Source organism: Marmota monax, unplaced genomic scaffold (genome assembly GCF_021218885.2).
Source record: "Marmota monax isolate L192 unplaced genomic scaffold, Marmota_monax_Labrador192_F-V1.1 WCK01_AAM20220418_F8-fsc00251, whole genome shotgun sequence".
NCBI lineage: Eukaryota > Metazoa > Chordata > Mammalia > Rodentia > Sciuridae > Marmota > Marmota monax.
The window spans coordinates 1,995,239-2,120,732 of record NW_026694546.1 but is presented as its reverse complement, the minus strand read 5'-3'; the positions used below and the strand labels follow the sequence as shown (position 1 = coordinate 2,120,732).

At 38.9% G+C, this 125,494-nt stretch overlaps 2 protein-coding genes and 4 pseudogenes across 5 annotated transcripts; 1 reads left to right on the top strand and 5 right to left on the bottom strand.

The window, feature by feature from the left end:
- Window positions 1–20,949: 20,949 nt before the first annotated feature.
- On the bottom strand, window positions 20,950–22,409 carry LOC124076651 (pygopus homolog 1-like; annotated as a pseudogene).
- Window positions 22,410–25,548: 3,139 nt separating this feature from the next.
- On the bottom strand, window positions 25,549–27,879 carry LOC124076655 (Bardet-Biedl syndrome 7 protein-like; annotated as a pseudogene).
- A 17,116-nt stretch (window positions 27,880–44,995) lies between these two features.
- Window positions 44,996–91,409, bottom strand: Znf624 (zinc finger protein 624). Of its 2 annotated transcripts, XR_009224587.1 has the most exons (8): window positions 76,685–76,720; window positions 74,778–74,873; window positions 49,132–50,370; window positions 48,164–48,467; window positions 47,759–47,855; window positions 46,659–46,780; window positions 46,339–46,493; window positions 44,996–46,100 (listed from the first exon to the last, which is right to left on the bottom strand). XR_009224587.1 is itself a non-coding variant. In XM_046420703.2 (6 exons), the coding sequence occupies exons 2-6, from the start codon at window positions 82,335–82,337 to the stop codon at window positions 69,241–69,243; spliced, it is 2,526 nt and encodes an 841-aa protein (XP_046276659.1). In that variant the 5' UTR covers window positions 82,338–82,391; window positions 91,311–91,409; the 3' UTR covers window positions 67,851–69,240. The 2 variants fall into 2 exon arrangements, 1 of the variants encoding a protein (XP_046276659.1); XM_046420703.2 differs by lacking the exons at window positions 44,996–46,100; window positions 46,339–46,493; window positions 46,659–46,780; ... (1 more) ...; window positions 48,164–48,467; window positions 49,132–50,370 and adding exons at window positions 67,851–71,444; window positions 80,338–80,403; window positions 82,305–82,391; window positions 91,311–91,409 and having other exon boundaries at window positions 76,685–76,811.
- On the bottom strand, window positions 59,499–63,610 carry LOC124076650 (pygopus homolog 1-like; annotated as a pseudogene).
- A 287-nt stretch (window positions 91,410–91,696) lies between the features above and the next one.
- On the top strand, window positions 91,697–92,470 carry LOC124076649 (large ribosomal subunit protein eL6-like; annotated as a pseudogene).
- Window positions 92,471–104,656: 12,186 nt separating this feature from the next.
- On the bottom strand, window positions 104,657–120,095 carry Znf286a (zinc finger protein 286A). 3 transcript variants are annotated; one of them, XM_046420711.2, is made up of 7 exons: window positions 119,998–120,095; window positions 119,329–119,566; window positions 118,235–118,323; window positions 116,085–116,199; window positions 114,918–115,010; window positions 107,872–109,162; window positions 104,657–107,137 (listed from the first exon to the last, which is right to left on the bottom strand). In XM_046420711.2, the coding sequence occupies exons 2-6, from the start codon at window positions 119,402–119,404 to the stop codon at window positions 107,895–107,897; spliced, it is 1,641 nt and encodes a 546-aa protein (XP_046276667.1). In that variant the 5' UTR covers window positions 119,405–119,566; window positions 119,998–120,095; the 3' UTR covers window positions 104,657–107,137; window positions 107,872–107,894. The 3 variants fall into 3 exon arrangements, with proteins under 3 accessions (XP_046276667.1, XP_046276669.1, XP_046276668.1); XM_046420713.2 differs by having other exon boundaries at window positions 107,872–109,126; XM_046420712.1 differs by having other exon boundaries at window positions 119,329–119,486; window positions 119,998–120,091.
- Window positions 120,096–125,494: the final 5,399 nt, after the last annotated feature.

Sequence of the window (125,494 nt, the reverse complement as noted above, 5' to 3'; positions counted from 1 at the left end):
AAAAAAAAAAATTTTCCTGCTCTTGAGGCAGACTTCCAGTCCAGTGGGCAGAGCTAAAAGAGTCCCCCAATGAGCAGCTCCGTGGTCTGAAAGGGCAGGGAAACAGCCCAATGAGCGTCACCGCAGAGGAGCCAATCAGCTGGAAGTTTGCTGGGGCCTCTGGCAGGGGCTGCGTCACTGAGCCGCCCCAGCTGGCTCAACACAGTTGTTTTGGTCAACTGTTAAAAAAAAAAAAGCTAAAACACCCTTGCCAACACTTGTTATTTTACATTTTGAGAGCAACCTTTCTAGTAGCTATGTGGTGATAGCTCATTATGACTTGATTTGGGCTTCCCAGTGAGTGGTGATGCTGAGCACTTTTTCATATACCATGTTATGGTATGAACGTAGTTTGAGTATCCCTGAAGGGTTCATGTGTTGGAGGCTTGGTTCTTTTTCTCTGTCCTCCTATCTTGCTGTGTGATCTCTCCCTCTCACACATGCTCCTTCTATTGTGATGTCATCTGCCATTAGGTCCTGGTGAGCTAATGCTGGTACCATGCCCTTGAACCTCTTGAGCTAAGATAAATTGTATCTTTCTTTGTAATATTGCCCAGCCTCAGTTATTTCCTTATAATAACCAAAACGGATTCAGACATTTCTTTTGGCCATTTGAATGTCTTCTTCTGAAATAAAACATCTTTCTAGGTCCTTTAACAAATTGTTATTGGGGTACTTGCCTTGCTTCTTATTGAATTGTATGAGTTCTTATATATTTTTTGTATCAACCCCCTTCAGATATATACTTTACAAATGTTTCTCCCGCTGTGTATGTGGCCTTCTCATTTTGTTGTTTTTCCTGCTATGCAGAAACTGTCAGTGTGATGTGGTATCTCTTGGCTATTCTTGCTTTTCTTGCATGTACTTTGAAAGTTATATTCATAAAGTCATTGCTAAGAGCAAAATAAGATGCTTTCCCCCATATTTTCTCTTAGATTCCACTGCCCCAGGTTGTGAATGGCATGTGTCGATTCCCTCTGTTGACCATGACTGAGGCAAGGTCCAGCCAGTGTCTAAACAATGCCCTTTCACCTACCAGTTGTGACCACTGGTCAGGCTGGAAGCAAAATCCCTGCTGTCTTGGATCAGGCATTTTCCAGCTCAACTAACCTCCCTCTGGCTGTGTTTGTGGGGGCCTACCACTTAAGTTTCCTGGGATATTCAGGGAAATTCTCCTAGAAGCCTTCTGCCCACAGCTGCCACCATCTGGCCACCAGATCTCTATGTCACTGGCTATTCATGTAGCTTCCCTCTGGTAAGGCCCCACAATTGAGAGGACAGTGCCTAGGCTTCTCACAGTGCTTCCCCAGCAATGTCAGTGACTGGTACTTCTTTAGTCCTGATGGATCATCTCCTCTGCTCTGGGCCGAATCTGCTTCATGGCTTTGTCACTGGGTCTGTAGACATTGTGCAGAGTTTATATGTTTTGTCACCCACCCCACAACTTTGCCTGAGTTGTGGAGCTGTGGGTTGGCACACTCCCTGCACTGTCCACTCAGCCCCATTCCTCTTTGTGGTGGTGGTGGGGTTTCAGTGGTGTGGGGCTGAATGAATGATGAATTCCTAAGAAGTCCCAATGCAGGGACGTCCCTCTGGTTAGTTTGCAGCTGTCTGGACATGGAAAGATGTCTTGTAATGAGATGGCCATGAACCCCTGGCTCAGCTTTCCTTTCACAATTTGGTTTTAACTTGTTGAGCCCTGTGGTTAACCATCACATTTTAAATTGTATTTGGCCTTCCAAATGTTTTTAGTGACTTTAAGTGATTCATTCTCTCCCTCCCTCTCTCTCTCTCTCTCTCTCTCCCTCCCTCCCTCTCCCTCTCCCTCTCTCCCCCTCCCTCCCTCCCTCCCTCCCTCCTTCTCTCGCTCCCTTTCCCCTTTTCCCATCCTGGTCTGGGTTACAAATTAGGCAACTGTGTGCTTACCTTCCACTCTGGTAACTGTTCTTCAAATCCCTCCAGGTCTCACACTTTGTAATATTGAGTCTAGAACATTTATTTGGTCACCCATCAGTCAGGTGTGCTTTTCTGGCATGCCTCCTTTCTGTGCTATGAGGAGATCCGGAATTGCTGCCTTGCTGCCTTCCACCATCTGCCAAGTCTCATTTATTTTCTTTTAATTGATGCATGATAGTTATATATATGAAATTAGAATGTATTATGATATGTTCATACATGCACACAGCATAATTTGGTCAAGTTTATTCCCCAGTTCTTACCCGTTGCTTCCCAGCCTCTCTCACCCTTAATGTCCTGTTTCCACTGCTCTCCCTTCTAATTTTGCAAGATGCCCCCATTTATTTCCCTTTTTTCTCTATAATTTTCACTTGTGAGAGAAAGCGTTTGACGCTTGACTTTGTGAGCCTGGCTTTTTTCACTTGGCATGTTGTTCTCCATTTCCATCCATTTACCAGCAAATGACATAATTTCACTTTTATTTATGGCTAAGTAGAACTCCATTGTGTATACATAACACATGTTCTTTATCCATTCATCTGTTAATGGGCACCTAGGCTGGTTCCATAGCTTGATTATAGTGCTGCTATAAACATTGGTATGCATATATCACTCTAGTATGTGATTTTAGATCTTTTGCATAACTATCAAGAAGCAGGATAGCTGGGCCATATGCCAATTTCATTTCTAGTGTTTTGAGGAATCACTAAACTGATTTCCATAGTGGTACTCCTAATTTGCAGTCTCATCAACAATGTGTAAGTGTACTCCCCACCACTACATCCTCAACAATTATTCTTATTTGTATTTTTTTAATATTCATTTTTTAGTTTTTTTTTAAGGTGGACACAATATCTTTGTTTTTATGTGGTGCTGAGAATCGAACCCAGTGCCTCATGCATGCTAGGTGAGCGTGCTACCACCACATCCCCAGCTCTTTATTTGTATTCTTGATGATTATCATTCTGACTGGTGACAGATGAAATATCAGTGTTGAACACATCTTCAAATATTTGTTGGCCATTTGAGTTTCTTCTTTCAAAAAATGCCACTTTAGATCTTTTCCCTATTAATCCAGTGGGTTATCAGTTTTTGTAGTGCTATGTTTTTGATCTTTTTTATATGTTGTGGTTATTAATCTCCTTGGACTGTTGGAAGAGTATCTAGAAAAACATTTTTTTCTTATTCTGTAGGCTCTCTTTGCACTCCCAATTATTTTCTTTGTTGTGCAGAAGATTTTTAATTAGGTGACATCCCACTTATTGAAAAAAAATTTTGGGAGTCTTATTAAGGAAATCAGTGCTCCTGCCAGTATGTTGGAGTGTTGTCACTGTTTCCCTATCTAGCAGTTTTGCTGTTTCTGGACTAATTCCAAGGACTTTGATCAACTTTGAGTTAATTTTTGTGCAGAGTGAAAGGTGATCTAGTTTCATCCTTCTACACATGGCTATCCAGTTTTCCCTGCACCATTTGGTTCAGAGACTGTCGTTTCTCCAATGTGTGCTTTTGGCACCTTTGTCAAGATGAGATTTATGTGGATTTGTCTGTCTTTAATCCATTTTTAGCTGTTGTTTACGTATGGTTTAAGATACCTGTCCAGCTTCCTTCCTTTGCATGTAAATATCCATATTTCCTCGTTCCATACATGGAAGGGACCTTCCCTATTGTCAGTTCTTTGTGCCTTTTCAGTAACTGAGTATGTATGCATGGGTATGTGTCTGATTTCTCCCCTGTGCTCCATATTCATATGGTATTCTCTTTTTTGTGTATCAGTTTTTATGTATGAATCTCACAGTTTGGATCCTAGACTCTTACATATACTTGAAATCAAGTACTGTAATGTCTCTTGATTGTCCTTTTTTTTTCTTAGAAGGCGATGACAATTCATGCTACTGTGTGGTCCCATGTAAATTAAAGGATATACTTTCCATATTAAGTAAATTTTCCTTTGATAGTTTCACAGAGATGTCCCTGAATCTGTTGCTTTGAGTCACCTAGGCATTCAAATAATATTTATTATTCCAATCCATAAGCACACTATATAATTCCATCCATATATGTCTTCAGTTTCATTCATCAGTGTTTTATAATTTTTACTATACAGGTAAGTTTGCTTTCTTTGAATAGATTTGGCTCAATTTGTTCCTATTTTATTATGCCACCATAAGTGTAATATTAATCTTCATTTTTTTGGATATTTGATTATTGAAGGTAGAGGAATGTGTTTTGCACATGGATTTTTCTCCTGAACCTTGGCTGGACTTGTTAATTAATTCTACCAGTTTTTAGTGCAGGAGGTTATAGAATTGTCTATAAACAGGCCTTGTAATCTGCCAGCAGAGGCAACTCCTGCGTGTGTGTGTGTGTGTGTGTGTGTATGTGTGTGATTTCTTTTTCTTGCCTGATTCCTCTGGCTGGGACCTCCAGCACTACATGAAATAAAAGTGGCTGAGTGCAGGAAAGCTCACCTTGGTCCTGATGTTAAAGGTAAAGCTTTCCATTTTTCACCCTTGGTGTACAACGTTTGAAGTGCCAGATCCTGTATGACCGTTATTGTTTTGTGATGCATTCTTTTTTTACCTAACTGTTGGAGAACACATCATGAAAGAATGTTGACTTTTTTTAAGAATGATTTTTTCTACACCTATTGGGATAATCTAATATTATCTTTCATTCTGCAGCATGGTTTGTTACATTGCATTGTTTGTGTGTTTTGAAGCATTCTTGCATCCCTGAGATAAATCTCACTTGGTCCTAGTGGATAATTTAGTGAATGTGCTGTTGAATGGGTTTTACCAGTATTTTGTTAAGAATATTTGTGTCTATGGACACAAGGGATATTGGCCTAAGTTGTTGCTCTTGTTTTTGTAATAACTATGTCTGCCTTTGGCATTTCAGTAATTCCTTGTTCATAAAATGAGTTTGGAAGTGTTTCTTCCAGTTTCATTTTCTGTAAGATTTTAAGAAGATTTGGTGTTAATTCTTCCCTAAGTACACGATAGAATCCTCAGTTAAGCCTGGAATTTTTCTTTTTGGAGAGGTATTTGACTATTGATTCAGTGTCTTTATTCATATTGGTATGTACACATGTCTGGTTTTTCATGATTCAGTCTTGATAGGTGTCTGAAAAGAGATCATTTACACATTAGGAGACCCCTACTATGGACCTCGATCCTCAAAGTTTCAGCCCTAGGAAAACTCTATTCTACTTTCTTTGTCTTTGAATTGAAATATTCTGGAGGGTTTTTTATAGAACCAATCACACATAATATTTTTGGAGTAACTTTTTCACTTTGCATAATGCTTTAAGTCACAGACTAGGGTGTGTGTCCCTACTAGAGTAATATGGAGGTGCCTCTCATTTCACTCTTAATGCTCTGAACGGGTAGTTTTCATGAACAGCTGATGTGCTTTATAAAGGCCTCTCATGCTCATCAATTTAAAGTGGGTCCTGCTGTTGCACTTAAGAACTGCACCCAGCTCCTTTCCATTCAAGGTGGTCACTATAACCCACCGACCTTCCCATGGAGGAGCTTCCCTGAGTAAGAAGGGGCTCCGTGGTTGGAGTTAGAACATTCAAGCTGGGAAGTAAGTCCTATTCTTCCTTCTGTCCTTCATGCAGAGCCAGCCACTTTTCTGTGAAGCTGAATTATGGAGTTGGAGGAGGTGGCTCAGGCATTCCCTATCCCTGTGTTCCTTCCCAGGGACCATGGTGGGTCTCCAGTACTGGCTGATCCAAACTCAATTTACCCAGCCTGTGTTGTTACAGTCACTGCATTGCCATCAAGTCTTTAGCTCCATGAGGATACTTTAGGTGTGCAAACAATGGCCAATATATTAAAACATGTACACATTTTGACCTAGAAACTCTACTTCTAGGGATCCTCCACAAAAGGTTAGATTTATAGACAGATGTTCCCTTCAGCATTGTAATGGGAGGAAAAACAGTGCAGTTTTCAACAGCAGAGGCTACTGTGTCCATTGTGTAATTTCAACCTCACAAATGCACAAGGGATGACAGTTGGACTGGGCAGATCCTGACCTGATCCCAACTTAGCCACTAAGAATGCACAGATCTCTTTCTCTCATCCTATACAAAAGTCAAATCAAAATGCATCAGAAACCTTGCAACTGCTAAAAGAAAACACAGGTTCAACACTCCATCATGTAGGTGCAAGCACTGATTTCCTCAGTAAGACCAGTGAAGTTCAAGAACAAGAATTAATAGTGTGATACCGTTAAATTAAGAAGTTTTTGCACAGAAAGGAAATGATTAAAAGCACAAAGATAGAGCCTACAAAATAGAAATTGAAAAAAAAATCTTTACCAGCTATTCCTCTGACAGGAAATTAATGTCAAATATATATATATATATATATATATATATATATATATATATATATATATATATATATATAAAAAACTCAGAAAACCCAATGCCAAATAAATAATGGGCAAAAGAATTAGACTTCTATCAAAAGAAGAAACACAAATAGCCAACAAGTACATGAAAAAATGTTAAACATCTCTAACAATCAGGGAAATAGAAAACAAAATTACACTTGAGATTTCATCTCACTCCAATCAGAATGGCACTCTGATATATTGTTGCTGGGTCTGCAAATTAGTACAATCTCTCTGGAGCTGAGGTTAGAAATTCCTCAAAAAGCTAGAAATGGGAATACCATATGAGCCAGCTATCCCATTCCTTGATATTTATCCAAAATAACTAAAATGGGCATACTATATAGTGATAAAACCACTTCAATGACTATAGCAGCAAAATTCACAACACCCAAATTAAAAAATTAACCCAGATAGCCATAAGTAGAGGAATGAATTAATGAAATGTAGTATATTATACACAATAGAACTTTACTCAGTCATATGGAAGAGTGAAATCATGGCATTGGATGTAAATGGATGGAGATGGAGAACATAAAGCTAAGTGAAATAAGCCAGACTCAGAAAAATCAAGACTTAAGTGTTTTCTCTCATATATGGAAGCTAGAGCAAAATGAGTGAAAGAAGGAGGTAATGGTGGGAAAATTGAATATCATAAATATATAGAGACAATCAGAGGAATAGAGGTAGAGAATGGTGGGAAGGAATGGTAAAGGGGTAGAAATGTGAATTGAATTTAACAAAATCATATATATAAAGAAACCAAAGGGAATTTCACCTTTGTGAATATGTAGAAAGTACTAATAAAAAAATAAACAAAGGAACATAAGGAAGATCAGTGGAGGACAGGAAGAATAGAGTAGGGAAGATGGGAGAACAATGGAAAATGGGATGTATGATTTTGTCAAAATGATCCCAACTATTATGTATAACTACAATAATGATGATGATCATGTTGATAATAATAATAAATGCACAGGAAAGGTAGAACAAGAATGATGAGTAACTCATCGGGGAGAACACTGTTTTTTGATAGGAAGATTGTGTCCTTCATAAGATTTTTTCATTCATGTTGAATTTTGCATTTCATTCTTGGAAAAATATTACCTAACTATAAGTAAGTGTTCTTAATAATAAAAGCCAGAGAATGTACAGTGTATATGAGTGGAAATAGATAATTCATAGATATATTTTTATATAATCAAGATATTTTATTCTAAAATATTTACATACCAATTAATGAAAAAATAAAAGCTTTTCACTTCATGCCCGTGAGAGCATCATTGATGATCATTACTCAGGCCTGTCTTATAAGTCTCTCTGTCTCACATTCTCACACAGATTCATTTACATATTATGTATGCATGTTTATATCATATAAATGTTATTTTAAAAAGTTGTAAGCTCAGTATAGCATCATGAATACATCATTTTTTTGTTGTTGTTGTTGTTTTGTTTTTCAGGAAACAATTTCCTGGACATCTTTCCCTGTGGGCACAGACAGACCCACCGCACCAGTTTTACAGTATTTTCTGTAGCAGATTTATCCAAGTTCTTTCTGAATGTTAGTGAGGGCTCCAGTTTCTTGCTGTTCCAACTTGTGCTATGAAGGAGAGTCTTGCAAAGAAATCTTGAAAAATGGTGCAGTTCCACAGATGGAATAATTCTTGGCATTAGCCATGGTAGGTAAAGGTGCACACTTTTAGAACAAAGAGTTCTAAAAGAAAAAGACAACGAGTTCTGCGAGAGAGGAGAGTCCTTGGCCACATCTCCCAGGGGATCTGCCAGGGCATCTGCCTTGCCCACATTCTCATCAGTGGTGGTCGTACCCAGTCAGTCTGATGGAGACAAATGCCACATAAGCAACTGTACTTTTGTGTGGGTTTGTTGGGAGGTGGAATGTCTCTGACATTTCTGACCAATGTGATGATTCCCTTTTCAAAAGCAAGAGTTTCTCCTTTGTCCTAGTAAGAAAATTGAGTCATGAGGTTGGAGTAGCCCTAGTATCCCTAGGATATCCCTAGGAGGGATAGTAATTTTTCTTGTGACTTCTGAAACTTGTGTCACAGAAAAGCAATTCCAACCCCAATGTTATGAAAGTGTTTACTGTGAGTTTTGATGTCTGGGATTTCCTCTTCGAACAAAAACTACATGTAATCAGTTCCTTCAATATGATGTGGCCAAACAAAAATCAGACTGTACTGAGGTTAAAAGAAATCCAGAATAGGTCACCTGGGACTAGAGGAAGGGATCGAGGAGGGACTGCTTATGGGCAGAAGATGAGGAAAATGTTGTGGACCTAGACAGTGGTGATGGCTGCACAACATTGAAACTGCACTTCACTGCACTTACTGAATTTTATATAAAATTAATCATAATATAAACTTCTAAAATAAAAAAAACACAATTGAAATGGTAAGAAATGTGAAGAGTCACTCTGAGATATGAGCAAACAGGTCCAAGATTTAGATCAGGGACTGGAACTAGCTGTGGAGCCACTAGGAGCTCCAGCCCTGGTGTGCTGTTGAAAGGGTTTCTGGCCCTGACTCTCCCTCGGGTGCTCTAGGTGGTAATGGAGCTGGAGCTGCCACAAGTGCTGGAAGTGGTGGCCTGCAGCTGCAAGAAAAGGGCACCCAATGGTCGATATTCCTTCCAGGGACAAAATACTTCCCACTGCCTCTCAGAGAAAGCTCCACACACAGCCACCTCTGGGAAGGGTTCACAGACTGCATGCAGCCAATGAAAAGCCAAACTGCTTTTCATTGTTTCTGCCCAGCCATAGCCCATCCCCACATGCTCATTGGCCCCCATCTTCCTCACTTCAGGCTCTGCCTCAGTGGGCTCTAGATACTCCAGCAGGACTCGGAATCAGTGCCCTCAGTGTTGCACATGTGAGTCTGGCATGTTTGAATTTGTGCTGCTGGATAATGATCCAGATAGGATCCAAGGAGGGAGAGTGACCTCAAGGAATGTGGCTGGGCCACAGCATGAGAGGCCTAAAGAGAGGTGGCAACTCCCTACATTTGGAGAATGACCCCATGAGTGACTGAAAAACCTCCCAAATTTTAGATGACTAAATGGAAGTTTATCTTTAGCAACAGGGTCTCTATAGGAGGACACCCACACTGTCATCACAGAGCCCTGAAAGGCTGGATGTTTGAGAGTTGGAGAGAGTGTAGAAGGACAATTAGGCCATTGCCATAGAGACACCTGGACCCAGGAGTGAGAATGAGATGAAATCTAGAATGCACAGAAGTAGAGTGAAAGTATGACAATGTGGCTTTCCTGATGTTTCTGCCTCCATGTGGACAGTGTGAGTGCATCTGGTCAAGGCCTAGGCTGGGCAGAGGGTATGGGGATGGATGAGGAGTTGAGGCCCAGATTCCTTGGGGTGCAGGACTGTGGCCTTACCATCTCCTAAGATGTTCAGGGGGGTGGTTGAGGTGTCCTTTGTGCTCCATGTCCCTCTCTGTTCTTCTCTAGGCCCTGTCTGTGGAGTTCTCTCTGTACCATCACTCACCCTGAGGCTGAGCTGGTGCCTGTTGGCGGTGACAGACCCTGGCTCCTCTTCAGTGGATACTCAGCTGAGTCTTGCACTCTACAGCTCCTCAGTGCAACCTGCATAGAGTATGTAAAGACAGTGCCTGGCAGTTGGCAGGAAGCCCAAGACCCTGCCTGGCTATTGTTGAGGCTGATTCTGCCCCTGGTGAACTCTGCTCCCCACACCTCATACAGACCTTTGTCATATAGCCTTCTATTATGGGAGGACAGGAGATGACATTGGGGGCCCAGGATTTACACTGTGCACACCCTTTCCCCACCTGGTAGCCCTGTCCCCCATGATAAGACACCAGGTCACAATCTCCCATCACCTACTCCTGCCTTAGGTTTCTGTTACCTACACTCAGAAGGAAGGGCATGGGGCTGCACAGGAGACTCAGTGTGGACTGGCCTGGATGCACCTGTCCTTGGCTGACTGGTATCACACATTTTCAACTCCTCATAAATACCCTGATGTTCCTGCAGCACAGTCAGATTCAACATAGCACCCTTTGTAGGAATCTGTCTCGGTCATTCTAAGTCTGTGGTCTTTGAGAGTTAGAATACAGCCAAAGTTCACCTCTCATTTTAGGGCCCCCTGAAGCCATGACCATGGGAAGTCAGGATACAGTAGAACATGTTGCTTTCTTAACTATTTTTTCTTATGAAAACCCTGATGTTTCTTGTATAGCAAGTGAACCAGTGTAGCATGCTTTTCCCTATGTTCTGCCTGAGGGGTATCCTGAATCTGAGGCCTGGGGTAGCGGGGGATGCAGCTACAGAGACTACTGGGTTGTGGGTGCCCTACAGCTTTGGCCTCTAGAACCTAAGAGGTAACTAACATCCTTCTTTGACAAACATGTCTCACCAAGTGACCTGGGGTGGTGGCTGTTGCTAGAATGTGGGTGCCTGAGTACTGGGGTTCCCAGTTCTGCTTGCATCTTTCACCATTGAAGTTAAGTCATGTCTTAGGGTCCATAACCTGTTTCCCACTTCTAATGAGACTACATATGTCCCTCCGGGCTACTGCCTATTCTCCTCATGCCTCAATATATATCTCTTTTGTGTACACAGAACCCCAAAATGCCTCTGATTCTCTGTGACAGACCTGAGTCTGCCAGTTTTCTACCCTGGGAGGACAGATGTCACTGGGAGACCAGAATGAATCCCGGACACACACATTCCCCACATCCAGCCCTGTCCTGGGGATGGCTATAACAGGACACCAGGCTGACAATGTCCCACCACCTGCTTCTGCCTAGGTCCTTATTCCCCGCAAATTCAAGAGGAAGGTGGTGCAGGGGTGCTCATGGTGGTGATCTGTCTTGGGTTTACTTGACCTGGGCTCTCTGTTGTTTGCCTTGGGCTTCTCCTTCCATATGGACAGAGGTACTGGAATGGGAGCGCAGCCAATATCCCATTCTTTCCAGCATGTTGTGCCTACAGGGCATCCTGAGGCTGGGCTTGGAGAAGGGGCTGTGTAGCCACAGAGGGAGCTCTGGCTATGGGGCCTCCTAGAGCCTTGACCTCTAGGGAATAGTAATCAGCAGAACATTTTTACTTGTGAAATGTCTTTCAACAAATGAGCTGGGATGGAGGGTGTTGCTAGAATGTGGGTGCCTGGTCATGGGGTTCCGAGTTGTTTGGATTTATCACCAGGGAAGGGAAGTCATGTCCTGGGTGTCCCAACCTGACACCTCCTCCAGATAAGTCCACATATGTCTCTCTGAGTTACTGTCTGCTTTCCTCCCACACCATGACATTTCCCTATGTGTACACAGCAACCCCAACACTGTTCCCCACATCCCTGTGACATGCCTCGATGTGACTAGGGTCTCAGCTGTGAGGATATCCAGATGGATTTAGACCCAGCTCCTCCTCCTGACCTTTTATGTGACCCTGGACAAGGCATCATATCTTTAGACCTTCCCCAATCTCCCCCTGCACAGTGGGGTTTATCCTAGCATCTGCTTCCTAGTGATGTCTTCAGGCATGTGTGAGATAACACTATGGGCTGCTGTCACATGTATGTAATACACAAAATGAGAGATAAAATTAAGGATGGTGTAGGATGTGGCATAGGATACATCTAAAAGTAGGTCTGTTTTCCTGCCTTATGACCTTCAGAAGGTTGCTTCCCTTTTTGTCCTTCTTTCCTTGGCTGCATCGTGGGAGGGTTGAAATCAATTAATTCAGCTATCTTCATGCTCTGTAGCCCTCCGAATCTTCTGTTACATTGAAATTCAGAGATAAGTGCCTAAACTGGGCCTTCTGCTTAGCAGCTCTCAGCTACCCTCACCCCTGGTGTGCACTTCCGTGATTTGCTTATAAAATATAGCTACAAGCTCTTTCCTCCTCAGTTTATTCCTTTCTGGGTCTCCCTCACTCTGGCTCCCTTTGTTCCTGGTTTCTGAGCAAGTTGCTCTTATCTCATGTGGCACCCAAAGGAGAAGGTCATGAGTTTTAGGACAGAGAGGGCAACAGATGAGGAGAAATGTGGCCTCTGTCCTACCTGAGTTCTGCCAGTAATCTTGTGACTCAACTTGGAAGCTGATCTTGCCATATCAGGACCTCAGCTGAGACCACAGCGCTGGCCTCCTGAGAGACATGGCAGGAGCCTCCAGCTGCACCCTTCTGGATTCCTGGTCCACAGAAACTGTGAGACCACGAATGTTTGCTGTTGCATCCTCTAAGTTTGGGGTAGCATTTTCACATAGTGGTGGGTCAATAATATAGTTGAGGAGGCCTTAGAATCTGTCCCTTCATCCCTCTTCTTCCTGGCCCTCTCCAGTCCCACAGGTTGCCCTTGTAACTTCCTTTCTCCCTCCGTTAGTTTGGACTTTGAATTCCTGAACAGTTGATTCTCCTTCTGGCACACACAGCCCAGGGCTGTGCAGGGCTAGATCCCACTCAAGTCTTTGCTTGAGTGACTTCAAGGCCTTAGCTTACCAGGTGCCAGGGCCATAGAGGAGCAGGACAACTGATCCAGGGGCATTAGGAGGGACCTCAGAAGCTCCCCTTTCCCCTACTCACAAGGCTTCTCCACCAGAGCCACTGCCAGGGTCTGGTTCGACTTCCACATCAGATGCTGAGGCCCAACAAGGTGGTCTTTGACTTTTTCAAGGATGAGTGGGTTAGTGCTCTGCCACATCGTATCCTTCCCCAGTTCTTTGTCTCCAAACCACCAAACAGTTGTCTGGCTCAGAAGGATGTCCAGAGGCAGAAAGAATTATCCAAGGACCTGTGTCCTTGGATAGAGGTTGGTGAGCCTTGGGACCTTGCAGTGACTAATTGCAACCTCCACATTTTGTCAGGAAGGAAACTGTGGCTTCCATCCTAAATCACCTTCACTCTAGGCAGCTTTTCCTATAGAAAGGTGCCCATGCTGGTGGGCCCAGGACCCCAGACCAGGCATACCCTGGTTTTCCTTAGGGATGTCCAAGTCCTGAAATCCTGGTATCTCTCTTCCTTCCCTGCTATGGGTTTGGGATATGGTGCCTGGATAGGAGCTGCTCATCTCCCATGAAGGTGCTGCCTCCAGAGTCTTCCTCCTTTTCCCTTGTCACTTCCTAGGGTCCAGTTTCACTGCTACATACCACTTGGTCCCCCACAGTATATTTGTGTGTGTGTGTGTGTGTGTGTCTGTTGTGTGAGTGTGCAGATGTGTGTTCATATAGGTGTGCATACCCATTGATATGCTGAGTGGAAGGGGATATGTTATCTGGGATCTTAGGGATTCTCTTTCTAAAGCAAACCTTGTAGGAAATGAGCCCTGGTTTAGGAGGTCAGAACCCTCCCTTGTCTCACTTGGGGTTTTATTTTTGCTTTGTTTTTAAAAAATCTTATTTATTTGAGACCACTCTTTTGAGTTTATACACTCTTTTGAGTTATACACTTCAGTATATAAACATGTTAAATGGGTTGGGCTGTGGGGATGGTGTGTAAGTATGGGTTAAATGAGCTAGTTTATTTTTAGACAGTTTGAGGCATAATTAACATACAATGTACTGAACATGTTTAAAGGATAAAAATAACAAAAAATAAACATCTTGGAAACCATCACCTGAATAATGAAAATGAACACATGCTTGTATCCACTTAGGTTCCTGTGGCCACTTGTAATAACTTCCCGTCCTCCTATCCTTTGCAACCACTCATCTGGCCTGTGTCCCTGGTGGATAATTCTGTCCCTGTACCTATTTAATATGTACTTTCTTGTAGGGCTTATTCATTCAGTGTAATTATTTTTAGTTTCATATGTCACTTGTCACTTATACAAGTGACAGTTGGTTCTCCATTCATCTGCGGGTGGACATTTGTATTTCTCCAGTTTTTGTCCCTTAAAAACTAAATTGCTGTGATCATTTTTGTACAAGTCTTCATATGCATATATGCTTTCATTGCCCTGGGGAAAACCATCTGGGTGTGAGAATGCTGGGTCAAATGGTCGGTGTGTGTGTTAACTCAGAAATTGTTAAAAGGTTTTCCAAAGTGGTTGTTGGAAGTAGAGTTTCAGGATTCCAGATTTTTCCCCTGAGAGATTTCTTAATCCGTGTTATATATTTTCAGCTTTTTCTGATACAGATGTGTGCAGCAAGCCCAAGAAAAGGCTATTTCTGTTATATAAAACTCAACATCTTTGGCCTTGGAGATGATTTTAAAGAAAAAATAAAAATACCTCTAATCACACCATACCAAAACCTTTGCAGTTTTTCTTGCATATGTGTTAAATCCGCGTACCCTACATAGGATTTAACTATAATTCAGCACTTACTGTATTGTGACATATTTGGATTGTTTCTGATTTTTTATTTCAGTTTGTAAAATGAGACAATTGCCAAAATTCAGCTAAGTATGTTTATGATTTGAGTATCTTACTACTGGCGAATTAGATCATTTATTCTATGGTTTATTTACTTATTTTACATTGATAACAACTTAGGTATTTTATGAGGAACTGTGTAAGTACTGACATACATGTCCATTGTAGAGTCAATCAGTCGACTTACATAATGTCACCTCACCACCATTTTGTCTTTTTGGTGAGAATATTTAGAGACCTATTTTCTAGAAATTTTGAGATAGTCAATTATTAAATGTTGTCACCATGCAGTGCAGTGTGTCACTAAAAGTTTCTTCTCCATTCTGACTGAGACCATGTACTCTTTGAAGACATCTTCACTTTCCCCCATTCCTCTTGGAAGTAGATTTCCATTTTTCTTTTTTTTTCCTCTACCAAGGACTTTGCACACACTAGCTGAACATCTCCCACTGACTACATACACAGCCTTATAAATTCTGAGACAGGTTTGCTCTATGTTCCCCAGGATGGCCTCAAACCTATAAGACCTACTAATTCTCCTGAGCAACTGGGACTGCAAGTGTGTGCCACCATGTCTGGCTAGAAGTAGGTCTTATTAAAATTGCACCAGTGGTTCGAGTCCCTTGGAACACAGCAGAAATCCAAGCCACCTATTCCTCTACCAGCAGATTATGCTGCTTATAAATATTAGACAAAGGTAATGTTGATGTTTAAAGCACATTCACTTGAAAATTAATGGTGATGTATTAGGTGCCTTTATCTGTGAATTATATTTCCAGGTGTCCTTATTTCTACTTGATATTCACTAGTATATGCTCTTGTAAAGAGAGTCTATTTTATAGAATTAACAACAAAGCCAAATTCAACAAAGCCTACCTATGAATGATATTAACAGGAAGTGAGACCTTCTTAACAAATGCTCTTATATATAATCATGACTCAACTATTTTTTGTGGTCATGTGTGTTAGTATTTAATTTTTTAAAAAAAACTTACTTTGAGATAATTGCACATTCACAGGAAGTTGTGATGACAGTAATAGAGGGTCCTTGTACACTTCCATGTTTTTGAAAGTTTTATCTTACATATTCATGGAAGAATATCCCAACTAGAAACCCTAAATTGGTACAAAGTATGTGCAAGTTCTATTGCATTTTCTCAGATGTGTGGGTTCACATAACCACCCTGCAGCAGACATACAGAACTCCAGTTTGAAGCACAAATCTGCCTTCATAATCCCATACTTCTTTCTTAACATTGGTAATTGCTAATCTGTCTGGCATCTCTGTGATTATGTAATGATATAGTGTGTGAGTGTATCAATACCAACTTGTGTACAGCATCGCAACTCTGGTAGTATGCACCACAGTGAGCTTAGGTTCCAAAGTCCAAGGGCAGGGTCCCCAGCCAGGATGCCTTTACTTCAGATGCTGGCTGTTTTATAGGGATCCCTGGGAGCCCCACACTTCTGACCACCTGGCTACTAATTGGGGGAATTTTGTGACCCTGTCATTCATGCACTTCACCCAAATTATCCACAGAACTTATGGAATACTGATGACTAAAGTTTTGCTCTAAAGGGTACAAACCAGGGCAAACCAAATGAAGAGACATCCAGGTGGAGGTGTAGGAGCATCTTAACAAGGACCTTCTCCCTGTGGACTCCAGCACATCTTTCTACTGGCCCATCATAGTATTCACCATGCAGGACTCTCCACTGAGATTCAGTGTCCATTATGTAGATGTGACTGATTAAAATCAATAGAGACTCCATGACAGAGATTCCATCTTCCTCACCTCCCTTGAGGTTGGGCTGGCTCAAAGCTCTAACCATCTACTCACATGAATGGTATTTATGATGAACAACCTCCCTCTCTTGCATTAGATTCCACCTGTTTGCATAAACAGTTATGATAGACAATGGCAGTTGTATTATTTGGAAAATTCCAAGGATTTATTATTCTAGAATCCAACAAAGGCCAGTCAATTCTGATCATGCGATAGTTGCCATTTGAAAGTGATTTGATTTTTTTCACTCAGCATAATATGCTTACAATCATTCCAGTTGATGCATGTGGCAACCACTCATTCTTTTTTATTGCTTTGTGGTATTCCATGGTGCAGAGGTTCTGCAATTCGTTCCACCATTCAACATTCTTGCTGGAGAATAAGTTTTCCATAAAAATCCCTTCTGGGATTTGGGGTTGTAACTCAGTGATGGAGCACTTGCCTCACATATGTGAGGTTTGATCCTCAGTAAAATATTAATTAAAATTAAAGGTATTGTGTCCATGTACAACTAAAAACATTTTTAAAATCACATTTGGGAAATAAAGTGCATTTCAATGATTGAAGTTGAGATATTTCAATGATAGTAGTTGAGATATACCTGCATTCTATACATTCTTCAGGGAGATTTTTGTCCTCTTCCTCAGTACAACTGAGAAACATCACCTGTACATAGGTCATGATAAGAAAGGGAAAATAGCACAATAAACTGCTCATGTCCACAAAGAAAGCCTTCCTTGCATGATATTTTCATAAATGATCTGGTATGTAAAAGCATACCTGTGCACAATTGTATTAACAGGAACGGAAAAAATAAACATTCCATTTTGCATGGGAATCTGGACATTGAATCTGGACATTTCCAGAATGTTCTTTCTGGAAAGGAAGACAATGTAAACAGTTGAATGAGGGAGTCAATAGTGTGTATCAGGGTCTGAATAAATTGCTCTTAGTGATTCCATGACAAGCTTGTTTTAGGTACCTGATTACACATATGATATATATTATTCTATCCTGAGTCTGGCCCTTTGTAAACTCATGCAGACCTCCTGTGCCTTTGTCATGGGAAAAAAAATGTTATGTTTTGGTTGAGAACTGTAAGAAGCCTTGAACGTTGGGAGGTAGAGACATGAAGGGCTTACACACCTCCCTTGGCCTGTGGTCTCATTCAATGTGAGGCAGCCAAGCAGTAGTGCCTATTAGGGAGGCTTCATATAGGAGGTTCATTGAAGAGAGTTGGGAAAGATTTTCATATGCTCATGAGAGGATTCTGATACAACTAAACATTTTTCCCATGTGGAGATCATGATGGTCTGATTGCATTTATATTATTCCAATTTTTAAACCTTGATATTACAGTTTCTAAGGGTCTGATTAAGTGGGTTTTGCTTTCACCCCATCAAGACAAATGGGGGTTTGCAGTCAATATGGCTGTAGATTCTAGAAAATACATTTATGAGAAAAAATGAGTGGAAAAGGCAAATATGATTTTCAGATTACTATGAAAATTACCTTGAGAATCACTGCTGTAGGGTAACCATATAATAGTAAATGTATATAAAATAATAAATGAATGTGCAAAAAAATTGAAGAATTGAAAATTATTTGATTAATCCAAGAAAAAAATAGGTAAAACAAATAGAGACCAAGTCGGCAGAGTTAAATCCAGCTGTATTAAGAGTTATATTAAACACAAGTGAATTAAACACTCCAATTATAAAATAAAGATTTTCAAAGTTTATGATGCTTAAAGGGGTAAGGTCAGGCAGCGGCAGCAACAAAAAGGAAGCAGATTTTAAAAGGCCTTTGAAGGAGGCTTTATTGAGATTTCGATCCTGGGCAGAACTCTCAGACCAGCAGAGTAAGAAGAGAGTCTGAGAAGAAGCACAAAGTGGCTCAAGGGGACCGGAATTTTTATTGGGCTTAGGGCAGGAAGGGAGGGCTCGAGACAAGAAAAGGAGTTCCTTGTCCCACTGGAGTTGGTTGGGGGAGCTGGCTAAGATCCAGGATTGGCCAGCAGACACTGCTGATTGACATGGGGTTCTGTCAGTGCCTGACCTGTTTCTTTCGCACCAAGCAGCTTTGTTCCTAACTCACCACCATCAACCTGACAAAAAGAGGTACACTTAAACAATCAATCAACAAATACATGAAAAAATGTTCATCATCACTAGCAATTAGAGAAATGCAAATCAAAACCACTCTAAGATTTCATCTCACTCCAGTCAGAATGGCAGCTATTATGCATACAAACAACAGTAAGTGTTGGTGAGGATGTGGGGAAAAGGCACACTCATACACTGCTGGTGGGATTGCAAATTCGTGCAGCCAATATGGAAGGCAGTATGGAGATTCCTTGGAAAATTGGGAATGGAACCATCATTTGACCCAGCTGTCCTTCTCCTTATTCTATACCCAAAGGACTATACCCAAAGGATTTAAAAACAGCATAATACAGGGACACAGCCACATCAATGTTTATAGCAGCACAATCCACAATAGCTAAACTGTGGAGCCAACCTAGATGCCCTTCAGTAGATGAACTGATAAAAAAAAATGTGGCGTATATACACAATGGAATTTTACTCAGCAATAAAAGAGAATAAAATCTTGGCATTTGCAGGTAAATGGATGGAGTTAGAGAAGATAATGCTGAGTGAAGTTAGTCAATCCCCAAAAAACAAATGCCAAATGTTTTCTTTGATATAAGGAGGCTGATTCATAGTGGGATAGGGAGCGGGAGCATGGGAGGAATTGATAAACTCTAGATAGGTCAAAGGGGTGGGAGGGGAAAGGAGGGAGCATGGGGTAATTAATGATGGTGTAATTTGATGATCATTATTATCTAAGTACGGGTATGAAGACATGAATTGGTGTGAATATACTATGGATACAACCAGAGATATGAAAAATTGTGCTCTTTGTGTGTAATAAGAAAAAAAGAGGTACACTTTAAATATAAGGGCATAGGTAAGTTGAAAGTAAAAGAATAAAAAAAGACAAGCACGTGTCTTCCTTATTTTGCTGGTTAACTGTTACTGAACACAGGTTTGGAAGCTCCTCCCATGAAACAGTCTAGTGTTTGAGAGACGAGTGTTGCCAGGGAGAAAGGAAGACTTCATTCAGGGGCCAAATAATGCAAAGAGGGAGCTCTGCTCATGAGTGAACTTCTCGGCTCCAGGGGGCCGATGGGTTACAGATATAGGACACGCATAATGACAGGGATAGGCTAAGAAAGGGGAGGGATAGCTGTGTCTGTCCTGGGAATAGGTGAAGATCTTCCAGGAATGTGGGTGCCATCTCTTTTCACTGTTTGGTGTTTCTGGTCACGGTGGTTGGTTGGTGTCTTTAGCCTTGAAGTGGGGAGAGGAAAAGGCTAGGCAAGTCTATGTTGAATAAGCCTGTGTTTAATTTTGGACAGAACATACCTTAGACAATCAAGATGTCTATGTCCAATTCTGAATAGAATCTGACCCAAATATTAAGGCAACAAAAGAGACAGGAACAGAATGAAGACAGAGAGGCTAAGTGTTTTTTGCTTGTTCAGCCACTCATCAGACATCTGCAACCCAAGTGAAGAAGCAGAATTTTCAGGAAAAGTGGACTGCAAGTCCTTGAAGAGTAATATAGGCAACCATTGTTACCATAACCCACGAGTCAGGGGTGTTATCTATTGGAGGCCATTCTAAATTACGGGTTTATCTGAGTCATCAAAAGGCAGACGGGTTGCTTTTCTTGGTGTGAATCCACTGACTGCAGATTGCTCAGATTAAAGCTAACACCCTACCTTAGCTCACAGCCCTAGATTCAAATGCAGCTCCTAAAGGTGGGCATAACCTCCCTAGCCCCAAACAACTTGTTTTTCCCTTCTTTATCCTGTATTCCCCAAGAATCCTGCCACACTGAAAACTTTTGATGTATTTCCCTTTAAATAAAGATTCTGGACCTTTTTCCTTGTTCAACTCCAGTCCCTGCCAGGTCTGTAAAACTCACCAGGCCCCTGCTTTGAGAACTATTTTATATCTTTTTTCCTTTTTTTCCTTATTGATTACTTTCAGACTTTAATTTCCCTAGTAGGTTCACACCTCCAAGCAGGAATCTACTCTTTCAGGGTGCTGTTAACCCCGACAGTTGTCTACAGCAAAGCTAGTATATTAAGGACACTTCAAACACAAAACTACTGACCCCATTCTTTTTTTCTTTACCCCTATATATATATCATTCAATTTAAGAGAGCAAAGACAAAACAAAAGTGGCACTAGTAATGATGTGAAATAATAATAAAAACTGAAAGGTAATGTTTTTGTGTGTACATTCAAAAAATATAAGATATTAAATCCTGTATCACTGAACCTCTGTAATACACAGATGTAAAACTTTGCTTTTAGTTAATGCCTGTGACTAAGCATTACTGACCACTGAAGGTGGTCCAAAAGTTTCTCTAGTGGGCATTAACTGGACATCTTCATCTTCCACACGGGTGTCACAGCCCCAGACTGCTTCTTCAGGTAGGAGGCCATACACTCTTTCAGTTATTCCAGTACAGGTCTTCTGAAACCACTTCTGAGGAGAGGCCTCACATAAGATGGCATCCTGATCATCAGCCACTCCATTTGTACAAATTCCACAAGGATACATGAATGAATGCTCATGAGTTTAGATGGAGACAGCACTTATAGCAGTTTTTGGTGGTACAAGCATCTACTGCTCCTCTAGGTGTCCTGGCTTGTTCTGGGTCCCATTTACAAGGCTGTTATTTGTAGCTTAAGTGCTACTCAAATGGCTGTTTTCTTGATTTACTGAATTGTTTTAACATTTTTTTAAAATTCAATATTACTCTGAGTCACTGTATCCTCCATATTTAAGTGAGGGGGATGATCAGGTGAATTTTGATTGGTGTTTTGGGTTCCTCCTTGACTAAAGTCTTGTTTTGGGAGGTGGTGCTTTTGCCTGACCAAAAGTATTTGGGGATAGAACAAAGAATGATTAGACTCTAATGGAGAAGTAAATTTTGAATTATTCCCAGGAATAAAATTAGATGCCAAATCAGAATTGATTCTTGGCTAGCATTCTGTGGAGGAACCTGAGGCTTTCAGAGGATTTTGTCTCAATATCGATTAGGCATGTTAACATTCTTAGTACATTTTTATAAAATGGATTTCCCAAACTTGAATTATTGTGTGACCAAAAGTTTACAGCATGAGGTGGATTAAAACCCATGCCCATAGGATTCTGGGGAAATGGATGTGGCTGATTCCTGAGTAAGGATCACAATATGGGAAGAAATTCTTGGGGGGCAACATGAGGTGACATTCTGAATGCCATTTAGCTTCCAAAGGCACATCAGGGCTGAGACACTGATGTGATGAAGGTTGTGGTGTAGGAAAGAGTGTTATAGTTGTCGTCAAATGGATTAGCAGTCACTAGATCATCAAGGGTTTGGATTTGGTGGAGGAACATACTCAGACAATGGAGGAACGGGTTCCTATGTATTTGTCTTGTATTTTTTCTTATGTAGGCTTCGTAGTTGTACAACTGGACCTCCTAACCCATCCAGTCCACTACTGCCACCTCAAACTCTCTTCAGAGAAATGGGATCCTTCTCCTGTTCTGCTGGCACTACAGAACACCAGGCATGACTTCTACCACCCACCCCAGGCTGCGGGGATCAGTCTCTTTGCTGTGAAAGGTAAAAGCAGCTTCTTTCCTTGCTGGTGTGCTGAAGTTTGAGAGGTGCAGCTTATGGTAGCAGGAATGTGGGCCTGATCACCTAAGTCTTGGAGTGAGCAAAAGATTTAAACATTTACTTAATAAAATAGAGAGAAATCACCATCAATTACATGAAAAATGTTGAAAGCCATCATCAGGGAAATGCAAATTAAAGCCCCTGTGAAGCACTACTGTACACATTAGAAATGCTAAAAATTCTAAGATGATGATACCATACGTGGTCAAGACTAGGAGTAATTGGAAAATTTATGTTTCACTGCTGCTTTGCAAAATGGTATAGACACTTAAACAACGTGGCAGGGTCTTAATAAAATTATGTGTATGTTTGCAATATGAACCAGCAGTTCCAAACCTAGAAATGTATGCAATATAAATGAAAGCTCTATCCACAAAATTGTACATGTATGTTCATGGAAGATTTATTCATAAACCCCAAACTGAAAACAACCGAAATTTCTACCAATGGGTAAATAAATCTGTTGTCGTGTATTTAAAACAGAAACTGTCTATAAAAAATAGCTTGAACCAATAAAAAAAATTGTGGTGTTATTGTGATGGGATGCTACTTAGCAGTAAAAGAGAATGAAATACTGACATACACTGCAAGAATTAAACTCAAAACTGGTGACTGAAAGAAGGTAGAATCAGAAAAATAAAACCTGTATAATTCCATTTACATGAAAGCCTAACGACTAGAAAATCCCAATCTATATTGCAAGAATCAGATTTTTGGTTTCTTGGAGACAGAATTGGCAGAATCGTCTGGGAAAGAATAGGAAATTGTTGTAGGTGATAAAAAAAAATGTTCTATGTTTGTTTTTGGTGGTGGTTATACAGGTATACAAATTTGCCAAAACTCACTAAATTGTGAGCTTTAACTGGGTACAACTTGTGATACACAAACTATTTCTCGTTAAAGGAGATACAAACAATTGGGTCCAGCTAAGTACATACTTATGAAGAAATATACAGTGCTAAATATAAATCTTAATAGAAAAGAAACGTTGAAATCAATTATCTATGATTTGATTCTAAGAAGCCAGAAAAAGAATGGTGATTCATATCCAAATAAAAGAAAATGAAAGAACATAATTAATGAAAAAGAAACTAGCTGTATAGTACATCAGAAATGGTATTTGCAAAGATTAATAAAATGTTAAGTGCCTATAAAGCTTTAACACATGAAAAGAGAGTATTCAAATATTTCCAATATAAGAATTGAAAAGGGGAATATTACTCAAATCACAGCTATAAAACTTTAATAATAAAATATCTTGAACTATTTAAACCCCAAAATTGTATGATTTGATAAAATATGGACAAATTATAAACAGACAAAGAAAACCTTATGCAGGGATAGAATATTTCAATAGTCCTATGTAGTAAAAAGTTAGATTTATAATTTTAAACATTTTCTACAAAAAAAAAAAACTCCTGCTCATTTATGTCAACTATAATACCAATAATATCAACCTTACATAAACTTTTACAGAGATCCAAAAGCAAACACAAAACAAGAAAAAAATGGAGTAATTCTCACATCATTTTAATGAGCCTACCATAATGTGAAATAAAGTCAAGTAAAGGAAACAGTGTGAAACATCACATGGTACCCCACAGAGATGTACAAATTTTATGCATCAGTTAAATTTAAAAATAAAAAAAACTAAAAAAGGAAACATATAAGACAATATGGAGAGACATAAAACCCTATTAAAAATTAAAAATTTGACAAATCTTATACTAAAGTACATTAAAAAGGTAATATAATGTTTGAGCAGAATCTAATTTAAGAATGCAAAGTTGCTTTAATATCCAAAAATAAGTCCACATAGCTGGTCACAGTGGTGTATGCATGTTAATCCCAGCCACTTGGGTGGTAGAGGCAGGGGAATTGAAAGTTTGACACCAGCCTCAGCTATGTTGAAGAAATCCTGTCTCAATTTTTTTTAAAAGGGCTAGGGCTGAGTGGTAGAACGTGCCCATGGGTTTAATCCCAATAACTAAAAAAAAAATAAATCCACATAGACAAATTTTGAGGATATTATGCCAAGTGAAATATCACAAAAAAGACAAAGTTTATGATTTTCCTTATATTAGGGAGCTAAAGTATTCAAATTTGTAAAGACAGAAAATAGAATGGTAGTTTCAAGGGGCTGGGAAGTGGAGAAGTAGAGAATGGTGAATTGTTGTTTAATGGGTGGTGAGTTCTGGTTTTGCAAGATGAAAAGAGTTCTGGGCACGGATGGTAGTAATGGATACACAACAATAGGAATGTCATTAACAGCACTGATTGTAAAAAAAATAACGGTTAAGTGGCAAAATTTATTGTTATATGTATTTCACCACAATTTAAGAAAATTTTATGGAGCAAGGCATATAATTCAATCACAATAACAGAACTTGAAGAATTATTCTTACAGTTGCAAAACAAGTATTAAATTCAACAACTGTCCAGGATAATCAACCTCAGAAAACTAGGATTTGAAGAAACTTCCTTAATGTGATAGACATTATCTAAATTTACCTCATCTCATACTAATGATAAAATGATTTGTTTTCCTTTAGATTTGGAGGAAAAGAATGCAAAAATGTCTACTATCTCTACTTCTAGAGATCCTAGCCAGTACAATGGAGAAAAAAATGGTATAAAGATTATAATGGAGGGGCTGAGGCTGTAGCTCAGTGGTAAAGCGCTTGCCTCGCATGCGTGAGGCACTGAGTTCGATCCTTAGCACCACATAAAAATAAATAAATATACATAAAATATACAACTAAAATATACATAAAATTTTTTTTAAAGATTATAATGGGTAAAGTAACCTGGTTTCTACATATACACATGCTATTTATGATAAAGTAAAAACTGAAACATAGAAAGTCCAAAAGAGTGAACAAACTATTATAAGAAAGAAGTGAATTTAGCAAGTTAACTGGTTATAAGACTGGCTTTGAAAAAACATGTATGTGTGTGTGTATATATATATATATATATATATATACACATATATACATACATATACATATACATACAAAATATATTAGTTATATATACTGTAGCAACAATCAGAAAATGAAATTTTAAAAATAGTATTTAAAATATCAAAAATATCAATAAAGGCTAACCTAACAAAACCACAACTGAAAATATAGCAAAACTTCTGAAATTGAAAAGAAAATGCAAGACTTCTTTTTGTGTGTGTGTGTGTTTTAAAAATAAGACTTTATTTTTAAACAGTTCCATCTTTCAAAAGAAACAGAAGCTTAAAGTCAATGTATCTCAAATATATTTAGTTATTTCAAGCTGGCTTGTAATTTGGCTTTAACATTTTGTTTAAAAGACCACTTCTTTGGGACTTTGCCCTGTTTATCTTTCATGCAGCATCAAAGAAAGCAATCAATGCATTTTGATCATAACTGTCCAGAATCTGCAACAGGAGAGGTACTTTGGTTTTCACATTGGTGCCTTTGAACTTAAACTTATCTATGAAAAGATCGGTGATCATACCGTAGAGCCTTTCGAGGTGTGCAGGCTGCTTCTTGTATTCTTCCTGTAGGTGGTCAGCCTCCTCTAGGATACAGCGGTACTCTGGTATCAGGAAGTTTGTGTTTCCTTCATGAACTTGCAATTCCTTCAGAGCATCGATCAGCTGCACCTTCTTGGCCAGGAGGAGCTGGTATTCCAGCTTTGGGTGGATCAGCATTAAAGTGTGTCTGACGGATACTTCATTTATCTCGTATGATATGTTGAGGTTAATTTTCCTTTTTGTAGCTTCTTTAGAAAGCACATCTTTTAGGATGGATATTGTAGAAATGTTGTCAGATTTAAAAACTCCTTCTCCTTTTCTGTAGACACTCTCCAGCTGGGTGTCCAGGAAGGTGTTCTGGAAGTGGAAGGTCACGCACTCTCCTGCTGGAGGCTTCTCTGGAACCTCAGGCAGGCAGAACACCACCCAGGAGTGGACCTCAGCAAAGCTGAACTGGCCTGTCAGCGTCAGGGTGTTCATGGGTCTGCTGTGGTCAATGCAGTGCGTCCTCTGATGGAGAGAGAGGGGCCTGATGTGGTACTGGCGCACCTGGCAGGTTTTGGGCTGGATTCTTGGAGTCACATAGGCTTGAAGTGTGCCATACTGGCCTTCGATGGAGAGGATCTTCAGTTCCAGCCGTGTGGTATTTGCTTGGCAGCGGTAAGTGGCGAGAAGAAAGTTGTCATTTGACTCGGTCGGAGTCGCAGCTGCTGAAGCTGACAACTGCAGAGTTCTTATCCACATCAAGCAGATCTATGGGGACATCGCTCTGTATTAAGACGTTGTCTATTGCGGTCTGCACCTCTAGGATGAGGCTGTAGCTGGCATCATCTTTATTTAATGTGAACTTGTCATTTATGCTAAATGGAGGTGCTGCTGATTTTGCTTTGCTTGACTGAGAAGACTGCTGATAGTTCTCTCTTTCCTGTAGCACCTTATACTGCAGATGTTCCAACTCATTCCGTAAAGAAGAAATTTTACTCTGCATCTCCTGATTGATCTTGAGCTCTTCTCCTGGTCCAATTTCCTTATGAACAGGCTCAGTTGTCAGACCTGTGACCCAGCCTGAGTAGGTGGACACCACGATTTCATCATAACCGTCTTTCCCTACACAACCACCTTGGATGGACGTAACACTCTCAGACAATGCCAGGTCAAATCGCAGAACAGGCTCCTCTGTGTTATCCAGGCTGTACACTTCCACCATTCCATCATCTCTCCCAACAAGTAAATCTTTAACCCCATCACCCATAATATGGAAGCTGTCAATACACAAAATACCTTCCCGCTTTCTCTCATTTCCAACTTCCCACTTGTGCACTGGCTTGGATGTGGTGATCTGAATAAGCCCGAGCTTCCCATCTGCTGTTCCAAACAAGAGGTCTTCCCCAGAGTTGCCTCCGTTTCCATTGTGCAGTGCTAAGACAGCAGGTGGGCCAGGAACTTCAATTTCATACATCACATCAGAACCCTGTAAAACCCTGAGCACTCTGTCCTGGCAGGCCAAGATGGGTGTAATCTGAGGTACTCTTTCCACTGGAAGGCAGATGACATCATTGATTTTGTCTTCAGAAAGGTAATAATGTTGGTCTTTGCAGTCACAATAATGATTATAGATGTAACTTGCGCTGAGAAAGAGGTCAGAGCCAGATATGTGCATAGCTTTAATGCTCTCAGTGAGGTTCGTTTCAAAAGAGAGGAACTGTTTTCCTCTCTTGGTGAAGCCTCTAATCTCAGATCCTGCAGCAATAAAGATTTTCTCCTGAGGTGTATTAAGAACCCCTCCCAGCTCCAATCGGGCAATCTTCTGCCCTGGTAAGGTCTTGAATACTGCCACTGCTTCTCCTTTCTTCATGCCAAAGCACAGGACTACTCCATCATGATCTCCAATAACCACCTTCTGTGCCGCTCTGCTCTATGTCTTGACGCAGGAAGTAGCTTCATAGTCTTCTGCGAGGTCACTCCCACCTGTGAATAATCCGCCCGGTTTAAAACCAGATCCATGCCGGCTGCGGGGGGCGGCAGGGACTCCGACCGCAGCCTCGGGGCCCCACAGGCCGCCGCGCCCTCAGCGGTACCCGCCCGGGCTCAGCTCCGCCAGGGACTCGGCAGCTTGGCGCGGGGCGGCGGCGGCGGCGGCGGCGTGACCTAGACTTCTTCATAGCCAAAACAAAAATTAGTGATATTAAAATATCTACAATAAATTCAACTTAAGCATGTCCATAGATTGAAAGTGTCAATATTGTTACTACATCTATTCTTCCAAAATTAATGTGTGTATTTTAGGTAATACTAATAAAAAATTCCAGCTTTTTGGTATGAAATAATTTTTAAAAAATTATTCATAAATTGATTATGAAAATGCCAATGACCTAGAATAGCAGTTATGGTTTTGAACAAGAGGAATAAATTAGAAAACATATACTACCAGTTTTCATTAACAACTTTTGGTATTGGTACAATAATAAACTAACAGGACACTAGGACAGGGTAGTGTAGAGGACTTTCACATATATGATGATTTATCATACATGTTCCACTACATCTCAAGTAAAGAGGGGAAGATGTGTTTTCAATGAAAATGATGTTGAACAAATTTTATATATAATTATCTAATTGTCAACTGGTTCTCCACTCCCCTTGCTACATAATTTTTTTAAGGTGGATCATAGACATAAAAGTGAAAAGTGAAACTGTAGATATATGAAAGAAAATGTAGGAAAATATTTTATGACCTTAAATTAGGGAACGAGGTCTCAAACTGAGCATAAAAAAAAATCACAATTTTTAAAAAAACAAAAAATTACTCTTGGTCAAAATAAAGAACTTCTATTCATCAAAGTACATGACTTAGAGAATAATACGCAAGATTTGAAAGCCAGCCTCAGCAAAAATGAGGCACTAAGCAACTCAGTGAAACCCTGTCTCTAAATAAAATACAAAATAGGGCTGGGGATGTGGCTTAGTGGTTGAGTGCCCCTGAGTTCAATCCCCAGTACCAGGAAAAAAAAAAATGCAAGCTGTGTGGGGAGATTCTATTTGTAAAACAAATATCTTTTTTTTTTAACTCACAAAATTAAGTACACACAGTGGTTTATTGTTAATGTATACATCTAAAAAATCAAGTTATATACATTGTAGAAAAGTGTTTTCTGAGAAAAATATTTCTTCCAGTTGGAAAATTCTTCTAATCCAGTTCAGTGTCCATCTGTATCAGGGTCCACCTATGTACTGTTCTCTACTGAGGGGCCTTAGGAGGACCCTTTGAAGTGGGCAGATGGCTCCATGGGCTTTCTTCTGGTTGTGTTTAATGTTATTTCACACTAGTATATTTAGGGGTGCCACTTCCACTCAACAGATTGTACTCATTTCTCACACGTTTCACTCACTAATTCATCAACCTCTGAAGGGTCACTTTGTGTCCCCTTGGTCAGCCAATCATCTTCATGACAAGATTGTTGACGAGTCCTTCATTAACTTTACTTACTTCTCCTGAGAGAACAGAACAGAGTTCACTGGCAGCTTCCACTTTCCAAAGCACCAAACATATCACGCTTTTTCAATTTTGTCACCAGTGCAAGACGACTACAGTAAGCAACACATGCTAAGGCTTCCTGTTCAAATTTGCTGATTGCCACTGTTCTGATACCCTTTCCTGTAGTCATCCAGTCCTGCTTCTCTGTTTATTTAGGCAGGGAGAGCAGAGCTTGGCATCCAGGCACCCTACCAGGGCAGAGGGGGCAGCACTCAGAGGGCAGAAGCAGAGGGCATCACAGACTGCCTGCTGCCACCCTAAAGCCTCTCCCTTGCCTTGTTCTCAAGGGACCCTGATAGCCAGGGAGGGCCTGGGCCTTTCTGTGATTTTTTTTTAATGTAATACATATATCTTAAAAATACCTTGCATTGAAAATGAAGTATCCTACAAATGAACAAAAAGCCAGAGTCCCTTGGGTTAAAGAAGGGTATTCATAAAGTCAATAAGAACCTGAAAGAGTTGCAACGTTATTAGTTGATGAGGATATGTAAATTAGACCCCAAATGAGATAACAGTACACACTAGAACCAGGATGTTACAGTTTGAATCTTGACTATCCATCATAAGTCAATATGATAAAGGATTGGTCCCCAGGGTGGTGCTACTAGGAGATGATAAACCTTTGAGCACTGCGGTCTTGTAGGAGGTCGGTAGATTAGTAGGGGTGGGCCCTACTAATCTGAAAGGGACTACAGGCCAGGGCCTCTTTGCCTCCTTCTCCAGTTTATGACGAAAGCAAGTTTGTTCCACTACTTATTCCTGCCAGGCTATGCTGTCTCCTCCCTGGCTCAAAGCAGCAGAGCCCATCAGTCGTGGACTGGACCCTCCAAATCTGTGAGACAAAACAAACCTTTTCTTTTTATAAGTTCGTTCTCTTAGGCATTGCATTTGGGAAAAGAAAGCAACTAGCACATCAGCCATGGCTCCTTATCACTCCATTAAAAGGGCCAAATCATGGGGATGCGATATCATCCCCATCCCCTAATCCAAAGGACACTCTTCAGTGCTTATGTCATTTTGACCTGCTAACTATGCTCCTCTTATTGAAAGCTTTGCCTAAGAGATTTATCTGTTTAATGATATTTAGCTGGACATTGTGGGGAGCTGCCTTATAGGAGCCAAGCACCCTTAGCCTAGAGTGGTGGAGGTGTGGGGACTGGCTTATGCTGGGGTGGTGGCTGCCCCTGTAAGCAGGTGGACCCACCTCTGCTCATCAGGGGAGCAAGGCTCTGGGACTGGGCATTTCCTAATAGGAGTGGGCTGCCTTCTTGTTCCTTTGTAATACTACCCTCTACCTTTTATGGATGGAATGTTCTATCCAATGGCTCCCCACAATAAATAGAGCTTCAGGACATGCCCTCCCTGTGTCTCCCCCACCTCCAGTGCTTGCCCACCTTGTGGGAGTTTACAGCTGAAGGCGGAGAACCCGTCCTGAAATGCCCCAAGAAAAACGTATTTTCTGTGTCTGTGTGATCTATTCGTGCCCACCCCAATTCACCCGAGTGACCCTGGTTCTGTAGCCTGCATGGGATGGAGGATACAGGACATTATTGTTTTTCATTTTTGGATGAAAAACGGCTGATTGATCTGTTCTCCAAGGTTGGCTTTTTTTTTTTTTTTTTTTTGTCTATTTCCAAATAATACTGCTTTGAGCAAGATGATCATATCAGTTCAGTGGAGGTGAATTAGGAACAAAGCACCAAGCAGCCTGAGCACAGGAAAGAAACATCAATCAGGCACCCATGGAAATGCCTGTCAATCAGCAGGGTCTTCTGGCCAATCCTGGATTTCAGCCAGTTCCCCCCACCAACTCTAGCAGGACAAGGGACTCTAAAAATACTTTTTCCTGTCCCAAGCCCTTCCCTTCCTGCTGCAAGCTTCATAAAATTCCAGTCCAGTGAAGCTCCCACGTGGTTTCTCCTCAGACCTTTCTTCTGTCCACTCTGTTGGTCTGATTTGAGTTCCACCCTGGAGTGACATCTCAAATAAAGCCTGTTCGGAGGCCTTTCTAAATCTGCCTCCTTTGGTTACCTCCCATTGCCTGACCTCACAGTAAGTTTGAGAGAAGTCCCCCAAACACAGAGAAATCCTCAGCAAATGAGCAAAACCTTGTCTCAAAACTAAAAAAAGAAAAAGGACCAGAGATATAGCTCAGTGCTAAATTGCCCCTGGGTTGGATCCTATTCCTTAAAAAATTTTTAAAAAGAAAACAATAATAAACTTAGACCTGTATAGCATTTACCTTTCTAAGGAAAACTTAATCAGTCCCTCTGAGATTGTGTAGCCAAAGAGAAATTGTACTGCACTGATTTGAAAAATGCAGACACAGGGCTAAAATGATGAATGATGAGGAGGTGCTGGGGACTAGTGGGATGGGGAGAGGGAGTGGTTATGGAACCTGATTCAGGAAAATTCTCAAGATTTCTGAGAATGTACTTCATGCCAATAAACTGAATCTTGTAAAAATCAATAAAATCTTCAATTTTAAAAGAAAGTAGTTTTACTGAAAATATAAATACATGAAAGAAAAATAAGGAAAAAATGACAGGGAAGGATATGGGCATCTTAGTTGTGAACAGGTATAAGGGGGCACTCAGTGGGTGCTGCTAGCTGAGGGGTCACCAGGACCTGCTGGCCTGGATCTGCTGGCCTGGATCTGCCACCGCAGGTGTTTCTGGCTCCAACTCTCTCTCAGGTGGTGGAGGTAGTGGAACAAGCATCAAATGTGGCCCTGAAGCTGCAAGAGGAATAAAAGTCACCAACTATCCCTGTTCCTTACAGAGACAAAATACTTTATATGGCCTTTCAGAAAGCTCCACACACAAACCCACCCCTTGGAAGTATTCCCAGAATGCAGCAGATAATGCCAGCTCTGCTTCTCATTGCTCCTGCCCCACCCCTGTTTCTGGAAGATCTGCTACGCATGTCCAGTCTGTTTAACCCCCTCCTGCTTACACTGAGCACCCCAGTGTCTTCAAGTTCAGCTTCATTATTCTTCAGCTCAGGATTCTTGAACAAGGCCAGAACCATGCAGGCTTGATGCACCATGTGGTGGCCTGTCACAGTGACCTGATTCTAAGTATTATCAGATGGATAGTAAAGCAAGTGTAAATTAAGGGGCGAGGAGACCATCCTAGAAGAAGGGGAGCAGCAGCATGAGAGGCCTGGCCTTTTCTAACATGAGGTCAGTTTTCTTGGCACCCCACTGTTCAGAGGAGCAGGCTGAGGCTGAGAGAGGTGCAGGGCCAGTTCCGGGACTCCTCTTTATGTGACCCTGTCACCCTGGGTATGGCTTACCTTCCCAATATTATGTCCAGCTTCTGTTGGGTGGAGGAACTTAAGATGGTGGACATGGAAGAGGGGTAGTCATCTAGGAAGGCTGGCTCCAGGGTCTCCACCAGGTTCCCCAGGGAGTTTGCCTGGAACACACATACCATGCTGATTTCATCCACCTCTGCAGCCACCTCTCCCTTCTGGGGTGGGACATTGAGGAGACACAGAGTCAGAGGCCAAACTGTGACACTCCAAGCATGTCTGAGGCTGGTATTCATTGCAAAATGCAAAGCCCATAGCAGTTTGTTTCTGAGGGGAACAGGAGAGCCCCAATATAATGGCTGGCAGAGTTCAAAGTGGAATTCCTGAGGGAATAGTTAGAAACTTAAGCAGGTTCAGGCCATTTTGTTTGTTAGCTGATAAGAAGTTCCTGCATTAGGAGCATTATATCATGAGTCCCAAGAGAGCATCACCTTCCATGAGAAAACAGGCTTATCAAAGACAGGAGGGTCCTGAGGTGAGGGCACCCAGGACAACATTTTCTGCGGCACCATTGAAATGGCTCCAGGAGAGGATGAGGTCCTGGTCCCACAGCTTTGGAAGTTTGAATGGCTATGGGAACTGGCTCCACAAGGAATTGTTGAAGCCCATGGGGCCACAGCTCCTGTTCTCAGAGTCTGGGCTGTGATTCTTGAGACAGCAAGTGAAAGAAATAAACCAACTGGCAAAGAAAGGAACCAAGTGTTAAGAGTCCCCTGACATTCTGGCTGATCAGAGCCCAACTAATCCTGATGATGTGTAAGACTTGGAGAGTATGTGGAAGGACAGTTGGGCTACTGCCAACAGGACACCTGGGTCTAGGAGTTATAGTCAGTTGGATGGCAGAATGCAAAATCATCAAAAAATGGAAGTAAAATAGTGTTAGTGTTGCTGTTCTGATGTTGTCACTAATTTGGGGATAGTGACCTTGCATCAGGCTAAAGCTAAGGCGGGCAGAGAGGGTGCTGATGGGCAAGGACTTGGTGCTCAGGTTCCTCGTGGTGTTAGACTATGTCCATCCATCTCCCGGCCCCACGAGGAAGGTGGTCAGGGTGGTGTCTTGGCTCTGAGTCCCCTGTGTTCTTTTTTAGGCCCTGACTATGGAGTACCCTCTGCTCCCATACCCATAGTGTGGCCCAGCTCCTTCCCAGTAGTGCCCAGCCCCGCCTCTTCTTCCATCAATTTGGTGATGATGTTCCTGCTCCACCTCTCCTTGATGAGACCCTGTGGAGAGCATGTGTGGAAGCTAGCAGTGAGAACCAGGCCCTGCTTGGACTTTTTTTCAGACTGTTTCTGCCCCTTGTGACCTTCTGTTTCCCAATAATCATACAGACCCTGTGTCTGAGATTTCTACCCTGGGATGACAGTATATGACACCAAGGACCCAGGATAAAGCCTAGAAATTCCCATTTCCCACCTCCAACCCTGTCCTGCGATGACCATGATAGGACATCAAACTCACCGTCTCCAACTAGCTGCTCCTACCTCAGGTTCTAATTCCTCCAAACTCAGGAGGAAGGTGTGCAGGGGTACTCATGACGGTGATCTGTTCTGTGTATGCTGAAGGAATAATTTCAGTCAAATGCTACAAATGGCACTCAGAGAGTGGGAGAACTCAAATTTTATTTTTACACTCATGGGCCCAGAGGAGATCAGACTCCAAATTCTGTGCCCCCAACCCCAGTTTCTCACAACATTTGTAGGCTATCTGGTCTACTCTATATGATAGAAGGCTATGTGCTGGGTTTCTAGTGGGAAGATATATTTGGAAGCAGAGTGTGATAAGGGGAGAAAATGGCTATCCTCATAGGCCAGATCTCTTGTCTTGGGGCAAAGCCTCAAAAGGAGCTATATTTATACTTCAAAGGGGAGTAGTGAGATTCCTAGAGTTAGTTATTTATAACCCAAAAGGTAGGGACCTATCATTAATTAGGTTTCCTGAGAAAGCACTGACAGGAATTGAAGGGGAACTCACCTTTCCCCAGGCACTAGTTTTTCTTATAACCAGGCCTAGTTTTGCCACAAATCACATTCCCCCCACCTGATGAACTTTAAACTCTTTTAAGGGGTATCATCTCTGTCCATATACTCAAAGCTAAGCTGCTGGTAACTCTGGAGGCCCATTTCAAATTTCATGGCCTCTAAGTGGGAGGAGATAAAGTGGGTCAGCATGTTAAGAATACAGGGGCCAAACAGGAGTGTCAGGAGGAGCCCAGGGAGGTGTCCATCCAGCAGTAGGAGCTAGGAAGCCCAGCTACCATATTGCTCCAGAGCTCCAAGAGTTAGCTAATTCCTGTCTCTTTTTTTGTCACCTGCTCTCAATTGCTCTCAACTGTTGAACCTCATCCCTGACAATCCCTGAGTGGTTTACATAAGAACAGAATTCCTCATTTAAAAAGAGGCAAAGTCCTCCCTTTCTAGCTGTTATCAAATCTAGCCATCTTCAGTTTTGTAAGACTACTGAGAAGGAGAAGTCTAATTGGTCTTGTATGGCCACTAGCTTGATGTCATCTGCTGTGTCCCTGGATAATTGATTATAGAAACTAGCCTCAGATGTGTAGGTGGTGGATTTATCAGTATCAACTGCCTCTTTAACTGGAGAGTGTTGTTTCCACGGGCCTATTCCTGCAACTTTAATGGCAGTGGGAGAGGTTAATATGATAATATGGGGTCCCCACTGTTAGGTTGCAGTAGCTCCTTCTTCCAGTTTTAATCCATACAGAGTCTATGGCTGGTGTGGGTGCACTTAGTGTCTGTGTGATAGGGGACCCCTCTTGTGAACATCTCTAGATGTCTGGTGAAGAGTCTTTCCTAAGGCCTGGAGCTGTTGGGACAGGCTAAGCTCATCTATCTGATGAGGATCTACACTTAGTTTTTTTTTTTTTTTATTGCAGGTGGGGGTGTCCCAAAAAGGACCTCAAACAGGGATACGTTGTGTTCCCAGGTGTACAGTGGGCCTGTAGGAGAGCTTTAGGGAGGAGATCTACACATGAAATCCCTGTTTCCTGACAGAGTTTAGCAATGGTGTGGTTCATCCATTCAACTTTCCCTGAACCCTATGGTCAGTAGGTGGCATGTAGCTTCCCTTTGATTCCCAATATTAGGTGATGCCCTGGATAACTTCCTGATGAAGGTGGGCCCATTGTCTGACTTAAAGGACAGGAGCAGGCCATATTTGGGGATTATTTCTTTTAACAGATCTTTGGTCACTTCTCAGGCCAATTCTGTTTGGGTGGGTATGGCCTCCACCCATCCAGTATCAGGATCCCTTGCTTGGTTTGACTGGTCTAGCTGCTGGTTAGCTTTGTTTTGGGCACAAATTACACACCTCTGTCTTACTGAACTGAATGAAAATGAAAAGAGCACTTCAAAATTTGCGATAAGCCATTGAAGTCTACCTAGGAAGAAATCTGTAGAACTAAACACTTGAATTAGAAAAAAACTTTCTTTATTTTCTTTCAGTCATGTTTTGTAGTTTCCAGAAGTTTTTCACCTGCTTGGTTAAATTTATTTCTAGGTGTTTTATTCACACACACACACACATTTTTAAAATTTATTTATTCTAATTTGTTATACATGACAGCAGAATGCATTTCAATTCATAATACACATATAGAGCACAATTTTTCATATCTTTGGTTGTACACAAAGTAGAATCACACCATTTGTGTCTTCATACATGTACCTAAGGTAATGATACCCATCTCATTCCACCGTCTTTCTTACCCTCATGTCCCCTCCTTTCCCCTCCCTTCCCTTTGCCCTATCTAAATTTTCTCCATTCCTCCCATGGCCCCCCATCCCAATTATGGATAAGCATCCACATATAAAAAAAATTGGCATTTTGTTTTTTGGGATTGGCTTACTTCGCTTAGCACAATATTCTCCAACTCCATCCATTTACCTGAAAATGCCATGATTTTATTCTCTTTTAAGCTGAGTAATATTCCATTGTGTATATATACACCACAATTTCTTTTTACATTCATCTACTGTGAAGGGCATCTAAGTTGGTTCCACAGTTTAACTATTGTGAATTGTGCTACTATAAACATTGAGGTGGCTGTGTCCCTATAGTATGCTGTTTTTAAGTCCTTTGGGCATGAACTGAGGAGTGGGATAGCTAGGTCAAATGGTGGTTCCATTCCCAGTTTTCCAAGGAATCTCCATACTGCTTTCCATATTGGCTAAACCAATTTGCAGTCCCACCAGCAATGTATGAGTGTGACTTTCCCCCCAACATCCTCGCCAAAACTTATTGTTATTTGTATTCTTAATTAGCTACCATTCTCACTGGAGTGAGATAAAATCTTAGAGTAGTTTTTCATTTCTCTAGTTGCTAGAGATGTTGGACATTTTTTCATATATTTGTTGATTGATTGTATATCATCTTCTGAGAAGTGTCTGTTCAGTTCTGTGGCCCATTTATTGATGGGTTATTTGGTTTTTTGTTTTTTGGTGTTAAGATTTTTGAGTTCTTTATATATTCTAGAGATTATTGCTCTATCTGATGTGCATGTGGTAAAAATATGCTCCCATTCTGTAGGCTCTCTTATCGCCTCACTGGTTGTTTCTTTTGCTGAGAAGAAGTTCTCAGTTTGAATCCATCCCATTTATTGATTCTTGATTCTATTTCTTGTGCTTTAGGAGTCTTATTAAGGAAGTGAGGGACTAATTTGACATGATAAAGTTTTGGGCCTCCTTTTTCTTCTCTTAGGTTCAGGGTTTCTGGTTTAATTCCTAGGTCCTTGATCCACTTTGAGTTGAGTTTTGTGCATGGTGAGAGATAGACGCTTACTTTCATTCTGTTGCATATTGATTTCCAGTTTTCCTAGCACCATTTGTTGAAGAGGCTATCTTTTCTCCAATATATGTTTTTTGCTCCTTTGTCTAATCTGAGAAAACTGTATTTATATGGGTTTATCTCTGTGTCCTCTATTCTGTACCATTGGTCTACCAGTCTATTTTGGTGCCAGTACCCTGCTGTTTTTGTTACTTTTGCTCTGTAGTTTAGTTTAAGGTCTGGTATAGTGATGCCACCTGCTTCACTCTTCTTTCTAAGGATTTCTGTAGCTATTCTGAGTCTCTTATGTTTTCCAGATGAATTGCATGACTGCTTTTTTTATTTGTATGAGGAATTGCATTGGGATTTTGATTGGATTTGCATTAAATCTGCATGGTGCTTTTGCTAGTATGGTCATTTTGACAGTATTAATTCTGCCTATCCAAGAGTAAAGTAGATCTTTCCATCTTCTAAGGTCTTCTTTAATTTCTTTCTTTAGCATTCTGTAGTTTTCATTGTAGAAGTCTTTCATTAAGTTGATTCCCATGTATTTTATTTATTTTTTGAAGCTATTGTAAGTGGGATAGTTTTTCTAGTTTCTCTTTCAGAGAATTTCTCACTGATGTACAGAAATGCCTTTGATTTATGGTTTTGTATCCGGCTACTTTGCTGAATTTATTTATTAGTTCTAGAAATTTGTGGTGGAATATTTTGGATCTTCTAGTATAGAATCATATAGTCAGCGGATAGTGATAATTTGAGTTCTTATTTTCCTATCTATATCCCTTTAATTTATTTTGTCTACTTGCTCTGGCCAGTGTTTCAAGAACTATGTTAAATAGAAGTAGTGCAAGAGGGTATCCCTGTTTTGTTCCAGTTTTTAGAGGGAATGCTTTCAATTTTTCTCCATTTAGAATGATGTTGTCCTGGGGCTTAGCATAGATAGCTTTTACAATGTTGAGGTATGTTCCTATTATCCCTAGTTTTTCTAGTGTTTTGAACATGAAGGCGTGCTGTATTTTGTTGAATGCCTTTTCTGCATCTATTGAGATGATCATATGATTCTTATCTTTAAGTCTATTAATGTGATGAATTACATTTATTGATTTCCATATGTTGAACCAACCTTGCATCCCTGTATGCAAGGTGCACTTAATTATGGTGCGCTATCTTTTAATATATTTTTTATTCAATTTTCCAGATTTGTATTGAGAATTTTACATCTATGTTCATTAGATATTGGTCTTAAGTTTTCTTTCTTTGTAGTGTCTTTGTCTGGTTTTGGAATCAGGGTGATATTGGCCCCATAGAATGAGTTTGGAAGTGTTCCCTCTTTTTCTATTTCATGCAGTAATTTGAGGAGTATTGATATTAGTTCTTCTTTGAAGGTCCTGTAGAACTCAGCTGTGTATCCATCTTGTCCTGAGCTTTTCTTGTTTGGTAGGCTTCTGATGTCATCTTCTATTTCACTGATTGAAATTGATCTGTGTAACTTGTATATATAATCCTGATTTAGTTTGGGCAAATCATATAACTCTAGAAATTTGTCAATGCCTTCAATATTTTCTATTTTATTGGAGTAAAAATTTTCAAAATAATTTCTAATTATCTTCTGTATTTCTGTAGTGTCCATTATGATATTTCTTTTTCCATCATGGATGGTAGCAATTTGAGTTTTCTCTCTCCTTCTTTTTGTTAGCATGGCTAAGGATTTATCAATTTTATTTTTTCTAAGAACCAACTTTTTGTTTTGCCATTTTTCCCAATTGTTTCTTTTGTTTCAACAACATTGATTTCAGCTCTGATTTTAATTATTTCCTGTCTTCTGATTTTGGTGTTGATTTGTTCTTCTTTTTCTAGGGCTTTGAGATGTAATGGTAGGTCATTTATTTGTTGGCTTTTTATGCTTTTAAGGAATGGACTCCATGCAATGAACTTTCCTCTTAGTACTGCCTTTATAGTGTCCCAGAGATTTTGATATATTGTATTAGTGTTCTCATTTAACTCTAAGAATTTTTCAGTCTCCTCTTTGACATCTTTTGCAACTCAGTTTTCATTCTATAGCATAATTATTTATTCTCCAGGTGTTGGAGTAGCTTCTATTTTTAATTTTATCATTGATTTCTAATTTCATTCTATTATGATCTGATAGAATGCAGGGTTCTCGCCAGTTGCCTGCACTGACAATTTGAGCTGGGTTCAAAATAGCTGGCTGCAATATTAAACTAAGAAAACAGTGAAGAAATCACACAACACATGGACATGAGTTTTTCAGGTTGAGGGTGGGACTGCTCTGTGACCTTTAGTTTCAGCTGGGAAAGAGAGCATGTACCCAGAATATCTTTATTTTTTAGGGGGGGCCCACCAAGGAGATTTGATGTAATGTTCTTCACCAAATAAGGAAAGGGATAATGTTTCAAAGGTGGAGTCTTGCTATGTGATGTCTTGTGTTCAGCAGATTGATTGACATCCTGGCAAGTCACACCCATCTAAGTTGCTATGTGAGATCATAGGCAGAGCAAAAGGAAAGACATACTTGCATCGCACACCCCAGTCAGCATGTAATGCCAGGCCTGTCCCCTCATATAGCTCCAATGGGCATATCTCACACACACAGCCCATGGATGGCTCACAACACAGGGTAGTAGCTCTACTTTTTTGTATTTGCTAAGAGTTCCTTTGTGGCATACTATATGGTCTATTTTAGATAAGCATCCATGTGCTGCTGAGAAGTGAATAAAAATATCCTATATATGTCAGTTAAATCTAAGTTATTGATTATATTATTGTGTTCTATAGTTTCTTTGTTTGGCTTTTTTTTTTTTTTTGGAAGATCTATCCCATGGTGAAAGAGGTGTGTTAAAGTCACCCAGAATTATTGTGTTGTGGTGTATTTGACTCTTGAACTTGAGAAGAGTTTATTTGATGAACATAAATGCTCCATTGTTTGGGGCATATATATTTATAATTGTTATGTCTTGTTGATGTATGTTTCCCTTGAGCAGTATGTAATGTTCATCTTTATCCCTTCTGATTAACTTTGGCTTGAAGTCTACTTTATTTGATATGAGGATGGAAACCACTGCTTCTTTCCAAAGCCCATGTGAGTGGTTTTTTTCTCAACCTTTCACTTTCAATCTGTGGATGACTTTTCCTGAGAGTCCCTTGAAGGCAGAATATTGTTGGATCTTTTTTTTTTTTAATCCAATCCGCCAGTGTATGTCTTAATTGGTGAGTTTAGGCCATTGATATTCAGGGTTATTATTGAGACATGATTTGTTTTCCTGGTCATTTTTGTTTATTTTTAGTATTTAACTTGACTTGGTTTCTCCTTTGATTGGCTCTCCCTTTAGTGTAATACCTCTCTTTGCTGATTTTCATTGTTGTTTTTCATTTCCTCCTCATAGATATTTTGCCAAGGATGTTCTATAGTGCAGGCTTTCTAGTTGTAAGTTCTTTTAACTTTTATCATGGAAGGTTTTCACTTCATCATCAAATCTAAAGCTTAACTTTGCTGGATTCTTAGTTGGCATCCATTTTCTTTCAGAGCTTGGTATATGTTGTTCCAGGATCTTCTAGCTTTCAGGGTTGAACAATCTGAAGATATCCTAACTGGTTTTTCCGCTATACACAGTCTGATTCCTTTCTCTTGTGGATTTTTAAATTCTCTCCTTATTGTGTATGCTAGGGATTTTCATTATAATATGGCTTGGTGTAGCTCTGTTGTGATTTTGTACTTTTGGTGTTCAGTAAGCTTCTTGTTTTTGATTTTCTAATTCATTCTTCATGTTTGGAAATTTTTTCTGTATAATCTTTATACCTTTATTTTTATTTTTTGTATATGGTGCTCAGGTTCAAACTCAGAACCTCAGATGCACTAGGTGAGTGCTCTACCTCTGAGCCACAACCCAGCCCTCTGATACAATTTCACTGAATAAATTGTTCATTCCCTTGGTTTGGAACTCTATGCCTTCTTCTATCCCAATAATTCTTAAATTTGGTCTTTTTTATGTTATCCCATAATTCTTGAATGTCCTGCTTATGGCTTCTTACCATCTTCACTGTGTGGTCACCATTCCTTTCAAGATTATATATTTTGTCTTCATTGTCTGAGGTCCTGTCTTCCCAGTGATCTAATCCAACAGATTAGATCAAGTGGTGCTTTCTATTGAGTTTTTAGTTGATTTATTGTCTCTTTCATTTCAAGTATTTCTGTTTTATTTTTTTCAGAACTCTATCTCCTTATTGAAGTAATCTTTTGCTTTCTGTATTTGCTTATATAGCTCTTTACTGAAATGATATTTTGTTGCCTGTATTTGCTCTCTTATATCATTCTTTAATTCACAGAAGATTCTAATTATGTACATCCTGAACTCTTTCTCTGTAATTTCTTCTGTTATGCTGGCCTATGATTCTAATAAGGTAGTATCTTGGTTTGTTTGGAGCACTTTCTTCCCTTGTTGTTTCATGTTGCTGTGTTTCTTCCCTTTTAGCACTGCTGATCTGAGGCATTATTATTTTTACCCTATAGGCTTATAATGTCCTTCAGGGTTCCAAAACCTCTCCTTTGAGGGGAAGAACAATGTTAAAAAATCCCAATACAAATAATATAAAACTGTAAACCAAATAGATGCTATTAAGATGTTTACAGTTTTGTCCCACTATACAGAAATTGTGAGTTCAATTATTATCTACAATATTAACAGTAGATTTGCAAAACTGTCTACAATTTCTGATAGTAGACAAAGAATGGGGGTGAGGTGTAGAATGAGGTGTTGAGGGGGTAGGAGGTGAGGAGATAGAGTTATTAGATGTTAGAAAGTGTGAAAGAGAAATCTAAAGAACTTGGTTAGTAGCAGGAGAAGAGAGAAAACACTTTGTGGGAGACAAGTAAGTGGGAGGACAGTAGAGTTCAAAAACAAACAGAAATATTAAGGAAAATGTAAAAATAGGAGATAAGGGGGTTTAAGTCATGGCTTAGTGGTAGAGCACTTGCCTGGCATGTGTAAGGCCCTGGGTTTGATCCTCAGCATCACATAAAAATATACAAAAGATCCATTGACAACTAAAAAATATTTTTTAAAAAGTAAGAGATAAAAGAATGTACAATACAACTGTAATATACTATTCCAACATCCCAATCCTCAGTAGCCTAATTCATGAAAAGTACTTGTTTCACAAATGTTGGGCATGTGAGTGTGAGAGAAGAGAGAGAAAAAAATAATATTAAAAAATCTTGAAGGAAGATACATGAATTGTTTTTGTTGGAGATCAGTGTCTTTCTGCTTTCCTTCTCATCCAATAGGTGGAATTGTCTGTTGTTTGCTGGCATCTCCATTCTCAGGATGGTGGAGGTTATTAGGGTGGGAGGGTTGGTCTTGCAGGTAGAGCTCCTGAATGTGGGGTAGAGCGCTTGCTGCTCCATGATGGGGGTGCCCAAGGATCTCTTTTGGGGCCCACTTGTGTGATGTGAGCCCCTTGTCTTATCTCCCAATATCACGTGTAGACCCCACAATTCCTGGTCTCTAATTTAATCTCTCACTCACCCCCTCCCTTTCTACTTCCCAACTGGGAACCTTTCTCTGTGGAGATCTTGTGGGATGTGCTCTGGGGCTGCACACCTGTCATGGGGAGCTGTTTTGTATTGAGCAGTTCAGAACCAGGTTTTGCATGCTTGGAACTGGCAAGCACTGTGCTGGGTTAGCAGCTGCCAGGGAGTGGGGCAGTTGGGGACTAAAGTACCTTGAAATTGTTTCTTTAAAAAAAGAGAGAGTGTGAGAGAGAATTTTTGGCGGACACAACATCTTTGTATGTGGTGCTGAGGATCGAACCCAGGCCGCACGCATGCCAGGCGAGCGCGCTACCGCTTGAGCCACATCCCCAGCCCCCCTTGAAATTGTTTCTAAGATGGGGATTGTCCCAACTAAAGATGGCAATGAAAGTGTCCCAAGATGGAGGCGATTGCTTTCAGTGATGGGGTGTTGGGCTGGGTGAGTCCGGGTAGTGGCATGGGTGGTGTGTTCAGAGATGCAGCTCTGTGGTATGTTGTGTTGTGGCTTGTAGCTGTCTCCAGACCCAGGTGCAGGCTACCACATGTAGGGAACTATGGTAGTGGTTGAAGTGTCCCAAGATGGAGGCAACCGGGGGAGCCTCATGTTGGTAGATGGGGGTCCACTTGGGATTGGCAGCTGGAGTTCCCACACATGGGCAGTGGCAGGGTATCCTGTGTGGGAGCAGCAGCTGGGATTCCTGCACAGGTGGGCAGCCTGTGTCCTACATGAGTGCTGATGTCGGTGATCCTGTGTGGGCGCCCGGAGGTCCTGCATGGCCAAGTGGCTGGGAGTCCTGCACAGGAGCAGCTGTTGGGAGTCCTCTAATCACTCAGGGAGAAACAATATTCCTACAGAGTGACAGAGAATGCAGCCTCCCTCTAGCCCACCATCATCTCCCTCTAGCCCACCAAGGGATCCAGGATCCTTCGTGGGATGCCTTGTAGGTGTTTTACTCTTTTTAAGTCTGTGCAAATAGGAATCCTTTCTTAATTTCCATTCAGATTTGTTCAGTGCTTGTATATAGAAGAGACCATTGATTTCTGTGTGTTGATCGGGTCCTCTGCAACTTTGCTGACTTCATGTGCTAGCTTTGGTAGTGTTTTGGATTTTTTCTAATTTTCTGTTTGTAGGATCATATCTGCTAACAGAGGCTTACTTCATTTCTGATCTGCATTCCTCCTCTCATCCTCCTCCTTGCCTAGTTGCTCTGGCCAGCACAGAACAGTGTTGAGGGACAGTGGCATCCTTTTGTTGTTCTTGCTCTTCAGGGACAGTTTTTAGTTTTCCAACTTCTGGGTTCCTGTTAGCCCAACTACAGGTTTTCCTAGTCACCCTTTTTAAGAGTGAGGAAATTTCCTTCTCTTTGTGTTGGGAGTTAATAATAATGAGACATTAATTTCTTAAAGGCCTTGTTTTCCTTTTTAATAAACTGTGGTGTGTTTTATTCTGACCGGTGCTGATTTCTAAAGCAAGGACCTGAATCATAGTGGGTGATGCTGGAGGAAGAACTGACATTATTGTGGTGTGGAGCCCTTACCTCTTATTAATGTGTTATGCTATTGAATTATTTATTAACTGTGCACATATAAAAGGCCAGGGGGTTATGGTGTGGCCAGGTAAGTCTCACATGAGTTGGTGACTTGGGTTAAATGTTTACTTTGGCTTACAAACTGAAAAAAATGCTATTGATCATTTATCAAAAGATTGGTAACTGCTCAGTTAGTTAAATAATGTGCAGCTCTCTGTTGGTGACAATATAGGAAATTGTTGTACAAGTAATGTAGGATACAAACTTGATAAAAATTTCAAAACATATATCAGAGGCCTGAGGTGTAGCTTAGGTGCAGAGCATATGTTTGGCATGCAGAAGGCCCTGGGTTCCCCTCCCACCAACACACGCACACCCAGACCCACACATATTCACCTCGCAGAAATCACAGATTTTCTCCCTTCATAAAACCAATGCACTTGCTGCCTGTTAGTTTAAAGGAAACTAGAATGAGCACCTGTGAGCGAGAGCTCCATTTGAGAGAGCCATGTGGCTGAGTACCTTGGAAGCCTCCACTGGGCTTTCTCTAGCCTCTTTCTTCTCCACATAGGCTGAGAGGTTGTCACCAGCGTGAGAATTGTCCATTCTTGTCCTCTTGTTCTCACTGTGGTGAGAATGTGTTTCCCAGTGCCTTATTACTTTACTTAGCTTGTTGCTGAAATTACCATAAATGATTTCTCTGGGTACTCTTTTGTTCAGCACTTGGTTGAGATTTACCTGCTCAATAATATGGGGCTGGACATTATTATTTTTCACTGTTGTATGATCTTCCCTGGTATACCTGTTACACACCTCATTTAGCTACTCTCCAGGCATTGAATATAGAGGATTTTTTATTTCCAAATAATACTGTATTGATCAAGATGATCATAGGTTTGAGGGCAGCCCTAGCAACTCAGGGAGATCCTAAGCAACTGACCAAGAACCTGTCTCAAAAGTCAAAAGAAAAAGGACCAGGAATGTAGCTCAGTGGTAAAGTGCCCCTGGATTCAACACCCTGTACTAAAACAATAGAAATAAAAAAAATAATCAAGTTAGACCCATGTGGCATTTACCCTACTAAGGAAACTGCATCAGTCCGTTCCAACATTATGTAGCCAGAGAGCAATGAGACTGCACTGATTTGAAAAATGCAGACAAGGATTATCACAGGGCTAGAATGATAAAGGGTTGCTGGGGACTAGGGGGAGTGGGGAGAGGGAGTTTTATGGGTACCAGATTCAGGAAAATGTTCTGGAACTACATAATGATGATAAGTGCAGAGTTTTGAGAATGTACTTAATGCCAATAAACTGGATCTTTTAAAAATGAATAAAATATTCAATTTTAAAAGAAGGTAGTTTTAACAAAATTATAAACATATAAAAAGAAGGAAAAAAATGACAAGGGAGGGAAGGGGCAGCTCTGGGGTAGGAGCTCAGTGGGTGTTGCTGGAGAGGGTCCACCAGGAGCTGCTGGGCTGGAGGTGCCATTGCAGGTATTTCTGGTTCCAGCTCTCTCTCAGGTGGTGGAGGTGGTGGAACTTGAGCAGGAGTCTCCACAAGCACCAGAGGTGGTCCTGTAGCTGCAAGAGGAGTAAAGGTCACCAACTATCCCTGTTCCTTCCAGGGACAATACTTCCTACTGCCTTTCACAGAGCTTCACACACAAACCCACCCATTGGGAGTGTTCCCAGAAGACATGCAGACAATGACAGCTCTGTTTCTGTTTCTGACCTGCCCCTGTTTCTGGAAGATCTGCTCTTCATGTCCAGCCTTATCCCATCCCCACATGCTCACACTCCCCACCCCAGACCTCTTCACCTCCAACCTCTTCCTCCTTGGGCTCTGGGTTTTCTATCAAGGCCGGGACCTGGTGGCCTTCATCCTCCATTTGGGAGCCTGTCACATTGACTTGGCTGTGAATATTACCAGGTTGATTTTGAAGTGAGTGCACATCAAGAAGTGAGGAGATCAGCCTAGAAGAAAGTGGGTCAGCAGCATGAGAGGCCTGGCCTTTTCTAACATGAAGCCAGTTTTCTTGGGACTCCACTGTTCAGAGAAGCAGGCTGGGGCTGAGGGAAGTGCAGGGCCAGTTCCAGGACTCCCATTTATGTGACCCTGTCACCCTGGGCAGGGCTCACCTTGCCAATATTATGTCCAGCTTCTGTTGGGTGGAGGAACTTGAGATGGTGGACATGGAAGAGGGGTAGTCATCTAGGAAGGCTGGCTCTAGGGTCTCCACCAGGCTCTCCAATGAGTTTGCCTGGAATACACATACAATGCTGGTATTATCCACCTCTGCAGCCACCTTCACCAGAAGTGTCTGGGGATAGTATTCAATGCAAAATACAAAGCCCTAAGAGGGCTTTTTTTGTATTTGTATTTTTCCTTCCAGAGGAGGAAAGAAGAGCTCCAGCACAACAATGGCAGAGTTCAAAGAGGAATTGCGGAGGGAATAGTTAGAAACATAGCATCTTCTGGCCAGTTTGTTAGCAGACTAGATGTGGTAGCTCTGTGCATTAGGAGCATTATCCCAGGAGTCTCACCAGCACATCACCTTCTGGAGATGGGAAAATAGGCTCATCCCAGACAAGTGGGTTCTTATGTGAGGACACCCAGGACATCATTCTCTGTGGTGCTGTTGAAATGGCTCCACGAAGGAATGAGGTCCAGATCCCACAGTCCTGAAAGCCTGAATGGCTGTGGAACCTGGGTCCCTCTGGAAGATGGTGAGGCCCTGTGGGACCCAACTCCTGCTTTCACAGTCTAGGGTGTGTTCATTGAAATAGCAAGAGAAATAGAAATGGATCAAGTGGCACGAGTACCCTGACATTTGGCTAAATGCAGCCCTACTAATCCTTATGATGTGTAAGACTTGGTGAATATGTGGAAAGATAGGCCACTGCCACCTGGACACCTGGGTCCAGAAGTTATAATCAGCTGAATGGTGAAATGCAAAATCATCAGAGGAAGGGAAGTGAAAAAGTGTCAGTGTTGCTGTTGTGATGTTGGCACTAATCTGGGGACAGTGAACTTGCATGAGGCCAAGGCCAAGGCCAAGGCTGGCAGAAAGGGTGGGGATGGGTGAGGAGTTGGTGCTCAGAATCCTTATGGTTCAGGACTCTGTCCCTCCACTTTCCAGCCCTACAAGGAAGGTGTTCAGGGTGGGGTCTGGGCTCAGTGTCCCCATCTGCTCCTCTCTAGACCCTGGCTGTGGAGTCCCCTCTGCTCCCACACTCACCCTTGAGGCTGAGCTCATTCCCATGGGTGCTTGGCTCTGGCTCTTCCACCACTGATTTGGAGCTGAAGCTCCTTCTCCAGTTCTCCTCAGTGAGAACCTGTGGACAGCAGGTAAACAGAGAGCCTGGTAGCAGGCAGGGAGTCTTAGGTCCTACCTGGCCTCTGTTCAGGCTGTTTCTGCCCCTTGTGTCCTTCTTCTACCAAACCTCATACAGACCCTATGTCCCAGAGTTCTATCCTATGAGGACAGGAGATGACACTGAGGGCTCAGAATGAACCCTGAACACTCCCAAACCCCACTTCCAGCCCTGTCCTGGGGAGGACCATGACAATATTCCATCACCTGATCCTGCCTCAGCTCCCTGTTCCCCCAAACTCAGTATAAAGGCATTGCAAGGTTACTCACAGTGGCGGATTCTCTTGTGTTCAGTTGGCCTGGGCTGTGAGGTTTAGGCCTTGATTGTCTCTTGGCACGTGGGCAACAGTGATAGGAGTGGGAGTTCAACCAGTATTCCATTCTTTGTAACAGGTTCTGCCTGTGGGGAATCCTGGGGCTGGGGCCTGAAGAAGGGGCCATTCAGCCAGAGAGGGAGCTCTGGCTGTGGGACCTCCTAGAGCCTTGGCCTCTAGGTAAGAAGCAGAACATAATTCTTGGTCAAAGGAGGAGGCTGTTGCTAGAATGTGGGTGCCTGGTTACAGGGTTCCAAGTTCTGTTTGGAAGGAAGGACAGGAAGTCAGGGGGCGGTCCCTCACCTGACCCCTCCTCCAGATAAAATAATATCTGCCTCTGGGCTACTGTTGGCTCTCCTCCAGCCCCATGCCATTTCCATATGTGTCCACAGGAACCCCAACACTGTCCCCCACATCTCTTGACAGGCTCGGGTGCAGCAGGGTTCCTGCTCTGAGGAGACAGACCTGGGACTAGACCCAGTTCCTCCTTCTGTCCTCTCATGTGACCCTGGACAAATCATCAGGTCTCTCAAGGCTTCCCCAGTCTCCCTCTTCATGATGGGGTCATCCTAGCATCTGCTTCCTAGTGATGTCACAGTCACATGTGTGATAGCACTTAGAAAACTGGCTGCCACATGTGTGTAATGCACAGAAGTGAGATAAAATATAGAAACAGATGCAATATCATATATAATAGACCTAAAAATAGGCCTAGCCTCCTGTCTTGTGACTTTGGAAATGCCGTTTTCCTTCTTGGCCTTCTTTCCCCACCTGCATGGTGAGAGGGTTGAAATGCAATTAATGCAGGTATCCTCATCTCCCTAGGCCTTCAGTTGCTTCCCATGGTCTTCAGATTCAGACCTATGTGCCCCAGCCAGGCCTATGTGCTGGGCCTCCTGCTTAGCAGCTCCCAGCTTTCCTTACCCTGGGGTGCACATCTGAGCAGTCACCTCCTCTTCAGTGTCACCTGGATTTAATGTCTCCCTTGTGATGTCAAACAATGACAGATGTTCATGTGGCGTCAACTCCATGACTGACTTATGAAATTACTGCGGCTAACATCTTGCTCTCTCCTTTCTTGTTTCTCTCTTCTTTATGTGTTGTTTCCTTTCTCCTCTCTCCCTGGGATCTCAGGCTCTGGGGATGCGGCTGCTGTCTTCTCTGGCTCCCTAAGGAGAGGCTCATGAGTCTTGGGACAGAGAGGGCAACAGATGAGGAAAAATGAGGCCTTCCTTGTCCTAGGTGAGTCCTGCCAGTAACTCTGACTCAGCTTCAAAGCAGACCTTGCCATAATAGCCTCAGCTAAGAATGTGGCCCCAGTCTCATGACAGATATGGCAGAAACCCTGGCTGTGACCACCTGCATTTCTGATTCAAAAAAACCATGAAACCACAAATGTTTGTTGTAACATCTGTTCCATTTGTGGTAACTCTTCAAATAGTGTTGGGTCACTGTACAGTCTTAATCACCAGCAGGGTTCATCCCTCCCCTTCTCTCCTCCTGGGAGCCCTTCAGCCACAGTGGCTGCCCTCCTACCTCCTCTCTGGACAACTCACTTCTGCCTTTGAATCTATTAATAGTTGATTTTCCCTCCTTATGCAAGGCTGGGTTCCACTTGGCACCAGCTCTAAGCATTGAGTCACCTCAGTGAGACCTCTCTGATGGCCTTGTGTAGTGATTGCAGTGTTCCCTCAGAGCTCCAGTGTTTATTTTGTTATAACACTTGGTCTTTTCTTCCAGTTATATTACTCTAGTGCTTGTCCTTCTATTTCTCCAGATTTGAGCTCTCAGATGGCAGGGACCATATTGGTCTCTTGCTTTGCAGTTCCCAGGCCTAACTCAGCTCATGGAACAAGGTAAGCATTTGGGACATAGTGGTAGAATAAATGAGAGGATCTGGGAAGCTCTTGAAGCAGGTTCCAGTCAATGAGCAGCTCAGACAGTAGAGATGATGCTCCTAATAGGAGGTGCAGTACTGTGTGGTGGCAGGAAAATGGCCAAAGGCCCTCTGAAGGCTCTTCCTGGCTGCAGATGCTCCAGCAGAGCACAGTGGGCTCAGTCTCTCTCTGGTGGCCAGTGCTCACCCTGCACTCATGGAGGAAAAAGCATCACAGGAAACAGGCCTTTGTTTGAGTGACTTCTAGTCCTCAGTTTACCAGGTACCTGGGAACAAAAAAAATACAGGGCCTGAAAGATCCAGGGGCATTAGACGGACCTTCTCTTTCCCCTCTTGGCTACAACAGCCCTGGAGTCCCTTGACCTCCCAAACTCTTTTCACCACAGCCAAGGCAAGGACTCTGGCCCCAGTTCCACATGAGGCACTGAGGCTCCAAAAAAAAAAGTGGTCTTCTTCCCCTTTGAGGATGAATGGTTTATAATCCACCATTCTTCCGTATCCCACATCTGCCTTCCTCTCTCCTGTCAGCTCTGAAGTCCCTCCAGGTGACAGAAAGGTTTTTTCCAAGAACTAGAACACAGTGTCACACTAGCAGAACTGAGGCAGGTGAACATGCAGGACCCCTGTGATGACCAACTCCAAGTTCCAAAATATGTAGAAAAGGAAATAGGCCTTCTATCCTGTATTCCTCCTTCAGGGGGCTTGTCCTAGTCAAAGATGCTGGTAGACATAGGGCCCCAGGTCATGTCCTCCCTTTGCTTTCTTTAATGGATTTTTTTTTTGGGGGGGGGGGCTGTGCTGGGGATCTAACCCAGGGCCTCACCCATGCCAGGAAGCTCTGTACCACTGAGCTATATCCAGAGCCACCCTCTTTGCTCTTTTTGGGATGGCCCAAAGTAAGCAGATCCCTGACCACCTTAGGGACAACCCAAGACTGAAACCCTTGCATTCTCTCCCCATTCCACGCTCTGCTGATCATGGTGCATAGAAATGGCCTACTCCTGTTCCATGAAAGAGCTGTCTCCAATCTCTTCCTACTTTTCTGTGTCACTTCTCAGGGTCCACATCTTCTCTAATCCACACCCTGGTGCCCACATATGGTGTCAAGAATGTGTACCAGTGTGTGTGTGTACCTGTTGGGATGCTGAGAGGAAATGGTCTCACATGGCAAAGATAGGCAGAGTTCCTAGGAGGGAGTTCTCCTTCCAAAGGAAATCTCCTGCTAGTTGACTGAGTCCTGACTTAGCAAGTCAAGACCCAGTCTTCTATGGAGTCTGTCCTTGTCTTGTGCCCTGGACCAGTCCACGCCTGTCACTGGGCCTTGGTTTCCCAAATGTCCTACTAAATGTTAGAGAGGAACTAACACACAGGCCTTTGTGGTAGATGCTGATTAGTTCCCCAGGTTGGTTAGGGTGGACAAGGTGGTGCTTCAGGGTCCCATGTTACTGTCTTCCCAGGAGGGATGCAGGTGCACCCTGTCCTTGTTTTCCTAGCTCATGCGTGCTGCAGTTGGCATGTTCATGGAAACAGAGCCACTTAGCACTTTCCCAGGGGTTCCATCATTCCTGAAGTGTGATACCCTATGTCTCCCATCTCTCCACTGTCAGAAAGTATCATCAGTCTCATTTAGCCACATGGACATGGGGGAGGGGGTGGATCCCCAAAGCAAATGTGAGGTTCTCTGACTATTAGAAGTGGGCTCCAATGGGAGCCAGGCAAATCACAAGATCCTCAGAAGCATGCTTGACATCACCACTTTCAGAAAAGAATATATATATTCTAGAAGAGGGAAGGGTCTGGCTTGAGTTCCCACAGTGATTCAAGGAGAAACTGGGGAGGGAGGGAGAGAATATCTTCTTTCTGCTATGGAAGAAGTAGGAGTGGTGCTTCATGCTGACCCGGACTGTGCCCACTCACCTCACTGTCTTTCTGCCCCAGCTTCTCTGGAGCTGGTTTTCATCCCTGAGTCTGTCCCTGGCCCCAGATGCTACATTTTATAGAGTTTGAGGGGGAAAGAGGACAGAATGCTGCATAGCTGTGTTGGTTCCATGAGAGCTGCTCCCCAAGTCCCCACATTCTTTCTGCTCACTTCTCATCAGCTTGAGCTGTAGCCACAATTAGCTACAAGAGAGGTGAGCAATGACAAACTTTTAGTTTGATGAGTTGCTTGCCCTATAAACCAAGTCTTTATTTTGAAGAAATAGACAAAGTTAAACCATGTGTTCAAGAACAGACTCGTTCCTTCCTAAGCTCCAAGATTAAGTGGAGAAAGTGGAGTCTTTTGTGGGTGCTAGGCACTGATTTGTTACCAAACCAGGCCTGTCATGCCTTCTCACAGTATGCCCATCCTAGAGACAATTTTGCAAAAGAGAACTTTTTCACAAGGCAGCCAAGTGTGGAGGTGGGAATCTCAAATCTCAAATCTGCCTCCCTGAGGCTAGGCTTCTGGGCCATTTATGGGATGAAGGAGCAGGTGGCAGTGACTGGAGGTGAAGCAGACAGTGGTTTGTGCATGCACAGTCTACACTCATGGCTTTTCATGACTTGAATTTTTGGAACAAGGTAGCATCAGCATGGCGTGAGGGTGTAGTTTTCAGCCTTTTGACATCAAAGTCCCCTGTTAGACACTTTCAGATCCAAATGAAGAGTTGATGGTTTTGACAAAGGTGGCCTTCACATCCCCGAAAAGTGACCAAATTCACACCTCAGAGATTATTAACATTGCTCAGCTGCTAGACATCCAAAAGTAGTGATTTTTAAAGTGAACTAAAAGCCAGTAACTCAAAGCAAGTGAAACTGGAAAGATTATTTGGGGATCTCTTGATTCCATGCCCACTGCCATGCCCTTTCTTTTCTTGATGATTCTTCATTCCCAGAGAGAGGGGCAAAGTCTGCGCTGTATCCCAGGATGTTTGTTGGGAAGCCTGTGTTTAGTTCCCTGGAAGAATGGCTAGAGCCTCTGTGTGGTCTTTCATCTGCTATGCCCCAAAAGGAGCTGGGAGAAAATCCCCTCCTATACTTATATAAGGTGGGGAAGCAGAAGGTGGTGGAGGCCTTCATAGACACAGCATGCTCCTAGAATTGCTCAAAATTAATTCTCTGTTTGGGCTAGGATTGTGGCTCAGCGGTAGAGCGCTCGCTTAGCACAGGTGGGACCCAGATTCGATTCTCAGCACCACATTAAAAAAATAAAGGCACTGTGTTGTGTCCATCTCTTTCTCAAAAAAAAAAAAAGTCTCTGTGATGAAGGAAGTAAAATGCTTTGACACCAGGACACTTCAACTCCCATTGTCAATATCACTAATGAAGATACATCACACTGACTAAAACCATTCATGATGTATGGTAATACCAATCATTTAAAAAGAATTGATGGAAAAATACTTTGAAAATATTTTGCTATGCAGTGCTTGACCCAGGACACTTGAAAAGACATAAATAGTGATTGCTAAATTAATCTTTAAGGGTTAGAATCTATAATAAGTATATTGTAATGTGGACAAGATATCAAGTCATTTATGTCAAATATAACTGATAAAATACTTTCATTAAACTAAAAATAAGTGTAGATAAATGAAATTGGTATATTGTGTGATATATTTTATACTGTTTTATTTTAAAAATTTTTGGTTGTTGTTATTGAAGTCAGGAGTGCTTCACCACTGAACCATATCCTAAGCTCTTTATTTTTTATTTATGAGGCAGCGCCTCACTAAGTTGCAGTTCTTGCTTCAAACTTGCAGTTTTTCTGCCTTAGCCTCCTGAGTTGCTGGGATTTAGGTGGGTCCCACAGTGCCCCGCTAATTATTTTAAAGCCTTAGAATTAAAAATGTGTTATTGAAGTCTGTTCTCAAAAATATTTCCTCAAAAAAAAAAGTTAAAATGTTGGCATAATCCTGCTTTCATTGTATTGAGTACAGACTTAAAAATATTTTGAGGGATCACAGGTTTGGGGGCAAGAACAGTAGGGTCCAAAGGTAAAACTGATAGGGTAAAATTCCTTCTGTATTTTTGGTGTGCCAGGGAGATGCCTATGTAAGTTAGTCCTATGATCAGGTTTTAAAGCATATGTCTTCATTACATCATGCCAAATCACCCCACAACTTATATCATTTCAGTGGCCTCATGCTGTACTTTGTGTCTACTTGTCATTACTGGTTGGTACTCAGGTTGGGGGGCAGCTCTGTTCCCTCAGGCATTCATGAGCCCAGAGTTCTTCCTTCTCATGCCTTCACCAATCCCCACCCTGGATCTCAGCCCCAGTCTGCATCCCTCAGCAGGAGGGAAGGAACTTGGAGAAACTCACATGAGGGGAATGTAAGGGCCTGCTCTACAGGTGGCTCCTCTCAGTCCCACTTCTCTTCCATTGGCCAGAACTAGTTATGTGCCCACACATAACACAAGGAAGCTGGGCAGCATGGTGCAGGTGTGTGACCACAGAAAAAGAGCCTGGACATTTGTGGATAAGTAGGGAACAGGGAAGAATTCATCTGTACTAAGACCTGCAGTGTCCTGAGGTCTAAAGATGAATATAGATATGATGTGAGGATCCTACAATCTAATAAAGGAAAGAATAAAGAGAGTGTTCTCTGGAAGTCTGAGGGATTATTCTAGATTGGGAAGTTGCCTGGAGATGACAGAAATTGAGCTCCATTTTCATAGTAAACCAGATTTGAATACTGCAGGGAGATGGCTGCAGGAAGCATAGAAGCATGTAATTTGTGCACAAGATATATTAAGGAATAAGCAAATTTAAATTCTATTTTCTTTTTTTTTTCTTTTGTACTGGTAATTAAAATCAGGGAACCTAATTACAGAGCCACATCCCCAGCCCTTTTCATTTTTTAATTATGAGAAAGGGTCATTGCTAAGTTATGTAGGGCTATGCTAGGTTGCTGAGGCTGGTCTTGAACTTTGAATCCTCCTACTTCAGTCTCCCAAGTGGCTGTGAGAACAGGCATGAGCTACTGAGTCCAGCTTAAATTCTATTATCAAAAACTGAAAGGCATGGAAAAATGCTCACAATGGATTATCAGAGAAACTGAGAATATCAGATGATCCAAATTTTGTAAAACCGTCTAAATTTAGTTGAACATCTAGAGATGTGTGGGGTGATAATTTTCAAATTTTCTAAAATGATTATAATATATACAATCACAAGAATTCCATCAACATGTTCTTATGTGGTGTACTGTTCTTTATACCAGCCATAAATACCTGTAGTGTAGACCAGGTATTTTCCACACTTTGTCACCCAGGCCTTGCTGTTCATGTGAGACAGAGACCTCATGTCTACTTTCTGCCCTGCAATCCAGATCCTGATTCTGGTGCCCAAGAATATTCCTTACAGCACTGCACTTGGGAAAAGGCCCCACTTGTTTATAATGTGAAATGATAAAACTGTTTTCCTCCAGATGAAACCACCAAAGCATTGATATTACAGAATTTGGATATGATATAATAGCAGGCCTCTGAAAAAGTCCAAGTCTTGGCTGACAATCACTGAGCGCCATAGCTCTCATGCCATTTTCTCATGTGGCCACCAGCAGGCAGTGCATGACTGCTTGCCTCCATGACACCATTGCAGATATTTGCAAGTTTTGCCCTCTACAAAACATGTTTAATAATGATAGATAATTTGTCTAATAAACATTCACTTGCTTTTATTCTTCATTAGGATTTGGAAGCTGACAACTCCCTATAAGAAACAAACATAAGGCCATCCACTAGCTGGAAGACATATATCTGGACATATGAAGACGTGAAAAATGATGGATCCACCCCACATCTCTGTTTGGATTTCCCTCCCTCCTCCTTCCATCGTGTACAAGCATTCATGTAGAACATCTTGTGACAGATGTGATGTACCATCGATCTCTTTAGTGGTATTATTCCTTTTGTGATGGGAATCTTGATGGGAAGTGATGTGCTCCACAGAGACAGAATGTAACTGAAATGATGAGGTCCCACTACAGGTCATCAGCAAGAGGGCTCAGCCAGCTTTGTCAAATTGTAGATCCCATGGTTAGCTTGGTTGAGATCTGGCACACACTGTCTACTATCCCCAAAGTACTAAGTTTTCTTTTCCCTGAGTAAATTTCACTAAAACTCTTTATATCCTAAAAGAACATCAGATCCAAATGAAATTGGTGATAAGCATTTGAGGGAGAGAGAAGATAATGATTTTAGTCACCTGCACACAACAATTTATCACTCTGCATTATATTATAACCCTTGGGTGTCCCTCACCAGACAGTGACCTCAGAGCAGAGTCTATGTCTTAGTTCCAATTCTATCTCAAACAGTAGTTGCCAAATACTGAGGAATGAATACATTTACTTGAGACCCAAGATCTGACAGGTTGGAGAGTATTATTTGAATTGGTTAGTGAAACTATTCTGTAGGATACTCTAATGGTGGATATATGTTTATTTTACATTTGTCTAAACCCATATAATATATAATACTTTGTGCAAAACCATATTATATATAATACTAAGATTGAGTCTTAGTGTAAACTATCAATTGCAATGTATACATCAAATTTTGGGGGAGGTATTGATAATTGGGGAGATTGTATTTGTGTAGAGTAGGAGGTGTGTGGAAAAATCTCTGTCTTCTGCTCAGTTTTGCCATAAAACCAAAAACGTTCTAAAAAATAAAGTCTACTTTCTAAAAGTCCTTATGGAGCAACTAAGAGAGATAATAAGATGCAGAAACGTCATAAGGAAACTAAAATTAGAGTGACCAAATTATAATCATAAAGAATAGAACTGAAGTTGCAAAAAACATACTCCCAGACAGTGGAAAAACTGAGAAGAGGCCCTTCAATGCAGAGAAAAGATGTAACAGAAGAAACTATGTGAAAGGAGGTTACGGATGCATAGTAGGGAGAAACACAATTGTCCATCTGTTTAGTGATCAATATGCATCACATACAAGGGTGTCATTCCTGCAAGAACTCTACAACAAAAGAAACAGAAGCCATACTGAGAAATACACTAGAGAACTTTTGTAAACCGGCTAAATCAAAACTATGCTTTTATCATTATTTTGATTTCCTCTATTCGTAGTCTTATGTTTCTGTTCTCCTTTATAGCTTTAAGAGTGTGAGCAGAGGTGGGGTTGTGGCTCAGTGGTAGAGGGCTTGTCTGGCATGTGTGAGGCACTGGGTTCAATTCTCAGCACCGCATATAATAAATGGATAAAATAAAGGTTCATAAACATCTAAAAAATATTTTAAAACAAAGTGTGAGCAGTGCAATTTAGTGTGGACTTTTTTGATCATGCCAACTTTAGATTAAAAACAAGTCATTGAGGGGTTGAGGTGGGGTTCAGTGACAGAGCCCTAGTCTATCATGTGCAAAGTCCTGGGCTGGATTCCTGGCACTGAAAAATAAATAAATGAACAAACAAGCAAATAAAATTTCATTGTACCTTGGTTTTCTGTTGTGAAAAGAAATTGCTTCTTTGATATATTTAAAAATATTTATTTTGTCTTCTGTGAACTACTTTTGCCCTTTTCCTATTTTCTATTTTCCTGTTGGTGGTTTTGATTTGCTTTCAAAACTTCTCTTTCAGCGACTTAGCAAGATGCATGGGGAAGTGGGTGGGGTCACAGAGTCAGAATTTTAGATGGAGGTGAACAGGGTGAAAATCAGTACCCATATGCTAATTAAATCATTCTTTTATATTTGAAAATGATATTGCTTTGCTCTTGAAAAAGCTTCCATGTTCAAATCTCCTAGTGCACCATTTGGGAAAATGGGTAACTATGACTTTGATATGATTTGAACACACAACCTTCTGATCTGGAGTCAGTTTGCTACAAAGCCACAAAGTCACCAGAGCAAGAGAATTTCAATCTTTTAATACAGGTTTTTTCCTCCTGTGCTTCTTAGTAGCTTCCTCATGCAATTTCTTTGTTTTTTCTATAAATGTTAACTCAATAAGAAAGGGTGTGAAGGGATGCGGTGGAAAGTCGAGTTGTGCAGAACCGAGGAGAGGCCATAGAGAGCAGCTGGATGCCCAGGTGCCAGGGCCCATGCTGGCTGAGGGTGCAGTGACTCTTACAGGTTTCAGGCTGGGGGACCAAGGTCAAGCAGGCAGAGCAGGCTAGACCACTACTGTGTGAAGATGCCCGGTTCATGTGCTGCGGAGAGCTGGGGACCTAGGGATCTGGGGCTTCATCCCACTCTGGATGAAGCCAGATGGCTTGACATGGAAAGTAACTTTGAAATTCGCAAGGCCAGTCAGCTCCAAGAAGTGAGGATTAAGAGAACCCTGGTGCTCCCATGAGTTCCTGGTCCCACCAAAATTATGAAAGTGGTAAAAACCACTGAGGGCACACTTAAGAAGTAACTTTGTAACTTAGCATAAATATAGAATGTTCTGCATTCTACATAAATACGTTCTGCATAGTTGGCACAGTTTTGCTGGTTTTGTTTGCCAGCTTGTCCTGGAAATCACTTCATATCAGCTCAGTTTTTTCACATCTACATAGTACTCCATGGTATCGCTTATTCAACTACTTCCCTATAGTTTTGCTTAATGCTTTTTCAAGATTGATTCACACTGTCATATGCACCAGCACTTCATCTCCTTTTTTTCTGAATAATATTCAATTGTAGGAAATAGCATATTTTATTGATTCTTTCTCTAGTTGCCAGGCATTTGGATTATTTCCACTTGGGGATGTTATGAATAATATGTTCATAAACATTCCAGTACATTTAGATAATCCTAAAAAAATTGTATAAAAAATTTCCCTTACCTCTTTGACTCCTAAGTTGCTTATGGTATAAATAAGAGAAACTCCATTAAGGAAGGAAGGAAGGAAGGGAGGGAGGGAGGGAGGGAGGAGGGAGGGAGGGAGGGAGGGAAAGAAAAGAAAAAGATAAAGCATAGGTTTCATCAGCAATCCAATACTGCAAAAACAAATTACAGCTGTCACAAATCCTGCCAAGCCAGAGGGGCCAGTAAAGACCTTGGAGTTTCTATTGAGATTCCAGAATAACCAGGTTTTAGAGCAAGGATAAAACTGAATATCAAGAACCAATAAGTGGGACGGTATCAAACTAAAAAGCTTCTTCACAGCAAAGGAAACAATCAAGAATGTGAACAGGGAGCCTACAGAATGGGAGAAAATCTTTACCACATGTACCTCAGATGGAACATTAATCTCCAGGATATACAAAGAACTCAAAAAACTTAACACCCGAAATATATATACATATACATATATATATATATATATATATATATATATATATATATGTATATATATATATATATATATATAATATTATACACACACACACACACACACACATATATATATATATATATATATATATATATATATATATATACATACACACACACCAATCAATAAATGGGCAAAGAAACTGAATCAGCACTTCAAAGAAGAAGAAATATGAATTGTCAAAAAATATCTGAAAAAAATGTTCAACATCTCTAGCAATTAGAGAAATGCAGATTAAAATTACACTGAGATTCTATCTCATTCCAGTCAGAATGGCAATTATTGAGAATATAAGTAGTAATAAATGTTGGCAAGGATGTGGGGGAAAATTCACTCATATATTGCTGGTAAGCAGTATGGAGTTTCCTCAGAACACTTGGAATGAAACCACCATTTGGTCCAGTTATCCCACTCCCTGGCTTATACCTAAAGGAGGACTTAAAATCAGCATATCACAGTGGTGCAGCCACATTAATGTTTATAGCAACTCAACTGACAATGAAATGGATGGAACTGAAGAATATCATCCTAAATAAAATAAGCCAATCTCAAACAATCAAAGTACAAATGTTCTCTCTGATATGTGGATGCTAACCCACATCAAGAAAGGGTGGGGAGGGTAGAATAGAAATTCATTGGATTATACAAAGGGGAATGAAGAAAAGGGAGAGGTAGGGAATGAAGGTGAGGGAGTGGGGAGGTGGGAATAGGAAAGGAGTGGAATGAATCAGGCGTAACTTTCCTATCCTTCTATATGAACATATGATGGGTGTTAACTCCACATCATGTACAACCACAAGAACAGGATCCTAATTAGAATATGTTATGCTCCATGTATGTATACGTCAAAATATACAGTACTGACATGTGTATCTAAAAATAAAAAATAAAATAAGAATACAAATTGGAAGAACACTATTAATCAACTTAATTTAATATTTTCAGAACATTACATCTAAATGCTGAATTTTTGAGTAAAAATTCTTATTTCCACATTATTATCAAAAGACTGAAGAGCATTAACCAAAAACAGCAAGAGGGTGGGCCATAAGTTAAGCCTAAACAAATTTATAATGATTGAAATAATACACTGGAATTAAACTAGATTTCAATTTATAATTGGTAAATAAGAAATCCCACAAATGTTTTGAAATTAACCAACATACTTCTAAATAATCAAAGATCTGATAAAACTGGGGCAGTGGAATTTAGAAAATATTTTTAACTGAATGAAAAAATATAACATGTCAAAATCTATAAGCAGAAAAATAGCTCAAAATGGATTGTAAGCTTATAAATAAATTTTAAAACTATAAAATTTTTAGAATAAATTATAAATTAAAAATTAGATAAATATTTCTTACCTAGGCCCCTAAGTATATGACCTATAAAAAAGAAGTGATAAATTGAAATCTATCAAAAATTAAAAAGTCTGCTCTTTAGAAATGCCACTAAGAAAATTAAAAGGAAAGCAAAGGACAGAGAGAGTATTTACAACATAAAAATATGTTAGAGGATTTCTATCTAAACTATATTAAGAATATTTACAACTCAACAATACTAATGACCCCATTCATTTTTTCCTTTATTCCTCCACACACATTATTTTGACTTAGAGAGCATTGAAAACAAAAGTTGCACTAGTAAGGAAATAATATATTAATAAAAACTGAAAGGTAATGTTTTTGTGTGTGCATTCAAAAAATATAAAACATTAAATCCTATATCACTGAACCTCTATAATACACAGACAGAAAAATTACTTTAGTTATTAATGCCTGTGACTAAGCATCATTGCCCACTGCAGGTGGACCAAAAGTTTCTCTAGTGGGCATTAACTGGACATCTTCATCTTCCATACAGGTAACACAGCCAAAGACTGCTTCTGCGGGTAGTAGGTCATACACTCTTTCAGTTATTCCAGTACAGGTTTGATGAAACCATTTATGAGGAGAGGCCTCACATAAGATGGCATCCTGATCATCAGCCACTTCGTTTGTACAAATTCCACAAGGATACAGTGGGTTGAAGATTGAATGCTCATGAGTTTAGATGGAGACAGCACTTATAGCAGTTTTTGGTGGTACAAGCATCTACTGCTCCTCCAGGTGTCCTGGCTTGTTCTGGGTCCCATTTACAAGGCTGTTATTTGTAGCTTCAGTGCTACTCAAATGGCTGTTTTCTTGATTTACTGAATTGTTTTAACATTTTTAAATTCAATATTACTCTAAGTCACTATATCCTCCATATTCAAGTGAATGAGATGAACAGGCGAATTTTGATTGGTGATTTGGGTTCCTCCTTTACTAAAGTCTTGTTTTGGGAGGTAGTGCTTTTGCCTGACCAAAAGTATTTGGGGATAAAACATATTTGGGGATAAAAATGATTAGACTCTAATGGAGAAGTAAATTTTGAATTATTCCCAGGAATAAAATTAGATGCCAAATCAGAATTAGATACTTGGCTAGCATTCTGTGGAGGAATCTGAGGCTTTCAGAGGATTTTGTCTAAATATCGATTAGGCATGTTAACATTCTTAGCACATTATTATAAAATGGATTTCCCAAACATGAATTATTGTGTGACAAAAAGTTTACAGCATGAGGTGGATTAAAACCCATGCCCATAGGATTCTGGGGAAATGGATGTGGCTGATTCCTGAGTAAGGATCACAATATGGGGAAGAAATTCTTGGGGGCAACATGAGGTGACATTCTGAATGCCATTTAGCTTCCAAAGGCACATCAGGGCTGAGACACTGATGTGATGAAGGTTGTGGTGTAGGAAAGAGTGTTATAGTTGTAGTCAAATGGATTAGCAGTCACTAGATCATCAAGGGTTTGGATTTGGTGGAGGAACATACTCAGACAATGGAGGAACGGGTTCCTATGTATTTGTCTTGTATTTTTTCTTATGTAGGCTTCGTAGTTGTACAACTGGACCTCCTAACCCATCCAGTCCACTACTGCCACCTCAAACTCTCTTCAGAGAAATGGGATCCTTCTCCTGTTCTGCTGGCACTACAGAACACCAGGCATGACTTCTACCACCCACCCCAGGCTGCGGGGATCAGTCTCTTTGCTGTGAAAGGTAGCGGCTTCTTTCCTTGACGGTGTGCTGAAGCTGTGAGGTGCAACCTAAGGTTGCAGGGATGTGGACCCTAATCACCTATGTCTTGAAGTGAGCAAAAGATTTAAACATGTACTTAACAAAAGAGAGAGAAATGACCATCAATTACATGAAAAATATTGAAAGCCATCATCAGGGAAATGCAAATTGAAGCCACTGTAAAGCACTACTATACAAATTAGGAAAGCTAAAAATTCCAAGATGATGATACCATAAGTGGTCAAGGCTAGGAGTGATTGGAAAATTTATATTTTGCTGCTGGTTTGCAAAATGGTATAGACACTTACACAAGTTGGCAGTGTCTTATAAAAGTTATACATACCATTTACTCTATGACCCAGCAGTTCAAAACCTAGAAATTTATACAATATAAATGAAAATATCTACACAAAAATTTGTACATGAATGTTCATATCAGATTTATTCATAATAGCCCCAAACTGAAAACAACTGAAATTTCTATCAATGGGTGAATAAATTGTGGTTCATTAATGTGATGGGATGTTACTTAGCAATAAAAGAGAATGAAATACTGACATACACTGCAAGAATTAATCTCAAAACTGGTGAATGAAAAGGTAGAACCATAAAAATAAAACCTGTATAATTCCATTTATGTGAAAGCCTAGGGAAAAAAATCCTAATCTATATTGACAAGAGTCAGGTCTATGGTTTCTTGGAGACACAAGTGGCAGAATTATCTGGGAAAAGATTGGAAATAGTTGTGGGTAATAAAATGTTCATTGTTTTGGTTTTGTTTATACAGGTGTATAAATTTTCCCAAACCACCAAAATGTGAAGTTAAGATGAGTACAACTTATCGTGTATGTCTCAATAAAGGTGATAAGAACAATTGAGCTCAGCTAAATATGTACTTATGAAGATATATACAATGTTAAACATAAATCTGAGCAAAAAAGAAATGTTGAAATCAATTATCTACACTTTCATCCCAAGAAGCTACAGAACAATGAATCATATCTAAATAGTATAAAATGAAAGAACATAAATTAATGAAAAAAAACTAACTGTATAATTGTTCTGAGATGATTTGAAAAGATTAACAAAATATTAAATGCCTATAAAACCTAAACACACAAAAAGAAAGTACATAAATATTACCAATATGAGGACTGAAAAGGGGAATATTACTTTGAGTCATACAGATACTAAAACTTTAATAAGAAAATATCATAAACTATTTAAAGCCCAAAATTATATTATTTGATAAAATATGGACAAATTACAAACTGGCAAAAAAACTTACATAGGGATAGAATATTTTAATAGTCCTATATAGTAAAAATAATTAGATTTATAACTTAAATATTTTCACAAAGAAAACTCCTAGCTCATTTATGTCAACTATAATACCAATAATATTAATCTTATATAATATTTTACAGAGAACCAAAACCAAACAAAACAAGAAAGAAAACATAAAAAATGAAATAAATCTAAATTCATTTTATGAGTCCATTATAATCTGAAACAAACTCTGGTAAAGCTATTACATGATAGGAAACAGTACTGAAACATCCCATGGTACCCCACAGAGTTGTACAAATTTTATGCCTCAGTTAAATTTAAAACTTTTTTAAACCAAAAAAGGAAACATAAGACAACATGGACAGACACCAAACCCTATATAAAAGTACAAAATTTGGGGCTAGGGTTGTGGCTCAATGGTTGAGCGTTCACCTAGCCTGTGCATGGCCCTGGATTCGATCCCCAGCACCACCCAAAAATAAATAAAATAAAGGTACAAAAAAAGCTAAAATTTGACAAATCTTATTCAAAAGTACATAAAAAAGGTAACACATAATGCCTGAATGGAATCTAATTCAAGAATGTGAAGTTGCTTTACTAATCCCAAAAGAAGTCCATATAACTGGTCATGGTAATGTATATCTGTTAATCCCAGCCACTTGGGTGACTAAGGCAGAAGGATCAAACTTTGAGGCCAGCCTCAGCTATGTCAAGAAAACTTGTCTTCAAAAAAGGGTTGGAGTTATAGCTTAATGTTAGAGTGCCCCTGGGTTTAATCCCAATAGCACGAAAAAATAAATTCATTAGACAAATTTTAAGGATATTATACTAAGTGAAATAAGCCTAATCACAAAAAGACAAACACTGTATGATTCTCCTTATATTAGGAAACAAAAAAAGTATTCATATTTGTAAAGACAGATAGTAGAATGGTGGTTTCCAGGGGCTGGGAAGTGGAGTAGAGAATGGTGAATTGTTGTTTAATGGGTGGTGAGTTTTGGTTTTGCAAGATGAAAAGAGTTCTGGGCATGGATGGTAGTACTGGATACACAACAATTTGGATATCATTAACACCAGTGAATTGTATATAAAATAATGGTTAAGTTATCAAATTTTAATGTTATGTACATCTCACCACAATTTAAGGAAATAAAAAAATCAAATTCATGTAATTCAATCACATTAACAGAAGAATCATTCCCAGAGTTACAAAACAGCATTTAATGAAATTCAACATCTGTCAATGATAATAAACCTCAGAAAACTAGGATTTAAAAACACTTCCTTAATGTAATAGACATTATCTAAAATTTACCTCATATCACACTGATGAAAAAATATTCAGTTTTTCTTTAGATTTGGAGAAAAAGGCAAAGATGTCTATCTACTCTTTCTACTTCTGGAGATCCTAGATACTAGCCAGTACAGTAAAAAATGGTATAGAGATTATAAAGGATTAAGCTTTTTTTCTATGGACACATATGCTATCTGTGATAATGTAAAAACTAAAACATAGAAAGTCCAAAAGAGTAAACAAACTATTATAATTAAGAAATTAATTTAGCAAGGTAACTGGTTATATGGCTGCCTTTTTAAAAACATGTACATATATACACATACATACAGAATATATTTGTTATGTATATTGCAGCAACAATCAAAAATGAAATTTTAAAAATAGCATTTAAAATATCAAAAACATCAATTGCAACTGACCCAAAAAATCTACAACTGAAAAAATAGCAAAACTTCTGAAACTGAAAAAAATGAAAACATTCTACATAACAAAAAAAAATTAATGATAGTAAAATATCTACAATAAATGAAATTTAAGCATGCCCATAAGATGAAAGTGTCAATATTGTTATTTATACAATACCAATTAAAATCCTAGGTTGTTGTTGGTGGGATGATTTGTTTAAAAATAATTCATAAATTGATTATGAAAACGCCAATGACCTAGAATAGTAGTCATGATTTTGAACAAGAAGAAAAAATCAGAAAACATATACTACCAGTTTTCATTAAGAATTGATATTGGTACAATGCTAAACAAAATAAAACACTGGAACAGGACAGCTTAGAAGACCATCACATATATGATGGTTTATCATACATGTTCCACTACAACTCAAGTGAAGAAGGAAAGATGTGTTTTCAATGAAAATGATGTTAAACAAATTTTATATTTATATACAAAAATGTCAATTTGTTCTCAACTCACATGTACATAAAAATTATTTATGATGGATCACAAATATTAAAGTGAAAAGTAAAATAGTAGATATGTGGAAGAAAATGTAGGACAAGCTAGGACAAGATTTCTCAAGCTGGGCATCAAAGAGCACTTACAATTAAAAAAAAAGAAAAATTACTCTTAATCAAAATAAAAACTTCTATTCTTTCAAAGAATATCATTAAGAGAGTGAAAAGCAAGCTGTGTGGGGAGATGCTATTTGTAACACAAATATCTAAAAGATACCTTGCATCCAGAATAAAGTATCCTACAAATGAAAAGGAAGTCATAGTTACTTGGGTTAAAGAGGGAGTTCATAAAACCAATAAGAGCCTAAAAAACTCAACATTATTAGTGACTGAAGATATGTAAATTAGACCTATAATGAGATACTAGTATACACTAGAACCAGGATGTTATAGTTTGGATCTTGAATATCCCCCATAGGGCAATATGTTAAAGGTTTGGTACCCAGGATGTTGCTACTGGGGTCTTGGTGGGAGATCCCTAGATCAGTAAAGGAGTGCCCTTGAAAGGGCCTACAGGACCAGGGCCTCTTCCCCTCCTTCTCCTAGCTCATGATACAAACAAGTTTGCTCCACTTAATGCTATGCTCCCTGGTCCCAGGCCCAAAGCAGCAGGGCCAATCAATCATAGACTGGAACCTCCAAATCTATGAGACAAAAAAAAAAACAAAAAACTTTTCTTTTTGTAAGTTCTCTCAGGCATTTCATTATGGGAAGAGAAAGGAACTAGCACATCAGCTTTGGCTCCTTACCACTCCACTAAAACTGCTAAGTCATGGAAATGACTATATCATCCCTATCCCCTTACTCAAAGGATACTCTTCAGTCCTTATGTCATTTTAATGTGCTAACTTTGCTTCTCTTGGTGAAAGGGTTTGCCCCAAGTCAGGGTTGGAAGTCAGGGCTTAGGTTTGGTGAGGATTAGAAGGCAAAAAGGAACAAACGAACTGAGTTAGCATCAGGTTGCATCAACTGCCTAACAGAGGGGATTACAAGTAGTTATTTCAGGGTTTGAAACTCAAACTTCTCAATGAGAAACTGGCTATATCCAAGTACATTAACTATACTTAAAAGAGGTAAGCCTCTTAGTAAATGTTAATAGATTTCACTATTAAAACTCAATCCAAAAGGGCACTTTTAAACACAAAATGAAATTATTCATTTATAATGGGAGACAATGATATCACTTATTAAATAAGCCTTTTCCAAATTAAATGAATACTTATCCACTGTGGGAGGAGGTATTTGATCTTTACTACTAATGAAGTGTAGTTCATAATGTCCTGATCTTTCGGATGTAATAGTTCATGTTTTGTTAAGAGCTTTTGGTATTAGGGGCACAGCCTTTGGGTTCTCATTTTGACTACAGACCTTTCCTACTATTCACAGAACTTCCAAGCACTCATTCATGGACTTGGAAGCTTGTGGCTGTTTCCTCCATCATGCAAAGTTTTGAGACTGCACACAGGCCCACCTTCCAACATACTCCTTTTGCCATTATGTATGACCTTTCGTTTCGTGCCACATTGAAAGTGAAACTACTTTCTGTAGAACTACTTTCTGAGGTTGTGGTCTTCGGATGCACAATCTAGAAACAAGTTTCAGATGTTCTTGAGACATACTTTTCATCTGGACTTTTGATTACAACCTCCAAATGAAACTGAGAGGGTGGGAGGAATGAGGTGCTGACTAAGTTCTTCAGAATGTATTTGACTTCAGAGCCCATTCCCATACCCTCAGATCCTTAAGCCCCCCTCTCCCACAGGTTTCCCCCACAACTAAAGTAGTTCCTGGCACATATTTAGGGGTCCAATTGATCAATTTCACAAGAAAAAAAGATTTTTCCTTTTTATATAGATATCACATGCTCATTGCAAAGAAAATTATAGAAAATCAAATAAAAAATTGCAAACAAATGATACCTGATAGTCTACCAACTCTAGAGCAATTCTCATTAACTTTTTGGAAACCATCTCTTCATTCACTTTCTGGTGGTCACATAAATATGTCATGTTACACAGATAGTTTTATATCATACATGCTACATTTACATTTTCTATTTTTTTCTCCATGTCCCTATTCCCGCTTCTCCTTTTCTCCCTCCTTTCAAGGTTACCAATATTGACAATCTGGTTTTTATTCTTTATGCACATATAATCACACACATCATTATACAATACATGTAGACATTACTTCAATGTAAATGAAGTCTTTTATATATACATCTGTTGCAAAGCAATTATTTAAACTAAACATTGTGAAAAAATCTTGAAGTCAGTTCATATAACACATTTTAAAAATTATTCTCATACTGTTCCAAAAAAAAAAAAAATATATATATATATATATATGTCACATATATCCAACCATCTCCCTATTAATTGGCAGTATGCTTCTAGTTGGGGCTTCTTTTTTACCTTCTAAAACAATACTTCAACAAACATCTTTATTTGTGTTCTTATGCACTGTAGCTGCATTCGTCTCTGAGTCAGAGTCCCCACTAGCTAAGAAAAGGTTAAATTTTGTCAAATCCATGAAGTGGAAGTTTTCATCCCAATGTGGCTTAAATATGCATCTCCCTGAGTGCTAGTTAGGATTAAATTTTTCTATAGTTTAGTGGCCTTTTGGAATTGCTCTTCTAAGTCTTTCAATCCAGATGTTTAATTCATCTAGATTAAATGTTAAGTTAAAAAAATGTCAAAATCCTGGAAACAAATTTAGAAGATTATGTACAAAGCAGGGATTAAGGATACGCCTTTTAATTAAAAAAGTAAATTGAGAACTTAAAAAGATATATTTTACTATAAAAATTAAAATGCTGTATCTTTCCTGTGTAGAAAAGTATAATTTGTAAGTTGAGAAAAACATTTGTACACCCATGGCAAGGAATTAATATCAAAAGCATATAAAAAGCACCTCTATGTTATAAGAAAAGCAGAAAAACCCATAAAATAGTCAAATAGATACCAAAAAAGGTATGAAATCTGCATGAAGGTTTTCATTTGTCCACTGTTTTTTTTCTAGTGTGAATTTCTTTTAACTTCTAAGATTTAATATGACTAAATGCTTTTTCCACATTCATTATATTTAGAGTGTCTCTTCAGAGTATATTTTCCATGAATTTCTACTGAAGATTTTTCTACATTCATAAAATATAGTTTATAAGATTCTTATTATGGAGCTGACATCTGGATCAACAATTTATTGTTCTCTAAATTAACTGAGTTTCTCTCTGATGAATTCTTTGATGTACAGTAAGGCTTGAACTACTCCTAAAGGCTTTTCCACATTCATTACATTTATAGGGTTTTTCTCCAGTATGCATTCTCAGATGTACAGTGAAATCTGAGTTAGTTCTGAAGGCTTTTCCACATTCTTCACATTTGTAAGGCCTTTCCCCAGTATGAATTCTCTGATGTAGAGTTAGCTGTGATAGAGTAATACAACCTTTACCACATTCCTTACAAGTATAGGGCTTTTCACCAGTATGTGTTCTCCAGTGCACTGTGAGGTATGAACCTCTCCTGAAGGCTTTTCCACAGACATCACACTTATAGGGCTTTTCTCCACTATGGATTTTCTGATGCTCTGTGACATGCACCATCTGGCTAAATGCTTTTCCACAGTCATTGCATTTGAATGGTTTCTCTCCAGTATGTGTTCGCTGATGAGTGTTAAAGCCTGAGTTACTTGTGAAAACCTTCCCACATTCATTACATTTATAGGGTTTCTCTCCAGTGTGCCTTCTTTGATGCACAGTAAGCTGTGATGTATTAGTGAAAGCTTTCTCACATTCATTACATTTATATGGTTTTTCTCCAGTATGTGTCCTTTGATGCACAATAAGGTATGATTTTGTCCTGAAGGACTTTCCACAATCATAACATTTATAGGGTTTCACTCCTGTATGAATTTTCTGATGCTCCTTGAGATTTACCATTTTGGTGAATGCTCTGTCACAGTCAGTACATTTATATGGTTTCTCCCCAGTATGGATCCTCTGATGTACAGTTAAGTGTGATTTTATTCTGAAGGATTCCCCACATTCATTACATAGATAAGGTTTCTCTTCAGTATGAATACGCTGATGTATAATTAAAGATGAAGAACGCATGAAGGCCTTTCCACATTCATCACACTTATAAGGTTTCTCTCCTGTATGCATCCGGTGATGTACAGTAAGGCATGAATAATTAATAAATGCTTTTCCACATTCATTACATTTATAGGGTTTCTCTCCTGTATGAATTCTCTGATGTTCTGTGAAATTTGCTATGCGGTTGAATGCTTTCCCACATTCATTACATTCATAGGGTTTTTCCCCTGTATGAGTTCTGATATGTACAATAAGGCTTGAATTACTTCTATAGGCTTTCCCACATTCATTACATCTAAAGGGTTTCTCTCCAGTATGAATTCGCTGATGAACATTAAAAATTGTGGTATTTTTAAAAGATTTCCCACACTCATTGCATTTGTAAGGTTTCTCCTCAGTATGGGTCTTCTGGTGTACACTAAGATATGACTTATTCCTAAAAGCTTTCCCACAATCATTACATTTGTAGGGTTTTTCACCATTATGAGTTTCCTGATGTCTTGCAAGTTTTGATTTGTCACTAAATGCTTTCCCACATTCACTGCATTTATAGGGCTTCTCTCCAGTTTGAATTCTCTGATGCTGATTTAGGCGGGCACACTGGCTAAAGGATTTTCCACAGATATTGCATTGATAAGGTTTCTCCTTAGTATGAATTCTTTGATGTACCGTAAGTGAAGATGAAGCAATGAAAGCTTTTCCACATTCATTACATTTATAGGGTTTTTCTCCAGTGTGAATTTTTTTATGTTGACTAAGATATGAAGGCTGGCTGAACGCTTTCCCACATTCATTACATTCATAAGGTTTTTCTTTAGTGTGAGTTCTCTGATGCTGAATGAGTAATGATCTATAACGAAAGGCCTTTTCACATGTACTACATTTATATGGTTTTTCTTTATTACTGGATTTTTCCCGTAAACTAAATTCTGAAGTCTGGTTTATAGTTTTGTTGCCTTTCATATCCTTGCAAATTATCTTTCCCAAATGAGTATCTGTAATCAAATCTAAATTCTCTGTGAAGTTTTCCTCATGTATTTTGCATTTGCCATGGGGCTCTTCTGTGATAATTCCTGGTTCTAGGAAAAGAACAGACCCAAATCTAAAGCCTCTTTGATCAGTGGAAATTTTCTTGTGTGTTACTCTTCTTTGACTCAGATGACTCTTCTCACTATTTTGCAGTTTCAATATTTTGTCATTCCATTTCCATAATCCTCCCTTTGTGGAATCCCACAGACCATTCTCTGTGAGTTTCTCTACAACAGTTTCCTGTAATAAATCTTCTTCAAAAATATCCTCTGTAAGTATAGCATTCTTGACTGCAGGTTTGATTTCCATGTCCAGGGGAAAAAAGAGAAGAAACAAGTAACTTCCTATTTCTTAAGCTTATGGAAAATTCACCAAACATGATAATAAAAGTGAAAGGGGCTTATAATTAATATATGGTTTTAACTGCTTTCCAATTGACCTTGTTTTCTAGGAAGATGAAGGTATGGTTAAGGGAGGGTAGTTGTACAAAGAATCAAAGACTCACAAATTCAATGACATTTTTTTCCTATTAAAAAATCACTCAAAACCCTCCTTAGATTCTAAGTCTCTCAAATACTTCTCCCTTTCCGCCTTCCCTTTAGAGCCAATTTCTTTAAAGAGCATTCTCTTTCCTTGCTTCTCATTTGCTCCAAAAATCACACATCTCTTCCCAACCACCCATTTTATTTGTTCTCATTATTGTTTTTGTTATGAGGGTTTTCTCTCAAATTTCCTTGGCAAAGTGTTTATTTAAGTCTTAGTACATACCTTTTAATAGAACTTAATGGAAGAAGATACTAATTTTCCAAAAGTTGAACAAAAATTTAGTCAAAATTAGTATTTATAGTTACTGATGTTTCAAACAGTGAAAATTATTATTTAACCAAGGATAACATTCACAAATTTATTATGGGTTCTAAGAACATTTCTAATGGTTTGTCAAAAATTCATTTTTAATAATTCTTTAGGAAGTAATCTTACAACTTGTTTTTACAGATTCAAATCATAAGAGACCATAGTAGAATTAAAGATAACAAAGATTATCTTTAGAAAATCCTCAGCATAAATTTAAAAAAAAAAACAATTAAAAATAACCCAAGGGTCAAAGATATCACAACACAAATCACCAAATACTTTGAACTCATTAATATGAAGATGTTATATATAAAAATGTGTCATATAGTCCTTATAAACCTAAATACATCATTAGAAAAAAAGAATGGCTAGAATCAATGATGTAAGTATCCCATTCAAGAATTAGCAAAAATCCATAAATTAAACCTTAAGGAGGTAAAAGTAATGAAATAACAAAGAACAGAAAGTAATGAAACGAGATCAAACACAGAAGAAGGAAAAAAAGAACGGTTTCTTAAAGCCACATAAGATTAATAAACCCTGGAAAGACTGATAAAGATAAAGATAGAAGAACACCCAAAAATTATTATCGGGAATGAAAAGGGGGATGTTACTTCAGATCTATATAGATGTTTAAAAGATAATCAGAGGACGGAGATTAATACCAAGAAATTAAAACTTTAGATTAAATGGACCAATTACTAGATAAACATAATTTTCTAAACTGAAACAAAAGAAATAGGGAATAGGAATAGTTCTGGTAAGTATTAAAGATTAATAGAAGTTGTAATTAAATACCTTTCTCAGGCTCAGATGAATTCTATGAATTCTATATTCCATAAAAAATAAAAACTCTCAACTCTTTCTTTCTTTCTTTACTGTAAGCTCTTAACCTTGCCTCATATTATACAGAATATGGAAGCCCTAATAACAGAATGCTTTAACCTTTCCACTACCAGCTGACCAACATCTGTGCCCATCTTCTCCATCTTTCTCAGTGTTACAAGACAGGAGTTGATCTCCTTGACAATCCCTCCTTTTCAGTCTAGACTTTATCCACTTAAACCTTCTCAAACCCTTCAGTCCTTTAGTGATTGAGGCATTTCTATGAACACTGAACCATTTTGTGGAAACTTCCATCCCAAGAAATACAACAAAAATGCTGTTCTTCATTCTATATTTTCCCCTAACTGTTGCATCATTGTTCTCTCCCTCTTCATAAAGAAAAAAAATAATCTCCTTTAGATACTCATCTATCTCCACTAACTTTTACTGACTCATTTAAATATAAATAGTATTATTTAATACAGAATATATGTAGTATATATGTGAGTTATAAAAAAATGAATACTCAAACTAATTTCCATTTAATTTTTTCCATGTCCACTGCCATCACTTTAATAAAGGTACTGTCTTCTCTTGTCTAGACTGTTGTTACAATCTCTTAACTTCCTGGTGGCTTTATGACCTTAAGTTAAATCTTCATTAACAGCATTAGTTTCTTAAAAATTCTTAATTAAAATATTTTCAAGGCACTGGAGTTGTGGATCAGTGGTACAGTGCTCACCTAGCATGCCTCAGGCACTGGGTTCAATCTTCAGCACCAATTAAAAATAAAATAAAGGTTATTGTGTCCACCGACATCTAAAAAGCAAATATTTTAAAAACTCTTTTCATACTTTTGCACTCAGCTCCCTTAGGTTAACATCTAAACTCATTACCATTATCTGCCATGCCCTGCAGACTGCCTCCTGACCCTACCTCTAATCTCATTTTGTAGCAGTCTCCCTTCACTTATGCTACAGTCTCAGAGACTTCCTTTTGATTTCCAGAACATATCATGTTCTTTTCCATATCAGGTCCTCTGCACTGCTGATTTTTTTTTTCCTGAAATGATTCTCTTCTCTTCCTCTGGCTAGCTTCTTCTTACCTTTCAGGTCTCATATTAAATGCCACATCCTCAGAGGCCTCCCCTGACCACCCTATCCAAAGCAGGCACCCTCATCCCTTTCCAGGTTACTATCCCATATCTCCTCATTTATCTTGTAGCTAACAGGTACTCCAACCACTAATTAACTTGTTTTTATTTGTTGAAATTCAATTGTCATAAGGGTAGGGACCTATTACATCTTATTCACTGCTATTGTCCTAGTATTTAACCTAGTTCACAGCATACAGATATATCATAAACACTGATTAAATAAATGAATTCTATATTTTGATTCTCAACTGGTTCTTTGTTCATATTCTCAAGGAGTTAAGAACCTGGAAAAAAGGAAGACAGTCTTCGAATAGGTTCAGTAGCCTTGCAGTTGAACAATGTTAAATTACAAGTAAATAGGTTTATTTTAAAAGAAATCAATGGTGACCCTCTTAAGGAAGCATTTTTAGGAAAAAATGAAAAAATAAATGTCATATTATGATAAAACAAATCAGAAAAACAAAAAGTTAACTGGAAAGGATAGAACATAAAGGGTTATGTTGTGAATGTTTGAATAAAAAAGAATAAAGGAATATTTGTGAAAAGTATGTCCCCCCAAGAAAGCAAAGCAGGATGGTACAATGAACCAAAGGGAGAGGACAGAGAGAGGGGAAGAGAAAACAGTGGGCAACAGAAATGGGCAGTGAGAAGAATGGGACACGGGATCTTTTCCTTTGAGGCAGCTTTGAAGAAATATCACCCCAAATATTTCCTATGTTCTGTGGAATTTCTCCCTATGATCTGTTATTTGAAATAAACCCCAGTTTCTTGGTTCTGATTAACTTACCTGGATAGGGAGTTCTTGAAATTTCTCTCACCACTGCCCATGGTCCTTTCCCATTCTCCAAATGAGTTATCATGTCTGGTTTGGAAACTGCAAGCCCTGTTCAGAGAAAAATGAATAGGATTTAATTGAAGCTACAATCAAGAATTATTACCAATTTTTGTCTCAATCTCTGTAAGGACCACTACAAGAAGTTTTAGAACTGTACTAATATTGCTGATTAGTCATTTGTGGCTATTTAAATTTGAAATGAAATTAAAATAAATGAAAAAATAAAATTCAGTTCTTTAGATGGACCAGCCAAATTTCAGTGTTCAAAAACCATAAGTACACAAGAAATAAAACCAACAATCAATAAGTAGGATTGCCATTAAACTAAAAAGCTTCTTCTGCACGGCTAAGGAAACAATTAAGAATGTGAAAGGAGCTTACAGAATGGGAGAAAATCTTGGCAAGTTACCTTTGATAGGGATTAATATCCAGAATACACAAAGAACTCAAAAATCTTAACATCAAAAAACCAAATGGCCCAATCAACAAATTGGCAAAAGAATTAAACACAAACATCTCAACAGAAGTAACACAAAAGGCCAATAAATACATGAAAAAATATTCAGCATCTCCAGCAATCAGGGAAATGCAAATCAAAACTACTCTAAGATTTTATCTCACTCCAATCATAATGGCAATGATCAAGAATAAAAACAACAATAAATGCTGGTAAGGTTGTGGGGAAAAAGGAACATTTGTACATTGTTGGTAGGATTTCAAACTAGTACAACCACCCTAGAAAGCAGTTTGGAGATTCCTCAAAACTAGGTATGGAACCACCATATGATCCAGCTATTCCACTTCTGGATATTTTCCCAAAAGATCTAAAATCAGTATGCTATGGCAGCTCAGCCACATCAATGTTTATAGTAGCACAATTCACAGTAGCTAAATTATGAAATCAACCCAGATGTCCATCAACTGATGAATGGATTAAGAAACTGTGATAAACACACATACACACAACACACACACACACACACACACACACACACTGAAGTTCTACTCAGCCATTTAAAGGAATGAAATTATGGCATTTGTTGGTAAATAAATGGAAATGGAGAATATCATGCTAAGTGAAATTAGCCAAACTCATATACGGAAGCTAGAGTAAAATAAAGAAAAGAGGAGGGAAGGATAAGATTACAAAAGGAACCAATCAAATACAAATTAATAGATAAGTGAAAGGAAATTTAGTAGATTAGAGGAAGGAAAAAGGGAGGGGGAGGGGAAGCAGGAAAGGAGGAGGAAAATGTGGGGATCATGAACTGAAATCAATTTCCATGCATGTATGAGGAGTTTGTTGGAATGAACTCAACTACTATGTATAACCACAAAGCTCTAATTAAAACAAAAACATAAGTGGCTAGTATCTACCATAGTGGATAGCACAGTTATAGAATAAACCTCTCATAGTAGAATGTTCAGTCATATAGTTTATTCTAGAGAATTACGATGATCTCAAGGAGAGCTCAACACTATGATCTAGGTTCGTGGGATAACAGATCATGAGAATAATCTAAGTTTAGAAAGAAAATGAACACATTTGTTCCTTCCTTTCTAGAGGCAATGATAACAATTCCAATTTATGGCAATGATCAGGAAAAACTTTGATCCTATATCTGTAGGACTGTCAACAATCGCCAAGATTCCAAAGAAACAAATATTTCTTTATCTACAATGAGCATACCATTTAGTTAAAAGTGAGGAACAGCATGAATTACAACAACGTGCCCCTGAGATGAAGAGATTTTTGACACCTAAACTCTAAGCCACACTCAGTAAAAACTTTAGAGGCTCAATATTTCTGGAAAACCTGGTCAAATAGGCAAAGCCATTAACATAGAAGTTAGCCTTACCCAGCGAGACCAGATTTCTATAATTCTCTAGCATCACATCTTTGTGCAGATTCCTCTGTGTAGGGTCCATCAACCTCCATTCCTCCAATGTGAAGTCTATTGCCACATCCTTAAATGTCACTGATTCCTAAAATAAATACAAAGCAATTACCCAGGGATCATAGAATTAGACTTGTTAAGCAGACAGTAAGTATGAAACTGGGGAAGAACTCTCACAATCAGAATCACCAAATGATTATATAGGTCAACTTGTTCAACCTTTACAGAATACATGACAAGAACCTAAAACCAGAAGAGGAAGCCTATTCCAGCTTTGGTGTCTTACCTGATAGCAGGATTTTTTCAGACCACTTCAAGTCTAGCTTTTTATAAACTCTAATTAAATATTGATCCTACCTTAATACCTGGAGTTGAACAATATGGTTTTCTTCTTCCCTAGAAAACCTTTAAAATATTTAGTAATTCTGGTAGTTTGCATCCAAATCATCTCTTCTCCCTCCAAACCTATTTTATGTCAACTTCCTTCCAATTCCAATCCATAGAATATTACTTAATAAAAGATATATTTTATAATCCAGATAATTGCATATAAAATGGGGTGAGTATTAGAGTCAGGAGGAAACAGCAAAGTAGACTGAAAAAGAAGATAGGCCTTTGGACTGACGTTTAAAATATACAAAGAACTCTTTTAAAACTCAACAATAAGAAAATGAACAACCCTGTCAAAAAAATGGACAGAATACCTGAATAGCCATTTAACCAAGGAAGATAAATGGATTGCAAGTACATATATGAAAAGATGCTCCACATCATATGTCATTACAGAACTGCAAATTAAAACTATATTGAAATACCACTATGAATGTATTAGATGCCAGAACCCAGACCCCTGACAACACCAAATGCTGGCCAGGCTGTGGAGCAACAGACACTCTCACTCATTGCTGGCAAAACTGCAAAATGGCATTGTAACACAGTTTAAAAGTCTCTTACAAAATTAAGTATATTCTTCCCACACAATCCAGCAGTCCCAGTTCTTAGTATATACCCAAATGAACTGAAAACTTAATATCCAAGCAAAAATCTCCACATGGACATTTATAGGAACTTTATTCATCATTATCAAAATCTGGAAGCCACCAAGATATTCTTCAGTATGTGAATGGATGAATAAATTGGTACATCTGGACAATGGAATATTATTCAATACTAAAAAAAAATGAGCTATCAAATCAAGGAATAGAAGCAACTTTAAATGCCTTATGATGTTCTTTATCCTAAAGATTCTGAGAAAACTGCATTAAGTTAGGTTTACATAAAGATTTCTTCCTGATAAATTTTGATAAAGTAAAAATCATCTCAGGCTGAGAAAGTAAAATAAAATTCTGCCTTCCCATTTGTCAAGTTAGAATAAGAGACACAGAGAAAACCAGCAGCAAAGTTAAGCAGAAATATTTCTCGCATAGTCACTCTAGATGTAAAGTGTCAAATGGCCCCTTCTTTGAATAACTACTGCTTTTTACTAAGAAACTTTTATAATTTAGACTGTCAGAAAATTTACAGTTTGAAATCATGTCAGAAAAAAATGAAAGTGACTTTGATGCAGTTTTGATTTCCAACCCAGATAAAGAGCTCACACCATGGGATACTTAACACATTTTACATTTATCTTAACTTTATACTTTCTGAGGAGAGAGAACACCAGTTCCACTTTTCAGTCTTTATACAAAGCCCACTTTGATTTGCACCTATCAAATCATTGATTTCATTAAAATTTCTCCTGAACTCCACTCTCCCTCAAAATGATGTAATAACCTTATGTCCTCCTTCATTTGGTATGAAGTATCTCTCATTGCAATGAGCCAATAATACTGAAAAGTTTGGCCTTCAATTGAATAGGACTAATTATATTAATTCTTATGTCACTATAAAATCATAAAGCTCATTTGATTTTAAAGGTTCTTATTATCTCCTCTTCATCTTGAAGTTGTGCTTCTCTAGTTGTTTGTTGTTAGGGAATTAAATTACTAACCTAAAATATCAACCTATATACAGGCACTATTAAATTATCTATGATTTTACTGGTTTTACTATTAAACTATCTATGATTTTACTGGTTTCTATCCCGTACCTCAGCCTTATATGAGAGTCAGAAAATATCATGACTCTTTCCTTTTGGTCTGATTATAATAATCGTGTGAATATAACTCCCTCATCAGTCTTAAACCGTTTGTTAGATGTTTGAAAAAAAAAAAAAAACAACATGTACCTATCAGATAAAAAATGTTTAGCACTGAAATTTCTCCTTTTGAAGAACTATACTAGGAAAAAAGTATTTTAAAAATGTCAAAAATAGCAATTCTATAAACAAAACAAAATAAATGCCAATAAAAACCAGTAAAACAAAAATAGGTTGATGACTTGTTGATGTCATCACAATATTGGTTTCATTTAAAATTAAACAAAGCAAGGTTCAGTACTTACAAAAAGAATTCAGAATTAATCAGACAAAACTGATCTGCCAGAGTCCCCTCTCTATCAGAAGAAGAAAAATAAAATATACAAATTGTTCACCATATCAAAAAGGATGGTGTTTTCCTAAGGTTCAAGATCCAAAGTCTGAAACTATGAATATCTTACCTGCAATTTTTGAAGTATAAACGGTTATATGCTAAAGGACAAGTTTAAGATCCATTGGTTCAGTGTTATATTTCAGAAATACAACAAGATTGAGTCTCAGTATGTATCTTATCATAGAAATAAAAAGAAAAACTGAAACATTTTTGGGATAAAACCAACTTTCAAAGTAAAAATTTCAAAAGCAAGAACATAATTATCCTAAAAGCATAGTGAACACATATCAAAAATGTAGTTAAATTGTTAACAAAACTAGTTTAAAAGAAACAGATGTATGTACACAATGAAAAAGAGAGTGATAGATAAAGATTATAAAATTAGACAAAAACATAGTTAATGTCCTACAGGGCAATAAAACTATAACTTTGGTGATTACATTTTCTCCTAGGTAGAAATAATTTGGAACGTTTCAATATTCTACAAGATTACATACAACTTTGAGAGTTTGAATATTAATAGTAAATAGTAAGTCAAGTAAAGCAGCCTTTTCCTGCTGCCTCAGGTGACCCTTAAGCTTGTTAGACAATGGTCTCATAGGACACTAAAAGGCCATACTTTGCCTTATTTCTAAGTGTTGGATAATTTTTTAATAATAAATCTTATTTTGACTTTTTCTGGAAAAATCAGGTAGTTAATATACTCACAAATTAGTAAGTAAGCCTAACAAATATGAAAAAAATCTAAACCAATTTAAACTCATTGTAAGACTACTGCCACTGATGTTAATATATTCTTGATATTTTTCATTACATTGGGTCTTACTAGAAAAGAAAAAAAATCAGACTATTTAATGGTAGAATAACTTATCATGAGCAATTATGATGTGACCATCTGTCAAATTTAAAACTGCTACTACTTCAAAGAAAGGAAATTTATCACATTGATGCTACCACCCCTAGGGTTAAAACACCTATCAAATATTTACTATGAACTTATAAGGAGCTGGGATTGTCAAGAATTAGGGGGAGTAAAATGTACTTTCTCTTTATGCCCCTTACAAATGATGCTGCCATTACCTTCACCAGCTCTGCTTCTTCCATCAGAAGGTGAAGATCTCCATCTGGCTGGGTAACTTCAGAACTCTGAAGGAACACGGGAAAGATCACTCAGCAAAAGGCTGCCTATGACCTAGAACAGAGCCCCATGAGGTACCCCCAGTCCACTGTGGATGTGGTGTGTATGGAACAACCTCTTTCACTGTTTTAAATAGGGCTGAAACTAAGGTCCTGTAGTAATATCCAATCATTATCCTCCTTCATCTTCTTTGAGGCAATGACAAATATGCAAACCAGAAAGATAAAACTCCATGTTTTTTTAAAAGTAGGGGACTGAAAAAGAACCCATCAAAAACAAAAACACACTTAAAATAAAGGCCTTCACCTACCTACTGCATACCTCTCTTTTTTCATATGAGGATGAGATCAATTTTTCAGAATGTATCTATCTTGCTCAAGAAAATATACAAAACCTATCAACACCATCTGTTTTCTACAACTGAAATATCAGTACAGTGTCTAAGGGGGCACATCTCAGGAATACTCAGGAAATATTCCAGGGAACTCTCATAATAGTGTCTTCTTCCAAACTTTAGAAACTGTATTCCAATAAGGAAGTGATTTCTATAAATAAAATTAAAGTTTACTGTATCTTCTAGTAGTACCTATTTAGATTTATCATTTTAGAGTTTTGTGTCATTTTTAAAAATTATGGGTAATAAAAATATCTGCTTAAGTTTTATTGGGAAAAAAGCTATCATAGTTACCTTCTCTCAAGTTCTTATCAAAAAAATCCATAAACATTCAGCTTTTAAAAAGCTGTGATGATGTGAATTTCAACCCTGGTAATATGGATGGGTATGATCAGGCCATAATCTATTACTACACAAATACAATTGGACCTACTAATAAAGTGAAACATTTTGTTTTAATTTATATTTCCAAAGGCATCTTTTAAGTATTGTTTACATGTTATATAGTCTGGCTAGAAAGAATAAACAACCATTATTATAATAAATTATATTTGTTGTACTACCTTTCTTCTGAATCTCTTACTTCAGAAAGTCATTGCTCAACTAGTTTTTATCATATTAATACCCAACCTAAACACACTTAAGCACACACACACACACACACATTTAAATGTCTTCAGGGACACATTTAAAAACTCAGCTTAAATATCTCATTTCTGGCCCTAACTTTTTCAACTTTTCAACTTGAATCACTATTTCACCCACTGTTCTTTGCATCAGAGTCTTGCCCTTAAATACCCTTCTCACCTGAATCCTCATGAATACTTTACAACTATTTAATACAAATACTTGTAATTCGGTACAAGCTTAAATCTAATTATCCTCATAAGTTTCCACGGCCAATTTAGATAACACTAATACTTCATTTCTTTACTTGTATAGCACTCATCTTTTATCATATTGCCACACAACAATCATTCACCCAAATTACATAACCACTTTTTTTTAATGCTATACCCTCAGTGAAACTGTGAACTCTTTACAGCCAACCACTGTGTCTTACATACCTTTTCTCTGGTTGACTACTTCTTTATGGGTAGAAAGTGGGAGATCACTGAGAGTGGACACATGACTCAAGTGTGTGTGTCCACATATTTTGTTTCCCAAAATTTCCCCAATTGAAAAATATTCCATTATACTACTCCATAAATACGTGAAATTTTCTGGGAACAGTACAAATTTAACCTCAAAAGTGAACTGCCAAGACTAGTTATCATATCTAAACATAGCCCAAATATTTTTGGAAAGGCCCAATGTCCTTAAATTTGGTTCAATAAGTATAATGAATCCTTTTAAAGATTATAACTTTTGCTAAGATTGACCCAATTTTAATGGGTCATACAGTTTGGTTCTCTTCCTATAAAGAGCGTGAGTAAGTAAGAAAAGTATGTGATTTAGAAAACAGACAAGCTCTGAAAACAACAGAGCAATCAGAAATGGAGGAGAATGACTTACCAAAGGTCCAACTGCAAAAACCACAGCAGCCATAATCTCTGCTTCTCAGTCCCCCTCTCTCGAAAGAGGAGAGTCCCACAAAGACATCTGAGGAACAGAAATAAGCTATGAAAACCAAGTCTGCCTTGGGTATTTCAGATTCACTGACTTGGAATTCTAACATAGTGAGCATGATAACCTTAAGGGCATAGGAGAGCAACCCCCACAATCCACAAAGGACAAAGATCTTGAGATCTTAATACTATTGAGTGCAGTCATAGCTAGCAGACCAAATATTGTACAAGGAACTTTAAATCTTCACATCAAACCCATAGTGTGTGTGTGTGTGTGTGTGTGTGTATATATATATATATATATATATATATATATATATAACATATATACATATGTATGTATATTTATTTATTTATTTATTTCATAGATGAGGAAACGGAGGCCTAGAAAATACAAACTACATATGCAAGGTCATATAGATACATGACTCCAAATTGATTTAATTCCCAAACCCACATTTTTCTACTAAATCAACTTGCACTGTAAAATCACAAAAAAACAGTGCAATCATTCTTTGCCACAATCACCTACTCATTTTAACAATGAAATATTTTAAGAATCTCTTTTTCTGACCTTTTCTGGAAGAGTCAATTTGCTAAAATTTGCAGAGACCTCAGAGTCATGTAAAGAGTGTAGTATAACTTCAAAATTTAAATATTAAAAACTTTGACTTGCCCCTCTCAATCTCATATTCAAATAAATTTTATCTGTCCTTTCTATATCAGGCAAACTCAAATGAAAAGGAAACAGGAATAATGATAATGGAAGAGAGTGTTTAATTCAATATAAAAAGCATTAAGCAATAGTACTTTTATACTGGGAAAAATTTTTGCCTAGTAAAGATTTTACACTGTGGAGAAATAACGGGGCAGAGGCCTTATTTAGGTGTGCCTGGCACTGATTCTGCTTTCCCACTTTTAGAAGAAACTCAATAGAATACATTCTCTAACCATGGTACAGTAGAATTACAAATATAAATGAAAGTCTGAAGTGGAAAAACTTGTCACTTGGAAATTAAAAGTAGCACCTTAGTAGAAACAATGAAAAAATGTCATTGCTGGTGAGTTAGCAAAATGAGGGTATTAAAGATGAAATATGCCAGATATCTGCCAAAGTTATAAAGAGATTCAATTCATGGCCCTAAATATTTCCAATAAAATTTTTAAAAAGAATGAACAGAGTAAGCATCCAACTAAAGAAGATCAATAACAAATAAGCAATAAAGAGGAAGAAATATTAAAAGAAGAAACTAATGAATAAGAAAACAAACATCTGAAAAAGCCAGTAGCTAATTCTCTAAGCAATAAAATATATGTCACTGGTTGGTCAAAGGAAGTCAAAAAACAAAGTCAATAATCCAAAAATAGAAACGGGAAAGTAGTTATAGCAAGCACTTTAAATTGTTTACCAGTAAAAATAAAATTTTCCAAATAAAATTTTCCAAATTTCTTTTAAAAAATTTCTTAAAACAGAAAGGGCAAGTGTGGGGAGCCATTCTCGCACGTGACTGGGCAACTCCCAGTTTGGGTCTGAGGCGCTCTGGCTAAACTGTGTCGCAGCTTTCCCGACCCCCTCCTGGTGCGAGAGCCTGTCCGTGTGGGGGTGTGACTGACCACTGACCCGGGGGACCAATCACTGACTCTGACCTTGGAGTGCGGCCCCCCTCAACCTTCATTGGATGGAATTCTCCTCTGAATTTCTTGTTCCCCAATAAAAGGCTACTCCCTGGTGTGCTCCCTCTCTCTCTCTCCTGCTAGCCCTGAGTAATCCTTGCTGCCCTACCGGGTGGCTCGAGGTAAGAGCCAGAGGGGGAGCTGTCTTGGACCTGGTCATAGAAAAAGGTAACTGAGTCTGTGTATTTATTTCGATCTCACTAGTTAACTTTTATGCCAAGAACCTCTTTAATGAAACCAGTGCGCTGGTCGCATGGTGGAATTTGGAGCCCATGAGGGGGGCATTCTAGATTAGCTAGATTGAGTGGGAGCGCGCTATAAAGATAAAGATAAAGGAAGTGGTGACAATTTAGAGTCACAAAAGTACCTGGAGATATTGAAGGAAAGAGACGTTAAATTAATTAAAATGGGAAGTTCAACTTCTACGGATAAGGAAATGTATCTATTTTAGACAGTATACTTAATCAGAAAGGAAAACAGATAAAGAAAACTCAGTTATTACAATTCTTAAAGATTGTAGGCGAATATTGTCCTTGGTTTTGTGAACAAGAGTCTCCAAATTTACTTACTTGGGAGAAACTAGGAAGGAAGTTACAAAAAGTTTGTCTTTCTAATGAATTACCTGGAGGCATAGAAAATATTCAGAAAACTTGGACGGCTCTGGAAGTTTGTCTTTTTGAATATATGTGCCAGAGTTGGTGGCCCCCTGTAGATCTATTAAAAGGCATTCAAAGAGGTATTAGGTCTATTCAAATGGAAAATCCGCCTGAGGCTAAGTTAATTCCCTTTCCCTTGAGCCTTTTAAAAACAAAGGCTCTAGGGGCTAAACCGAAGGTTAACAATGTGACTTTAAACTTGCAGGATCAGGCTAGCCCACAGGGAGATTATAGAGAGGAAGGTCATAGAGGAGAAACCTCCACAGTCCTAGAAAGTCCTCCGGAAGAGGTAGAGGATCTTCCTGGGGAGGAAAATCCAGAAGAGATTCTTAGAGGGGCACAGAGTTCTTCTCCGCCACGTGGCTTAGAAGCCCAATTTCAAAATGGCGACAGCGCAGAGTCTACCCACGACTTGCAGTCGGAGGGAGAAGAATCAGACGTTGAAATTCAGGACTTACAGAGAAATTTTAACAGGCTGTGTTTAACACCGCCTGCCCAGGCTATTCGAATTCGGCCATTACCTGCTAAAAGGACAAAATTTAACAGGTACTCTGAATTAACAATGACTTGTCTTACCCTGTTCCAGCGAGATATTAAGAAAGCACAGGAAGCTGGGGAAGATACTAGCGGTTTTCAACTTTTTCCAGTTTTTCAGCAAGTTAATGAGCAAGATCAGAGAGTTAGAGTTCATGCTGTAATCCCATTTAAAACCATTAAGGAACTAAAAAGTGCATGTGAGACGTATGGTCCGAATTCGCCTTTTATACAGAGCCTGATAGAAAATATTTGCTCACAGCCCCTTCCTCCTAGTGATTGGATTTCTTTAGCTAGATCTTGGTTGAGTGGAGGAGATTTCTTACTTTGGCATAGTTATTGGACTGATTTTTGTACTGAACAGGCAGAAAGGAATAGAAGACAGAATTTAGAGACGCCGGTAGAAATGTTTTTAGGAACAGGTGAATTTGCTGATTTAGAAAGACAGTTAAATTATGAATTTGAAGTATACAATCAAATAACTGATTGTGCGAAACGTGCCTGGAAGCAGATTATCTCTAAAGACCAATCCAATTTAGTTCTTACCAAAATCAGGCAGGGTGCAAGTGAACCGTACTCAGATTTCGTAGCCCGATTGTACCAGGCCGCAAACAGGTCGATCGGGGACCCAGGGGCCTGTGAGTTTATTGTTAAGCAATTGGCATTTGAAAATGCGAAGAAGTATTGTCAGGACGTTCTTAGGCCGCACCGTAAAAAAGGGACAATTTCTGAGTTTATCCGCTTATGTTCTGAGATAGACTCTACTCATTTACAGACTGTAGCCCTAGCTGCGGCACTAAAGGAAACATTAAGGCCACAAGAATTAGAACGAAAGCCCCGCATTAGAACGAAAGCCCCGCGGGAGATGCTACATTTGTGGGGAAAGTAACCATTTTGCGCAAGAATGTCGCATGCGCAATTTTAAGTTCAGGGCTCCATCTACTGGTGATAATAGATATTGCAGGACTCAACCCCACGTGGCGGATCAAGATGGCGTGGATCAGCCTGCCTTCTTGCCGTCATTTCCTCCTATTGAGAAGACAAAAAACTTCCGGTCGGCCCCTCCCCGGGCCGAGCAACAATACGGGGAATTCGAGGAGAGGTCACACAGTGTGACATCACTGGCGCCAACCAGGACAGCCCGTGATTTTTACCGGAATGTAGATCGCAGACAGTTTTCTTAGGACCTTCAAGGACAGTTGAATTGAATCCTGAATCAGGGCCAAAACAAATCCCTACTGGGATTTTCGGGCCGCTTCCTGATAATACTATAGGTTTAATTTGGGGACGTAATAATTTAAAGGGAGTTATTGAGGTGATACCTGGTGTGATAGATTCAAATTTTAAAGGACAATTAAATGTTACTGTAAGGTCCAATTATGCTCTAAGGCTCACTCCAAACGATACATTTGCCCAATTGATTTTATTGCCCTGTAATTCAGAGAAACACCCACCAGTAAATTCAGTTTCTAAACCGCTGTGGTGAGCCGTGTTTGTAGACCGTTGCCGCCATTAGAAGATGGCACCGGTCTCCGTTGTAGATCTTGGTAAACAACTCCTTATTAGGAAAAGTTGGCGCGCTGTCCCTCAACACCCTATGAGAAAACCCCGCGTGGCAGCTTTGGATTGGACTTGAGTAAGCTTTATTAGGCTGTGTGTGGGGGCGTGGAAAGAAAGCGCGCTTGAGAGAAAACTAGAGTTAAGGCCTGAATAAACCGCTGAAAGAAGAATCCTGTGTCGTGTCTTCCTTGCTGGCGAGGGGGTCGCGACAAACCGCCGGACAGAGTGTACTGGTCTCAGTTAGTGCGACAAGAACGCCCTTTATTAGAATTTAAAATTAATAATAAAAAGTTCCTAGGAATCATAGACACAGGAGCTGATATCTCTGTCCTTTCTAGTAGATTCTGGCCTAGGAATTGGCCCTTACATGTAGCACCAGCTAACCTAGAGGGAATAGGACAGATTTCACAGCCCGCTCAAAGTGCCAACTATCTCCATTGGGAAGATTCCAATGGGAACAGTGGAGTATTTAAGCCTTATGTGTTAGAGTCTTTACCAGCTAACCTATGGGGAAGGGATATTTTAGCCAAAATGGGATTGTTATTAGTTACTCCAAATTCTATAAGGTCAGTTGAGGAAGTTAATCAGAGGTATTTTCCTGGAGATGATAAGGAGACCCTTCAGGAAGAGTATCTATTTACAAACCAGTCTCCACGACAAAGATTAGTAAATGCTCCAAGCCAAAATTTTTACTAGGGGCCCTGAGTACTTCCCCGATCCCTAAGACAGCTGAAAAAATCACCTGGCTCACAGAGGAGCCTATATGGATTTCTCAGTGGCCCATCTCAAGGGAAAAACTTAAAATAATTCATAGGTTAGTTGAGGAACAACTTCAGGCTGGTCACATAGAACCAACACTTAGTCCTTGGAACACACCTATTTTTGTTATTAAGAAAAAAGTCAGGAAATTGGAGATTGCTAAAGGATTTAAGGGCAATAAATCATGCAATTCGGCCTATGGGATCATTACAGCCAGGACTTCCCTCCCCCACAGCCATCCCTTTAGACTATAGCTTGATGGTAATAGATTTAAAAGACTGTTTTTTCTCTATAAGGTTACATCCTGGAGATTGTGAAAGATTTGCTTTCACTGTCCCAGCAATTAATTTTAAGGAACCTGTTAAAAGATATTGCTGGAAAGTACTTCCCCAGGGAATGCATAATAGTCCTACCCTGTGCCAAAAATATGTTGACCAGGCGATAGATCCCATAAGAAATAGCTTTCCTGATGCATATATTATTCATTTTATGGATGATATATTATTGGCTCATGCTAATCCAGAGGTACTTTCAGAAATTTTTACTCAGAGACTTCACTTACAGCAATGGGTTTATGCATTGCTCCTCAAAAAATTCAAAAGGCGCCTCCTTTTCAATATCTGGGTCAGATAATTCAAGGACATACAATCCGTCCTCAAAATCTTCAGATAAGAGTTAAGGAGTTACATACCCTTAATGATTTTCAAAAGCTATTAGGAGATATTAATTGGCTGAGGCCATCCTTAAAACTAACTACTTCTGAGTTAAGTCCTTTATTTCAGATATTACAAGGGGCAAGAACCTTAAGTAGCCTATACAGAAAATGCAGCAAAGATGGCTAGTTGCGTGGCAACATCCAGTCCACCTTTCAACCTGGCAAAAACTTGAACTCTTAGGTAGCAACAAGCTACCCAGCTAAAGACATTTCCCAGCCTCCCTTGAGCCAGGTGTGGATGTCAATAAATTATGGCAAAAGGGATCTGAGTAAAAGATGCATTCAACTTTCAGGTCACATCTTTAAAAAGGAGCTGCTTGCCTTCCACTTCTTACTTTCCTTTATCCACTGGTGACACTAAAAGAATGAACCAGCTTCTATCACAGAAAGGACAATGCCCCCTGGACAATCTGGAGCAAAAAGGAACCTGGGTTACTAGATGATCTAAAAATCAGAGTTGCCTACTCCCACTCACTTCATCACTACTTGCCAACTATCAATTCAGATTATTGTAATGAGAAATAAGCTCTTTCTTGTTGGAACCACTATATGGACTCTGTTAAAGCTGCTGAATTAATTTCTAACATAGTGAAATCCATAAAAGAAAAGTCTAAATTTATCAGGGAAATATCAAGGAGCAGAGTTTAGTTAAACAGAAAATATTTGAACATCTTAGGAATGTACAGTAGTCTGCTTCATGATATTGGGTTTCACGAGGCACAATAAAATTTTTGATATGAAGAAAAAATTAAGAAGTTGACAGAAGAAAAACACTGCAGTGTGGAGATAAGCCCAGGGTTAAAAAAAAAAAAAAGTCATCTAGGGGATTCCCATAGTAAAGTCTCAAGGCTACCAACAAAATGGTATTCCCCTATACCAATATTCTCTAGATTTAAGGTTTTTGATCCCTTTGGAAAGTTAATGAATATTATCAATCTTCTCCCAGAAGACTCCCACATAGAAGAATAAAGAGGGTGATAAATCTTATGATGCTTATTAAGAAGGAAATCTTGCCTGGCATAGTGGCACATGCCTGTAATCCCAGCAACTCGGGAGGCTGAGTCAGGAGGATCTTGAGTTCAAAGCCAGACTTCACAAAAGTGAGGCACTTAGCAACTCACTGAGACCCTGTCTCTAAATAAAATACAAAATAGAGTTGGGGATGTAGCTTAGTGGTTGAGTACCCCACCCCCAAATAAAAGGAAATTCCTTGGTTCCATCCAAGATACAAATAAGGATCTCTACTTCATGTGATAGGCACAGAAATCTACACTTTTAATAAGTACCTCAGGTTCTTACCTTAAGAAATATTATCTTGAGGCCAATTTCTGAACCTCAAATTAAAAATTCTTTACACACTTCAAAATCCAAGCAAAATGTGTTTTACCAAGAGGCAAGGCCAATATGTTTTACTCTAGAGCACAGGCAAGGTGTGGTGTTGCAGGAGTTACCTGGGCTGAGTTTCTGCGTCAATCAAGGTATTTCTTATTATACTACATAACACCGGTACAACTTAACTTCTGAAGAAGGGGTTACGGATCCATTTGAGAATTTGACCTTGTCTCAGAATAATGCACATGCATATATGATGTTGCATGGTATTTCAGGGTACATGAAGATTGACTGTTCCCCACAAGCCTATTCACTGACCTCCAAGTGAAGAGGCCCAGTTTTACAAGGCTACAAAGAAAAAAGTGAGCTAAGACAAATAATCAACATGAATTATTTTTTCTCTAAACACTAAAGCAGACCTACAAAGAGTAATTGAAATTTTCAATTTCAGTAGTGGTTTTACCAAGAATAACCTGAGCCATTATTTATTTTTTAAATTGGTAAAGATTTATCAACTCCTCTGCCATATGTCACATAAATTATGCTAGTAAAGTATATTTATCCAAACTGTAAAATAGACATCTTTTGTAATCAGAATAAATGATATTTATGATTGAATATATTCAGCTTTATCTTAATCATGCAAACATATGCATAACAAAAAAAAACATAACAAAACAGAGAGACCGAGACCTCTGATACGTGGGGCCTCAATATTTACCTATTTTTCTATACTTTCCAAGTAGACAATATAACATATCTATATTTAAGTGGGATTTAAGTATGGAATAAAATCCCAAGGTAGCTGTCCATACCTCAGGTTTTAACCTTGATTTGGCTAACTTAGCAATGTGACATAAGCAAGTCAATGAGAACAATGAATCAGTTATTTGAACATAACCACGTTACATGTCTGTACTTTTGACATCATGCAGAAGCTATCTAGACCTATTATTTCCCCAGAGTCATCATTTCCCTCACATTTTCTTTTTCCTGGTTGTTTTGACTGCACCCAAGCGCTGCAGAATTATTAAGAGACTTTAGGAGAAACTTCCCTTGCTGTGATTCCTAAGCCAGTGTAGGTATTTTTTCAAAATAATAATAATAATAATAATGCAGTGTCCACGTTCTTGCTGAGAACTTCAGCGTCCCCGACTAGTCCAGCATTTCCCAAAAGCATACGCCCGCAAAGAAAAGCTGCCACGGTTAACTGTAGAGCATAACACAGGTCACCAATGTGAAACCCTGCTCCATCTCGGGCAGTTCGGAAGCCAGGGCGGACGTCCTCTGACCCATCTCGCCCTGTTTCCTTAACTGCCCTTCTCGGCCATTCCGGGGTCCCGCTCCTCACAGAAGCAAAGATGCAGGCCTGGGAAGACCGTTTGGCCCGGGCAGGGGCCGGTCATCCTCGTGGAACCGCAGCGCGGGCCCTGCGCCGGGGATCCTAACCCCTTGTGGCGAGGCCCTGCCAAGTCCGCGAGGAACGTTCCCCGAGTCGGACCGGCGAAGAGACCGTTGTTCGTGCGGACAGCCCTACGATAGGGCCGGGTGGAGACCGGGCCCACCCCCGGGCAGGAGGCCCAGCCCCGAAAGTCTCTCGGCGGGGTGGGAGGGCCCAGTCTGGGGCAGGGGAGGAAGCAGCCACGCCCCGGACGCTGCCGGGACCCAAGCGCCAGGGGAGGGGCGGGGGTAGTCGGGGCCTGACGCCCCAGGCAGTGAGTACCTGGCGGCCGCACTGAGCACAACTGAGGGCGCTCGCAGAGCAGGGTGGGAATGCGTCCAGCAATGGCGCCCGCTCGACTGGGTCGGCCTCCAGGAAGGCCAGTGCGCCTGCGCAGCCTGGACGCTGGAACTACAGTGCCCAGAATCCTCAGCGCCGGAGCAGTGCCCGGTACCCTCCCGCCCCCTTTGTCTGCTTTTAGAAATTTATGAAGGATTTGTTTACTGATGCTCTGGGTGACCTAAAAAAAAAAAAAAAAAAAAAAAAAAACTCGATCAGGTTGAGAACACATATGTTGAGGGACCATGAGTGTAATAAGCGCTAGTACTAGGCATTACTAACACAGACTGCTGACAGGACCCTGGCCATAGAACAAGTCATCCTATAAACTTAGTTCAAAACCTCAGGCGCCTGTAGAGTTGATAGATTTGTGTCCAAGCTTTTGCTCTTTTTCCATTCAAGTTCTTGACCAGAAAAAAAAAAAAATCGATAATGCCCTCATTATAATTTGGGGTCTTTGAGGACATGTACAAGAGGGAATACTCAGCTGCTAAATCCAAGGTTGAGAAGAAGTTTCTTGCTACTGTTGCAAAACCAGTCGGTGGTGACAAGAATGGAGGTACCATGGTGGTTAAGCTTCTCAAAATGCCTAGATACTACCTGACTGAAGATGTGCTGCGAAAGCTGTTTAGCCACGGCAAGAAACCTTTCAGTCAGCACGTGAGAAAGCTGCGAGCCAGCATCACTCCTGGGACCATCCTGATCATCCTCACTGGACGCCACAGAGAGTGGTTTTTCTGAAGCAGCTGAGCAGTGGCTTGCTACTTGTGACAGGACCTCTTTCCCTCAATCGAGTTCCTCTGCGTGGAACACACCAGATATTTGTTACCAGTCCCTCCGCAAAGATTGATATCAGCAATGTGAAAATCCCAAAACACCTCACTGATGCTTATTTCAAGAAGAAGCAGTTGAAGAAGTCCAGACACCAGGAAGGTGAAATCTTCAACACAGAGAAAGAGAAATACGAGATCATAGAGCAGTACAAGTTTGATCAGAAAGCTGTGGCCTCACAAATTTTACCCCAAATCAAAGCTATCCCTCAGCTCCAGGGCTCCGTTTTATCCTCACAAACTGGTATTCTAAATTTCTTACCAAGAACCTAATTAAATAACTAATACATTAAAAAAACAACAACAATCATTTGGGGTCTTTGAATCATAGTTTCCTTTTTCAGTTCATCTAAATAATAATGATAGTAATAATAAGTCATGATTTCCCCTGCCCCATTTCCATGACTTCAATGTCCAAAACCATATTCTCCATGGATGGTCAAACAGAATCCTTAAGGACACCACAGCTGCTTCCTCAATAATGGCACTATTTCCTCTCTAACCCATTCCTCTCCTGTGTGTGTTGGATTCCATAAGACCTCTTTCTGCTGCCTTGTGTACAATGCCTAAGCATGGTCAGCCCTTCCAGAAGAGGATCTTCAGGGAAATGTGAATCTCAGTAAAACTGAACCTAGCACACACACACAAAAACAAAAAAACAAAACAAAAAAAACCTGGATTCTGCATGAGTTCAAAGAAAAAAGGATCCTGTGGATATCTTTATAGAAATTATCAAAGGAGAAATGCAAGTGGAAAATTGAACTTCTGGACATCACAAGTACAACATCAAAACTTAAATTAGACTGAATTTAAAGCAATTGAGATATTGCAAAAGAAAAAATTAGTGAAATTTAAGACATACTAATAAAAACCGCACAAAAAAACAGAGGAAAAAGATGGAAAAATGAACAAAGATATTCCTTGTTAAAAAAAATCTATCAGGAGACAGTGAAAAACACATTTAAAGCACTGAAAGAAAACTGTCAGCCTGGAAATGTATACCCATCAAAATATTTTTCATAAATAAAGGTGACCTTATAGTGGAATAGATGGAGTAAACACACACCCCTCCCTACTTAGTACAACTTAAAGCTCTTCATATATACAAAACAAAGATAAGTTGAACAGAAGGCAGTCCAGCTAGGGATCTTGTAAGCACAGGAAAAACATGGTGGGAGTTTCCTGGTTTTTTTGTTTGTGTTTTCATTATATCTCCTGGCCTGATCCTGAAAAAAAACTGACAACCTGAATTGTCAATGGGTTCTGGCAAAGAAAAAAAAGAATAAAGAAAGAAAAAAAGAAAAAGAAGGAAGGAAGAAAGAAAGACCTGCTTTCTCTAGTGAAAGGACTGAGAAAAGGGCAATATCACATGATAGAAAACCTTTAAGACAATACCCACTCTGCTGCAACCAAATACCACAGACAAAAATGGTGGTTGTTTTAGTCAGTGGTTGTTTTTGCCACTGTCTTTAAAGCACCCAACCAGCACAATTACAGAGGAGGAAAATTTTATTTGAGGGCTCACAGTTTCAGAGGTCTTATTCCAGAGAAGGCTGGCCCCACTCCTTGGGGGGTCAAGGTGAGGCACAATATCATGGTGGAAGAATTTGAAAGAGGGAAGCAGCTCACATGGCGATCAGAAACCAGAGAGAGAGAGAGAGAGAGAGAGAGAGAGAGAGATCTCCACTTGGCAAATATAAATATATAACCCAAAGCCAAGCCCCAATTCCCACCTCCTCTAGCCATTCCTTACCACTTCAGTTACCACTCAGTTAATCCCTACCAGGAGATTAATTCACTGGATGGGTTAAGACTCTTAAAACCCAATCATTTCTGCTCTGAACCTTCTTGCATCGTTTCACACGTGAGCTTTTGGGGGATATCTCACAACCAAAACCATAACTGTGGTCCCACTACATTCTCATCAGCAAAGACTGGGTGGGGAACCCAGACTTCCAACCTCACTTAACCTTAATAAGTGCCCTCATTGCTCCTGCAAGGGTGAATACAGAAGAGGCAGTGTGGGGAGCTAGGATTTTCATTCACACTTGGTAATATTGAACCTCCCCACACACTGTCAGTTGAGGCCATCCGGGAAACAGTATAAGGTTCTCCTTCCCACCCAGCCAATGTGTTATCAGTGGTGGCCTAGTGGAGAGCCTGAAATGCAACCCCTGCCCACCACTAACAAGAATCTCTCACTCCTCAGGTATGTCTAAACAGAGGTTGGGTGTAAAATGTGGACTTCCACCCACAACAGCAATAGCCAGTTGGAGACCTTCTTACCCCTTCTCTGGTGTCAAAGGAAGAATCCTAAAATACAAGAAATAAAGAAGATCTACAATACCTTAATACACAAGATGTTGCTAAATTTGGCAAAAAGATGAATCTACAGATTCAAGAATTAACAAGATGCCCAGGAGGGAAAACACAAAGATATCCAGGCTAAGAAAGATAATAAACTCCTGAAAACTAAAGACAAAAAAAAAGAAAATTGGAAAAAGAAAGATGTTCTGAAAGCAGTAAGATTGAAACATCACCATACAAGTAACAGAAAATAAATTCAAATGGCAGCGGGGTTTCCATGAGAAACCATGGAGGTGAGAAGTAAGTGGAATAACATTTTACAAATGCTGAAGAAAATTAAGTCAACTCAGAATCAAGTGAAAATGTTCTTCAGAAATGACAGGGAGGTCAAGACATTTTCTGATGAAAGGCAACTAACACAATTTTGTTACCAGCAGAACTACTCTAAAAGCATGGTTAATAGAAGTTCTTGAAATGGAAAATATGTGATTTTTTTAAAAAAGGGAAACATTGAACATCAGGAAAGAAACTAAAAAAGAGTAAAAATTTGGTTTTATACAAAAATTATATAGATGGCATACCTGGCAGAAAACATACCTGAGTTTTAAATTCTTCCCAGTTTCACTGAAATACTGCTTGTCCTGATTTTCACTGAATTGAATTGAGTTTAAGAATGAGGGATTTTTGAAAATTAAGATAATTTTTTTCCTAAAAATCGAGATTCTTTTTAATCTAACAATTTATATTGTGTAATTTTCACAGCAAAGAACTTTCCATTTGCCTCAAAAAAAAAAGTTGAGGTGCAATTAAGAATGTTTCAGTCAAAGAAACTTGAGAAAATTCATTGCTAGCTGTGGCAGGTAGAATAATGTCCTTTCAGGATGTCCACATTCTGATCCCCAGAACCCATAATTATGGTACCTTATATGACACAGGTACTTTTCAGAGATATGATTTTGAATTGGAGAGATCATACTAGTTGTTCCAGGTGGGCTCAATATAGTCACCATGGCCTTTTAAGATGAAAAAAATTTTCCTGGCTGTGAGAGATGTGACAACAGAAGGAAGGAAGAGAGAGATGCAGAATTTCTAGCTTTGGACAAGGAGTAAGGGGCCATAAGCTAAGGTTCCCTTGAGCCCACAGAAAACACGTTCCTTTGAACATTTTGATTTTAGCCCAGTGAGACCTGTTTTCAAGTTGTGGCCGGCAAAACTATTTAATAATTTTGTCTTGTCTTGGTTAAGAACACTAAATTTGTGAATTACAGTGGATTTCTTATCAGAAGATATGGAGGCCAGAAAGAAGTGGGGCAACATTTATTTATTTATTTATTTATTAGTTGCTCATGACAATACAATGATCTTGGCACATTTATTTTTATGTGGTGCTAAGGATTGAACCCAGTGCCTTACATATGCTAGGCAAGCACTCTACCACTGAGATATAACCACAGCCCCAATAATTGTTTTTATTTTTTTAATATTTATTTTTTAGTTATAGGTGGACACAATATCTTTATTTTATTTTTATGTGGTGCTGAGGATCGAACCCAATGCCTCACACATACTAGGAGGGCACTCTACCTCTGAGCCACAATCCCAGCCCCCCAATAATTATTAATACTATTAATATCTAGTTAACTCTTCTTGATGGTCTCAGAACTATCATTTTGCAGCTGGTTATTCAAATTAGGATCCTAACAAAGTTCGCACTTTAGGTTTGTTTGTTTATAATGTCTCTTAAGCCTCACTTATTCTGTAACTATCCCCTTATCCTTTCTTCCTCATTTGCATTATTTGGGTGGGGAGACAGTGTCACTTGTACAATAGAATGCTCTCATCGATTTGGTTGATATTGCTTTCTCCTTAAGCTGGTTGTCCTCCAATATTTCTTGTAAACTAGTCATTGGAACTAGACGTTTGAGTAGATTTAGGTTGGATTTTTTTTAGACAAGAAAACTGCATAGGTGCTGCTGTGCTTCCTAATGCACATAATGAGGCTCATGCCTGATCAGAGCTAAGGAAGTAAAAGTAGTTCTGAAAGTTCTGAGGGTGTATATCACAGAGACAACAGTAGTTACCACTGTGGAAGGAAGAGGAAATGATATTATGTGTGGATCAAAGTAGTTACCACTGTGGAAGGAAGAGGAAATGATATTTATGGGTGGATCAAAAGAATTTTTAGTTTTGTCTAAAAATATTTGTTGATTTAATTGAAAAATGATTGATGCATTATCTCTATCTTGCATAATATTTAATGATTAATGAAAAGAAATAAGTGGGCAAAAAATTCAATTCTCAACAGGAAATGTAATGCCCCCAAAACATAAAAAGATAATATCAGCAATCACCAAATGAAGATGGACTGTCAAATTCACTAATAATTAATTTTTAAAAGTGATAAAGCATAATATCAATTGTCCCATGATAGAGAAGCTAGCATTCTCATACATTGCTAGTGGGAGCATAAATTTTATAATTGCAATAGTCACAAATTGATAATAACTATTATCTATTATCAATGATACAAATAATTTTAAAATATGCATTTTGGTCCAGTGGATTCTGTCTTGAGCCTGCCAGTGCCTGAAAGTGTGATTTAGTTTTGATTAACTGATTTTAAATAGAGCAAACTATTCTACCTGTTTCTATCCCAGAAATGCCCATCTACTTACTCAGATACTTGTGTCAAAATCTTTCCCTGGATGTTTCAGGTGTAGTAATGTACAGGTAGTCCTGGTCTACAATGACCTGCACAGCTAAACCCAAGAAACTGAAGAGGGGTGATGGGGGATAAGAAAAACACAGAGATATTGGAGAGCTGGGATCAGGTGGGACACTGTTCTCTGATGGAGAAAAAGTGGCTAAAGGGTTGGCCCAGCAAGTTTATTTATATAGGGTCTCATATCAAGAGGTAAAGGACTAGATATGCATTGTTTTTTGAACACTAGAAAGTTATAGGGCTAGAAACAATATTGTAGCTATTTCACTGTTGCAATGCCTAGGGCTTCCTGTGGCACCCAGGAAGCCCATTGTTCAAAGTTTCTACTAAGCAGGCAGGCTTGAAGCTTACAGCACTGATGAAACATTATTGTTATCTTGCTATGCTCAGAATCCTCTACCCCCAGGAGCTGGCATCTGAACTCAAAGCTGTGAGCTAAAGAATTCTATGGCAAGCACAGAATTCTCTCTTTTAACAGGGGTCACCATCAGCTGGGCCATTTTCCATTGGCACCGTCCCATGGAGAAATTCCCAGAAGTGGTGTCACCTCTGTCCAGGTGTCAGTTCAAAGCAATAATTCATTCACCACTCCCAACAGTGGTCTCTGTAGGCAAGATGATCAAGATTGGAACCAGCAGCTCTGGGATCATATCAGAGAGAAACTTCGCTTGTGATTCTAAACCAGAACTGCTGCGTGAAGTACAAGAAATCATGCCTTTGCTGCGCTCTTTATGACCACAGCCCAGTCCAGCAATCCCCATCGTCATATCATGATGCCATCATTCTACCACGATGTCAGGGGACAGAGTGAAGTTTTAAAAGTGATGTCTTGAACTGCCTTTGCGTTAATATGAGAAGAAAAAAAAAGACTTAAGGTCAGAAAGAGGTGTATATTGAGCATCCCAGTTTTTTTTTAAACACTGTTATTGTTCTTATATATTTATTTTACTTATTTTTATGTGGTGCTGAGGATCGAACCCAGTGCCTCAAGCATGCTAGGCAAGCGCTCTACCTCTGGGCCACAACCACAGCCCAAAGCATCCCTCTTTTTTAGATGCAAACCTCAGTGGTCTCTTCTGCCACCCCTGGTCTGGATGCAAGATGTGGGGACCGTTCTCCCCATCCCCACAGACTCTCCAGAGAGCTGGTTCCTTCCCTTGGACTCTGGCGAGGTGGCACAAGCCCCCCTCCGCGTAGTTAAGAGGGACTCCCAGACCAGCCACTCAGCACCACTGCTATTTTAGAAGCGGGTCAACAGGGAGCAAGGGGCCACACACCAGACACCACCTGGATCTGGGTACAGAAAGAGGAGGGGAGGGGCAGTGAAGAACCATGTCCAGCACTGGAGAAAGGGTGGACAGGGAGACCACCCTGGATCCTGTATAGCGCTTCAGCTGAACTGGGCAGCAACATCAATTGCACCTGCTTGGTGGTTGAGGTTTACTGGCTTGTGCACCCCATAAGGCGACCTGGCTTTGCTTTGCTGCTGGATTGAAAGGTCCCCAGGGGATTCAAGCTTTATCTGCCTCTGCTATATTGGATACCCGTTGGGCATGGCGAACACTAAAGGAAACAGACTTTGTCCTGAAGTGAAAATAGCACAAGAGTGAATATAAAAAGTCTGTCAATATGGGCACGTGACAGAGAAGGACAAGGTAATAATAGTTCACCATGAGGACAAGCGGGACTTTGTAACTTGGTTGAAACATGTGAGTCCAGAATCTGTGCTGGTATATAGGTGGCCATGATTTTTACTGTTTCCTTCAGATGGTAGAACAAAAAAACAACCCTTCCCTCATCCTGTGTGCCTCTGCAATAGAACTTCCTACATTGGTGTTTCTGCCAAATATTATTCCTTGCCCCAGTTCTGTCCGGTATAGTATTTTCCACTTCTTTGGTCAGGTTGAGAACATCTGGGTATTTTGAAGATGCTTCCCTGAGCATAGGAAGTTTTCCTCTCATTCGTCCAATTCTGTACCAGCCCGAGGTCCAAATGTTCTTCATCTTCATCAGAATCAGCTTCTTATGGTTAAAGGATTCTGTTGGGCATTCTCTTTTGTTCCTTGATTGTTGACTCACTCCCATGTCATTAATAGTCACCTATATGGTGATGACTCTCAAATTGCAATGCATAGTTCAAATTAAATTCATGAGCCCTGGATCTATAATGATTAATTTGACTCTGGAGGCTGAGGCAGGAGGATTGTGAGTTCAAAGCCAGCCTCAGCAACTTAGTGACAGCCTAAGCAACTCAGAGAGACCCTATCTCTAATAAAACATTAAAAAGGACTGGGGAATGTAGCTCCATGGTTAAGTGCCCCTGGATTCAATCCCTGGTACCAAAAAAAAAAAAAGTACCCATAATGATTAACACATATACAATTTAATACGGGCCAGGCACAGTTCTAAGCCTTTGATATATATAATTCATTTAATTATCACAACAACATATACATGTGTATGTATATGTATATATATATATATATATATACACATATATGTGTAAGTATATGTGTGTATGCATCTCTATATATGTGTATATATACATATATGAGTTACCTATACATTCACACGTGTATATATATTAGTATATGTATATTATTATTATTCCATTTTATAGATGATACAAAAAGGTTATGTATCAGACCCCAGGCACCTCTAAACATCTCAAGTTGAACTTGTCCCAAATGATTGCCTTGTCTTCCCCTGCCAGACATGCTTCTCCTGTAGCATGTTTATTCTCAGTCAATAGTATCATTAAGTGTTATTTATATTCTGGGGTCAGAGGAAACTTGCTTTTATATTGATGTGCCTACTATAAGATTGTGAATAATGTGCTGCATTCTGAGATGCTTTCCCTACAAACATTTATGCTTGCAGGGTAGGGTTCTAGAGTAGAAGAATAATTTTCACATTTATACATTTGCAAAGACTTTTTTCTTCCTTTATAAATATTTTCTTATTATACAAATAGTAAGACTTATATGTCAACTATAGGGTTTCTGTATTATTAGGGCTCTCTAGAGAACCAGAACTAATAGTGTGTGTGTGTGTGCGCGCACGTGTGTGTGTGTAATTGGCACATGCAATTGTAGAGTCTGGCAAGTCCTAAGATCTTGAGTCAGTAGACAGTAACACAGGAGAGTCATCATATAGTTCCAATCTGAATCTGAAGGCCCAAGAACCAGGAAAGATGATGGTATGAGTCTGAAAGCTGGCAGGCTTGAGACCCAAGAAGGGCTATGTTTCAGTGAGTCCAGAGGCTGAAAAAGGCTGGCGTGCTTACTCAAGCTGTCATGAGGGAAGAGTTCTCTCTTATTTAGCCTTGTTCAGTTCAGGACTTCAATTGATTGGATGGGACCCATCCACATTAGGGATGGCAATTTGCCTTACTCGGTCTACCAATTTAAATGATAATCTTATCCAGAAATATCCTTGAAGACATATCCAGGATGATGTTTGATTAAATATCTGGGCACTTCTTGGCCCAGCCAACTCGATATATAAAATTAGCCATCATAGTTTCTCTCTAGTATAAAGGTTCTTTATGGAGTGTTTGTGCTGGTTTAAGGTTCTTTAACATTAATTAAAATAATCTTAAGTAACTTTTCAGATATGTGATTTCATGTGTGTTTCACATGCAGACTCTTTCCTGCAGGGCCTGTAGAACAATAAAGATAAACTTCAATCTGAAGCCTCTTTTTAGTTGAAGTTTCTTGAAGGAAATTCAACTCTTCTTCAGATGATATCCCTTGTTGTCTTGTTACCTTTTTATCAAGACTTCACATTTCTAAGACTTTTCCATAATGGTCTTCCAAAAACATTATTTTTACATCTTCCGATTCTTGTTTCCGAAGGTTTTTTCCTGCTCTAGACAGTTGCTCATATCAAATCTCTGTTGAGTAGGTGATGGTGGATATATTTTATTCTCTGATGGATGGGGGAAGACAGAAATGCTGGTGTGTTTAAATGTAATTTCAAATGAGTCTAGAACACACTTCACCTCCACCAAAAAAAAAAAAAAAAAATAGGTGAATTTTTGTGTGTTTACTTTTTATTCACCTGTTGTTATGGTTGATAATATAAAACTGCAAGCTATCTGTGTATCTGTGTCTGGGAGAAAAGCCTTTATCTCAATGTGTGTGTTTCCAATATTTTCCTACAGATATAGGGGATTAATAAACAGGACATAAAGTCTCATTATATGAATTAAGTAAGTTTTGAATTATACTTTTTTCCCATAGCTTTATTGAGGTAAAATTGAAGTAAAATAAAATGCACATATTTGAAGTATGCAATTTGATCAGTTTTAACATGTATGTAACCAATACAATCAATATAAAAAGCATTTCCATTACTTTTTAAATTTAAAATTATGCACACTGTGTTTCCTGCATGATTTATTACATCAGAAATCAATCACCTTAAGATATATAAAACCCCACCCCAAGTTTTGAACTATACTTCTGATAAATTTTTACATCAACAGTGATTATATTGCTCTATAGTTACTTTAGGTGATTTCTGAAGACTAAAGATCTCAAACTAAAAATAAAATGAACAAATTGTAGCAAGTATACCTGTACACACACACACACACACACACACACACACACACACACACACTGTTGCTGATGTTCTAAGTCAGCTCATTAGCACTAAGCAGCAGCTGGACCTGCGGTTGCCCTGCCTTCTTCTAGATTTTTCCTTCTGCTTCCCTATCAATTAGGTCATTGATTGGACTCTTCTGTGAAAGCAATTTCATTGATGGGTGTGTATAACTACCTCAACTTTCAACTAAAAGATTAGAGTTAGAAAACTGTAAACATAACTACTTTTTTATACTCAAATGACATGAATCAATTATTGTTAGAACTTGAATCTGGAAGGTCTCACAAAGGCTCATGTTTCAGAGGTTTGGACCCTAATGCAGAAGTGAGGCCTTTGGGAAGGTGACTGGATCATAAAGATTTTGACCTCATCAGTGGATTAATCCACTGACAGCTGAGACTACTGGGAGGTAGTGGAAACTATAGGAGGTAGGGCATAGTTGGAGGAAGTAGGTCCCCATGGGTATGTCCTGGAAGGGTGTGTCTTACTCCCAGTTCTTTATCTTTTGCCCAGCTGCCAAGAGGTGAGCAGCTTTGCTCTGCTGCACCCTTCCACCATGCTGTGTTTGGCTTTGACATTAACATTTTAAAAGAATGCAGTCCTTTTGTTTTTAATACAAGTTGAGTATCTGTTATAGTCAGCTTTTTTTCCTCTGAGACCAAAAAAATCTGACAAGAACTCTATTGGAGGAGGAAAAGTTTATTTGACCACATCTACTTCCAGATATCCTGACGTGGGAATACTAAGAAGAAATATACAAGAGAGAGGGGAAGTAGGATATAATACCCCCACCCCCCAAAGCCAGTGTGTGATCAGAGAAATATCTCCTAGACTTACCCTACCACTTAACCAGCTCTGAAGTTAGAAACCACTGCCAGTCATTGTCCGTCTTGGCCTTCTTACTAGGACACCCATTCTTGATGCTTACCTGTGTGACCTGTTTATTGTGATGGCAGGAATGTTCTCCTCATTATAATCACTCAAGAACCCAAGCTGATGAAACAGCCACCATCTCAAATATTGCTGGAAGGAAGAAAGGAGGAAGCCAGGGGGTTCTACTTCCACTCAATTTAATTCTCTAAAACGGTTCATGTTCCCCTAGTGAAGGCCAGGAAACACCATCACCATTACAGCTCTCTGTAAGAGAGGAGGCTTACTCTCTACATATCATTCTTACCTTTTTAAATGTGGCAAAAATCACATTGTTTAAATACAGAATTTTGGAACCGTCAGTTATTCTTATCAGTGCTGGGAATGATGGGAACTATCCCAAAGTCAAAGTTCCCAGATGCCAGCCAATGGTCAACCTGATGAGCAGACCTTTCTAAACAGCTGTCTCAGGCTTGCTAGGTTACATCTTTTCTACAGGTAGGTTGCCACTGTTTTTCCCGTGGTCTTTCGACCACTCATATTCATCACAAATTTGCTAATCAAAGTAACTAACTGGAATGTACCCAATAAAGATCTCTCTAGTATACATAAGCAATTTAGCAGATAAACAGAGCTAACAAAAACTCATGACTTACAGCCCCACACATGGCAAAAGTAAGCATATTTTTGTGTATGTGAGAGTATAAATAAACATTTCCTAGCTCCAAGGTTTTACATGGACCCAGGTTAATAAGAAGACCCCATTTCACAGATGTTTCAGAAATTAGTGTGGTTCAAGCAGAGGTAAGTACCTTTGGGGATTTTGCTGGAGTTATACGAAAAGAAGGTACTTTCCTTGGGATTGTGAATATTAAGCACAATAACTTGGAATTGCCAGTAGACATATTTGAAAATAAAGCCAATGCAGAGGAAACCTAGGAAAGATGGCGGTAAACAGTTCTTGACTTAGCAATGCCTGAATCTCTAGTTTCACCCGTTAGATTCCCCAGCCCTGTGAACTTTTCTGACATGATAATGTGTTCATGGGCAAATTGGTGAAGGTGGGAGGGAAGTAAGGTATGTACATTTTATGTATAGTCAACATAACCTAAGGAAAGATTATTAATGAACAGAGGTTAAAAATATAAAGAACACTTCTGTGAAAATATCTAAGTTTTGCAAAGCATTAATTGGAACTTCAGAGGAACCCATAAATGTCATACATGTATTACCAGAGGGGGATATCATTCTCCCTCATCAATAACTTATGTGAGGGACAGCTCATGTGGTTCTGGGCTCTAAGATAGCCTAGTTGTGGCCTTAAAAGAAGAACTAGGGTAAAGAAAGGATAAAGAAAATAAGGGTAAAGAAAAAACAGGTCTGTTCCAGGATTTTTTTTTTTTCTTTAACTAAGACTACACTCAAGAAAATGAAAACTATGACTTAAAATAACTAGCTAATTACCTATGGATGGAATGATGTTTGATATTTGTATCCAAACATTTCAAATAATATTTTACCTAGTTTAAACTGTTCTTTTTTATTTTATTTTTGGCAGTGCTGAGATTAAAACAGAGGCCTTAACAAGTGCTCTACCACTGAACCAAACCCCCAGCCCAACTGTGCGTTTGACATGAAACCTCTTTCCTGCCCTTTACCCCCTTTACCTCTGCTATGTGAATGGTGCTATACCTGGCCTAAGGAATCAGCACTATTTGGTAGAAACTATCTTCCTCTACTCTGTAATCTTCTCGGAGACATTTGGGCTGTCAAGGGCATTCATTCCCCATCACATATCTCCAGAAGTTATAAAGCCCAGATAAACAGAAGTGTGATTGTTTTCCTGAGTGATAAGGAGATATTTTACAGTTGGTTTTTCTTTTCCTCTTAAAATGTGCTTAAATTAGGACAGTTTAAAAGCAATTTACAAAAGTCTCTGACAATACATGTACAAACAACATCTTTATTGACAATAGAACAGATAATATAAGAACAGATAATATTGTTTATAGATAACCAAAACATTTAAAATGCAGATCATTAAAATTTCCAAGATTTATGTGGAATACAAACATGTAATTAGGTTGAACATTAGGTATAGAAAGGACAAATACAAAATGCAAAGGGCCAGAGTTCCCAGTAAAAGAGCAAATCCCTTAACACTAGTTAAAGTGCAATTAGGTTGTAAACTTGAGTCTCTGGAACTATCAGATAGCTCCTGCTTAAGTGATATTCAGAAGGAAAAGCGGCAGGTTCCACAAGGTCTCAAAGAAACTGCAAGGAACAGCACCAATGGAAGCAAAAGCAAAAAGTGAAAGCTCCATCTTTAAGATAAGTCAGAGAGCAGGAGAGTCACAGTTCTTTATTGGTAAACAAAAGGTGGGGAGATACTAAAGTAACTTCTACTGATTGATGCTTAGTCACTTGATGAAAATACAATTTAAAAATATAAACATTATAGAGAGAAAGACAGCATGCGACCTCAGAGTATTCATGAGCAGGCAGGTGGGAGCGGGCAGGAATGGGGGGCTGTCTACAGTGATGATGTGCGAAGTCCTCCATATGCATTTTCATTTAAACTTCATGACAATTTTGTGAGGAAAGGATGACTTATTCCCACTTTACAGATAAAGAAACCGAAACCCAGATTTAGTAGTTTTTTCAAGGTCACATAATTACTACCTGGGAGTGGCAGAAATCATACTCAACTTTGAAAAGCCCATGTTGGTCTTCTTTCATTAGTCAAATTTTGGTCTCCAAAATGAATTTATTTTCACTCAAGCTTTTGGCATACTAAAAAAGCTTAAATAACCGCAACTCTCTCTACAATGTATAGTTGCAACCTAGTGGTTAGGAGTATTTTCATGCATCATTTCCAAACTCTCATATTTCCCCCACCCCATTTTTTTTCTCTCTCCCGTATTCTCTAACATTAAAAATAGTGATAGGACTATGGAGTTCCTGAGCCATCCCTCTGGGGGTATTTATCTGTCTTGTTCTGCTTTCTAGTCTAGCTTAGGAGGGTAACCACAATGGCTAGTCCCTAAGAAAGGATATGTTCACCATCATTATAACTTTCCATTCTACCTAATTTCTCTAGGTTTAATCTCTCTATCCCACCTGGATAGACATGGATTCTCTAGTGCAGGGGCCAGTTAACATTTTCTATAATGAGCCTAATAGTAAATTTTGGGGGCTTCGGGGAACATATAATCTTCTAAGGACTGAATGTGCCCCTCCAAAATTTTTACACTGAAATCTAATTACCCATGTCATGGTACTACAAAGTAGGGCTTTTGGAAGGTGAGTAGGTCATCAAAGTGGAGTCTTCTTGAAGGGAATCAGTACACTTTTAAGGGGCTAAGGACAACGAGAAGGAGCCCTCTGTGAACCAGGAAGTAGCACATCACCAAACCCAAATCCTCTGGTGCCTTGGAATTCTCAGTCTCCAAAATTATTGACAAATTTCTGTTTATAAGCTATCCAGTAAGTGGAATTGGATTGTAGCAGCCCCCAAGACACAAACTCTGTTGCATAGAAAAGCAGCCAAAGACAGCATGTAACTGATGAGTATGGCTGAATCCCAACAAAATTCAAGGAAAAAAGCAAATGGGCCAGACATGGTCCAAGAGTCCACACCATAGCTTGCCACTTCCTGCTCTAAATCATACTGATTAAGGTGATGAAAGACTTGAGCTACTTTTCCTATATTGTGTTAAGTAAGCTATTTTCCCACGCTGACCTTTGAACTCTTAAGCCTTTCCACTTTGGCTCCCTTCCATGTTTCTATTATCTCTTCCTGAAGAGGTCTTTCACCCTCACTGCTGGATTTATACTCCATTCAGCTTCATGAGAGTGATCCCCATTATCATCACTTCTTTACACCCTACCCCCTAATTTTCTTCAATCATAAAATTTATGATTCCTATTGAGAGGAATAATGTGGAGGGGGCAAACGTATGGAATGGAAGGTAAAGATTCAGAAGAGAAGAAGGAAATCTGTGATTATGTTTTTGTCCCCCTATAGTTTTCATATAACATATAAATAGGGTAACAACAAAAATTGCACATGTATAGTGTTTTACTAGATATTAATTTATACTACTGCTTTTGTTTCCAATCTTGCCACTGGTCTTTGGTCACCCATGTAACTTATGCTAATATGCCTCTCTGATTTTGTGCCTTGCCCACTTTCTTAAGTAAGGGCTCTGGGACAAAGACCAACTGACATATAGAGAATAAGAACAATACCAAAAATATGGGTAAGTATACAGGTCAGAAAAAAAAAAAGTAGTAACTTCTTCATGAAGAGCAGCTGTTAACCCTCAAATGACTCACTTGAGGGCCGTTTCATAAGCTTTTTCCATACCGAACAGGAAAGTTTGCCCTGGTGCCTCACAGTTGCTTCAGTTCTCTTCTTGACTGGAATCCTAAATAAAAATAATAATTGAATTTATCAACTTTTCAGATTCTCAATATTCTACGGCTTTTTCTAAAGGTGACAGAAAGCTAAATAATATATAGAAATGAAGCCTCCCCTACTTTGACTACAGAAAACCAAGGATTCAATCAATGACAAGGTTAAGAAAAGATAGACTTGATTAACAATGACAGTTAAGATTCTGACCCACTCTCTACTTCAGGGTAACTCTCAAGGAATTGGAAAATGCAGGAAAATCTTTCAAATGAAGGAAAAAAAGTATTTAAATCTATGAACAACATAATCCACGTAAATGTAATTAGAACTTGCTGTAAATACATTTTAGTTATGTTCAGCAAATTAGACAGCAGCCTTCAAGGAGGAGGAAGTAAATCCTAAGAAACTTCCTACTTTTGGCCTTATAATTTCTATGGCTAAAATAAAAGAAATGGTACCCTGGAGAAAGAATATATATGCATATATAGGAGTCTACTTTGGATTCAGAGTAATCTCATCTTTCTGATGAGGATATGAAATTTCAGCCTAAGTTACAAAATAAAAATTTTCTTTCAAAGTGAGAGGGTACAACAAGCCTCTGGCATATGACCATGAAAAAGGGGAATGGGATCTATGGGTGAAATTATATATTAGGCAAGTGAAATTAGATGCATATAGCATTGGCCTGTGCACATTATGGGTCCACCTAAACACTCAGATATTAACGCAGCAATAAAATGTACTTACATTTCTTCCCATTCAGTAATTTTTCAGGGTTTCTCTTCTATGTGAGTTCTTTGATGTCTGAAGCGGGATGAACTACACTTAAAGCTTTTCCCACATTCATTACATCTAAAGGGTTTCTCTCCTGTATGAGTTCTTTGGTGTTGAATAAGAGCTGATGAATGAATGAAGGCTTTTCCACATTCACTACATTTGTAGGGTTTCTTTCCAATATGAATTCTCTGATGTTTAGCAAAATTTGAGCTCCGGCTAAAGGTCTTCCCACATTCTTGACACTCATAGGGTTTTTCTCCAGTATGAATTCTCTGATGCTGAACAAGGTGCGTGCTCTGACTAAAAGTTTTCCCACATTCACTACACTCATATGGCTTCTCTCCCGTATGAACTCTCTGATGCTTAGTAAGGGATGAACAATGGCTAAAGGCTTTACCACATTCTAGGCATCTATAGGGCTTTTCTCCAGTGTGAGTTCTTTGATGTTTAATGAGTGCTGATGAATGAATAAAAGCTTTATCACATTCATTACATTCATAAGGTTTCACTCCAGTATGAATCAACTGATGCTGCACAAGATGTGTACTTCGGTTAAAACCTTTCCCACATTCACTGCATTCATAAGGTCTCTCTCCAATGTGAATTCTCTGGTGTACTGCAAGGGATGAGCTTTCCGTGAAGGTTTTCTTGCATTCACTACATGCAAAGAGAATTCTAGTATGAGTTCTCTGGTGTTTAGTTAAATTAGCTCTGTGGCTAAAAGATTTCCCACAATCATTACAAGTATAGGGTTTCTCTCCAGTATGGACTCTCTGGTGTCGAATAAGCACTGAATGGTAAGTGAAAAGTTCACCACAGTCATTACATTTATGAGGTTTTTTCTCTTTATAGGTTCTCTGTTTTTTCATTAAATTTGATTTCTGTTTCAATCTTTTCCCAAGTGAGTGAAAGGCATAAGATCCTTTGGGAACTCTGTCTTGAGTGATAAGAACAGACTTCTGACCAAAGGTTTTCCAGTATATATCACGCTCATGATCTTCATCTTCAGGAAGTGAATTCATGTGGGTAAACATTTCTCTCAAGTGTTTCTCCTGATTTTCTTGCTGATTTTCTAACCAATTTTCACATTCAAGAGCTGTTTCCAAGTTGGAGTCATAGACACTATTTCTTGCCAGTCTGTCTATTATTGCAATTGGATGTGATTCGTCTTTGGAAAAATCTTGAACTGAAGATGAATCTTTGCTCTCAGGTAAAGTCTCCACGTCTGAAAGACATTGGAAATGCATATTTCCTTCATTTTCTGTGCTCAAAAAAAAAAAAAAAATAGCAGTTCTGTAACAGGTTAAGAGTCAGTGAAGGTAAAAAGCACACATTCAAGGAGTAGATTTGAATTTTTGGGGGTGATTTACAAAAGAGAAGCAAATAGAGGGAAACAAATGCTCAGTGTATGCAGAGAAAACAAGTATACCCTATCCAGGAGAATCGGAAGGTAGGAAAGATGACAAGAAAGGTAGGAGGAGAGATGCAGATGAAGCAATACATCAGTGGATGAGCAGGCAATGATTACATTTGGATCAGAACAGGATCAGTAAAAAGTGCTTTCCAGTTTTTTTATATATATAGAATTCCTATTGCTGTAATAAATATTGGTAGTTATCATCTTAGTAAACAGTTACAATTTCTAGGTTTCTGGTCTTTTAATCCTACTTATGTTCAGTTCTATTACCATTTTAATATTCCCAACAATGCTTTTATAAAGTTTCTCATCAAAAAATCCAAATATATGATATGAGGTGACAGATGAACAAGGCTATTCACTACAACACTTATTAAGGCTGTAAAAGAATGTTAACAGTTCCAATACCTAATACAGAGAAATGACTGAATAAACTATAGCTTATACAATGAGTACTACACAACTTTTAAAAAATGAGAAAGATTTTTATCATATTGCTATGTGATCGCCAGCATATATTAAGTATTTTTTTAAAAAGCAAGTTGTAAAAGAATGTTGTACAGTTTGCTGCTACTTTTTGTGTCAGGAAAAGGAGAATGAGATATATTATTTGGTTGTATTTTCAAAAACCAAGGAAAGATTGGATGGAATACAAATCTAAAGAGTGACAGACCCAGAATTTCAAGGATTATCTGATTCTGGAGAAACTTTTCTCACAATTTAGGTATATATTGTTTAACCAAGTCAGAATTTCTGTAAGAAGTGAGTTGAGGATATTCACTCATCAGAAGTATTTAAGAATATTAAATTGTATGTTCAAGCGGCCGGCATTGTAGCTCAGTGGTAGAGTGCTCGCCTAGCATAGGCACTGGGTTCAATCCTCAGCACCACATAAATGTAAAATAAAGATACTGTGTCCACCTAAAATTTTTTAAAAATACATATATTAAAAATAATAAATAAATTGTATATTCAAAACAGGGGGAAAAAAAAGACGACAAAGAAGAAAAAGAAATGGCTGATAATAGATATCACCATAACTTATAGTAAGGAAAATTTAGTGTAGTCAGCTTATAAAAATTACAAAGCTGGGGAGAAACACTGGCCAAATTATAATGTTACATTGTGTGCATATATGAATATGTAACAGCAAATCTCAACATTATGTAAACTATAATGCACCAATAAAAAATGTGGAAAGAAGAAACAAAACAAAACCAAGGAAAGATAAACAAAAAAACTAATAAAAATGTTATCTATAGGGGAAATATCAGAACAGAGGAGAGAGGGCAAATATAGGTACTGAACCTTTCTAAATATATACCTAAAAAATATATTGAAATTGTTATACCCAATGTAAATCATTTTAAAATGATGGAATAATTTAAACAGTGATTCAAAAGAATAAACAGATCAGTGAAATAGAAGAGCAAAATCAGAAATAAACTGTATTCTTACAGTATATGGAACAATTAAGGATAATAGAAAGGTGATATTTCAGTCAGTAAACAATATTTCTTTTTCAACAAAAGGTACCATGACAACTAAGAAGAAAATTAAGTTAGATTTCTTATTCCATATACCAAATACATTCTACTTATTCATTTATTTACTCATCTGTCTATCCATTTTATCCAACAAATAACTACTGAGTATCTACTACATGCTAGACTATGTGCTAGTCACTGGGGAAAATACATTTAGCCCTTATGCAGATAGAAGGAGAAAGAATTTAATATAATCTTTACAAGTAAATATCAAACAAGAAGCCATTGAAATGTTCTAAGCAAAGGGATGGCATGATCCAATTGATTTTGAAAACTCTCTCACTGTGATACAGAACGAAGTACATGGGGGTAAATGTGGAATCAGGGAGATTGTCATAGTAATTTAGGCAAACAAAAATAAAATGGAAGGATATTAACAGTGAAGAAATATTTAGAATATAATTAGGTAAGTATAATGGAAAACTGGATAAGGGAAGGAGAAGGAAATATAAAGACTTCATAGATTTCTGGCATGTATGATTTGGTAGACAGTAAGTATCATTAAGACAATTCTTGGAAAACGATCCTGTTGGGAAAGAGGAATTTGGGCATATTTCAGACATCCAGTTTTGAACACTGTGAATTGAGGAATCTTTGACATAAGTAAACAGAGACATGAAGTAGTCACACAGATGTTCAGAACACAAGTTCTGAAAAGAGATCAAGGACAGAAATACAAATGTGGGAATTATCTGAATAGATGACAATTGGTGATAAGAGTGATCAGACGACCTAAGTGAAAGTAGAAGCTGCAAACTGATGACCCATCTGCCAAATCTGACCTCAGGCATATTGTGTTTGGCCTTCACCGTTTATACAAGTTTTAAAAATAATTTGCTAACATCTAAAAAATAAGGGTATGTCACATAGAACCAAATTTTAGGTTTCTCTGGGGGGAAAAAAAAATGAAAGCATACTGAAGGACAACAACCAGTTCAAACAAGGGTTGACAGCTATAGTTTGCTGCTTATTTTTCTTAATAAATTTTTATTGGAACATAGTCATATCCATTCATTTACATAAGGCTGTTTTTGCACCATATGTCAAACTGAGTGGATACAGAGACACCATCTGTCCCATAAGGCCTAATCATTTATGACCTAAATTTTTACATAAAAAGCTTGCCAGTCCTTGAATTAGAGCTAATGGAGTAATGGCCACTTCTTTCAGTTGAGGCACGTGTTCCTCTAATTTACCATTCTGACCTTGCTTCCTTTGCTTATATAACCTCCTGGCCCATGTTAAGCACTCAAATTTATGACTCCAGGAATACAAAATGAAAGGGAGATTAAAATCAAATCTTGAGCAATCCAAACATTAAATTGTAAAAAACAAAAAAAAAAAAAAAAAAGAAAACTAAGAAGACACACCAAAAAAGCCAAGAAATGATTCCAAGTGAATTAAGGATTTAAGGAACAAATATACTAGAGAACACAGGCAAATATTTATGTAGTCGTGGGATGAGAAAGGCCTTTAAAAGGAATACTCAAAAGGCAGAAAATTAAAAATATAGAATATTAAATTTGTTCATCAAAAAGTATTGCAAAATTGAAAGGAAAAATGTGTGCAACTAAACAAAGGGTGAATATATGAAGCATTCTCAAAGATCATTAAGAGCAATATTTCTCCCCAGAAAAGAAGTGGTAAATAGACAAGTCACAAAGATAGAAAGGCTTACTAGGATTAAACAGACATGTATCCATAATCACAGAGAAAGATTTTTAAAACTCCACTATTCCAAAGAACAGAGTTTTAAAAAAGAATATTCAGGAAGGATTTTATGAGATATAACATGTTTATATGTGTATTCTGGAGAATTTTCTTTATGAGGCATAACATAGTAAACATGTACTTTTTTTCTTTAGGAAAAATCCTTCCTAAATCATCTTTATAAAAATATTTTTTATATTATGTTTTAATGGTACAGTGTTGGAGCATAGATAGATGAGTAAACCAGAGAGCTTAGAAATAAATCCAGATACAAATGCAAGTATCCAGGAGAATAACATCATTTCAAATCTCTGATAAAAGATAATTCAATAAATTATGTTGGATTATGAACTGTAAGCTTGGAAAAAGATAAAATTAGCTCCCCATTTAACACCATATACTAAAATAAAAATCTGTAAACAAAATTTGAACTCTTTAGAATAAAACAGATTATCTTTCTAACATTGGATTAAGGAAGACAATTTCCAAAAAACTTAACTATTAAAAAAAAATCAATAAATCTGTCCTTAAAATTTAAAAATTCAATATGCTTAATAAAATAAAGCATCCAAGACTGGAAGAACCATTTTTCCCCCTGCTGCCATGTATTAGAGTCTAAAATAAATAACTCAAAAAGAAAGATGTTGAACAGTCAAATTTTTAAAAAAATAAACAAAGGATATTAATAGGCAATTCACAAAAGAAAAAACCCGAATACCCAATAAGCAAAAAGTGCTCCAACTCAGAGAAATGAAAATTTAAAAACACAAAATAGCATTTTGGACCCCACCAGACTGACAAAAATGAAGTCTGATAACATCAACTGAAGGGTAGGGTGGGTGTAGAACCAGACAATTCCTAGTAAAACTAACATGTAATTGTTTTTCCAGTTATTTACATTAACCCCAACCCTTAAGATGAACATGTATCAATAAACAGAAGGCTGCAATTGTTACTAATGGCAAAAAAGTAAAATTGAACTATTCACTTTATTCACACTATGGACATACTCCATATTAGTCAAAATAAACAAACATGACTCATTAACATAGGTTAAGCAATAAAATATAATGTATACATATACATACACATGTAAACACTGGAATGATACACACAAACTTTGAGATATACTGATTTTACAGAAAGAAAGAATGTAAGGATTGTAACTGAATTTCTAATATGTTTTACTTCTTAAAAAATAAAAGATATTACACACATTCAAGAATGGCTAAAATGAGTCATGTGTGTGGTGACACATGTCTGTAATCTCAGCAGCTTGGGAGGCTGAGACAGGAGGATCTTGAGTTCAAAGCCAGCCTCAGCAACTTAATGAGGCACTTAGCAACTCAATGAGATCCTGTCTCTAAATATGGATTGGGGATGTGGCTCAGTGGTTAAGCATCCCTGGGTCCAATCCCTGGTATCAAAAAAAAAAAAAAAAGAATAGCTAAAATGAAGACAAATAGTATTATGTGTTGGTAAGTATTTGGAGCAACTAGAACTCACATCTTCTGGTAGGAATATAATGGGTATGTTAACTTTGTAAACTTTGGCAATATGTATAAAAAATGAACATGAACCTAATCTATGACTCAATAATTTTACCTGTATGTATATATCCAACAGAAATGCTTGTATCTGTTTATAAAAAGACACGTGAAAGAATGAGCATTACAGCACTATTCACATAACCCAAAACTTGAAGCTATCAAAATGCCCATCTTTAAGATAATAAATAAATAAATAAATTGGATACTGACATAATGAAAGACTAAATGATAATGAGAATGAATGAACTACAACAGGCCACAACATGGATGTATCTCAAAGTTAACAGTTCAGTGAAGGAAGTCAGACACAAGAATATGTACAATATGAGTCCACTGATATAAGAAGAACCATCAAAACTAACCAATGACACTCTAAGTTAGGATAAGGTTACCCAAGGGAGGAAGGAGGTGACTAAAAGAGGACACAGGGGTGCTTTAGAGGTACTGGTAATGTTGTTTTCTTGATATAGGCAGTAGTTACATGAATGCGTCTTGGTTTGTCAAAATCATAGCATTTATAGCATTGATACTTATATATTTTATACTACCAAAAAGAAAAAAAAGAGGTAAATGAAGTAAAATATTAGCATGTATATTTAATATTGGTGATGAATACACGTTATTTTATTTTCTGGACTTCTGTGTGTACTTAAGATGCTTTAGAATTTAAAATAAAATACTTAAAATAAAGGCATATAGGGACTTCTAATATTCTTCCTTAAACATTAAAAAAGTACCACTTATTTACTATTTTGCTGAATATTTCTGAAGATTCCCATCTATGTGACTCACCTGAATAGCTGCATTTGGGAGTTTTTCTCTCAAGCTTTAATGGTTCTTCTCCACTGTCCAAATTGTAATTCTCAGGTTTGGAAACTGGAAGCCCTATTAATTAAAAGAGAGGAAAGGAAAAAAAAAAGAAATGGAGAAATGGAACTTAACTATTTGTGATAGGCATAAAAATTTATACTGCAATATAATCCTAACCCCATAATCTACAAAGACAAAATGTTATAAGAAGATCCAGAAAAAGGGAGGATGGGTCTCTAAATGGAGTTAGAAATATATGCAGTATGAGTTTAGGTCTGGTAGAGAGTGAAACTGGGTTTGTCTCTTTATTTACTTATTTTATGAAGAAATTTTACTCTATATATGTATAATCTGCCAAAATACTTACTGTCATGTATAACCAAAAAGAACAAATAAAAAATAAATAAATTTTAGAGCAATCTTGCAGATTAGTTCTTACCTTAGAAAAGAATATGGGGAAAAAGTAGGACCTCAGTGGTACCACAAAATTGTGACTGTGGTCACTGGCGTTTTTGTCTACTAATGTTTTTCTTTTCCTCCTTTTTCAGTTATTGGAAGGTACTTTCACTGAGAATTTGTTACATGAGGTTTGGGAAGGGCTACTAGTCCTTTCCACCTCTCACACAAACATGTACATTTTCTTTTTTTTGGCTCAGTTCTCTAACTGCCAGTGGCCATCTCTGCTATATAGAGAGATCCTAAGAATAAAGCTAATATAGGGAAAAGTCAGGTCAACAGGTTAAAAATAAATAAATAAATAAATAAATAAAATTCCTGATGATATATTTGATTCCCTGAATCAAGATTTCTCCCACTTTAAAGGTAGTTTGAATTAGGCTGTCTGTCCCATGAGTCCTGATATACAACAGCCATAGACATTTCACAAAGATCCTGCAGCAAAAATAGATTTTTCTCAGTTGGAGTTATAGTTCAGTTGTAGAGTGCGTGCTTAGCATGCTCAAGGTCCCAGGTTTAATTCCCAGCAAAAAACAAAACAAAACACTAGAAACAGATTTTTCTCTAATCCCCAAAAGAACGGATACTCTATGATTTCTGAATTCAAAAATGAGTGCAAAAATGAAGCTATTTCTTTTTCAATGAAGTAATGATATCCACATAAGCAGATTTCAGAGTCATGAAGATTCTTACAAAGTGAGACCAGGTTCCTATAGTTCTCCAGCATCATATCCCTTTGTTTAGGATCCAGCTTCCCCCACTCCTCTGGAGTAAAGTCCATGGCCACATCCTTGAATGTCACTTTCTCCTAAGACACAAAACAGATTTGTGTTTACCATCTTTTATTTGATAGCTTGCTTTTCTCACACACACCCACACCCACACCCACATAACCCCAATGTTCAGCTGGAACTGAAGCAAAGGCCTGAGATAACATTCAAGAAGGGAAGTGACAAGTATTCTAACAGTGTTTGGAATCTGAATTTTCTATGTACAGTCACTGAATATCAAATGTGGGCCAGGCGCACTGTGCAGGTCTCAACATAAGAACCAAATGAAATAAGATCATGGTTTCTCCTTTGAGATTACATTTTTTCTGGGGAGTAAAATACTACCAACCAATGAGTTAACAATTTTGTTTGGCAAAGTAAACAAAATATAGGTAGAGAAAGAAAGAAAACAGGTCTACATAATTCCCCTGTGAGTCCTTAATAAACACTTGAGGAATCAATTTTCAGAAGATTTATCGAAATGTAGAATTTGCAAACAGAAGATATGCAAACATTGGCAGTGAGCACCAAACCCCATTAAACGTAATTAATTCAAGGTAAAAGGTATTAAATTAAATAAAAAATAAATAAATAAGGTATTAAATTGAAAAGTGACTGCAACAAACTAATTAAGATTTAACACACAGAGGTTTATGTGTAAAATACCATTCATATTTTGTTTCTATAAGAAAAAAGATACAAAAATTATAAGGAGGTAGAAACATATCAGTATTGAACATGCCCTTTAAGTAAAGTCATAGAGAATGGGAATAATAGTCCAAGGCTACAAGAACAAACATATATAAACAAGCCTTGGAAAATAATATTCTATAGTTTCTGTAATGGTACAAAAAATGCCTTCTTTTTAAACACTCATGAAGCATTTGTAAAAACTAACAAAATTAATTTCAATAAATTCCCAAACAGAACAGAAAAATGACAGATGATAATAAAAAAACCATCAGAATATAAAAATAATAATGAAATAATGTAGACCCCAAAGCCAAATAGCTAAAACTGTATTTAGAGGAAATTTCATAGCTTTAAACACTTTTATTTCATTTAAAAAATTATGTAAATAAATGAAAGAAGCATACAAAACAAGTTAATAATAACAAATTAAGGAACATGAAAAGAACTATAGGATAAAAGCAGAAATTCTGAGAACAGAAAATGAGAAGGAAAATCTGAAGGTCAGCAGGGAATGGTGTTAGACCATTGTTAATGTCCTATTTCTAGAAAAAGAAATAATACAAAGTAAAAATGTTGACTTCTAGAGAATCTGGACAAGATATCTCTGTATTCTTTGCAACATTTCTTATGTTTATAGTTTTTCCAAAGTATAAAGTTTACACAATGGAAATAATCTGAGATCTAAGAAATAAAAGCCAGGTGCTATGGTGAAAGCCTACAATCTCAGCAACTTGGAAGGCTGAGGCATGAGGATCGCAAGTTCAAAGCCAGCCTCAGCAACTTAGCAAGGCCCTGAGCAACTTGTCGAGACCCTGTCTCTAAATAAAAAGGGCTGAAAACATATGAAAGTTAAAAGAAAAACATAATTATCCATTGTACACCATCACATAAATTTAAAAATTCCTAACATTTACCATAGCTGCTCTTACACAGGGAATTAAATTCTAACAGTAATTTTACCCCTTCCTAAGCTTCCCTTTTATAACACTCATTTGAACTATTTGAGTATTAATTACCTTCTAATCACTTCATAATTTAAGGTGTTTTTTCCTCTAGAGAGAAATGTAAATTTTAAGGAGCATTCATCACATTATCTTTAAAATAGTTTCCCATATTACCAAGCACAGAAATTAGCATGGTAGGCCAAAGAAGGGAAATGTTGCTTACCTGCCTGTAGAGGGACAATAAAAATAGGTGGAGATTTGAGGTACTATGGAAAAGTATAAAATATTTCCTACCAAGTTCATTAATCTCTCAGAATTAAAACTCAGTTCTCTAGAAGGGCTCTAGTAAAAAAAAAACTTTTATCAAAAAGAAGGGAGCACACCTGTACTCTGAGAAATAAGGTGGGACTTCTATCACCATTAGACTCACACTCACCTGTGATCTGGCTGTGAGGCACATAGCTGCCACTTCTTCCTCTTCTGTGTTCTTCTCTTGGCAGAGGGGGGAATCCTGGGAAGACATGGCTAAGGGCAAGAAAGCAGTCATGATGGGGCTCAAGATGCTACTTAGACATATAAGACAACAAGTCTAAAAAATTCCTCCATCACATTAAATGTGCCCCTTATTAACATTGAGACTGAAAGGACACCCCTCCCCAACAACCTATTACCTCCAAGAATTATGGAAAATGCCCAGGAATGTTGCTATACCAGACTTAAATGCATTGCTATAATCATATCACATTCTGGAAGGTGGTCCTCTCTGATCTAGAAATTAGAATAATTCAGTGAATTTCCCACTTCAGTCTACACAAAATTAGTATCATAGTTCATCATATCAATGGTTCTCAAAAATTACTCTAAAAACTTATTTAAAATGTAGATTGCTGGACTTCACTTCAAAGTAATTGTCACTGATTGAGTATGGAGTGCAATCCAAAAACCTAACAAGCACAGATAGGAAGTTTAGGGGGAATTCTGATGCTAGGTCACAGAACAAACTTCAAGAAACTCTGGTCTAGTAGTACTGAAAGTCAACCCTTGCCTTCTAGTCTGTTTTGCATGTTAAACACCACCATCACCAAAACAAACAAAAAGATCAAACCCGCACTGAATTTAAATCATAGGTAACTATAAAGATACAGTGAAATAATGGGTGTGGAGAAATTTTTGTCAACCACAAAGCTGATTTCTCAAATCCACTGATGGGGACTAGAATGGAATAATCATTTGAAAGGAAGAGCAAGTGAGAAGAGTGGTTGTAGCTGTGCTCACATCTCAGATTAACATTTCCACTCTTATTTTGGGGGCTGCTTGGAAGGGTCCATTGTGCACCAGGTTGCAATGGAAAGGACAGGGGATGATCCTGTACCAAACTCTCTACACTCAAATAGCCCACCCATCCACCAAGACAATGGAGACAGACAGTCCTCTCTGCCAATGGCCACCTATTCCGAGACAACCCTTTTCCCTCCAGGAGGAAGGACTCCACCCTTCCACCACAGAAGTGCAACACTTGAGCAATTCTACCTTTTTTCTCAGGCATTTCGGCCAAATCTGTCTCCATGATCACCACCTCCTCCATGTCCAGATTTCTGCTTTTCATCCAAAAAGCACACCTCAGTGGACAGAGCAGTCAGAAGTCCCGGGAGCCTCGGGTGTTCCTTCCTGTCTTTCCTCTGGGGGCTCTGCGGAAATGTCTCAGTCAGAATCAGGTCGCTCTCTCTCTCTCACGGTGGAGCCTGCCTCGGTCCTACAGAGCGGGAGCCTGGAAACCCGAGGACAGCATCCCTGAGAGTGGGTCCTTAAATACCTGTCCCTGCTCTGGGAGCGATCCCGGGGGGGGGGGGGGGGCAGAGCGTCCGAAGAGATGGTGCTGGAGCTGCCGCCAAGGCACAGGAGCATAGACAAATCGGTGGCGCTCAGGACATTCGCCCAAGACCCACGACAGCCCCGCGTGCTCCGCTCAGCTCCGCGCTGCCCGCCGGTAGCGCACCGACTGGCACCGCGCTAGCACCCGGGGCCGGGGGGGGGGGGGGCGGTAGGATTCAGGGTAGAGCGTGAGGGGATGGGGTCAAGGTCTGCCTTCCACACTCCTTTCGCAAAGGAGCACTCCAGTCCCGATTGGGCACAGAACGACCCCCAGGGGCCACCGCCCAATCCAAACGCGGAGTCGGGGTATAGGTGAAACCAACTCACCTCCCATCCCGGGCCTGACAAAGGCTACGAACTTCTCAGGCCAGCTCGGAGTCGCGCATGCGTAAGAAGCCGGGGCAACGCCGACCAGCCCCTCCCACCCGGAACTACGATTCCCAGAAGCCCTTGCGCGCCGTCAGGCCCTTTGCTCGGCAGGTGGGAGGGAGCATGCGTGGCTGGGCTGGGAGAATCCGAAGCAGGACTAGTTTCTTCCCTGTTGCTAGAATATAGGGCATCGTCTCCTGTGTCGGATCTCCAGCCAAGGGAGGAAAGCAGCTCCAGAAATACTGACCCGAATTGGCTGGACTTTTTCACGCCTTGTCTACCCATGTGCACAATGCATAGGATTGCAGAGTTCAATGCAAAATTATTCTGTTGTACAGTATATTGGAGTGGATGAATTTTATCCATGTTTTTGTCCTCCCCAAACTCATCCTTTACATTTAAACATATGAAAGGTGTGTTTTTAGGAGCAGTAGGTTCTTGGTTGCACGTTCATTCTGAAGCCAGGATTAGAGAGGCAGTCAGTAGAGATAGGTAAATTGAGTTATGTTGGATCAAGGAGCCAATTTTGAGTGAGTCCCGCAAGTTAGAGAATGTCCTCTGAGGGACTGAAATGTTAATTACTTAGGAGCCTTTTCTCCACTCTTATCAAGAATCTCCCTCTGCTCCAACCTGTTACTGAGGTAACCTGACTGTAAGGTTGTTAATTAATTTGTCCTTGGCTGCTCTATCCTGCCCTTCCCCCTTCAACCCACCTGTTTCCACCTTTTGGCCATCCATCAAACATTCCTAGGCCTAGCCAAATGCCTAGTTACCTACACAGGAAGGAGAAAGATAAGGGGAAGAGGGCAGGAGAACAAAGGAAGCTAGAACTTATAAAAAGGGCAGAGCACCTTGCTTCTTTGGGATGCTAGGATACCACCTATGGCCCCCTTCTCCCTGCCCAGAGAAGTTCATGTTACCCTTTTTTAAAAATAAACCCTGCTTTATATGCTTGCCTTGGCGTTCTTCTCTAATGTTCAAACTTCAACATGTGATGAAGCAGAACTCGTCACCCATAACTGGCAGTAGCAATTCCAATGTTCTTGTATACATAGACTATCTTGCTTTCCTAAAAATTCCTATATCATGTGAGATGAATTGAAAAGATTGAACCAGTTTTAATAAATTTGAACAACGGATTCTTTGAAGCCCCAAAATACATACATATAAAAAAGATGGTCTAAATTTTTCAAAAAAAAAAAAAAAAAGGTTATACTATCAAGGCAATGTGGCTGAGTCCAGTTCTATTATGGGACTAACTTATCTCAAACTCATCTTGTCTACACTGCTTCTCTTCTCAGTGAATAATGTTACTGCCATTCACCCATTTGCATGAGTCAGAAGCAAACCTTTGACCTCACTATCTAGTTATCACCAAGTCCTATATATTTCTTAACTCTCCAATTTTTCCATTTCTCTATTCCTACTAGCATTATTTCAGCTCTGACTGTCAGGGATTCACCAGGATTACAATCACAGTCTCCTAACTGGGTTCCAGAACTCATGTTTTCTCTCCCACCAATCTGTTCTCTACAATTTCTGACTAGTGGTCATTCTACAGCAAAAAAAAATGATGTTACTTTGCTGCTTAAAACCCTTCAGTGGCTTTCAGAAACTTTGGGGCAAAATGATTTCCAATTCCCGCAAACCCCTCCTTTTGAGCAAAATTGGACTGTGACTCACTTTTTACTGATAAAATACAACAAAGGCAATGTTAGAATCTAATACTTGTCTTGGTGGCAGAATCGTCTTGCTGACTTTGATGAAGAAACTAGTGATATTGGGGAGATCACATGACAAGAAACTGAGAATGGCCTCTAGCCAACAACCAGCAAGAATCTAAAACCCTAGATCCCATAGCCTGCAAGGAACTGAACCTTTCAACATCCTCTTTGTGCTTGGAAAGGGATCCTTCCCTATAGTCTACCCATGAGAACCTGGTCCTGTCTGATACCTTGATAGCCGGCTGCTGAGGACCCAAATAAGCTGTGCCCAGACCCTCACCTACAGGAGCTGTGAGATAATAAATATGTGTTATTCTGAGCCATCAGGTACATAGTAATATTATTTTACAGTGAAAAATAATTAATATTTTAATAAGTGGTTATCTCTTTTCCCAAAATCCAATTTTGAGACTCTGCAAAGTGAGGGAGAAGTTATTGGATTGAGAAACTACTGAAAAGTTTATTTGATTGGCTTAGTGGTAGAGTATTTGTCTCACATCTGAAGCTCTGAGTTCAAATCCCAGCACCACAAAAACAAACAAACAAAAACTCTCAAATAACTACAGTTCATCTGTGTATGTTGAGGGATGCCACAGGGTGTTGGTGGGGAGGTGTGGGTTTTGTTTTTTCCTGTCTACTTTCCATATTACCCTGGGTAAATCTCTGCCCATTCTTTTATCATTGCACAGTATCCCTTGAAAATAGGCTGGGAGAGTAGTGGATACCAATAGATAATAGATCCATCTCAAAGAGTAATGAGCCAAATAATTACTGCAGAGGTAGAGGGCTGGGGTTATGGCTCAGTGGTAGAGTGCCTGCCTAGCATATGTGAGGCTTGGGGTTCAATCCTCAGCACCACATAAAAAAAAGGTATTGTGTCTACCTACAACTAAGTAAAATATTTTAAAAACATAGAGGTGGACATAAAGAGGTTTTTTAAGGTGCAAGGTCACTTAGTTGGAATATGCTGATAAATGGAGAGTTATATTGCCCAAATTTTAGTACTATAGATTATCTAAATAGGGAATAATTCATTGCTCCCCCATATATACATACAGCTCATCATATATACATACAACTTGTCTTTCCTGGTGAGTTGAAGCAAGTGTGAGAAATACCTGAAGTGAATTACAAAGCTAGAATATGAGGTCAAGGAACTGTAACTATAACTTTAACTTTAACTATAACTATAACTTTCTTAGAAGAAAGAAGGGAAGAAAAGTTGAAAATGATTGTGCGCAGTGGTACACACCTATAATCCCAGTGGCTCAGGAGGTCAAGGCAGGAGGATCCTAAGTTCAAAGCCAGCCTCAGCAACTTAGCGAGGCCCTAAACAACTCAGTAAGACTCTGTCTCTAAATAAAAATTTTAATAGGAATGGGGATGTGGTTCAGTGGTTAAGTGCCCCTGAATTCAATCCCCAGTACCTCCCCCCCCCAAAAAAAAAGAAAAAAAAGTTGAAAATGGAGAAAGAATATTAGCAATATGGAGACTGACTAAATTTTATATAATTAGAATTCTGGAATGAAAAAAAAACAGTGAAAAAGACATTTTTAAAATCACTAACCAAGAATTATAGAGAAATAAGAGAAGTCAGTGACCTTTATATGAAAATGCTCATTGAGAGTTGAACAAGAAAATTATTAAAAGACATCACACATTATAGTGAGCTCTAACAACATAAATAAAAAATAAATTCTAAGGCCTTCCAGAGAAAAAAATATAAGTCACCTGTAAACAGATCACAATTTTTGAAAAATTGAATCCCTAGTGTCAAAAGCAGTGCTTGGCATGTTGTGGCCTCACAACAAATAATGATTCAACAAATACATCTGACTTGCCAGTAGAAGCACAATCTACAAGAAGAAAATGTAATAATATTTTAACTTGTAAAATATAAAACTTTGAATCTAGGATTTTACATTTTACCTACATATTATGTAAATGAGCCAAAAATAAAGTGGATTGTTAGTATAAAAGACCTCAGGGAAAGTATTTCAGCAAAAAGAAAATTCAAGGAAAATGCTTCAAAACATAAAGGAAAACTAAAAGTAATTTACTTTGGAATTCATTATCTTCTTAATAAGCATAAGAGAATAAGAGATAGTGACACCAATTGCCTACATAGTAATCTAACTGTAAATAATTTTAGATGATACCTTTGAGGATGAAGATGAAAAGTAGAAATAAGAAAATGAGTAGGTAATTACTTGTCTTGATGAGGGAGAGACTGTACACATCTGCAAACTTAAGAAATAAATGGAGGGGGTGATGAAACAGGAATACACTTTAATAGATTCGATTCAAGCAGCAGGGACTAAAAATTGATTGTATAATGTTAAAGCCCAGAAAAAATAATTGATTATTTGATATAAATGCAGACAAGAAGAAAACAAGACACAAAAAGACATCTTGTTTAGCAGAAAACATGAAACAGGATCTGCTATATCACTAATCACAATGAATGGGAATGGATGAAATCTACCCATCAAAAGGCAGAGAATTTCAGTTTGAAATAAAAACAGATAAACAACAAAATCAAGACACAAAATATGTTCTTTACAAAATGCACTTTTAGAGCCAATCGGCAGGAAAAAAAAAAAGAAAGAAGAAAAGAAAAACAACAAAACAAAGTGATGCCAAAAAGTTGAAGAGCATGTGCTTAGCATGTGTGAGGCCCTATGCCGCAGTCTGGCTGGGCACACAATCATGAGCCACCACACAGCTTGTAGATTCAAACAGCAACTCTTTATTCCCAAACTCACACCAGCCGTCTACAATCACGTTCTGGGGAAATCCACGTTCTCTGCCCAAATCCACCTCCACTGGGCTTCTATCTCCCAAAAAATACTGTCTGAATCCCGTGAGAACTCAAGGGGAACTCAGGCAGCAGGATACGCCCTATTCCCAGCAGGAATAATCTTAAACCTGGAACGCCCTAAACCCGATTATCCTAAACCGGGAACACCCTAATCCCGGATCCGCCCTGGTCCTTGAGCAAGGTCACCTAACTGCAATGTCACTGCAAAATGTCCTATTTCCACGAGTCCTTCCACTAAGCAACATGGGGTATGCTGGCAAGGAAATTGTCATACCTACTTGGCTAATGGCTCCCAGCATCTCCCCGCTTCTGATTAATTAAACAACAAGCAATGTGGCTTAAGGACTGTGCCTGGTAGGTTGTCCAATCCAACATATGGTTCTTACCCGTCATCGGAAAACTGACCTTTAGGCGTCAGCCTCCTGTCTTAGGTTGATACCACTGCAATTGGATCATACCCGTCACTGACTACCGGTCCAGCATACAGCCATTGGCCCCCAAATTTTAGACCATCACTAGCAGAAGGGAGGAGGATACAGAAATGCCACAACACCAAGCCAATTGACGGCTCCTTGGGAAAAATTGCATCACTGGTGACACCATCAGCAAAGATATGCCAGCATTACCACAATTCGCTGCACCAAACGATAGTTACATAGTCCAGGCAAGTTCTGCAAGCAGTTCAAAGCGGAGGAATCTATCAATATGTCCATTTCCTCCCAAAATCCGTTTCCTCCCAAAGTAAGTTGACTCCTTGATTGAGCATTACTTGTTGAGTTATATTCATTGATGCATCAGTTTATACAGTTTACTGTGATAGCTATCATAGAAGCTGTAGTTTGGTTTTATCTTTGTCTTCACCGGCACTGGGATGAAGATAGGAATTCTGGCAATGATGCTAAAAAGACAT

Coding starts and splice junctions, on each gene's coding strand:
- Znf286a (XM_046420711.2), bottom strand. CDS start 119,404: ATGAAAAGCAGAAATCTGGACATGGAGGAGGTGGTGATCATGGAGACA. Junction 118,324..119,328: donor CGAAATGCCTGAGAAAAAAG/GTAGAATTGCTC, acceptor TCTTGCCCTTAG/CCATGTCTTCCCAGGATTCC. Junction 115,011..116,084: donor TAGGAACCTGGTCTCACTTT/GTAAGAATCTTC, acceptor TTTAATTAATAG/GGCTTCCAGTTTCCAAACCT.
- Znf624 (XM_046420703.2), bottom strand. CDS start 82,337: ATGGCTGCTGTGGTTTTTGCAGTTGGACCTTTG. Junction 80,404..82,304: donor TTTTTGCAGTTGGACCTTTG/GTAAGTCATTCT, acceptor GTGTTCCTTCAG/AGTTCTGAAGTTACCCAGCC. Junction 71,445..74,777: donor TTCAAGAACTCCCTATCCAG/GTAAGTTAATCA, acceptor TCAAACCTGCAG/TCAAGAATGCTATACTTACA.